Here is a 144,179-nt window from a genome sequence, read left to right as displayed (position 1 = left end):
TCCATTTTATATTCCAATGAATATTAATATGTTCTTTGGATTGCTTTCTCCTCCGTTCCTAATAATATTTTATCTAGTGTTGTCAGATCCCTCCGTATACCCCATTCCTTTTTGTCTTTCTTATAACGTGACTAAATTTGCAGGTATACCCACCATTCCAATTGTACCCCATTTTCTTTTAATTCTTGTCTAGATTTAAGTTCCCCTTGGTCATTTAGAATATCTCTGTACATAACTACTTTTCCCAAGTTCATGAAATTTGGATACACTAGCGCAGTGGTGGCGAACCTATGGCACGGGTGCTAGAGGCAGCCCTCAGAGCCTTCTCTGTGGGCACACGCGCCATTGCCCCAGTCATAGGCCTTCAGCTGGGTTTTATAAAACCTTTTCACCACCATGTGCAAAAAAAAAAAAAAAAAAAAGATTCAATCAGTCAATTTCAACTTCTCATGGGAAAAAAAAGATCTTGCAAAGTTGGAATTGATTGATTGAACTTTTTAGTCCCACCCAGTTTGCCATTACCACTGCAGCCACGCCCACCCAATTGGCCATGCCCAACCATTTGGCAACACCCAGCCAATGGGCCACACCCACCCGGCACTCGATGCATAAGTGGGTTTTGGGTTGCAGTTTGTGCACTCAGTCTCTAAAAGGTTCGCCATCACTGCACTAGCGCTTCCAGTGTTGAGAGCCATACCGGTGTTTCTATATAGTTCTATTGTTTAACTTTAATCCACACATTTAGTAATGCTGCTCTGATATGGTGTCTCTGGAAGTACTGAGGAACGTTATATCTCTCATCCCACAAAAATGTGTGCTATCCAGATTGTAAATCATGACTCTCTAGAGTTAATAGCCTAGTGTTTTTTAAATTTATCCAATCCCGCACCCAAGTGAGTATTGCATCTTGGTAGTACAGCTCCCAGTCAGGTAGTCCGAATCCCCCTCTCTTTTCTTATAGTAGTTTTAATTTAATTCTAGGTTTCTTTCCCTGCCAAATAAATTTCAATATTATTTTATTCAAATTTACAAAATATTTTTTCTCTAATTTTATGGGGACATTCTGAAATAGAAAGAGTAATTTAGGTAAAATGTTCATCTTTACTGCTGCAATTCTCCCCATGAAGGAGAGTTGCAAATTTTTCCATCTTTCTAAATCTTTATCTGATTGTTTATTTCTTCTTTTCTTTAGACTAGCCAAACCCAGGTCCTGCAGTCTTCTTCATATGTGTTTTAGTCTCCAGGCCTTTGATCATCTTAGTTGCTCTTCTCTGAATTTTTTCCAAACTCTCAGCATCTTTTTTGTGATATGGTGACCAAAATTGGCTGCAGTATTCCAGTGTGGTCTTACTAGGGTTTTATAAAGTGGTACTAATACCTCGCATGATCTTGATTCTATGCCTCTGTTTATACAACCCAGGATTATATTAGCTTTCTTGGCGGCTGCTGCACACTACTGGCTCATGGTTAAGTGATCGTCTGCTAGGACTCCAAGGTCCCTCTCACAGTTACTGTTTTTAAGCCAGGTCTTGCCCAATCTGTACTTGTACCTTTGATTTTTTCTACCTAAATGTAAAACTTTGCTTTTCTCCACATTGAAACTCATTTTGTTGGATAGGGCCCATTGTTCAAGTTTGTCAAGATCTTTTTGGATCCTTACTTGGTCTTCTGGGGTGTTGGCTACTCCTGCCAGTTTGGTGTCATCTGCAAATTCAATGAGTTCCCCTTCAATTCCCTCATCTAAGTCATGGATAAAGATATTGAAGAGTACTGGGCCTAGGATGGAACCTTGTAGTACCCCCACTGCTTACTTCTCTCCATGTGGATGTAGTGCCGTTAAGGACTACTCATTGAGTACGGTTTGCCAGCCAGCTACAGTTCCATCTGGTGGTGATGTTGTCTATTACACCTTTTTCTAGCTTACCAAGGAGTAGGTTGTGGTCTACTTTATCAAATGCCTTACTGAAGTCTAAGTATACTATGTCCACAGGATTTCATTGGTCCACTAGTTTAGGCACTTGGTTGAACAATGAAATAAGATTGGTTTGGTATGATCTGTTTTTAACAAACCCGTGCTGGTTATTAGTTATAACTTTGTTTGCTTCTAATTGTTTGCAGATCTGTTTTTTGATTATCTTTTCTAGGTATTGATGTTAAACTGTAATTTCCTGGGTCCGTTTTTCCCTCCATTTCTTGAAGATGGGAACCACATCAGCCCTTTTCCAATCCTCAAGTACTTCCCCTGTGCTCTAGGATTTTTTAAAGATATGGTGCAGTGGTTCTGAAATAACATCTGCCAGCTCCTTCAGAACTCTGGGATGTAATCTGTCAGGCCCCGGTGATTTATATTTGTCAAGGTCGGATAGGTATTCTCTTACCATTTTCTTGCTTATTTTAATTTTTGTTTCTAATTTGTCTTTTGCAGTGGTTTTTGGGGTATGTTGGGCTATGGTTTCTTTTTGTGTGAAGACTGACATAAAGTATGAGTTAAGCAGCTCTGCCTTCTCCCTGTTGCCTGTTATTTCCTTGCTATCTTCTCTCTTTAGTGGACTTACAGTTTCCTTGATTTTTTTCTTGTTGTTAATATGTTGGAAGAAACTTTTTTTTATTATCCATGATTTCTGTTGCAAGTCTTTGTTTGTTCTGAGCCTTTGCTTTTCTAACTTCATCTTTACATGTTCTGGCTGTCTACTGATAATTGGCCTTAGTTATGTGCCCCTCTTTCCATTTTTTGTATTTTTTTTTTTTTTTTTTTTTGTCTTTCAGTTTGTCAGAGAGATCTTTGTGCAGCCAGCTGGTTTCTTCTTGAATTTTTTGTTTTTCCTTTTCAGTGGTATTGTGCTGGTCTGGGCTTTTATGATCACATTTTTGAGAGTTTCTCACGCTTCTTGGTTTGTTTTGTGCTTTAGGATTTTCATCAATGGGATCTTTCCTAGGTTTTCTCTGAGTTTGTTAAAGTCAGCTCTTTTGAAGTTCAAGACATTGGTTGGATTGTTTTCTGTTGCTAGTGTTTGTGCTATATTAAATTCCAGTATGACATAGTCACTTTCGCCCAAGGTTCCGGCAACTTCAACTCCCTCTATCACTTCTTCTCTATTATAATTAAGTCCAGTATGGCTTTATGTCTAATTCCCTCCTCCACCTTTTGAATGACAAAGTTGTCGGCTAGGTTGGTTAGGAATCTGTTTGATCTCCTGCTCACTGCAGAGTTTATCTCCCAGTTGCTATCTGGATAGTTGAAGTCTCCCATTACTATTGTGGTATGCTTCCTACATACATTTGTTAACTGGTTGGCAAAGCGTTCATCTATTTCTTCTGATTGGTTGGGTGGTCTGTAATATACACCTATGGTAATATCACTTTTTTCCTCTTTTATATTGACCCATATGCATTCTGGAGATATTTTATCTTTGATCATGTGTGATTCTGTAGATATATAGTGTTTTCTTACATATAGTGCAACTCCCCCTTCTTTTGAACAATTTGTATCCATCCATCAGTCCATTCTGTTCATTGGTTTCGTCCCACCAGGTTTCTGTAATACCAACTATGTCATACTCTCCCTCGTGTACTGTTGCTTCTAGTTCGCCCTGTTTGTTCCCCAAGTGTTGAGCATTTGTATATAAGCATTTAAGGCTTTTGTGCCTGTGTATGTTTTCTGCACCTCCTGAATGTTGTTTGAGTTTTTCTCTTTTTTTCATCTCTGCCCACCTCATTGTTTGATTTGTTTTTTTGGGATTTATGATTGGTTAGATTGGATCATTGGCTTGAAAGAGGTATAAAAGAGGCAATTCATGTCAGCACTGAGCAGCCCTCTCTCAATAGAGGGGGAGGGATTAGATACCATCTATCTCTAGTCTACAATACAGCGTTTGTAGCAGTGCCAAGAAGATTCCACAACCAATTGTATCCTGAGGGATAATCCTCACAGAGAGTTCTAGGGCAGGGCTTCTCAACCAGTGGTACGGGTACCACCTGTGGTACATTGGCACCTGGCGACCATCCTAGAAAAGTGGTAGCAGGGGAGGGGGAATGAGCTGAACCGGCAACTGATTCATATTTATGATGGTCACAGTGTCCCAGGGTCATGTGAAGTGACCAAAACCTGCTGCAACCACCCAGCAGAGGGGGGGGGAGATAAAAACCAAACACCACCCCACCCCACCCCCGTTGCCAATCCTCAACAGAAATGCTCACAACAATGAAAACCTCAGGCAGGAGGAAGAGTGCAGCTGTGGCTTGGGGGGCACTTTTTTCAGTGCCATTGTAACTGCGAATAGTCACTAAGCAAACTGTTGTAAGTCGAGGATTACCTGTACTTTATCACTTTTTTCCTTTTGGGGGGGGGGTCATCAAGTTTTTGACACCTTGCTAGACGACTGGTGGTACTCGGATGTTGCCATATCTTAAAAGTGGCACAATGGGTGAAAAGGTTGAAAAGCCCTCTTCTAGGGAATCAGATGACTGCAAAGAAATACAATTCTTCCACCCTCCTCCCCCCCCCCACCATCTGGTCAGAATCTATCCTCCATCCTTCACCACCACCACAACTGATGAAGTTTCTTCTTCCTCAAGGAAAAACAGTCCAATTGCCTTTAAAAAAAAACCAAAAAAATACTTTTTTTTTTTTTTATTGAAATTTTTCAAAAGTTTTACAAATAAGAATCCACCCCCCCCTCCCCAACCACCCCACCCCCCCCCGACTTCCCAGAACTGAATATAGGATTATTTAACAAATATTTTAAAAATAACATTTGCAATTTATAAAATAATTAATAATAATAATAAAAATCACAGTAATAATATATATAATAATAATATACATAACATAAACTTTAAAATGAATAATATATACTAAAAAAGAAAAAAAAGAAATAAGAAAAGAAGAGAGAGAGAGAAAGAAGAAAGAAGAAAGTAGACGAAGAATAAAGCATATATATATAAAAAAAATATATATATGAATAATAATACGTAAAAAATGTATATATATAAAAAAGAAAAAGAAGAAAGAAAGAAAGAAAAAACAATCATTACAAATTATAAAAAGGCTAAATAATATTTTTCCATATCCAAATTATGTTGTATAAAATTTATCCATTTTTCCCATACCGCAAAAAATTTTTCTTGAGATTGCTCCTTTAAGAAAGCCGAAATCTTTGCCATTTCTGCCAAATACGAAACTTTATGAAACCATTCTTGTAAAGTAGGCAAAGATTCCTTCTTCCAATATTGTCCTATTAACAACCTAGCGGCTGTAATCAAATTTAACATCAATATAACCTCCTTAGCATCACAGTCAATAACAATACCTAGTAAAAATAATTGCGGAGTAAATTTTACCCTCCTTTTAAAAATTCTTTGAATATTCCACCATATCTTAATCCAAAAAGCTTTTATATGCTTACACGTCCACCAAATATGGTAATAGGTAGCATCCAAATATCCACATCTCCAGCATTTCGGCTGTAGATTAGGGTACATAATGGACATTTTCTTTGGGTCAAGGTGCCATCTATAAAACATCTTATAAAAATTCTCTCTTAAATTTTGCGCTTGTGTGAATTTAACATTTCTTATCCAAATAAGTTCCCAAGTATCCATTGAAATCGTTTCACCAATATTCTGTGCCCATTTAATCATACAATCTTTAACTAGTTCAGGTTCTGAATCTAATTCCACTAAAACCCCATAAACTCTCTTAATATGGGTTGGCCTTTGATCTCTTACTTGTTTTAAAAAAATTTCATCTTCTCTAAGCCAGCCCGTTTTACAATCCATCTTCCATCTATCCACTATTTGTCTATATTGGAACCATGAATAAGTTAAATTTTCATGTGTTAATTCTTCCAAAGATTTTAACTGCCAGTCTTGGCCATCCCATCTTAGTAACTGTACGTAAGAGACCTTGTCCATATTTACCCCTTTCCTTATACCTTCTATGGCATGCCGAGGTATAGCCCATAATGGTATTTTGAAGTCACTTTTATAATACTTTCTCCACACTCTTAGCAAAGAGTTTCTTATAATATGAGACTTAAAAACCCAATCCACTTTTTTATTAAATATTAAATAGGCATGCCATCCAAAAAATAGGTCCCAGCCTTCCAAATGAAGTATTTCTGTATTTGTTAAATTCACCCAGTCGCTAATCAATGTCAATACTACAGCATCATAATACAATTTCATATTTGGTACCTTGAGTCCACCTCTCTCACGAAAATCTTGCATTATTTTAAGTTTCACCCTTGGTTTTTTCCCTGCCCAAACAAATTTATTAATACCTTTTTGCCATTCATCTAAATTACGTTCGTTCTTTAAGATAGGTAACATTTGAAACAAAAAAATAAACTTTGGCAGGACATTCATTTTAATAACTGCAATTCTGCCCATAAGGGATAACTGTAAATTATTCCAGTTTTTTAAATCCTTCTGTACCTCCATCCACAGCTTTTCATAATTATTTTTATACAATTTTACATTAGAAGCAGATAATGTAACCCCCAAATATTTTACCTTATCAACGATTTCAAAGTCTGTTAAATTAACTAAAGCCTGTACCAAAAAAATACTTTTGAGATTCTTAGAACAGTGTTTCTCAACCTTGGCAGCTGGAAAATGTGTGTACTTCAACCCGGAGAATTCCCCAACCAGTAAATGATGGCTGTGGAATTCTGGGAGTTGAAGTACACATAGCTTAAACTTGCCGAGGTTGAGAAACGCTGTCACAGAACATAGTACAATATGGTTGGAAGGGACTTTGGAGGTTTTCTAGTCTAGCCCTCTTTGCCCTGATCTCTATCCTGGAAGGATATTGCATCGTTTTTAATTCACAAGTCAACCGTTGCTGGAAACATTGGAAGCGATTCCTAGCTGCGTGCTCTTCCTTTTCCAAAAATACTCTCTTCCCTAATTATGCTCAAAGTTTACCCAGGCTGACCCCGTCTCCCTAAACCGTGATCCTTGACAACTTTCAGCCAGCAAGATCTCCGGAGAGTACCAGTTGCCCAAAGTGTTCACACTAGCATCCAACCGCGCTTTAGCCACGCCATGCATGTTGTACAAACCCAGTTCTCACGGGACTTGCCTAGCGTTAGAAATTCCGCATCTCGGCGGATCTTCTCCCCCCACCTCGTGCCCCTGAGCTTTTTCATATCCCGTCTTGTCAGAGGGGGCGCTGTGATGAGTGAGGACGATCGGAGCCGGGTGGCAACATTAGCCGCTTCCGCTTCCGCTTCCACCATCTTGCCGTGAGACAGCAGCAAGCAGGGAACTGGTGGATTTGGAGCAACGATGCTGTCGGCCGCTAGCTACGTTGAGCCTGTATTCGGATTGCCCAGAGAAATTAGAGAGAGCTCTGCGGTGCAACGTCGCTTCTCTCCGTATACTTTCAATGGCGGGTAAGTGCTTCGTTTGTTGTGCGCTGGTGTTTTTCTTTGGCGCTTCCTCTCCCTTTAGTCCAGTGTTTCTCAACCTTGGCAACTGGAAGAGGTATGGACTTCAACTCCCAGAATTTCCCAGCCAGCATAGCTGGCTGGGGAATTCTGGGAGTTGAAGTCCATACCTCTTCCAGTTGCCAAGATTGAGAAACACTGCTTTAGTCTGATCCTGCCTTTCAGCAAAGCTTCTCCGAGTGAGGTTAGTTTCTTTTTCTCGCCCTGCCCCCTCATCCCCCTGTGCAGTAGGAGAATGTGCAATTCTGTTTTTCTTCAAGCTCTTGTTTCTTTCATAACTTAAAACTCGTCTGTAAATCCCTTAAAGGCCTGGATGTGATTTCTAACTAAATGTATATAAAGGGTGGTAAAACTTAGTAAGATCATTACAGCCACAAAGGCCATACTTTGACTTTAGAAGCAGCAGCAGAGCATAACAATGTGGATTTAGTGATGCATTAAATATAGAGATTCTTCCAAAGGCAACCCAGAAATTTAAGCAAGGCTGAATTACCAGTAGCAACCGGTTGAAATTATCTTGTGCCAGGGCTATAGTTCAGGATTGATTTTCTAAACCCAGTGCAACGTGTTGCTTTTGACTTACAAATTCCTAAATAGTTAGTACTCTCCAAGAGAAGTTTCCTTGGCATAAATATTAATGCACAAAGCAAGAGTGTACAGTAATTTCTGTTTGCCTTTTGGAAACTGACTAAGCAATACTCAATGGACATGCTAACTCCTGGTCCTGAAATGTTATTTACAGCAGATTTTATTTGCTTCAGATGTCACTTTCAGTTTCCTTATATACTGCTACTTGTTTGATTCTTTATCCAGCTTATTTAGGGACCTTTTAAATATAGTAAATATTAAACGTAAAATTCAAAAGAAAGGCAACTGTTTTCCTTAAAAGCTTGTCGTCTTATTGCTTTCTATAATTTTTAAATGTGGATAAAAAGAGATTAGGGAAAACTTCCAAGTAAATAGCATCTAAACTAAAAAGAGGGTAAAAAGAGCCTCCATCCATGCATACTTAAGGTAAATTGGAAGAATGGTTTCCTGCCAATTTGAGGTGGGAATTTTATTCTATTTAACTTTGCCATTTTAAGGCAAAGTTAAATAGAATGAATGTTGGAGAACTTCCATAATGTTTCTAAAAAGTAAACTTCTTGAGACAACTCTCTTCTCCCAGCCCATATTGTGTCCCTATGTATCATCAGTGGAAAGTGCTGTTTCGGCTCCCCATAGCTATTGAACCCCGACTGATGCCACACATTTTTACATTTTATGGGTGTGAGCAACTGAGTATAATTCTTACCTTTAAAAAAAAAAAAGTCTAAAGGGCACAAGTAAAACTAAAATGCTGATATGGAAGGTTCCACAGTAAATGTAAATGAACAAAGGCTAAACAATTACAAAAAAAAGATCAATTCTTTCTCTCTCTCTTTTTTAACCCCTTCAGGACCATATTGGCAATTGCTGGTGAAGACTTTGTTGTTGTCGCTTCAGACACCCGACTGAGTGAAGACTATGCAATTCATAGCCGGGACAGCCCTAAATGTTACAAGCTGTAAGTTTGTTCCAGGCTTAGTGATATTTGGAACATACTCATAAAAAACATTTATTTTGATTTATCTATAAAATTTATTGGCCACTCATCACAGGATAACTCTGGGCAGCGTAAAAATGTATTTATACAGTACATTAAAACATAAAGCCAAATATTAGAATCTGGTGACATGTAGGGAGGGTGGGGGTGGAGGGAGAGAGTTGGGATCTGTTGTTATTTGATCAACCACCTCGGCTGTGTTGTTCCCCTGTTGGGACCCCAAATCAACTGGCAGAGCCAATCCTGAAGCGCTTATGAAAGGATAGGAGGGTTGGGGCCAACCTCCCATGGGAGGAGGCAAGATTTTCCAAAGAAGCAACAGCAGAAAAGGCCCTTCTTTTGGATATCACTAGCCAGAACGGGACCCACAGCATATCTCCTTTGCCAGCACAAGTGTGTCGGGCCAATCCCAGTGGGGTGAGACAGGCCCTCAGTAGCCTGGATCCATGCCAGGAAGGGCTTTAAAGGTGATCACCATTCTGCAGCAGCTGTAGCTTCTGGATGCTCTTCAAGGGTAGCCCCATATAGAGTGCATTACAATAGCCCAATCATGCTATGACCAGGGACTGAATGACTGAGTGTAATCTATGTTTTAATTACTAAAACTGTGTTAAAACAATCTGTTCTGTTATATACTTCTTTTTTAATTTATCTATTAAATAGAACAACAGTTGCATTATCAAAAGACTTAGCCTGTTCTTAATATTTGTACTAAGATAATACATTTTTCAGTTGCTCTAGATAGTGTATTCTTTTATCAGAGGGCTTGAGAACTACAGGTTTCAACACCCTGCACGTCCAGTATTGCATATCAAAAAGATTGTGAAATGTGCACTGATGATGTTACCTAGTTTGGTAATGAAACATCTGCAATAAAACAACCAAGCTCAGAGAGCACCAAGGACCCCACAGTTCAACCCGGAGCTACAAATATTCTTTTCTGATGTAGTTTTTTTTTTTTTTTTTGCTCCATCCTGGGCAAAAGTGAGCACATGTAGCTTTTTATTGTTATGTGTGCTCACTTTAAAGTGTAACAATGATAAAAAATTCATTCACTCAGGATAAGTTTTCCTCTGATTTAATTTCATTTGGAAAAGTAAAATGCTTCACTATAAGTAAATGAAATATTTAGCTTGGGGGAAGGAAAATGTATCTTAATAACTTCAGTATTTGCCAGTGTTGTAGAGTAGTAGTGCACTAGTTTAAGTCTAGCATAAGAGGTACCTTGGGTAATATTCCCATACAGCCATGAATTTTAGTATCACTCATTGTCTTTCAGTCTAAAACGGAAAAGGTTGATGGATTTAGACCAGTGTTTCTTAAACTCAGCAACTTTAAGATGAACGTTAACTGGCTGATGGGCTGGGGAATTTTGGAAGTTGAAGTTACTGAGGTTGAGAAACATTGGTTTAAATCATTTCCCAGTTTGGCTTGGGTGACTGCTAGTTCAAATCCATTAGACTGTGCTTGAAGATTAACTACATAAGGAGTTTTGAAATCTGTTAATTTTGATTAGGATGTGCCCTTTGAAAATTTACCCTGTTTTTCTTCTGTTGGTTGAGATAGTCATTATAAGTAACAGTGTAAATGTTTGAAGAAAAAACAGATCTAAAACCCCTTGAATTTACAAAAATAGCATTGTGTTTCTTGTACTGTTTGGTGAATAATTCATAATTGTTGGATGTGGAAGGGACCGGGGAGAGAGGGTGTTTCACATGCATATAAACAATGAGGCTTTTGTAACTTCCCTGAAATCAGTTCCTTAGTATATTTGGCACTTGTTGAAAGTGTTATTTTCTATATTTGACATAGATTACTGCAGTGTTGAAAGAAGTATATATAAAATAACCCTAGGAGAATACATTGTTGTAGTGTGTCAAGATTACTTACAATCTTATCAATACTATGTTTGTACAGGACAGATACAACAGTTATTGGCTGCAGTGGATTTCATGGAGACTGTCTTACCCTTACTAAAATCCTCGAAGCAAGATTGAAAGTAGGTTATTGTATATGACTTAGTATTGAAATTGTACTCAATTGTTACATTAATTTGATATGTTGACACTTAAATCCCCTTTTCCTCTTTATACACATAATAAATTCAGTGTTTAATTTGTGCTTGCTCAGGTTGTTACATAAGTATTTTTACAACTTTTTCTGCTAAGTGCTATTTTACTTATAATTTGCATCACAGGAAGCTCTAAAAAACAGAAAATACTCAAAATAAATGTCCAAGGTTTCTTACTGTTCTTTTCTTTACAAGCTTCATCTTTTATATTTTTGTAAACTGTCTGGTTTTATTATTCTTTAAACTGTTGGAATATCATTTCAAAGTGACACGTAGCATTCAAATGAATATGCCTGTTTAAGGAAGTTGCTAAGATATATTTCACTTGTACAGTGTTAAAAGATAATGCAAGTCACAACATGAATTTACTTCATTTTCTCTTTACCATTAATCTCAGTTGTATAAATGAGATATAGGAAACATCTAATAATGAGTGATTGTGGCTGTTAAAAAAGCTTATTGCAAACTTGTATATAAGAGCTGAATTTGTACCAAAAGTAGAAGTACCGTGCTAACCTATTTTTGTAGCAGAAGAGGAAAATTAATCTTCTGTAATATGATAAGTAAATTATCAGCCTAATTTATTTTTTTCATTAACAAATTCTGATTTATTTTTCTTGGCTAGAGCAAATGAGTCCTGTTTTATTTTGATATGTTTTTTCAGTAGATATCTGCTTGCTTGGAAATTCATGTTAGGGACAATTTCAGCAAGAACATTTTGCTTACCTCTGTTGTAAATATATTCCAGATGTACAAGCATTCCAATAATAAGATCATGAGTTCAGGAGCAATTGCAGCCATGCTTTCTACAATCCTGTACTCGCGACGCTTCTTCCCTTATTATGTTTACAACATAATTGGTGGATTGGATGAGGAAGGTAAGTTCCATTTGGATTCCTGTAAATGTGTTAAGGAGATCACTTGCCCAGAGATATTGGACAATAGCTTTGACTGGGAAAATAAAGCAGTTCTTATAATATGATTCTGAAGTTACTGTTTAAAAAGTAAAAGCTTTCTGATGTAGACTGTATTTTTAATACGAATATAGCAATATGTTTAGCACACATACTAATATAAAGATTATTTAAATTGATTGTAGTGGCTTACAAAATATAATATTAAATTAAAACAATGAAAAACATAAAACAAGGTGGTCCTGGTTAAAAACAGTCATTAAAATAACACGACAGCTTCACCTCTCCAAACATGTAATTCCCAGGATAGTAATTGCGTATTTATAAATGTGTGAATTTTTAGTAGAGCATGTGGTTTCACTGTAATAGTTTTCTGTTGTATGAATCACAGTTGGGTGGTTAAAATGCAATCCTCTGGTACTTAAACAGCCTGTGATGTTCATTTGTACTTATTCCATAGGTGGAATTAAACTCTATGGAATTTAAAAGGGGAAAAAATCAATATCTTTGGATATTTCTGTTCAGTTCACAAAAAGAAGGAGTTTCTAGTTTTCTTGAAGAGAATTTCATCTTACTAGAAATAAATACAGTTCACACAAACAAAATATGAGATCAAAAGATGAACATGCAATAGGTTAGCATAGCTGGCTTTTCTCGCCTGATTAAAAACTTCCAAAGTTTGAAGAACTCCATGGAGTGTCATGCCCTGCACAACAGGCCCAAAGGAGAACACTGAACAAAGATTTCCATTTGAATTGTTATACATTCACAAGAATAGATGCAGAATTTTCTTTCTATAGGTATGATGATTCTTCATTGTAACCAGTTTATTATTTTGTAAACAAGAAAATCTAGAGTTTGCACAAGATCTAAAATAACAGGTAGAAATATTTAATATTTATCGTTAAATTGTAAGCACCTAGTGTGCTCTTAACTATTGTTATGAGTCTTTGATTTTAAAAATTCAGGGAAGATCAATCATTGTGATCTAATGTGTTAAGAAAACAAACAAACAATCTCTTATTGTTTTATTTTCTCCATTTAGCAGTATAAATTCTGTGAGACAAAAAGCATGTGGGAACTTTACCTGATACAGACTTTACATTATACTTTTACATAGTGTTAAATTTTTATTTAGTCCCTGATTTGTATGCCTGCCTTTTTCGCAAGTTAGTGATCATATCTGTGCAGTTTTGTTATACCTGATTAACAGGTATACCTGTTAAAAGTGCAGGGTTAAATTAAAGTTCTGTTTAAACTAAAATTCTGTTTAGGAAATGCAAATCTTTGGTTTGTTATACTGTACTTAACTGTCAAGTTCCTTGTTCCAGCATGTGACATTCCTATACACCTATTTTACTTTTCTAGGGAAAGGTGCAGTATACAGTTTTGATCCAGTAGGATCTTACCAGAGAGATAGTTTCAAAGCTGGTGGATCAGCTAGTGCTATGCTGCAACCTCTGCTGGACAATCAGGTAAGTGTTCTTCCATTGTTGTGCATCTATTAATGCAGCGATGTTTGGTCCCTTAACTCTTTCTAAAATATTATTTGGGAGCCATCAAAATAATTTTTCAGAAGATGAAAGAATCCATCACCCTAAGCCAGGGTTTCTCAACCTTGACAATTTTAAGGCATATGGACTTCAATTCCCAGAATTCCACAGCCAGCAGTGCTGGCTGTGGAATTCTAGGAGTTGAAGTCCACATGTCTTAAAATTGTCAAGGTTGAGAAACACTGCCCTAAGCCATAATGTGGTTTATTCGGCACTTTAAACCATAATGTGGTTTGTTCATTTTGGATTATATATTGTGAAAAATAGTAGAAATAAGAAAGATAAATTCTAACCACTGACATTTTATTCCACTCTGCTTATGGCAGTTAAAAATGAGCCTATAAGCCTAGATTGAATAGTTTTACACAACCTGGTTTTTCTTTCTCAACTACTAGCTTTAGGTTTTGTTAAGATATTTAAAATTTAATAGCTGGAGCAGTGAAGGATTGGTCAATGAATAAGAGCACACAATTATAGCTTATTGGTTGAAGAGAACTGGCCACTGCATGAGGGAATCTGAACTGTGATTGATTACTGTGAGTGTAAAGGGGGAGTTTCTTGTTTCCCCGCTTTTTTCCTCTGTGTGCCTTGTGTGCTCTCTGATTTATCTCATGATGTTCCTGCTGTGTTGATTTACCTGACGATGCTCCTGTTTACCTACCTTGTTTACTCTAAATATATTTATTTATATAAAATTGATTCTTGTCAGCGTCTCTGACTCCATTTGGACCCCAGCTGTGCAATTCCCTGATAGGTTCTCTTTGAATAAGTGAGAGGGGAATCATTTCTGCAGGGTCGTTTGGTAGAATGTGTGTGTGTTCCTACAAAACTGCTACAGTCTAATGAACTGTGTTAAGCGAAGAATGAAGCAACTTCATTCTCTTAATACAACTCATTGATCTGAATGCTACTTTTATTTAAATGATAAGAACACCTTCGCTTTTGCAGGATGTTGATTTGCTACCTTCAGATGATAGTTATATTAATGCATCTGAACAGGTGAAATTATTATAATGTAATGCTGAATCGTTGCTGTTGTAATCAACACAATAGATTTGTTCTACCAAGCTATAAACTATTTAAAATGTTTTTTTTATCTTTAAAAGGTTGGCCTCAAGAACATGCAGGGTGTGAAACAATTGCCTTTGTCCTTGGAAAAGGCTTTGCAGCTGGTAAAGGATGTCTTCATTTCTGCTGCAGAAAGAGATGTTTATACAGGAGATGCACTAAAGATCTGCGTTATCACAAAAGATGGAATTAAAGAAGAAAGCTTTCCATTGAGAAGAGATTAATCACTGCACCATTCAGTTAAAATGCTTGGTCTCTAACAGTCATTTTTATGCAGATTGTTTACAGGTAGCATGTTAACATCTGATAAATTAAAATAAGGGGAAAAATTGATGCTTCATGCTTAATGTTTCATGACATGTTCTACAAATAGAATTTGGGTTATGTGACCTCAGCTTATGGAGAGAATCTATTCATTTGTACAATCTAAAAGTTTATTATTTGAATCAGGATACAAAGAATTTCTTAAACATCCCAGGGTTCATTCCTTTCCATTTCTATAGGCAAGCTGATTGGGGATTCTGGAAATTTCAACATTTCTAGAAGTTACATTGCCTAAAAGTAGCCATGTGAATGAAGTTAAATGCATATCTATATATAATATGCATTTAAAAAAAATGAAATAGTAGCAGCTGAGGAACTGACATTTCTTGGTACCAATTATAAAAAAAAAAAAGATGGACGATGTGTAATTTTCCTGTCAGCATTATACAGTAGAAGTGAGGATTTTTTTTTTTTTAACTGCCTTGCTAAAGTCCTGGAATTCCCTACCGGGCTTCTAATTAAGTACTAGCTTCTAAGCATAGATACCAACCATATGATGCCACATAGCATAAATGCAATATATGTTAATGTATTTGATTGGCTCAAAATATATTTTAACATCTCTAATACACATGTCCTTCCCATGAAATATCTTCTAGGCACATGGGCAAGATTTAAAAAAAATGTTTCCCCCCCCCTAAGGTTAATTATTTAAACATTGTTTACTAATGTTTAGTTAAAAAGTTCAGCAACAGTGACACGGGTGTCTGCAGAAAAACCAAGGTTTTGTCAAAGTGAAGAAACTTGTATAATGTCATCATAAAACAAGTTCCATCCCTTACATACTTGAAAGCTAGTGATGAAGCAAGGAAGGAAGGAGTAGACTTTGCATTGTGATACTGCAGTGTGTATTTCTTCATTTGCTTTTCTTCCTCCGCTTCTCAGATTTCCATGTACAGTGTTATGTATCTCACTCACTCTGGCTTGGAAATTGTTTCAAAATATTTTGTGCAAGTTATCAGCAAACTTCTGATTATGAGATTAAGGTGCTTGACACCTTTGGTAATCTATTAAGGACTGTAGATATAAGCAACCTGCTGTTGGCTAATTGCAGCTAAACAATGCATGGCCATGGCTGCAACTTGGCAATAAAGGTCATGTGTACAGAAGAACTCCATATTAAGTCTCCAGCATCTCCAGAACAAAACTGGACAAATGGTCTGAGTGCCATCACTCATCAGTGTTGATAATACTGGGCTAGATTAGGGTGGGCAACTATGACAACACTGCAACCTGTGGACTTTAACTCCCAGAATTTCTGAGCCTACATGCGTAAAGTTACCATAGTTGGTCACCACTGGGCTAGATCGTTCTTTATTTAACAGGAAGAATGTCTTGTATATATTTGCTTTTGTAAGTACAATATGAATGGAATTCAGGTATCTTTTACCTAGAACTTCAACTTACATTCTTCTATGATACTGTACATGAAAGCAGAGAGTAAGATCTGTGCCTCTGTAAAGAGGTGGTTCTTTCATTAAAATTGGAAACTAGACTTCTGTTCTAAAAAGATGGCTCATCTGAAGCTAGATAATTGATTTAAAATGCCATGTGGCATGGCAGTTTCACTTATTCACCTGGAATGGTGAAAGTGCACTCATTTTTATGTACTAAAATCAGTAAAAGAGGTAGTCTGTGAGTAGTTTTTATACATTGGTATATTTCAAGACCGTGATGAAAAAAACTCATTTTTTTTTCTTTCGTTATATATGACAGATGAGAAAATGCTACATTCCCCATATTCTTTGACTTGTTTAAAGGCCTTGTGTTACTATTCAAGGACAATGCTTTTCTACCAAAGGGTTTGGCAAAGCTCTTGCATTAGTGACCATTAGGTGGCAACATTGTTATTTTAAAGTGAAGAGGTCCTGTGATTAGGAAGCATGGAAAATCTTTCTGAATGGTAGTTATCTAAACAGAATAAATAGCTGATGAAAATAAAACATACTATGTATCTATATCACTGTTAACATCTTCCTAGGCAGGTATTTTCATATGAGAATACTTGTCTTAGCATTAATCACATCGGGAAAATATAGATGGTATCTTTATTAGATAGATAGAAATCAGGATGAGGTAATATAAATACAATATTGCCTTGAATTGCCTCCCAGTCAGTTTTATTTGGTGACCCCAAGTTTTAATATGGCAATGGAAGTCTAAATTTCTCCCTAAGTAGTATGTATGATTTTATCCTCCTTTGCCATATATTCTCTTACTAATATGTCTAAATACCAAAACATTACAGATTCTCCAATCTTTCCTTTCTAGATGTTGTCCTTTTATATCTTGTTCTTTTCTGTACTTGATATCTTTTGTTAATTTGGAGAAATCCAGAACTGATCTTGTGGTTTCCCACAAGCAGAGTCAATGGGGAAGCTAGCGGGAAGTTGCAAGCTACATGAGGTCCTTACTTAACAACAGCAACCAGGACCACATGAAGTATATATCAACCTTTGCCAACCTGTTGTCACATGGTTTTTCAACTTATGATTGGGTCATATAATGATGGAGTTTCCAGTGACAATTAGTGTTGTTAAGTGAGGACTAGTACAACCATCAAAACAAACTTTAAACTAGTTACTATTAATTTCCCAGCTTAACCTGTCTTACAGAAGTATTGTAAAAACAAATAGGAAGGGTACACAATATGCATAAACTATTTGGAACAGAGACGCAATAAGAACATAAAGTTAAAAATTCTAAAACACTTGTTTGGTGGGATTTTTGATTTTGGTTCCTTTGAGTCAGTGTTGACTCCTAGCAATTGCCCAGACAAATCCCTGCAAATTTCTTGACATGATTTCAGAAGTGGTTTGCTACTGCCTGCTTCCTAGGGCTGAGAGAGAATGACTGACCCATGGTTATCCAGCTGGCTTTGTGCCCTATGGTGGGAATAGAGCTCACAGTTTCCAGGTTTCTAACCTAATGCCTTAACCATTACATCAAACTGGCTATTGAACAGTTGCTTATCCTTGTAAATGCAAATCTATGAAGCTTTCAGTTCAAGTGACAAGTTGGGTATGCATATTTCAGGCACATCCCCCTTTTGCAATTCATACACTCACCTTGTTGCCTGATTTCGTTTTATTGTGGTAAAAGTCTATCATACACTATTTAGTAACATTTGAAGTTAACATTTGCTGCTGTCATAAATCCTTAAATATAACAAGCTCCATTACCTAGTAATGTCCCTCCTCCAACAAGCTCAGCCATTATGATCATCAAACATAGCTAAGAGCCTCTGAATGATTGAAAGTTCAGCAATCTATTCTATGTAAATACCAAGGCAAAGTCATATTCTGGACCAAAGGATTCAGAAATCCCCCATTTTAATTGGTAATGAATTTACTTTTTGTTAATGGACCATCTTCCTAAATAGGCCATCTGGTACAGCAATCATCCAATTTTAATCCTAAGTAGTTTTCAAACAAGCACATGAATGTTCAAGTTATCAGTGCAGAGTTTAGAATCTCAAAAAGTACTGGGCTTACAATTACCTTTGGCCATGTTCTGCCAGTTGTGAGTTGGATACAGATGTTCTCAGAGGAGCTACTGAATCAATTTGCTTTGATGTGTAGTTTTCAACCTTTATTCTGAGGAGGTAAGGTATGTACAGTTCTCAATATATTTTGTATAACTTTAATGAAAGTCTTACAATATACATGATTTAGGATGCCCAGAAGCCTATATTAGGCTTCAGTACAGTGCCAACTAACAATTTAATCAGTAACCAATCATCTCTTTACCACAGCCAGAACATAAGTTAACATTTATTTCTAAGTATAAATGGGAAGAAGGGAACATGAATACTTTAAGGTAACCTTTGAAAGCCATAGTCACCACAAATGGGGAGGCAATGACTGCTTTAAATTTGATGTGAAAACAATCCAGAGCAATGAATGGGTTCATTTGTTAATCTTCATTGTTCAATACTTTTCAGGGTTGTGTAGTTCATTCTGTGGATTGGAATTTTTAAGTTTAGTCCATTTAGTTGATAAGATTTCAGTAGGCCAGAAGATGGACCTATGTGCGCTCTCCCTCCCCCCTCTCCTGACTGAGCAAATGTATTTTAACCACCTGTCACAGTAGCAGCAACCCTCTGCTAGCTAAATGTGAACTAATAGTGCAGCTTCAGAAAAAAAAACCCACATCTTCATGTGTTTTGATAATTAAACAAGTGAATATATGTGATCACTAAAAGCAACCATAACCATGTTTGTTGATGGGGAAAATATCTAAAATGTTAAAACCATAGTGCTTTGGTATCTTTATCTCCATGTTCCACAGAACCTGAAAGCTTACTGTTTCTTTTGGTTCAATTTGTTTGATCTTAAGGTATTAAATTGTTACGCATATTCCGTTTCTCTTCCTGTTCCATCCCACATTAATGACATTTATAGATAGAGCACAGTTCTAAAAACGTCAGATAAAAATGCCTTTACTTTTTTCAACATCATTTTTAAATAGGGCACTTAAAGCAAGTCTTTCACAGGGTAGGATGGTTAGAATCTATTTGATCTCAGCTATAGGATGAAAATTTTTAAAAACCCTTTTTTCAAATTTATCCCACAAAAAATAATTTTCTATTTGAATGTTTGATTTAGAGTATTATATGTGCTGTATTGTATCAGCTAAGCTTTTCTTAAATGGCAGTGGTTTGCCACAATTGATCTGTTGCTTGCCACATTTAAGGCACAAAATTTGATTTGCCTGTTCAGAGTGGTAATAGTTCCATAACTAATAGGCCCTGTTATCTGCTATCAGATCCTTTTTGGACACCATGAGAAATACCTCTGAGATGTTACTGGCTGAGTTTGAAATCTTCAATTTCCACAGCATGTCACTGAATCATGTTTCCTTCTCTGAACATACATTTAGGGAATATTCTTATGTATACGAAGTTCTGATAACTACTGACTCAAATGAACTGAAAATGGGAGGTAAAATGTACCACCCTTTGAGACTGTCATGTTTTCACAGTAGAAGCTTCCTCCTCCCTTCCAGACCTTGTCTACAAAATTTTTACTTAGAAATAGTAAATTGAAGTGAATTCAGTCCCCTAATAAATCTTAATATGGGAGGATGTGATCCAAACGTGCAGAAGGATTAAATGGAAACCAGAGCCCTGAACTACCCTGTACAAAGACTACGGACGGTATTAAAAGTTACAGGAAATGACACCCCCCCTTCCTGTATCCTTCAGATCCTGGTCATTTTTGATCTCTATCTCTACCATCATTGAAAATAAGCTGTTTTTCTAATCTGAAGGGGCTTGGGGGAACTTGATATTGCCTACATGCCAGTAACAAAAGCTATTACCGTCCCTTCCATGCATGGGGTATTTCTGTTCCGATTAGATTTCAGGAAAGCCACCCTTCTCACAAATCTCATGCTTAGCAATTGGTTTCCCTTCTCAAATTTGGCTGGAAGGATCTTTTAAACGCAGGATAATGATGTGTGACATTAAGCAGATAGTTAATCCCATCCTTTAAGCAGATGTGGCAACAAACATACCAGGGTGATAAGTGTTTATTTGCTAGCTGTAGTGTAGAATCACAATCTTGCTAGTGCTACATTTACTCCTTCAGCCAAATGGAGAGGGAAAATGGACAGTTTTAACAGCTGCCCAGACTAAAAGTTTCCCTAACTCCTTCAGTGGCAACCTCTATGATGTTTGAATAGGTAGAATACATGTTTAAAATAAACTTAAGAAAGACTTTGCCTCTCTTCTCACAACTATCTTTTTCCATTGTTGTGCAACATTAAAATTAGATTCAGTTTCATACCTCAAAGGATGAGTTAGGAGAAAAGGTCAGCTTCCCTCAAGGTCAAAGAAATTACTCTTCTAGCAATGTCAGTCAGAAAGACCAGATAAGTATCTTTCTTTTAGAGAAGGTCGTAGTCAGGGATATTGAGGAAAAGTTAATTTCTGCCAGTATTATAACAGATTTGGAACAATAGTGTTTATTTTATTTGCTCAGTTTCTATAGCTGTCCATATCAAATACACCATTAAAACAAAGCATATACAAACATTAAAAGAAAACACAAACTGACAGCAACCAGAGCATTAAACAGAATAACAGAGTTGGAAGGGACCTTGGAGATCTTCTAGACCAGGCATGTCAACTTGCGACGTCACGTGAAGTTTTCTCCATTGCCGGCAATGAGGTGGGCACAGTTTCAGTATGATGCATCCAGCCCGCGGGCCAGCAGTTTAACATGCCTGTTCTAGGCAACCCCCTGCTCAAGCAGGAAACTATACCATTTCAGAGAAATGGTTGTTTAATCTCTTCTTTAAAACCTTTTGTGTTGGAGCACCCTCAACTTCTGGAGCAAATCATTCTACTGATTAATTGTTCTAATTGTCAGGAAATTCCTCCTTAGTTCTAGGTTGCTTCTCTTCTTGATAAGTTTCCATCCCTTGCTTCTTGTCCTGCCTTCAGGTGCTTTGGAGAATAGATTGACTCTCTCTTCTTTTGGCAGTCCCTTAGATATTGGAACACTGCTATCATATCACCATAGTACTTCTTTTCATTAAACTAGACAGTAGCAACCTCTCAATTGTAACAACCCTCAACATAGCCAAGAGATGGACTCTGTCATTCATCTAGGGCCCCAGGCTCTGGCACAGAACCTGGTCTTCAAAGCTTTATCAAAGGCCAGCATGGCGGGGGGAGGGAGATCAACCTAGTATCAGGAGGAATGATGTGCCAGATGGCAGGCAGATCAACAGAAAAGGGTCTTCTTCAGGGCCCTGCCAGCCAACATTCTTTGGCTGATGGAACCTACAATATGCCACTCCTGCCAAGTTAGACAGGATAGATAGAAACACCTGGAAGAGTTGGTCCTGTAACGTTAATATTCATACATCTATCTAATCTTGCTCCTGTGAGAATACCTTGCAATATGCTATGTTATATAGCTACCTAGATTTATTTGTTTATTTATTCATTCAATCAATCAAATTATAGAGCCATCCATCTATAACTCTGGGTGGCTCACAACATTAAAATAAATAAAAATATACACAATTACAAGATAAACAAGAAATCAAACACATAGCAGCAGAGAAACATAAAAAGCCCTCAACACAGCCAGGAAACAGCTCCTGAATTGCTTCATCGTATGCCCAGATTTGTGTACGTGAGCCAATTTTCAAATATCAGGACTAGAAAGTCAGCAATTGATATTCTATTCAATGTCATTGGGTTTTAAAATGAATTAGTTAAAATGTAAAAAAAAAGAATTAAATATCTTTGTTGTCCCATGAAAAATATTTTCCACAATTATTAATTTTCTGAGATTTTGTGTCAATGTTAAGTAGACTGCTCCTTTTTTTAATGATGGTAGTAGCCATGGGGATATTGTACAGTCACCCATCTTTTCTCTTTATGTTTCTTTTTCCATTGCTGTGTGATGGGTCCTCATTTCACATGTTGATAGACAACCTTCCACTATATTGGGATTGTTTGACAATCTTGCCAAGCTAAATGTTTCCCCTGATCAGATTCTGAAGTCCGATTCACATTATCATCATCCCATGGGTCTAAGAACAGGCAAAGATTGTAGGCATGGATGAATTGCTGCAGATTGAACTAGTGGCTAGCCCAGTGTTTCTCAACCTTGACAATTTTAAGGGATGTGGACCTCAACTCCCAGAATTCCACAGCCAGCATTGCTGGCTGTGGAATTCTGGGAGTTGAAGTCCACATGCCTTAAAATTGTCAAGGTTGAGAAACACTGGGCTAGAAACAAAATGATATATAGCTATTGTCAATAGAATCAGAATAGAGCTGGAAGGGACCTTGGAAGTCTTCTAGTCTAGCCCCTTGCTCAACCTAGTTATTCCACAGGAAGTGAGTAATATTGAGTGAGCCAGTGTAGAGCCAAATCTGAATGGGCTAGCTTGGTATTTTTAAAACTTGGCAACTTTAAGATGTGTGGATTTCAACTCTCAGAATTCCCAACTTGCTGATGGTTGCCAAGTTTCAAAAACCCTGGGTGAGATGAAATAATTGGGATTCTATGAGATAATCTTTTCCGAGCTCCAGATTAGTCATGATGATCATATCTTCCAACAATATCAGACCTATAAAAATGTAAAATAATCTGCTTATGAACAGCATCACAAGAACAATAGAAAGGAGGTAAGATACAGATACTGTATGTATGCAAAGTTAAATCAACTCTCCTGATTGAAATGACTGAACTAGAATTGCAACCTGCCCTACAAAGATAATTTGTATAAAGATAACACATCCTGTTGTAACTTGCCTGATTTTACTGATACTGCTTGGTAACTTAATAGATTTTTCTGAACTTTATATATCTTGTGGAGGGTTGCAGCTCTTGTACACAACATATGTGCTTATCTAAGGCTAATTTAAGTCATTGCTTAGGCTTTGATTCTCCTACCATGAACAATAAAGTAAGCACAGAAGTTGGGTTCAGATAACATGCTAAATGCTACTTCATTGCTCAGCAAGCCATTTGCCTCTTAATGCACTCCAAGCTCAGGCACATTATTTGCTTGTCAATATACTTAGAGCTTCCTACATGGGTCTTTTGGCCTTTGCTGGAACACAATGTTGGATTAGTCAGGTTTAATCCAGCAGAACTATTCTTGTCTTTCTCAAAAGATTAAAAACCATATAAGGCAGCAAGCAACACAAAGCACTCCAGGTTAAAGAAGGCAACAACTAAATAAATGGGATACGGATTCATCCAGCCTAACATCTGTGTAGTGCGCATAGTCACATTCAGATGTATACCTTTGTTCCATCCCTAGATCTATTGTTCAGATCAAGCCAAAATCAGCTTAGAGAAGTGGCAGGGCCTCTCGTCCCCAAGGACTTTCCTGTTTCAAATGACATGTCAGGACACATCAAGACACATCATCACATCTGCCTCTTTGACAGAATTTCATCTGGGCCATACCCTTGGCCCCACGCTTGCTGCCCTTTAAAGTTGTATGGTCAGCCCAAGTAAAGGAAGATACGATTTCCCCTGGGGCTGCACAGTAGGAGGTGTCCCAGTTCAGGTATCAATATGTAGATGTCAAAGAGAGCAGAAAAAGGGAGGGGACAGGAGAGGAGGAGGGGGGAGCTTTAGAGGCCTGCCTTGAGTGGGTGCCAGAAGAAGCAGGGGGAGATTCAGAAATCAATAAGCTGAAGGATCACAAGGCCTGGCAACTCTTTGGAGGAGCCGTTCCGTGTACCCGCACAGAGGCTGAACATCTGTCAGGCAAACAAAAAGCAAGCCGGGTCGAACAAAAGAAAGGATTATTTTCACTCAAGTTCTTCTTCAGACTCAGCAGGCAACGTTCAAGTCATTCTAGCCTTCGAGCTCTGCAGCCTTATGGAGTCCAGGCTGTCCAGGAAATGCCAAATGGTGTTATCCTAAGACAAAGGCAGGGATGAAAAGGGAAGCAGAAGCGGGAAGTTCAGAAAAGCTGCAGAATTCAACTGTAGGGTGCAGAATCAACCGAACGGAGCGCTGGCTGATAGAACTTCTTAGCAGGGACAGCAACACTTATTTCTTCTTAAATTTAAGTCTCATGATCTACAGTGAACTTCATTGCATATATTTTAATGTCGGTAATGCCTATGGTCCCATTCTACAATGAAAAAGCGCATGGATAGCCCTCATTGTGAAAATAATATATTGGAGAGGACATCTCTCTTCCCAGTAATCTTTCAGCAATTCCCAGCAATCTGAAAATCGCTTTTCAAAGGCTTCCTACCTAATCTTGTAAAATATATTTCCTCGTTTTTTTAAATCACTTGAATTTTCTTTAGTTAATTCTTTACTTGGCTTGTAACTTTCTCCTCCCTTCAATCATTATTTCTTTGAGCTGATAGACTGGCATTTGTGCGGCAACTTTGGAAAAGGCAATGGAGACCCTTTATTTCAGATTTCCTAGCTCCATAATAATATAATCCTATATATCTCAGGCAGGGACAATAATTCCAATTTAATTCTACATAGTGAAGCTTATCCTAGCTCAGGGGTAGGCAACTTTGGCTCTTTTATGACTCGTGGACTTCAACTCCCAGAATTCCCGAGCCAGCCCTATCCCTGTCCTAAATCAATGAGAATGGGATGTCACTGCATTCTTCAGGACACCAAAACATCTTTCTCTACAAAATAGGTAGACTAAATTACTTTGAATAAATGCATCAGTAATTTCTCCATCTTATTGTGCAATGTACATTGCTCTGTGAAAATCAAGTAATAATTTACAGTTTAAATGTGAATTGAATTTATTGTGCCTATATTTCAAGTCTTCTCAGCCTTGTGTCCCTGTAGCTCTGATGGTTAATAGTTATCACATTCCACATCTCTTGATATTGGTGACTGGGGATGATGGGAGCTATAGTGTAATATATTTGAAGGAAGTTAAGTTGGGGAAAATTTGCTTCAAGTGATGTGCATTTTTTTCTTAATTTCCAAAATGAACATTAAGAATGTTCTCCTAAAAGTGCCCTTTCACAATACTATAAAGCTCACATCAGTTCTTCTTCTTCTTGTGCCATATCCGTTATTGGACGTTGGCGATCATGTTGGCGATCCTGTTTTTATCAGCAGCCGCACGAAAAAGTGCTGCTGAGTTTTGTCCAAACCAAGATATATTATAGTAAAATCATTGGAAAATAATTCCTTACAATATCCTGCAAGAAAATTCTACTAAGTTACCCTTTGGGGGGTGCAAGATCCATCCAACCTTAGATAGCTGTAAAAAATAAAAACTGTTATGTAACTTTTTTCCAACTAGGGTCTACTAAGGTTATAAAGTTCTGATATAATAGGTCCAGATGCATATTCTCTCCTAAAAAAAAATCTTCTAAAAATGTAAATCTTCTTCTCAAAGGAGAAAGAAACTCTCTAGCAGAGAAATATTACACTGTGAAGAATAAATCGTGTATATCAGCATATATATGAGTAATCTATTTGAACTGAGAAATGTTGATTTATTAATTAGCAAGACCACCTCACAAATGGACTAATATTCCTTTGACATGAACAAAAGGTACCTGAGGTCATTGCAGCTTTCTCTTTTGGCTTTTAACTATATTGTGAGGAAATCCTAAGAAAGCCAACACCTTTTCCTTTGCCATCTCTCTCAGATCATTCAGCTCCTGGGCCATATCCATATCCCACATGGGTGCTAAATCCCATCAGTATCTCAGTCAAATTAGTATGAAAGGTGGGGGAAGGTAGAAGCTGATACTTTGATCTCCAAAGGCTCTTTCATGGTTCATTTGAGAGGCAATGGCTATAGAAGGTGAGCATTCCCAGTTTATCCTCAGCTAGGTGTTGATGGCCTTTAGATAGGCTGGGAACATAATAGAGGGAAAATATTTACAAAACAAAGACCGGCTCAGCATTAACATTGTTAATGGGCTCTGGAAAGGATGGATGTGTAAATAATATGTAAACTTTAGCCTCTTGGGTCTGTATTCCTTAAAAAGATAGAATGATAACACTACCTTCTTTATTCTGAGCTACCACTGACAACTCATTATAATTTATATGTGAAAGAGTAAGTGTATACTTATGTCTTCTGTCATGGGAAAATGGGTGGAGAAATGTTAAAGATCTACAGGTGCTGGTGGAGAGGAAGGTCTTTTGTGAGCAATGAGTGTTTGTTGAAAGAGGCAAAATGGTTCTGCTCACTTTGATATAAGAAAGTAAAAGCTGGGTGTTTCGGGACAAACAGAATTAAATAGAATGCAGTGGGAAGGACTTACCATAGTGAAAACATAGAAGGAAAATTAAGAAGAAATAAGATCTAGGACAATGTTTCTCAACCTTGACAATTTTAAGGCATGTGGACTTCAACTCCCAGAATTCCACAGCCAGCATTGCTGGCTGTGGAATTATGGGAGTTGAAGTCCACATGCCTTAAAATTGTCAAGGTTGAGAAACACTGATCTAGGAGAAATGGTGCTGAATGGACCTAATATAAAAGTGAAAATAAATAAGATACCGAGTTGGTTTGGTTATACAGAAACAATGAATGAGGCTCATTTCCCCAAATAAATATATGAAGCTCAAGGAGAGGGAGAAGACAGAGAAGGCTGTAGGTGGATCAAGTTGATAAAATCCTCAAACAAAGAGGTGAAAAGTTCAAGATAAAATAAAAAGCAACCTATGATAGAAGTCAGGATGGTCTGCAAGGATAGAAAGATATTAAAGTATTCATGTCTATTGAATACTAATTTTATTAAGTTCAATAGGACTAAATGAGTAGAAGCGATCACTGCTGAAGTAGCAGTTAAAAAATTTCTCTTATAAAAGATGTTCAGTAGCGTAAATCCATGTTTTTCATATACAATTCAAATTACATTAGATTCAAATTATATAGAGATTTTCAAAATTCCTTTAAAAATAACGTAAGTATTAAACCAAAATGGGAAAACTGTAGGACAAGCTTAAATGAAGCTGTGTCAAGAAGGCATGCCACAGCTTCATTCACCAATAAACTTTGCAATATAGATGAATTTCATATATCCTTGCATCCTAAATATGTGTTGTACACTGCATATACTTCCTAGTTGGTGGGGTGTAGGCAACAGTTTGTCAGTGTGTAAAGAGGTCTATGTAGATTAGAGGCCTAAGTTCTAGATTCATGGAATAGTATAAGCATAGTGTGGTGGAAAAAAAGGATTTTGGTTGAACTTGTGGCATGCCGGCCAAAATATGACTGGTTCTTTTGAGGTTTGGAATGTATGAGGAGTAAAGAGCAGGATTTAGCACATGAAAGAAGTGAAATAAAAAGAGAAATGCTGGGTGTCTCTCAGCATCTCTAAGAGAAATGTATTATTTCTGAATGAAAGAAGCCTGACCTTACAGATTGGAATTGACAACTACGTGCAAGAAAGTGACAGTGATTCTTTAAGTATGAATGAAAGTTTTAAACCATGTGTCAGAAAGTATCTTTTTTTGTAGCTGTATAAAATTATGCCTAATAATTTAGCGTACGTCTACATCTTCTATACCCAAATTTGAAGGAATCTAAGCGGCTGCAAGTGCTACACCAACCCAAATCCCCTCACCTCTGCTCCACACAAGGCAGGCAGATACCTTTGCCAAAGCCAAGGGAGAAACTGGCAACACACTTGTTACTCAGGGGCTGCCACAAAGAAGAGGGAGTCAAGCTATTTTCCAAAGCGCCTGAAGGCAGGACAAGAAGCAACAGATAGAAACTAATCAAGGAGAGAAGCAACCTAGAACTAAGAAGAAACTTCCTGACAGTTAGAACAATTAACCAGTGGAACAACCTGCCTCCAGAAGTGGTGAATGCTCCAATACTGGAAGTTTTTAAGAAGAGACTGGACAGCTATTTGTCCGAAATGGTATAGGGCAGTGATAGCGACTGAGACTGAGTGCCCAAACTGCAACCCAAAGATCACTTATGTATCATCGGGTGCCGTGTGGGCATGGCCCATTGGGTGGGCATGGCTTCGGTGGTAACGGCAGACTGGGTGGGACTAAAAGGTTCAATCAATCAGTTCCAACTTTGCGAGATCTTTTTTTTTTCCAGCGAGAAGTTGAAATTGATTGATTGAAACTTTTTTTTTTGCACATGGCGGCGGAGGCCTAAAGCAAAAAGGCTTTATAAAAGCCAGCTGAAGGCCTAGGGCTGGGGCGATGGTGCGCTTGCCCACAGAGAGGGCTCTGCATGCCACCTGTGGCACACGTGCCATAAGTTTGCCACCACGGATATAGGGTTTCCTACCTGAGCAGGGTAGCTATGTGACCTCCAAGGTCCCTTCCAACTTTATTATTATTATTGTTATTATTACTTTCATTTTTGCTTGCTGCAGCTAGGGCTATTGAGAGGAGTTTGCAAAACCATCAAGCTACCATTTCTCTTACAGGTTCTGGAAGGAAAATAAGTTAAGAGTTCTTCCAGTGCTGAAGAAACATATAGTACCTTTAAAAAAAAAACAAATCCCACACCAAGCACAATGCAGCTGAGTCAGAAATAAATCATCTTATCTTTCTAACCCAAAGGGCTAGAGCTGCTAGCAAAGAGGCTCAAAACCTTGTGGAACCCACGGACCCCTATTTACAATATTGGCAAATTCAGGTTGAAACAAGAGGATTTGAGGTCCTGATTAGGGTGCTGAGTGATCTGATCAACATTTTTGTTTGCCCCTTCTGATACTTACGTGGTGCTTATTCCTTAGCCTGCTAGCAAAGAGCAGAACTATCCCCAATTATAGCATGTTTGCTGTCATATATCTAGTAGGTAATGGAGACATTTTTGTTGACTTTAGCTAAATACATTTAGTTTGCTGTTTCTAATCTTTTCATTCTGAGGCATCTCAGGATGAGGTTACGTGTTAAACATCTTTCTCTGAGGAAGTTCCACTAAATGGTCATGGTGCTTATTTTCGGATAAACATGTTCAGGATTGTAGTATTAATCTTCACAATAATGGATTTTTCTGATATGTATAATATGTAGACCCAAGGAACTTGACAGCTAGCCCTTGCTTTCCCAATGCCTCTAATTCAGGCCAGTCATGCAACTGGCTACATTAAATGTACATTTAATATGCAGGAACAGTTGTACTGGGCTGTACCTATTTCATTTATTGTTTCCAGTATTAGATTGGATTATCAGCAAAGTATGATCTGAGGATCACAACATCCCGTCCTGCAAATTAATCTTAATAAGGTGAGAACAGGACTTTATATCTTGGATGAAATAATTGTAGGAAAATACTGTGTTTTTAAAAAGCGAGTACCAAGGACCCCTTATTTCAACCCTGAGCTACAGATATTCTCTTTTATCAGCTTTTTAGCTTTACTTAGTTATCTGCTGTTGTCATAGCCAAGTCTTTCTCGGGGGAGCTAGGAGAACTTTTCACATCCTTGTTAAATGCTTCAGACCACAAAGCTTTCTATGAATTCCCTTGATCATGTCATTGCTATGGTGTAAAATTGAATTACTTTTTACAATGCAAGCAGCACCCTGACAAACCATGGGTTCTTTTTTTCCCACACTTAGAAGAAGCGAAAGGAATGAGAAATAGATGGGTACAGATGAAGAGAAGGGAAACAGGATTTTCATTTTACGGGGACAAAAAGCCTTAAATTTACCTTGAAAATGAAGATAACAAAAAATTAAAAAAAAATATTCTCAACCTCTATTGCAGTGCAAAAGTTCCTTGTTTGTTTTTTTTTAACAAAAATTTAAAGGAAAAAAAAACCCCTAGACTGTAAATGTTAGCATTTATATTGTAAAATATGATGTGGCTGAAATGAACTTAGGGCGGGAAGCCTACACCCAACTGGCAGCATGCTGAAGAGACATGGTTCAGGGCCACACTGTAAATTGAACACCATTGGCCCTGTACCAATTGAAACATTGCTTGGACCCCAGTTGCAGCAGCAAAATGTCTTGAGCGAGTCCCACATGGCGTCCCTGAAATTTGAGATAAGCAAATGAGACTTTGCTTCAAGCTCTTTTCTGTTTGGATGGTCAAAGGGGTGTTCAAAAGAAGCAGAATATTTTTTTTTTTTTTTTATTAAAATTTTTCAAAAGTTTTACAAATAAGAATCCACCCTCCCCTCCCCAACCACCCCACCCCCCCCCCCGACTTCCCAGAACTGAATATAGGATTATTTAACAAATATTTTAAAAATAACATTTGCAATTTATAAAATAATTAATAATAATAATAATCACAGTAATAATATATATAATAATAATATACATAACATAAACTTTAAAATGAATAATATATACTAAAAAAGAAAAAAAAATAAAAAAAGAAGAGAGAGAGAGAAAGAAGAAAGAAGAAAGTAGACGAAGAATAAAGCATATATATATAAAAAAAAATATATATATGAATAATAATACGTAAAAAATGTATATATATAAAAAAGAAAAAGAAGAAAGAAAGAAAGAAAAAACAATCATTACAAATTATAAAAAGGCTAAATAATATTTTTCCATATCCAAATTATGTTGTATAAAATTTATCCATTTTTCCCATACCGCAAAAAATTTTTCTTGAGATTGCTCCTTTAGGAAAGCCGAAATCTTTGCCATTTCTGCCAAATACGAAACTTTATGAAACCATTCTTGTAAAGTAGGCAAAGATTCCTTCTTCCAATATTGTCCTATTAACAACCTAGCGGCTGTAATCAAATTTAACATCAATATAACCTCCTTAGCATCACAGTCAATAACAATACCTAGTAAAAATAATTGCGGAGTAAATTTTACCCTCCTTTTAAAAATTCTTTGAATATTCCACCATATCTTAATCCAAAAAGCTTTTATATGCTTACACGTCCACCAAATATGGTAATAGGTAGCATCCAAATATCCACATCTCCAGCATTTCGGCTGTAGATTAGGGTACATAATGGACATTTTCTTTGGGTCAAGGTGCCATCTATAAAACATCTTATAAAAATTCTCTCTTAAATTTTGCGCTTGTGTGAATTTAACATTTCTTATCCAAATAAGTTCCCAAGTATCCATTGAAATCGTTTCACCAATATTCTGTGCCCATTTAATCATACAATCTTTAACTAGTTCAAGTTCTGAATCTAATTCCACTAAAACCCCATAAACTCTCTTAATATGGGTTGGCCTTTGATCTCTTACTTGTTTTAAAAAAATTTCATCTTCTCTAAGCCAGCCCATTTTACAATCCATCTTCCATCTATCCACTATTTGTCTATATTGGAACCATGAATAAGTTAAATTTTCATGTGTTAATTCTTCCAAAGATTTTAACTGCCAGTCTTGGCCATCCCATCTTAGTAACTGTACGTAAGAGACCTTGTCCATATTTACCCCTTTCCTTATACCTTCTATGGCATGCCGAGGTATAGCCCATAATGGTATTTTGAAGTCACTTTTATAATACTTTCTCCACACTCTTAGCAAAGAGTTTCTTATAATATGAGACTTAAAAACCCAATCCACTTTTTTATTAAATATTAAATAGGCATGCCATCCAAAAAATAGGTCCCAGCCTTCCAAATGAAGTATTTCTGTATTTGTTAAATTCACCCAGTCGCTAATCAATGTCAATACTACAGCATCATAATACAATTTCATATTTGGTACCTTGAGTCCACCTCTCTCACGAAAATCTTGCATTATTTTAAGTTTCACCCTTGGTTTTTTCCCTGCCCAAACAAATTTATTAATACCTTTTTGCCATTCATCTAAATTACGTTCGTTTTTTAAAATAGGTAACATTTGAAACAAAAAAATAAACTTTGGCAGGACATTCATTTTAATAACTGCAATTCTGCCCATAAGGGATAACTGTAAATTATTCCAGTTTTTTAAATCCTTCTGTACCTCCATCCACAGCTTTTCATAATTATTTTTATACAATTTTACATTAGAAGCAGATAATGTAACCCCCAAATAATTTACCTTATCAACAATTTCAAAGTCTGTTAAGTTAACTAGAGCCTGTTTATCACCATTAGTCATGTTTTTAGCTAATATTTTGGTCTTATTATTATTAATTTTAAAGCCAGAAACACGTCCATATTGTTGAATCAATTGTAATAATTTCACCACCGAAGAAACAGGTTGAGACAAAGTAACAACCAAGTCATCTGCAAAGGCTCTTAATTTATATTCTTTTTTATTAATTTCTATTCCTTTTATTTCTTGAGACTCCCGAATTTTAATCAACAAAATTTCCAGTGTTAAAACAAACAATAACGGAGACAACGGGCATCCCTGTCTTGTTCCTTTTTCTATTACAAAAGCCTCTGACAAACCCCCATTTACAATAATTTGAGCAGTCTGTTTTTGATATATATTGGATAATACTTGTAATATATTTTGTCCAAAATTCATCTCCTTGATTAAACACAGCATAAACTGCCAATTCACTTGGTCAAAGGCTTTTTCAGCATCCAAAAATATCAGGCCTGCAGAGACTTGGTTATTCTTTTCTAAATACTCTAATAAATTAATAATTTGTCTAACGTTATTCTTCATATACCTTCCAGTTATAAAACCCGATTGATCCCTATGTATAAACTGCTGCAAGATCCCCATAAGCCTGTTAGCTAAAATTTTTGCAAAAATTTTATAATCCACATTTAAAAGAGATATAGGCCTATAATTTTTAGGCAAAGTAAGATCTTGACTATCTTTTGGAATCAATGATATAAATGCATTACGCCAGGATGGAGGGATCTCTAACCCCTGTAATAAATTATTAAACAGTTCACACAACGGTTGAATCATCTCTTCTACTAAAGCTTTATAATAAATAGATGTCAACCCATCCGTACCCGGCGCTTTGCCCAATTTCAATTGTTTAATAGCTGTAACAATTTCTTCCTTAGTAATTAAACCGTTGATCTTTTTTTCCTGATCTTCTGTTAATTTAAGAAAGTTAACTTTGCCTAAATAATTATTTATATCTGTAATTTGAATATTAGTACCCTTATATAATTTTTGATAGTATTCTAAAAAAGATTTCTTAATCAATTCTTTCTGATAAACCAATTTACCATTATAATTTATTTTATCTATATTCCTCTGTTTCTGTTTTTTTCTTAACTGATAAGCCAACCATCTCCCTGGTTTATTAGCATTACAAAATGTATTTTGTTTCATAAATAGCAAATTAGTTGCAGCTTGATCAGCCATCAGCATGTTAAATTGTGTTTTTAACAATTTTAAAGCTCCTTTAACCTTTTCATCTAAGGGATTTGAAATTAAAAGTTTCTCTTTTAATTTAATCTCCTCTTCCAAGTCTTTCCGTTTCTGAGTCTGTTTCTGTCTATGCAAATTATTCATTTTTATCAAAATACCACGCATAAAAGCTTTACTTGCATCCCAGACCATTGACATTGATGTTCCCTTGTTCATATTTAAAGTAAAATATTCCTTTAAACATTCCTTTAATTTATGAACATTTTTTTCTTGTTTAAATAAATTCTCATTCACCCTCCAGGATCTCCTATCTTCCTTCTCTACAAACAGTTCCATCCAAACTGGACTATGATCGGACAATGTCCTAGGAAAAATTTTTACATTCTTCACCCTGTTGTATAAATCTTTGTGATCAAAAAGAAATCAATTCTTGAGAAAGATTGGTGTCTATCTGAGAAAAACGTAAAATCCTTTTCTTCTTGATTACGTTCACGCCAATAGTCTCTCAATTCCCAATCTTCTTTCATATCAAAAAAGGCTTTAGGTAATTTAGCCTGTTTAAAAAAGGTAGAAGAGCCTTTTTTGTCCATTTGTATATCTAAGACACCATTCCAGTCTCCCATTAAAATCACAGATCTATAGTCCAACAAAGTTATTTTCTGATGTAGTAACCTATAAAATTGCTCCTGTTGCTGGTTTGGTGCATACAACCCCACAATAAGAATTTTCTTGCCATATAAACCAAGTTCAAGCATAACATATCTTCCGTAAGGATCTGATTCTAACAAGGTAGCAGATAAATTCTGTTTAACATAGATTACCACACCCCCTTTCTTACCAGGGGCGGGAGATACAAAATGAGATCCCAAGCGAGGATTATTTAAATATTTTTGATCTTTAGCTGTAATATGAGTTTCTTGCAAGCAAATAATATCATTGTTATGTTGTTTCAAATAGTGGTAAATTTTTTTTCTCTTTTGAGGAATGTTTAATCCATTAACATTCCAGGACAGGAGCTTTGCCATCTCCCTTGGCCTTCAGCCTGGAGAAGATCCGCTCAAATTCTGCTGCTGATGAATATGTAGCAGAGCTTTTGGGTCTTGCTCCTCCCACCGGCACTGAAGCAATTTGCTGAGTAGATTCTTCAATTTCTTTTTCTTTTTCTTTTTTCTGTTGTTCTTTTTCTTTACGTTTATGTGCTGCACGGGTCATTCTCTGTTCTTTAACCTCTGGTTGAGACATCCATACCACCTGTCCAGCAGTCATCATCCCTGTACCTTCAGATTTCTGTTCCATCTCTTTGTCACTCAAGACTTTATGCATCATGGGCAAAGGAGAGCCTGCTCCCAGGACCGTTTTATAAAATTCCTTAGCTTTAGCAACTGTATTAAGTCTATAACGTGTCCCCGCATGGCTCAAAACAATGCCCATCGGAATCTCCCATCTAAATGGCATTTGTCTTGCTTTAAGTTCATTTACTAAAAAAGCAAAATCTTTTCTGCTTCTTAAAATTTTAGGTGGAATTTCCTTTAAAATAATAATATCTTGGGCAGCAATCTGAAATCTTTTATTATAAAAAGTTTGTAGAATCTGATTTCGCAAAGACTTCTTAGCAAAATATATCACCACATCTCTAGGCAAATTCCTCTGTTTTGCAATCCAAGAATTAACTCTATAAATTCTTTCCACATCCCCACGTAACTCTTCTTTATCAATATTCAAAATAACAGCCAAGTCATTAATCACCATTTCCATCAAATCTTGAGTTTTATCTTCTTTCAGACCCCTTATTCTCAAAGCATATTCCATCTGTCTATACTGGAACATAAGAATATCATCTTGTGAAGTCTCCACTTTTTTCTCCATATCTTGAAATTTATAATCCAAAAGTTCAACTGTTTCTTCAATTTCCTCTACTCTGGAGTCCAGCTTCACAACCACTGAGGCCATTCCAGATAGAGCTAGAAGTATATCATCCCTCAAAATAGCATTATTCTGTTCTAAAAGCTCCTTCATCTCTTTCTTCATTTCCTCCTTAGTTTCAGATTTATTCTGGTCCAAAAGTTGTTTCATTTCCTCCCTAAACTGTGAGACGGCACTTACCATTATTTCTTTAATGTCTTGTGCTGATGTGCCAGATGGGGGAGGTGAGGTGGAATAGATTTAGGTTGCTGCACTGAGGGTATTATTTTAAGTTGTTGTTGCACAGTAGAAGTAGCAGGAGAAGAAGTTACTTTAGAAGCTGCAGTAGCTGGTTGTCGTTTTGAAGCCATTTTAATTTATCTTCCTTTCTTCTTAAAAATACCAATAAAAATAAGTAATCCAAAAAAAAAATTAAAAATAAGATAAAATAGAATAAAATAAGATCAATCTAAAAGTCCCCAAGAATAAAAAAGTAAAAAAGTAAAAAAAAAGCAATATTAAACAACAATTCAGCCGATCCGTCTTTTAAAGGAAAAAACTTTCAAAACGCCATTTTACTTTCACTCTCACTTTTCCGCCCGAAAAAAAAGAGAAAGCTCAAAAAAATAAAAAAAAATCAGCACATACTAAATAAACTAAATAAACTAAAAAAAGATAAAATAAAGCTAAACTATAAATAAAATCCTTTAAACAGTTCTGTCCGGTTTAAGATTACTCACGGTTTCTTTAAGTACGGAGATGGTAGCGGCGTCTCGCTTTGTTTCCGAAGAAACAAAGACAGCTGAGAGGCGGAGAAGGCAATGAACTCCGAGGGAACCCTCTTTCTACCCCCTAAAAATAAAAATCCAGGGAGAGTTAAGAGGTTCTACCTCTATTCATGCGATCTCTACCCCTTCCCTTCGCCCGGGAAGGGGATTGCGAGCCGCGGGCCAGCTGGTAAACGCTGTGCTCCGCGGATCTGACACCTTCTCAGGAGGACGGCTACAAAGTAGCCGCCATCTCCACCGCTTTAACCACCGGAAGTCCAAGAAGCAGAATATTTTTATCAGTATTCTGTGCTCTGGGCAATTGACTCTAGTTGGTCCTGTTTGTTAATGACTGTGTTTATGATATTTGTTTTATTCTTTAATTAGAACGTTAAACAGAGTTAAGATTCTTTCCCTTCTGTATTTTTATTTAGTTTTTTTTTTAAAAATCCAGATACAATTTCTTATAACGATTTTATAAATATGCAAGAATTTTAATATTCTCCTCCACCTGTAATAGTAGTAAAGTTGGAAGGGATCTTGGAGGTCATCTAGTCCAACCCCCTGCTCAGGCAGGAAACCCTACACCATTTCGGACAAATGGCTGTCCAGTCTCTTCTTAAAAACTTCCAGTGTTGGAGCATTTACTGCTTCTGGAGGCAGGCTGTTCCACTGATTAATTGTTCTCACTGTCAGGAAGTTTCTCCTTAGTTCTAGGTTGCTTCTCTCCTTGATTAGTTTCCACCCGTTGCTTCTTGTCCTGCCTTCAGGTGCTTTGGAAAATAGCTTAATTCCCTCTTCTTTATGGCAGCCCTGAGATATTGGAATACTGCTATCATGTCCCCCCTTGTCCTTCTCTTCGTTAAACTAGACATACCCAATTCTAGCAACCGTTCCTTATATGTTTTAGCCTCCAGTCCCCTAATCATCTTTGTTGCTCTTCTCTGTACTCTTTCTAGAGTCTCAACATCTTTTTTACATCATGATGACCAAGGTTTGAATCCCAGCATTGCCAGTTTCACATCTCAGATACCCCAGGACACCTCAGGTTTCATTTCCAGAGGTGAATTGCTCAAAGGTACTTTGGGAGATGGGACATGTGAAACTAGTCTGTCCCATTTCAGAAGTTTCTGCCACCTTCCCCTTAGTAAGAAAAGGAGAACTGGGGGCGGGGGGGGGGAAAGTAACTTGTACCTTTCTTTTTCTTTCTGTGTTTTTTCCTCCCCTCATCACTGTCCCCTTTGGTTCTCCCAAGGAAAGTTGTGAATAATGAAGGGTCACCATAATCTCACCTTTAAGCTTTGTAGGTGATGAGATGTTGCTTGTTCACACTGATGTGAGAACAGCCCCTCAGCAGGGAACTGTGTTGTTAGAAAGTCAAGATAAAGTTATAATGTCCTGACACCTCTTTCAGTTTGCATCCCTCCCTTGAAATTCACACAGTGAAGATTTGATGAACCTGTATGTTAGCTTTAATCGACAGGAATGAAACAGTTCTTCTAAGCTGGCATGAGGCTCTTTTTACTAAATTTAAGTATAGTGTTTTGTTTCCATTTCTCATTTCAAAATAAGATTGGGATTTTAAGGCCAGATGACCTATCATAAATCTGCTCAATAGAAACTCTTCTGTACCTGGTGTAGAATAAGAAAATAAATACCAGGAGTGGGGAGAAAGCATTGTTTCTTGTTCTGAAATGCTGCTGGTATGGAGATAGTGCTGGTCTCACCATGGAAAGTTATGGAGAAGTTGCTTTCAACAGGTGATCCCTGTTAAATACTATTTTAACATTCCCAAAAAACGGGAAAGAAAATGAGCTTTTTCTGCTCTGAAATAGATTCAGCTTGCGTAGAAAGTAAAAATGTTACTATTATTTTTAGGATGGAATTTTCCACAATATGGATTATATAAGTGAGGTCAATTAATGTTCTCCAGGATGTGTCCATTTTCTAGTCTCTGATGGATTAAATTGTAGTCTCTGTATGGATTAAATTCTCTCTTCTCTCTCAAATTCTCCATTCTCTCTCAATGCAGGCTACCTTGATGGGTCTTTATTTTGTGAGTAGCATCAGGGAGACTTCAGTGTATGCTTGGTGTTTCCTAAAATCCATAAAATCCATTTATATTTATATTCCATAAATCTTATAAACAAACAAACAAACAAACAACTTGCCTTGAACATTCAGAAAAGAGGAAAAGACCTATATTGTTAGGTCAGATGGTCTCTCTATTTTAGAAGCTTAGGAATCTTAAATTGACCAGCACCATCCAACGTAATCTGACAATAAACAGTTTGTGTCAGTTACTTTCTCAATTTTTTCCAGAGCACTTCTACTTCCTTCATGCTCCTCCTTTCAACAGATCAAGCTAGTATCTTTTTTTCTCCTGTTTAGCTCCTTGAAAAAAAAAACAACGAAAGAAATAATTGGTTTTAAGTGCATACTAGGCTATTCTATGTGGCTTGAGTTCTGCTATATTTTGCCTAGGCCAGAAAAACATTATATTTTTGAAAGTGTGATATTCAATTCTGTGCTACCAACTTTTTTTCTTCCACTTCCAATAATCTATTGGCCCTTGGGGTAATGGGAGGTGCAATTGGGAGCATTTCAAAGCTCCGGAAGTCCTCTATTCTATTTGGTGTGAGTCCAAAGGACAAAAAGAAGTCATCAGCACAAGAATGTTATCTAACACCTTCCAATAATGGTGATCTGTACCACAAACCTAGACAGGTCTATTTTCTTCATTTGTTTTAAATTCTTCCAGATGTGAACAGAGCCTAGAAATAGCTACAACCTAACAAATACATCAGAATGTAATGGCAGAAAACAGTTACGTTTCTTTAATATGAGCAATTGATAGGAACCTCTAGTGTAGGATCATATGATTTAGTATCAAATTGAATTGCATTTCTATTGCACCATTCCTAAAATAAGCTAAAAATGATATTTTAATCTCACAGTTACACCGAATTAATTCATTTGTTTTCGGTATACACATTAGGGCTATCAAATCCGGGCCACACAAATTAAGATCACCAGTAGATAGCTACAAAAACATCCAAATAACAATTTTTTTCCTATCTAGTGGTCATCTGGATTTTTGCACCTCAGGTACAGTTGCCATTTTATACCACTTTGTAGTTAAGCCATGCCATTGTTTGGTCTGGCATCCCCATGTTTAAAAATGGCACTCTAGCTATGTATTGAGTCACAGGGTCTATGTAATTCAGATGTATTTCAGCTCTTGATAGAAGGTCTTGTTTGCCTGCCTTTCAATATGGCTTTTGAAGTAATGCTTTTGCAAGTTTATGGAAGCTGCCAGTGGTGGTGATGATGATTTTAAGCAGAAGGGAATGATTAAAATTCAGGCAATAAATCATAGGGGAATAAAAATGGCAATGTCTTAATCCAATGCCAGAACAATCGACATCATGCTTTAAATATCAAAAGTATTATTACACTGGTAATGATCTTTGCTGTCCAAATTCATTGGCTGCTCTGTCTTGGAAAACTCATGGGCATGGAACAAGGAATCACATAGCCTTTGTCAATAAGAGAAATTAGTAAAAATAGTTCAGTCCTTGAACAAAGGACTGTTAAATTGCATATGCTACTAAAAATCACAGCACGGTGTAGAGCTGAAATAGTGGCATATATAATGATTTCATAAAGTAATTACTTGTATGCTGCCCAGAATCCCTCTGTGATGGACGGTTTCTAAATTCAATAAATCAATAATAAAACAAATACAGGATTTGACCACTTCATTGTTGGAAGAACTCTCATCATCTGATCATCAACATGGTAAAGGTAAGTGGAGGACACCAAGTTGAGAAGATGGGGATAGATAGGCCATTTGCTCAGCTGGTTTATTTGTCAGTACGAAAAACTCTGCCATTACATTTTCGGTTGCCATGTAAATTAGGCCTGCCTGTTGTGATACATCAATTAAGCTGTTTGAATAAATTAATCTGAAAATTCTATGAGGACGTGTCTTTGCTTTGGGATTAGACAGGGAAAAAATCAAAACAAAGCAAAATAATCCTGACCCAGTCACTTTGGCAGGAGAGATCTGTTTTGTGATTTGTTTTCCTCAGCAGATAATTCATGGGTTGAACATCTTTCATGCATATATTGTTGTGTTTAAATAAGGAGTCAAAAGCTTCACCATTTGGTTTAAAAGGCCTCAAACACTTCTCATAATTTAACTTAATAGACTTCAGCAATGTGCCAGCTAAACAAAATGCCATGTGCATATTGAAATGGAGCAGCAGTTTGCAGCTGACTATTGCTTCATTATTTCTGCTGATTACATATTCATCCCGCCTCATGGAGCAGCCTTGCTGATGATTTGAGTGAAAACTCTTTAAGCTGTGCCAAGTGAAATGACTGCCACACTGGCTTCAAATCCCAGTTTTAAAGATGAACGTGGAAGCATAGTGAGGTACAAAATCCAAGTGCACAATCCCCTGCATTGAAAGGTATGGATGGTTAAATGGGTTTAAGCTATATCATGCTAGCAGATTAACTCGATGTAAGACACGCAGATTTTGTTTGGCTATCTTTAAGACTTCATAGCAAAAATAAAAATAAAAAATTAATGAGCCAAATTATGCAGTCATTATAAGGGCCTTGACTGCCAAAAATGTTTTGCTTTGGGTCTTCTGTGATTGTGATTTCAGAAAGGGAGCTTCAAGGTCTGCTGTGAGGATGGAATCTACTCAGCAGCCATAGAATTCTTATAAACACAGCTCTGGGGGTCTAAATCAGGGGTCCCCAACCCCCAGTCCATGGACTAGTACCAGGCCACGGCATGCCATCAACCGATCCGCACAAACAAGCAAAGCCCCATCCATGGGATGCAGGTAGCATACAAAACCATGAAAAAAACCTTTCTCCAGGGAACCGGCCCCTGGTGCCCAAAAGGTTGGGGACCTCTGGTCTAAATCATACAACTGTTACTTCCCCTGAGAAGAGAGAATAGCTTTTCAGGTGTTCAGTGATTATCAATGGCTACTAGTCATGACAGTAATACGAGTCCTCCAGAATCAAAGATTTCTAACTTGCAGAGTACTGAAAATTCCACTTTTTTTTATTGCCGCTAGGGCTGAAGGATCACAGTGGCCCATCATCAACTACAGGCAAGACCCAGTTTTCAACAGGGTTAGGGAAACCAGGAATTTTGAGAAAGTCTTAGTAGAGAAAATCCCTACCACCAAGCATGCAGTGAGGGTTGTGTGTGTTCAGTGGGCATTTAGTTGGCTGAGCATTGTGGTTGAGGTGACAGATTTATTTCTTTAGTATCTTTTCAATCTATCTTCCCTCTAAAGAGCTCACTGAGGTCTTTGAGATAACACAACAAGCCTGCGAGGTGAGTTGGCCTAAAAGATAGCAACTGACCTAAAGTCACTGAAGGAGCCTCATTTTATGATGAGGTTAATGTTTGGGTAGCTAATCAGAATCCCTAACACAGTGGTTCTCAACCTTTTTAATGCCGCGACCCCCAACTGGTCGTAAGTCGAGGACTACTCAACCGGTCGTAAGTTGAGGACTACTCAACTGGTGCAGCACCGTTTGCAGAATGGGACTTTTGGTGGGCTCAGCAGGGCAGAGACAGCCTGGACAATTCCTATTGGCTTTTGAAAGCCAATAGAATTAGACTCTATTCAAGAGAGTCTATTCTATTGGCTTTCAAAAGCCAATAGAATAAAAGGGAGTAGGACAGCTAAGGAAAAGGGGGAAAAAATGGCGGACTGCGTTGTTTGGCAACCCCCGTGAAATGGTCATTCGACCCCAAATGGGGTCCGACCCACAGGTTGAGAACCGCTGCCCTAACATGATGTTAAGTGTAATCATAGGTTCCATAGAATAGATATATCTATATAAACAAAACCTGAGGATAAGGACAAAGATATTCTTTGATGTGGCATCACCAAAATTAGCCATTTTACTAAAATCTAAGTAAAAGTGCTTTTTACATCACCTTTTAGCAAAAGAGGATAATTTTAAAATCCCTCCTTTTGAAAATAACTTGTTACAGACCCACTAGAAACAAAACAGCATGTCTAATAAAGCAAGTATATCTCTGAATCTTTGCTCTCATGGATTAGATTTAGTCCACTATAGTTTTGTTTATGGCCCAGGATCAAGACTGTGTAACTTTTTGCCCAGATAAAGATGTATAGTACATTCCCCACCTGATTTGAGAAGATTCAAAAATAGTTGTAAATGTATACTTGTACTAACAAGGTGCACATACTGATCTCTAGAGCTGGAGCATAGCTGTTTATATTTTCTATATCTCTGATAATTCTGGACACAATGGAACATATTGGGGTTGGGTGGGAAATTACTAGTAAGATTAATTGCCAAAAAACTCTTTTTAACATATGAAAGATTCCCTCTGGAATTGTGTCTCTACATCACATTCTGGCAAAATAATAAGCATGAAGGTTGAGAAACAATGCCTGCTTTGGAGAAAAGGGTGGTGGCGGTAAAAGGGTGGTTGGTAAATATTGCAGACCAATTATTCAAATACCCCATTCACAGTTCTTTATTAAAGCCAGACTAAATTAGCAGGTCACCTCCCCACTCAAGTCATGTCTGTTTACTCTCAATAATGACAAAATGTAGACGACTGTCTGCTAGGACCAGGGTAGAGTTGGCACATGCATCCCAGACTAGCAGAATGTTGTGGGAAACAGAAATGGAAGCATCTTGATATATGAGAAAAAATTGTCATGGGAATTATTGTTTCTCGGTGCAACAGCTATAATAAATAGTTGCCATATGCTAAGCACAGATGCCTCTTTGAAAAGCATCTCAGTGGCAGCCCAGCCAATGTTCTCTAGAGTGTCGGATCTTTTATCAAACAATTGCCTCATTGCAATATGAGCTAGGAAAGGTATCTCTCTCTTTTTTTTCTCTCCTCTTTTTTTAAAAATAACTTTAGCTACAGAGCACACTACCAGTTTAACATGAGTGGCAATGTTCTGTGGGCTTTCTATAGAAACTGAAATGGAATCATTTCAGCAAGGTGGAAGATGTTGCAAAACGTATTCTTAGATTTCCAAATATATCTTAGCGTATCTAGGAGAAGATAATGCTAGCTTTCATTTTCAGAACAGAAAAATAGCCCCGTAACCAAATAAAATGAGAAGGAAGGAAGAAGTGCCAAGTTTATTTGGGTGTACGTACAGGATGGGATAAACCTAAGTAAGTGACTTCAGTAAGATTGCATCTTGGAAACTAAGATTTGGAGCTTAATGTAAAATATTACAATTTGTCCTCAGGAATCCATCCATATCTCAAGGTTTAAATAAATTTCTCCAGAAAGTAAGAACTGCTAGTGGTTACTAATCCAGAAATTCTCAGACTGTGGGTCACAATTCCTGGGGTAGTTCTGAGCAGCTTTGGAAGAGAGTCACAAACTGTGGGTGGGAGGTGATATTCAAAATGATTTTGACTTTCCCTGGGCCAGCTGGTTAGCTCAAGAGTCCTGGGGAATGAAATCTGACACAAATTTTGAGAACACCATTTCTTACAGGACCCAAGAAAAGAGTCACCTCTGCAAACAAACTCTTAGCAGGGACCATCATGACACTAGTTTGAAGGACATAGCTCAGTCTTCCATCTGACTGACAGTAGCCATGGAGATGCCGCTGTACTGAGGGACAGACCGGGGACAGACTGTTGCTGGAGTTGGACATATTGGTCTTATGCAGCATGATGTCTTTTCTCATCCTTCTCAACCGTTTTCATGATCATCCATACTATTGCCATTTAGATTTATAGGGGAAAGCTGGTTGCATTTGAGATGCTAAGAAGGAACAACGATCAACAATCAACCCAGAAAATAGAGAAAAGCCATTCTCTGCCCTCAGTCTCATAAAGGCAGTGCTGAATTACTCAAGGTGGGAGGACCAACAACCCAAGCCATTTCCTGCCCTGTGTGCACTGAAGCACAGAAACAACAGGTGCCATGCACAGAGAGGCTTTGGCAGAGAGGTTACTTAGTACCCAGACCACCTCTTCTTTGCAAGGGCTGTAGCGTAACTTCTGCTGTACAAATATCATAGCCCCAACAAGCATAGCAGCAGAGGTGGGACATGAGATTTAAGCAGTCATGGGCAGCAGGCTAGACATAGAAAGAGGACAAAGCCTTCTCTGCTCAGAGCTTTCCCACCTGGAAGACAAAGCTGCCATTTGCCTGTTTTAACATGGTGTGAGGTTTTTCTGCAGACAAAAGCTGAGCACCTCATGTTCCTCCCCGCCAGTTCTGCAGCTGTCAGCTTATATGGATCCTTCAGGACCGCTAGTACATATACATGGGATGCCTCCTGGTAGTCATTGTAACTAAAAATGCCACATAGTATATGCACTATGTAAAAATAGAGAAATCATAGAAATCATAAAAAAAATCTCTGTACATGCAGACATGATGTAATATATCAGCTGAATCTCTCTGATCTAAGAGCTTAAGGGAAGGTGAACTGTAGATACCTGTCATGGCCCCATTGGAGCCTGGTTCGGAGGAGGAGGAAAAGGAGGAGGAGGAGGAGGAGGAGGAGGAGGAGGAGGAGGAGGAGGAGGAAGAGAAGGAGGAGTTGGGGTTGGAGTTGGAAAGGGACTATCCAACAGGGATGGCATGTTTCTCTCTTGGCATGTTTGGAGAGCAGGGGCTGAGGGCGATGCTGTCCCAGGTCCCTCAGGCATTGGGAGAGGCGGTCGATCAGACGGACAGTTGCCTGCCTTCACAGACACAGGATTGGGTCAGCTGCTGACAGGCAGTGGTGCTGATAAGCAGCAGATCCCCTCTGATGAGGAACAGCTGCCTCCACTGGATCCAAGGGCATGAAGAGCAGAGCACAAACAAGCTCAGAGAAGGGCTGCAAGGGTACTTGTGAGAAGGTCGCTCCACTCCTCCTCACAAGAAAGACCTGGAGTGGAGTGACTTATGGAGGAGCCATGGGGAGTTAGTTTTTGCCAGAAATAATTGTTTGTTTTGGCTTACCCTCTCTTGGCTTTGACTCCTGCCTTTTGCCTTTGCCTTGCCTTGAAGATTGCCTCTTGCTTTGCCTAGCTGTAAAGACGGCCTTCTGCTTTTTATTTTGGACTTTGCCCTTATCTTGTGGAGTGCTGTTTGCCCTTTGCTTTGCTCTGTCTTTGGAACTGCCTTTGCCTTGTACCTTGTCTTTGGTCTGAGGACTGCTATGTGTCCCCATCCTACCTCATCTTCCAACACTAAGCCTATTGAGTGCATTATCATGAAAAAGGGAATAGGTAAAAATTATTATTTCTTATCAACAGTCTGAACAGCATTCCACTCATGAGAAACCATAATTGTTGATTTAAACATTCTTAAATGTAAACCTAATAATAAACCTTCCAAAGTTTATAACTGTTGTGCAACCAATTCCATGTGCCATGACTCTCTTGTCTCAAGCTGCAGAAAAAAAAAAAAACAGTTTCAAAAGTAGTTAAAAGATAGGGTGGGATGCTTTCTTCTTCCCTCATGTGTGAAAAGTGAAATACCACAACTCCAAGCATCATCTGCCAAGATGGGAGCTGAAGATGAAGACACCTGCAACCCATCTAGAAGATGACTTGGTTATACACTGCCCAAAGTCTCTCTTTCTCTAAGGAAGATGGGTGGTTCAAATATGTGAACAATAAATATATGAAATTAAAATAAATAAGGTTGGGAATGACCAATCTACCAAACTATTAAGCCATCTGCATTCAGTAGCGTAGATTACACTGTGAGGTCCAGGAATCCATTTGGAAATCTGTGGAGAAAAAAAAGCAAACCAGGGAACCATTATGTTGCACCTAGAATACCAAAAAGAAAGCAGACTCATTTGTCGGTGGATATGCCAGGAGGAGTGAAAGGATTTAAGCAGCATGGGAATGTAAATACCTAATAGCCCAAAGGTGGAACTAGGTTAAAAAAAAAAGGGGAAATTCTGGCTAATACTGCTACTGGTGTGAATAGAGCTATAAAAGTCTTTAAAAAGCAAATGGCACCAAGAAAACAAATCACACTTTGTTTCACACTTCACTTTCCAAGGATGACTTGAAGGCATACTCTGGCTGAGGGATAAGGAAGACCATGAAGCTTAACTAGAATCAGGGCCAACCTGATTCTAGTTAAGTAACACAATCTCTATTAAAAGTCTTTCTTCCCCCTTCAGTAAATGTACATGTTGATATATAAATGCCTAATATCAAACACCCATATATTTGCAGCTGAGAGTTCTCTATCCTGCAGCTAAACAATCGGTGTGCATTATTTCAGGTAAGTCTGGGATAATTTAGTGCTGATGGGGCTCACATCAGGATAACAGCAAAGCATCTGTGCTGGTGAGGAAGTATGAATAGAGCCTCTCCCCCCCCCCATGTTTCTCTTTGAAATGACCAGATGGCCCTGAATGGCAGATAGTTAAAAAAAAAACAAAACAAAAAAAACAGATAGGCTTCATCTATTCCTCTTCTCACTCTAATCAAGGATGATTGTTGTTATTTAAAAAAAAACAAACAAAACAGCTCAAACCCAAGACTAAATCTCCTGGATGTTTTATCAGAAACTATTTTGCCTCATTTATTCATTGTCCAGGAGACCAATGTCATTAAAATAGCTGTAACTTCATCAATATGTTCATTAATGTGTTTGGCCAGAGAGTGAAAAAGGAGCTGCACAAGCAGGCTGCAATTTGTTATCAAACGGGGTTATATATCCATAAGAACTATGTGGAACCATTGAGTTATTTCACTTCTCATGTACTGTAATAGCCAGTGGCATAACTGAGCTTCAGGCCTTAGAAACAGATTCTTGCTTTCACATTATGTGACTGGCAGTTGTTTTGTCTCAGCCTAGAGAAATGCTGAGAGGACAGTTTTGCATGATGTTGATGGGACTCCTGTTTCATCTTATATCTTGGCTACTAGCAGCCAACTTCAAGAATAGACACTCATGGCTCTTTCATTTCCCTTGTCTCTCCACCACCACCCTCCACCATCACCATTTGCTAGGAAAGAAGAAACATCAAAGAAATTCCATAGTAAGGATGCTAATTTTCCCTCTTCCTTCATAGCTGACTAAATAGACCTTCTTTCCTCTCCTCATCTACTGAAGTCTAAGAGAACCGCCATGAGGACATCTGTGCAGAAATGCTCAACCGTGGAAAGCCAAAGAGTGGGGCCAAGGGCTGGATGAAAATGCCCAGATGCCTCAGCTTTTCTATTAGCTGAATGCTGCATGCATCAATATATCTGAGGCCACACCCCTGAACTGTGAAGAGTACAGTCACCATTTTAGGACAATGGTCACAAAGCAGCTAATTCTTGTTGCAGCCAGCAAAAAGTTAACAAGATTGAAGTTTTGCACACATTGTTCCATTGATACCTTTGGCAGAGAAGTGTCCATGTGCCTCTTGTTCTCCAGTTTGAGGAGAATATAATGTGCCATAGCTATAAGCTGGGAGACTGGTACATGATCAATTGGGTAACAACACCAGTGTTAGTGTGTTCCCTGTTTACATACACTTGTCTTGCTAGTGTTGCTGGTGTGTGGTTTCTCCCTGGTAATTCCTTGATTAGGGTAACTAAACTAGGCAGAAATAATGTTCCTGGTTACTTCTTAATGGTGCAGGTCACAAAGGAAGGTGAAGATGGAACCTCTGTATAACTATTGCATATTATTGCACAAAGGGAAAGAGAAATGATAAGCATAACCATCATGACAAGAAAGGCCATAAGAGCAAACAATGTCATGCAAAGGGAAGGAGTCCAGAAAAGAAAGAGATAGTCATAAGTGCAGGGAGAAGCACCAACCCAGAATATATGGAAAATATTTTCCAGTCAGCTAGATTTATGACCAAGGCTATTTCATAAAGAATGCTATTCTCTGCCATTCTCTCTCTAAAAACAAAGATTGAGTCTCTCTCTCTCTCTCTCTCTCTCTCTCTCTCTCTCTCTCTCTCTCTCTCTCTTTCTCTCTCTCTCTCTTCCCCCCTCTCTCTTTGTGTGTGTGTTATATGTGTGTGTGATTCTCTCTCTCTCTCTCTGTGCATGTTTGTGTTTGTGTGTGTGATTCTCTCTCTCTCTCTCTCTCTCTCTCTCCCTCCCTTCTGTTGTTAGACAACTAAACACAACTTTGGGGATATACTGGCTTCCTAAAATTGACTCCAGAGTTCAACCCCTGTGCTACATATATTCTATTCTATGTTAGTACTCATAGAATTCTCAATCAGCACAACTGAAAGTTAGGAAACTTTGGAAGACATATAAATGACTTCACAAAAAAAGGTACCAGGCTTTGAACTACCAGGTCAGCAGTGGACAATCCTGAACAGGATTTGCACCTCACATGGCACTTGCTGGGATTTACTGCATAAATGGGTTATAATATCCTCCCCTCAGTGTGACAATGGAGATGCTCATCAAACTGGAGATCACATAGTGACCGGCTATAAGTTGAGAGCATATACTGATGCAGTATCTGATTTCTTTCATATAAATGATTCTGCACCTCCACTGATATTTAAACATAGATCTTTCTAATATTTATATTTGATATTGATATTTAGTTACTAATCTAGGTAAAATGTTAATATATATTGCTAGTCTATGTATAGTACGACACATGCTAAATAAATAAATGGAGACTTTTAAAAGTTTGACCAGCAGCAGCCCTGGAACGGTGTAGGTGAGTGCCAAACCAGTCAATTTGACAAGAGTAGCATCACACTGGGGATGCACCTGAAAAGCATAGTTTGCAGCATGATGGTGTGACCCTACTTTCTTCATTTAGAGGAAAGCAGCAGGAGAGGCAGATGCCTAAGATCTCACAACATCTTGGAGGGTGATGCTTTGAGGAAGACTAATTTGTCCTGCTACCCCTTGAACACAGTAAGGTGGCTGTATTGTCATAGATTTTTCTAAAAGTAAGGAACACAACACTGAGAAGAAGCATGTTTACTGTAATGATTATTAAAGGCCTCCTGAGAAGAAAGAGGGACTCTGAACAATGGAAAAGCAAAGGGTTTTTGTTACATATTTAGAAGTTGAGGGCTATAAGGTGGGAAATCCTAAGGATCTGATTTGTGGGCCAGTTTGGAGAAGCTAGGCCAGTCCTTGTCCATGTACTTGGGATTATTTCCATTGTTGGGCAAAATGAACCTTTCAGGAAGGCAGCAGAGCCAAAGAAGTCCATTGTTAAGGAGATGGAATGTTGAAGTCATCAACTGATAAGAAGATGGAAGGCTGTGGCTTCTCCAGGTTGCAATTTCCTTGTAAGTGTTGACCTTGGGTTGGGCTGTGAGCTGGTAGGGAGTTTCTATTTTGAGGTCTAGATGGGATTAAAAGATATTGTCTGCAGTGTGTGTGTGTGTGTGTGTGTGTGTGTGTGATTTTGGGTCTGAAGGAATTAGGCAAAGAGAGGAATTCAAGAGTGGACTTGAGCGTAATCATATCCAAAAGATGGAGCTTGGGAGAAAGAGTGCAGTCTCCATTTACTGAATTAGGGTACATAAATGAACACTGGACACTAGAGGGAACTAGAAGGAACTAAAGATTACAATTAAAGGAGAACACTTAAACTCAGCCTACAAACACAGAACCAGGCAAAATACATTAATACTGAAGGATATTTGTGAACAATGGACCCATAAATTAATTTTAAGAGTGTCTGTCTCTATAGTGTTTAAAAGATGTTATGGAAGAGGAACAGGTTTGACCTGACAACATTGATTTGAAAGTGGATTTAAAAATGACAACTTAGAAGAATGACATGGGAAAAAAATGTTACATTGTACATATAAAAGAAAGCAGCTGATGTTTTAATGGTAGAAGCATATCAAGAATGTAATAGTTTTCTGGAAATGAGTGTTTAGAGTGATCCCAGTTTGAAAACACCAGTTTGTCAACTTCATCCTGATATCAACTGTTTAAAAAATTCTTATTAAAAACTGAACACTTACAGATATAAATGTAAAAAAAAAAGTTTAAACATGTAAAAAAGATTTTCTTAAAAATCTGTCTGTTATCACTCTCTGGGGAATTTGGTTTAAATGTCCCTAACCAAACACAAGGGAAAAAAAGAGTAAAATATAAATGTCTATGGAGATTCTCAACTCATCCAGGTCATAGTTGTTTCAAAGGTGCTTTTTCAAGGTCATAATTGTCTCAGTCCTGTTGCCTTTGGAAAAAGCACCTTTGAGTAAAAGTCTTCATTTCCACAACTGTGGAAATTGTCAGCCAGCTATTGCCGTTGCAATTTGTAGCAATTGCCTAAAAATTAGACCCAAGTGATTTGTCAAAAGTTTAGTAAATAGAATGGATCCCAAACTTTTATATTTAACATATTTTTCCTCCCCTTCAAAGTCAGTCAGCGTCACATAAACTATTTGGTTCCTGACAAACATAAAGGAAAGGCAACTTTCCTGCTCTCAAATAAATGAATAAATTTCCAATACCATCACAATTGTATTGTATAGCCAAATGAGGGCTATAATAAAATTCAGGAAACAGGACTTTCAGAAAAATCCCAGGGCTCTGAATGAGTTCAGTAAGGCTTATTTCCCACTAAATGTAAAATAACTAACATATATTTTCTGTGCAATCACAGTGACATATCCGAGGGTCATTATAGCAACCAGGGAAACTGTAGGAACCCCTCCCCCTTTTAAAAACCAAAAAGAGCTACAACAGGGCAGTTACACTGGGTATGAGTTCAGTGGGGTGTGTTCCCTCAAAACCCCCTAGAGCAGGGGTAGCCAACCTTGGCTCTTTTATGACTCATGGACTTCAACTCCCAGAATTCCTGAGCCAGCTTAGCTGGCTCAGGAATTCTGGGAATTGAAGTCCATGAGTCATAAAAGAGCCAAGGTTGCCTACCCCTGCCCTAGAGCACTGGAGCCTTAAACCCCTTGGTTACTTTAACCTGGCCTTCTCTGGAAGAGAGGTGGTAGAGGAGAGCCTGAGCAGCCCATCCCCTCCCTGCCATTCCTTAGCAGGGATAAAAGTGAAACCAGAGCAGAGAATGTTTGTGGTGCCCTTAGCAATGGAGGGTTCCGTTGCCCCAGTAACTGGAACACTTCATCAGCTCAGCTAACAGATGGCCAGTGAGCAACAGGCAGCATATGTTCCAATAAGCCCTGACATCAGCACAGATGGAGGGTGGGCAGGAGGCTGGCCCTGCAACATAACCTGACATTTCCTTCTCACTTGGTGCTGCATTGTTATAGCTCACACAGGAAGATCAGCAGGGAAAAGTGAATAGCATTAGAGAATCTGCTCAAGAACCAATTACTCACACTTCAGTGCCGTTTTTAGATTTTTTACTTCACCAGAATGCAACATTGTTAACAGCATTCAGTTGCACAAAAGGAAATGCAGTGGGTTTAACGGAAGGGCTTTTATCTTCATCCGTGGCAGGTTTTCCCAGGAACACTAATTAACAGGGAATGCCAAAGCATTCTCTTATCTACCTTATCTATTTTTCTCTCTCTGTCAGATAGAGATAGATGGATAGATAGATGGATAGATAGATGATAGATAGATAGATAGATAGATAGATAGATGATAGATAGATAGATAGATAGATAGATAGATAGATAGATAGATAGATAGATAGACCAACCCAAACCATATACAGAACCTAGGATCATATCAGATAGTTTCTATTCAAGTTTTCAGAAACTGATCTGATAGCAGTATCATTTTATAAGTACAGCTTGGCTTGTAATTTTGATTCTAGTTTTCTTCTTTGTAACAGAAGCCAGCAGCTTCAATATCACAATTTAAAAACTTTAAGGGCAACGAGACTTTCCTCAAGATTTCCTCAAGCCCTGCTAATGGTCTAGGAAGATGCAAAGTGTAATGAGTGGGAAAAGAGGTTGAAAACATAAAATACAAAATCTCAGTATCAGAAAGACAAAAATATCCAACGGACCTCTGGCATCGTCAGTGTATTTGTAGAAGATCAAGGAAACTCAGAGATGGAGACACATATCCATGCTTGAACCTCTTCTCATTTCAAAATATGAAAGCGAGTGGCTTATTTGGCTGCAATGCCTTTCCTAACAAAGCCAACACATGCTGAGAAAACAATGCTGAAAAGAAGTAAAATATTCATGTGTAGTTCCCCCCTCTGATATAATAGGTAGGTGATGCCTTTCAGGGTGTGGGAGATATTTACAGGCACTGTTCTCTAATATATCTCCATCCATCTTCTTTCTGTCAGTAAGGGAACAGACTTAAGGTGCTTTCACACAACCTAGCAATGGCCCAACCTAGGGACCGCTATGGCAGGGGTCCTCAACCTTGGCAACTTTAAGACTTGTGCACTTTAACTCCCAGAAAGCTGGCTGAGGAATTCTGGGAGTTGAAGTCCACAAGTCTTAAAGTTGCCAAAGTTGAGGACCCCTGCTCTATGGAATGAATTCCTTGATGGCTGAGAGAGTGAGACAATCAGTAGATATGGGTGAGCATTCTGCAGAAGTCAGGGACAGTTTCCACATCTGGTTTACCCCACAGTTCACACCTTTCTCTGTAGTTAATAAGTCAATCCTGGAAAGATTATTTGACACTGAGAACCTGATGAGCTGTAGACCAAGTTGTGACTGTTTATATAGAAATGAAAACTTGCTCTTTCAAAGAATTCTTGGTGACTCTTCTCCAATCTAGCATCTTCCACATGCATTAAGACTGCCCGTTTGCCTTTTGAGTTGTTGGTGATTCTTGCTGACTGCCTGAACAATTCCCTGCAGTTGGCAAGGTTTGGGAAGCGGCTTGCCCTTGCCTTCTTCCTAGGCTTGAGATTACCCAAGATCACCCAGCTAGTTTTGTGCCTAAGGCAGGACTAGAACTCATGTCATCTTGGTTTGTAGCTCAGTGCTTTAATCACTGCTCCAGACTGTCTCTCTTCAATATATTAAGAGTGCAGTGACCAAAATTCCTATAAATAGTTTGTAGTAGAAACACCGGCCTGTTCAGAAAAATATGTTTCAATCTGCAGATGGATATCTGAAACCTTCAATCAAAATACAGGTAGTCCTCTTTGGACAAATATAACAAATATTGATAGGCAATTGTATATTTATTTACAAAAATAAGAATTGTATTTGCTTAGTGTGGAAAAATGTCTATTACTAGATGAAGAGAGGATGTATTGGAGGGTGTAATATTGGATTAAGTTTGAAGCTTACATCTACCATGAAATTCCTAATGGACACAGTCACCATGTTGTTTAATTAGGCACTTGATTGTAAAAATAGAAAATCAATAAAATATTTACAAAATACAGGTAGTCCTCGATGTAGGAGCACAACTGAGCCCAGAATTTATGTTGCTAAGTGAAAAATTTGTGAGGTGAGTTTTGCCCCATTTTGCGACTTTTCTTGCTACATTTGTTAAGTGAATCACTTCACTTGTTAAATTAGTAACAAGTGAATCTGGCTTCCCCCATTGACTTTGCTTGTCAGAAGGCCACAAAAGGTGATTACATGACTCTGGACACTGCAACTGTCATAAATATGAGCCAGTTGTCAAGCATCTGAATGTAAATCATGTGACCCTGGGGACGCTGCAACGGTCATAAATTAAAAAATGGTCATAAATCACTTTTTTCAATGCCATTGTAACTTTGAACGGTCACTAAATGAACTATTGTAAGTCAAGGTTTACCTATATAATAAGTGTGACAGGAAGAAGAGCAAAGGGTCTACTAAATTCCAACCGTTATTGTTTGTTGTTACAGTGAGTATTATTATGATTTTTATTGAACAGATTAACTGATATAATTAATCAGCGATAGTATCAATTGTGTAATGGTGGGAATATCATATATGAGATATTAGTGTACTGTTCCATTACCGTTGAAAACCCAGATTCAACAACCTGACCCACCTTTTCCTGTTTCATAGAAAACAGTTTGTATTGCAAAGGATATTTTGGGGGGGGGGTGTTCCAGGAAACTTTATGATAATATAATTCATAGACCAATGGTTATGCCCAAAAGATGTCTACGATTTTTTTTTTTTAACTCTTTCATTCTGGGGCAAAGTTTTAGTTGTAGTCTCAGACCCTATAGATATTTGGTTTCCAATGAACCTGACTCATTTTCTACATGCCTCTTTCCTTTGTTGCAGATTCACAATTTTTTGGCAAAATGAATGTTATACATTGTATGAATCAAAACACTGCTGTTACAGAATACTCATGGGGACTAGAATCTTAGCTAAACTATGCCAATGTTAAGCCTAGTAAGTAGGCCTTTCCCTAGCAGTTCCCGTGAAAGTGTTGTCTATGTCAGGGCTTTTCAACTTTTTCACCCATTATACCACTTTTAGGATATGGCAACATCCGAGTACCACCAGTCGCCTAGCAAGGTGTCAAAAACTTGATGACCCAAAAAAAAAAAAAAAAAAGGAAAAAAGTGATGAAGTACAGGTAATCCTCGACTTACAACAGTTCGCTTAGTGACTGTTCAAAGTTACAATGGCACTGAAATAAGTACCCCCCAAGCCACAGCTGAGTAAGACACCTGCCCGCCTGGAGGTGCTCTTTTCATTGTTGTGAGCATTTCTGTTGAGGATTGGCAGTGGGGGTGGGGTGGGGGGTGTTTGGTTTTTATTCCCCCCATCTGCTGGGTGGTTGCAGCAGGTTTTGGTCACTTCATATGACCCTAGGACACTGTGACCGTCATAAATATGAACCAGTTGCCAAGCATCTGAATGTAAATCACAAGACCTTGGAGATGCTGCAACATTCCAGCTGATCGGCGCTTCTTCTGGGCTCAACAGAAGCGCCAGGATCAGCGCCGAGCTCCAGCTAGAGCCTGGCGCTGATCCTGGCGCTTCTGCTGAGCTCTGACAGCCCTGATCAGCTGGAAAGCAGCACTGATCCTGGCACTTCCGCTGAGCCCTGACAGCCCTGCAGCTCCAGCCATCTCTCGCTCAGGCTTGTGCGGTGCTGCCATTGGTTCAGCTCATTCCCCTCCCCCACTACCACTTTTCTAGGATGGTCGCATACCACCTACCAAGTGCCAATGTACCACAGGTGGTACCCATACCACTGGTTGAAAAGCCTTGGTCTATGTAATGTTGATTCTTATTCTTACTTGGGGTTGATCTTTACAGAGAAATCTAAAATACAAATAATAACAAGGAGGAAGACTGCTGACTTTCTCAATGCAATCTCTCTCTCTCAGCCTTAGTCTCCTTGTCAGCAACATGGGAGAAAATACTATTGTGTTTTGCTTAAAAGGTAATTATGGGGCTTATAACTAGATAATGAAAGTATTAGGACCACTTTGGTATGAGTTATACCTCTGTGGTTTAAACTCAAAGGAATAGATTTATACACATGCCTACCCTACGTTATTTGATATTGTATTCAAGGAAGTAATTTTCTCCTTTATAACTGAATCTCATTTTTTAAAAAATATCAGCAGTATTAGCCAATGTAACAATATAGCACATCTGCAAAACCTAACATATATTTTGCTGATAATGCTGCAATTGGCTTTTTATGGATATTCTAGCATTGGTAAAGAGATGAAAGATGAGAAGTGCTTATTTAATTCCTGGAGGGATGAAGGCAATTATTTTCTTGATAGGGAGATTCTTAGTATGCTGCATCACCAGTCCACTGCTGGTGGATGAAAAATTCATCTGAGCCCTCTGAATAACTGTTCCTAGATTTTGCATACACAACAGAGCTGTTTTTGCCCTGGTCCTATAAAAAGCATGTTGCCTTGAAGTCCTTTTACAAGTCTTGCAGGTGCCTGAAAACAGCAATTGTGTGTGTGTGTGTGTGTGTGTGTGTGTGTGTGTGTGTGTGTGTGTGTGTGTAGAGAGAGTCTCCCTCCTATTCTCCTACTAAACAGCTCTTTACTGTAGTTATAGGGCTAAGAGACTGAATGCTTTGTAATGAAGGTATATTGTAACATTTCTCACCAGGTGGCACTTTGTTAGCAACAATTAGATCCTGATTGATCTTTGAAGAGCTAATTCTTACACAGTTTTGCAAGGGTCCTAGAAGGAGCAAGTGTTGAGTGGGAGCACTTTAAAAGTATTAGTGGGGTGGGAGAAAAGAAGAATAGAGCTTCAAGACATTTGCAATACAATGGCTGGGTCTCCTTTGCACCCCTTTAGCAAGCATTAGTTAGCACAGTAATTTGCTCTTACTCCTGTTATTATCCCCTTGGGCACTAATGGTCACTTTATTAATTAGTTGAAAATTGTATTCTAGGTCAAATGGCAGCTTTGTTCCTCCATAGTTGCGAATTGCTACTGGTAGAGCCCAGATAAATAGGAGGGTTATTGTGAATTGAGAGTGATCCTTTGCTGTTCAAGATAAAGGCCATGGACCAGCTGCACTTTCTAGGGCTCCAGAAATGATTTTAAACAACACCTTTCCCAAAATTGGTTTTTAAACAGTTACATCCATTTTGTTGGTACAATTTCTAATCATGGTTTGATTCAGCTCTACTCTATGTGCCAACCTTATATAGCAAACTTTCTCAGGTTCAGAAGTACTCCTGGCTTATTGGTAACAAAAAAAATCACAGCTCTTGCTTGGTATTTTCAGTGTTAAATGTTTCTTTTTCTTCAGTTTGATCCAAAGCTGAAACTGCCTTACCACACATTCTACCAGCCTTTCCAGCCTGGTATCCTCCAACGCTTCCCCAACAGCAAGGAAGAGATGATGCCTTGGCAGCCCTTTCCCATTCCTACCACTCTTTTTCTTTTGGGAAAATACCAAGCAGATGCACACAAAGGTAGGTGGAGATAGCAGAAAATTAACTGAATGCTGCTTTTAGCCATCTCCAACCAGTCAGACGCAGGGAACAATGGTTGATTTATGGTATTCTCAGAATTTCAGAGTTTTGCAAATCTTTGGATGTGTGTTGGTTTCGAATGGTTTTTGAAAAAAAAATTGGGAACTGGAAATTGGGGTACTTGGAGGTGGCCATGGCTACTTATTAAGAACCTTGGCCTCCCACGGCAGCTTATAACATAAATGTCAAATTATAAAAGCATGTTAAAATATGTAAACTAAATGAACCCATAATAATGAAATCAAACTGAAGACCAACTGGGCATGACATAATTAGGTTGGCATTTCAACATTAAAAAAGTTAATTTGGCCTGATGTACAGGGGCAATTAAAATAAACGTCACAAAAATAACAACATAAAGAGTTGATCCTGAGTTATATTAAAGTTCCTGAATAAATAAAAATAGGTATTTCCATATAGTTTCATGGAAAATAACACAATATAGGTACTATAGATAGGTAAGGATTTTTATAGGAAAATTTCAGATAATAAGCTATAATTATCAAGACATAAAATATATCTAATACAGAGACAATTCCTAAGAACTTTTGTATTGTAAATATTCTCAGTTTATCTGAATGGAATACTCTCCACTTACCTTCAGTTAAATGTACAGTATTTGATAACTGTACAGTAGTTCATTTAATTAATTTTAAGTGCTGCTTTTGTACGCGTGACATCACGCTTAAATTCTTATTTTGCAATTATATCCAAAAGGACAAGTATTAGATACAAGCCATACTGACATGGACACGTGCCAGAGATCAGCTACAGTATGCCAGAAAAAAATGTGTGTATAAACGTAAAAAACTTTATTCAATACTGAGCTTTCGTCAGCAACTGCTGATATTACCAAAGTATGAGCTAGCAACTGGAGGCACTCCTTCTTATAGCCCTTCGGTTATTAATGATCAGGTCACTGAACGTGTCGTAGGTCTACCTGCCCCCCGCCCTCCTGTAATTGATTGCATTAATCCTGATTCAGCTGCGCTGGCTGACATCCGCTTTGATTTTACTCTTCCCACCTGCCTCGCCTGCCGATCCATCTTGTCCCACAAAATGTGGCTGTCAGGCGTTGCCACCCCCCGTCATGTTTAGATGCACTGTATGTGGGGTGATTGTGTCAGTTAGTAGTCTATCTGCTGTGTTGATCGTGTTAGCCGCACTGGTCTGTTGTTTCCTCTTTGATCTTGTGACGGGTCTAGGCTGTGCTTCCATATTTCCGCTCCCCGTAGCCCTCTGCCACGCCAATGTCTCTGTGGATATGTAGCTGGAATCTTTCACTTTCTTGTTTGCCCCGGAGAGGGGTGGTCGATGGTTTGTCCGTTTTAACCCACTGTGCGACTGTTCATGTTGTCTCAGCACTTGGTATGTTGGTAATGACATGCCAGTTGATAAGAGTGCTGGTTAGATAGCCAGGCCTCCTTCAGTAAATGGCCGCCCTTCGTTGGATCTTGGACAATAACCTCAACCCCCGCGAAATTAAATGTGTGGCCATGCTCACTCATGTGTGTCCACACCTGAGACTGTTGTTTTTTTCGTTTGGCCGCCAGCTCATGCTCGTGGACCCTTGTCTGAAGGTGTTTTGTGGTCTCTCCAACATAATTGCATGGACAATTGTTAATCCGGTAGATCACGGATAACTTTTCGCCTTCGGACAGGGGTTCTTTGGGGCACATTATTTTTGTTCTTAGGGTCTGGCTGGGTTTATGTGCTACTTTGATGTCGTGGGTCGTATCTGTGCAGCGGCCTCAGATACTCCATTTATATACGGCAGTGTCACCCAAGTAGCAGTCATTGGTCCATCACCGGTTGATTGTGATTCACAGTGTTGGCAGCAGCGTCGGATGAAGTTTGTTGAACATCCATTTTGCATGCATACCTGATAAAGGCATGCCCATTCTTTAAACTTATCTGCTGTTGTGTTGCAATGGGTGTTGACCCTGTTAAATAACGGTCATCACATTGTGTTCCAGTTTTTACAGGACTGCTTCGGTAATAACCCGAGATAGGAGACCCCATGGGTGTGCCTTTTATCTGTTCATATATGGTACCGTCAAACGTAAAGTACATTCTGAGGCAAAACTTCAGTAACTGAAACAAGTCCTCTGTATTGAGCAGGCTGGGGTTCAGTGGCTCCTCATCCTGTAGCAGCTCTCTTATAACAGACTCAGCCAACTTTTGAGGGATAGACGCTGTTGCCGGCTGATTTTTGCCAGAAACCAGCAAAAAAAAAACCTCTGGAAACTTGCTTAACCCCCCTCCCCCAAATCATGGTCACATGACCATGGGATGCTGCACCAATTGTAAATAGGAGCTGGTTGCCAAGTGCTCAAAATATGATCACATGAACACTGGGGGGGGGAATGGGGCAGTGCAACATTTTATGATGGTCAGAATGCTCTGTAGGCCATAAAGCACCCTTTCCAAAGCTTTTGTGACTCAAATGGTCATTTAACAATCGATTATAAGCTGAGGACTATGACAACTTGCAACCACTTACAACAACTTACAACCCACAACCAGCTGGTACCAGAATTTCTATTGCTAAAGCAAGAAAGCTATTAAATGAGTTGCACTTGATTCTATGATCTTTTCTGTCATGGTTATTAAGCAAATCACCGCAGTTGTTAAATAACTTACTCAATGGTTAAGTGAATCCACTTTCCCCCATTGACTTCGCTTGTCCGAACCTGGCTGGGAAGATCCCAAATGGCAGTCTTATGAATCCGGGAGAGTCTGATTGCTGTAAATATGTGTTACCAGTGCCGAAATTTTGATCATGTGTCCGTGGGAACGCTGCAACAGTTGTAAGCATGAAAACTGATTGTAAGTCATTTTTCAGTGCTGTTGTAACTTCAAACAGTCACTAAATGAATGATTGCAAGTCAAGGACCACCTCTATTTGTGTATTTGATTTGTAGATTTTGAAAACTATTTCTTTAGAAAGAAAGCCTATTGTCAATGGTGCAACTATATGAGAACATGCAACTTTAAAGGGAAAGGCATCTTATTTTGTGAAAGATATATGGTGCCTCATTATGCTTTACAAATCATAAAAACAAATTGATCAATAACCCCATTTATTCAAACAATTAACTGTGTACATCATAAGAACAGAACTTCTCTGCTCATTCATAGCCTTGAGGAGTGTCATCTTGGCCATCTAAAATCAAAAGAAAATAGTTACGATGAAGCAAAAATGAACAATTCATTCTAATAAGAGAGAACTTCTCCCCTGCAAACATTTGCATGAGAGATAATAAAACAATAATTCAGATAATCCTCATCTAGCAACCACAATTGGGATAAATCTTCCATAATACAACTGGCACAATGGTGATCACTCACTCCTCAAAAACTTTCAGAAACAGCTACCAGTATTTTGAAAACCTCTCGACAACAAGGGAGCCAAATTAAATACCTAGAGTAGCGTTTGTCAACCTCAGCCACTTTAATGTGTGGACCAACTGGCTGCTGGGAAATACTGGGAGTTGGAACCCACTTATCTTCAAGTTGTTGAGGTTGAGAAACACTGCTCTAGAGCAGGCTTTCCGAATCTTTGCATCTTTTAAGATGTGTGGACTTCAACTCCCAGAATTCCCCAGCCAACTAGGAAATTCCGGAAGCTGAAGTCCATGCATTTTAAAGTTGTCAAGATTGGGAGGCCTACTCTATAACATGAGGGCTGAAACTGAAAAAAACCAGCCCGTGAGTTGCATATCTGAGAGACCATGAAAATATGGTGGCAGCATGGATGCAATGGGAAAGACAGGCAGACTGCTTCACTGTGAGGTGAAGGCAGTTCTGTAAGCACCTTGATGCCAAGCCATAGGAGGCTTTATAGGTTGAAATCAGCACTCTGAATTGCACCCAATTGACTGTACAATTAGATGCTACAATTAGATGCTACATGATTCTACTGATTTTTGATTCTCTAATATAGGAGGTACTATAGTTAGTACTTCTGCCAGTTTCTGAATGGTCTTTTGAGCAGAGTGTAAACCAACGTAGGGATAAAGGTATGGGTTACTATGACTAAGACCTCTCACTCCTTCCTCGAGTTGGGCTAAGGTTCCTGGGCCACAGCCTCCATATAGTTATCTAGTAACAATCATCAGTTCAGGAGGAAGTCATGGATTTGCTGCTTTGGGGAAGTGTTTCCCCCCCTTTCAAGAGTTATCACTGGAGCTGGCAGAGATCCCTTCTGTACAAACAATAACTCTACAGATAATGCTCGACTTACAACCCTTTGTTTAGTGACCATTAAAAGTACAACAGCATTGAAAAAAGTGGCCATTTTTAACACTTATGGGTGTTGCGATCCACATGAACAAAATTCAGGCACTTGGCAACTGGCATGTATTTATGACGGTTGCAATGTCCTGAGGTTATATGATCACCTTTTGCAATGTTCTCAGGAACAAAATCAAGAGGGATGCCAGATTCATTTAACAACTATGTTACTAACAACTGCAGCAATTCACTTAACAACTGTGCAAGAAAGCTTGTGAAATGGAGCACATTTTACAACTCTTGGTTAACAGTGGAAATTACTCAATTGTGATCATAAGTCGAGGACTACCTGTATCATGTTTGGGTTCATTTTCAGTCTGTTTTATTCCACCCAGCTCTGAACAGCCTCCATTTACCAGGTCAAGATTCTCATAGCATCTGCAGCTTGGCCCAGGGCAGGGGTAGGCAACCTTGGGTCTTTTATGGTTGCCTACCCTGGCCCAGGGTAAAGATGTACAGCTGAGTATCATCAGAGCATTGATGACATCTCACCTGAATCAACAGATGACCTCTCCCAGGGACTTTATACAGGTGTTAAAGAGGGTTTTCCTTCCCTTATCCCGTTTCTTCAAAACTTACTTACCGAGGAACAAATTGGAATTGTCTCCTCAAGGATTGGTGTCTTGGTCTATATTGTGAACCTGAGGTGTGGGGACAGATTAATTTATAACACGCACAAAAAGCGAAGAAACATGTTCTTTAGAACTTTGCAAATACTATTTCTTTATTTTAGGAAGTGATAGTCCTTCAAAATGCTCAGAGTGATGTATGTTCTTGTACCATGTGGTATTTTTGTTTCAGTCCTTGCTATTTTACCTCCTATGTAACTGAAAGCCTTCCCATCAGTCACAAAACATCTCCGAACTATAATGACATGAGTGGAAAAAGAAACTGGAAGGACAGATTTTAAAATTTGTCATGGAACATGTGATCTATAATCTGAGAAAAGGATGTTCATTTTTAGGGGAGGGAGGGAGAAAGAGATTGAAGAAGTAACACAACAAACAATAAACCCAATATTCCACACATATTTCCTCTCTTACCCAACAAGATTCTCTAAACCACCCTTCTCCATTCTGGGGCCTTCTAAATATATTGACACTGTAAATCTTGGAATTTGCCATCAGTGTTGTTTCAAAAAGTATGATAAATGTCTATCAAAAATATTGCAGAGGGATCATCTGTCTTCAAAATGATTTGAGTGTGGTAAAGTAGTTGGGAAGTCCCAGATGAATTCTATTACTCTTCCAAGGAGCTTGGAAGCAGGTTAAGCTAAAAAGTGATATCCATTAAAAGCCTTCCTAATGTTACTATATAAAAAAAAATCTTTTCACTAGTATCCTATTCTGCCACTGCACCTCTCTCTCTCAACCCTTAAACAGCTAAGAAGTGCTAGAGAGAGAGAAAGACTTGATCAGACCGTTGTTTAAAACGGTAAATCACACTTTTGTCATTTCAGCCGATAAATTAACAGATGCTCTAAGCTTGATGTTTTAAGAGGACTAATATAAGGCTGCCAACCACAGACAATTACAGAGCCAAATTGCAGACAATTAAGTGTGATATTTTAATTGTCCCATTGAAAAACTGAAGAAAACTCAAGCTTGAAAGTGGGAACCGCCTTTATTGGAATTCAGAGCTCACTTTCAAGTATGTCCAAGAACCATTCAACAGAGATTCTGGACAAAAGCTTTACTGATCTGAGGAACAAATAAGGACAAGAGAAGACAGGCAATTGGCGGACTGGCTAGTGAAATTCCTTAAGAATTTGATACAAAACAAACACAGAATGTCTTTGCTTAAACAGGGAAATCCTGCTGATACGTGAGAAAGAAAGATACGCTGCAATAAGATAACTTTGTTTTGACATGGTTATTTTTTTCTGTCGTTCTTAGAAAAGTTAGCTTTGCCTCATAATTAAAATAAGCCCTTTTCTTCTTGACTCACTATTTTCACTCTATAAAAATCAGTTGACCACTCTCAGGGTTACGATCAAGACCTTGACTCATACTTTAAACTTAAAAAAAAAAGTGAGATGAAAAAAACTGTAAGTAAATAAATTTCAAAATTATACTGTAGCTTGGTATTTCAGTTGTAAACTGTGCGATTTTATTATTATTATTTTTTACCTGAGGGCTGAAATTCAGAGAAGGAACCAGATTGTTGAGGCCCTCTCCACTGGCTTTCCCTGCACTGGGGCTGATGACAAGGAGACGGATTTCTGTTCAGAAGCCTCCGGTGAGAACCTCTGCCCCTTCCAGGATTCCCTAAAGAAAATGTTGGCCAGTGACAACACACCGATGAAAAAAAATAGCCCCATATTTGCATTTAAAATGAAGTTTCTGTAGATGAAAGCGTTTTGGTTTTTAAGCTAGAATGGAAAAAAATGTGGAACATGTAATTACTACTTCTTTAAAATGTAGAAGCAACAGAGGTGAGGTTTATTATTACACATGTTTCAAGCAAAATTAGATTTTATGAATTTCTTGTATAAACAGGATTTGGTATACTCTAAGTGCATCCTGTCCTACATGAAGAATGCATCTCTCTTTTTCCGAAAGAACATTCTCACATGTACATGGAGCATCCTCATTCTTTGGATTGGAGTTCTATTGATACAGGAAACCAAATAAGGCCTTTATATCCAATTTACTTCTTCCATGACTACTTGGTTTTTATAACAAATATTGTTGGACTATAGCACATCAACATTTTATCTGTGAAGCTTTGTACCACTGGATCTTACGTCTTGGCAAAGATGGATATATTCTCATGAGTCACATGCAGTGAGTTTTCTGAAGAATTCAGGTAGTACCTACCTATGACAAAGCTGCTTGGTCTTGGTCTGCTCTGGATTTTCCTCCCATTTGCTGAACTTACTTTGCAAATAAGGTCCATCAGATTCTGAAACTTTGTGCATCGTAATTCCTGTAGGTGAAGTAGTATTGGTAACTCTGAGAAATGTTCACTTCTTTTGAGGCAAATTAAAATGAAATCATAAAGGTTTGGTTCAGATGTTAATGATAAAAGTATGTGCTAGTAACCCAGTCCATCCCTAGACCATCCAAAGAAATGGATAAAATATGGATACACCAGACTTTCTCAGTGTGGACAATTTTTAAGATGAATGGACTTCCCCAGCCGACATGGGCATTAAAGTCCATCTAGCTAAAAGTTCCCAAGGTTGAGAAACACTGGATTAGACTAAAGCAGCTTGTCTACTTTTCCAATTCCAGGTATGGCTTCCTTTAAAAAATGGCTTATTGTCCAATTATGAATGAATCAAAATTCAACAGTTTTTTAACCTTCCTCATGCACAAGGAAAAGATTGAAATGGTGAGCATGAATCTTAGATTCATTCAGCAACTACTGAATTATGATTTAGAACTATGTCCAGAAAGCCTCTGCTAACTTAAAAGGCTAGTTTTAATATATAAAACTATTTTATCAGTATTTATAAATGTCCAAACATTTTGTAGTTGCCATGGTTGAGAAATGCTGATCTAGTCCTTCCTTTATAAACATAGAGTACTTTTTGAAATATCTGAAGAGATTACAAATATTCCATGACTGTACAGCACTTCTAAAACTAGAACCATGATTAGTAATGCTTAGAGAAGATTTTGACAAACCTATGTCCTACTGAATTCATTATGTCAACTCTAATTGTGACTAAAGCTGAGTCCATTTCTCCACATTAACCAAATATTAGCCAGGAAAGTCTGGAAGATTGCAGGTGCTAAATGTAATATATACATAATACACACACACACACACACACACACACACACACACACACACACACACATTTTGCTGACCTTTTTAAGTACAAAAAGGTTTTACTCAACCTAAAATCAAAACTGTATACTTGCATTGTGTTCCAGGAGCTGATATAAAGGGCATCCTCTATGAACTTGGTGGTATTTTTCCTGAAAAAGTTTTCCATCAAATATATGCCATGGCATCAAATCTTCCATTCGAAAGGGGAAACCGCAGGCACTATTGGCCATCACCAGCACACCCAGGCCACGGACAAAGACAGAACCAAGCTGTACTGCTCTTGAATCAATTTGGGCAAGCTGTTAAAAAGAGAAAGGGAGAGCAGCAATTAATGACCTTTAATATGGTTCCTGTAGATAAGAATGGTAGTTTTTTTTTTACATTTAATACAATACATTGATGGCTTGGCAGGAAAGAAAAATGCAGTAGTTCCATGTTCTGCAATAAAATCTGGAAGAAATATAAAAATGTGTCTTACTGGCTTCCTTCATCAAGCATAAATCGTGTGGTTACCAGCATCACCCTGCATCCTGGATATAGTTGGAATACATCACATAGAATTTCCAGGATACTAAGGAAGGAAATTTATCATCCATACATTTGTCCATCTGTCCATCCATCCATCCAATTTAAGAACTCTAGAGTGTTACAACCATCTAGAACTGTAGTCTATCCACAGTTGGTCAAGAACTGCTAGGGAACATGGCAGTGAAACTACCATTGTGCTCATGTCTTGTTTGTGGGCTTCCAATCAGATTCACTGGTATTAGTAGGAACCCTTGTTTATTGTTACAGTATGTACTATGACATATGTAGGCCAATATGATATATGGCCTATGTCCCTATTCTCTAGTTGTCTGGATGTCAGTATGGGAGGATTTTTAATGAAACCACAGAATATATGGCTGTTTCCAAAGGTAGTAGTCACACAGACCCATCTACCTGGCAAATATAAAAGATGTATTAACCCAGAATGGTAGATGTAGAAGCCATTTCCAGACAACACAACGCGATCAGATAATGATAGTATGATGAGCCCTACAAGAACTTGTACTACAAACACATACAATTTTAAGGTTATTGACAGCACCAGCATGGTATGGCTGGCAGAACTGAATTCTGATTACTAATTACTGGATTAACATGCTTGCTTAACTATGAAACTCCCTAGAGACAGTTTAATTTTACCTTACAAAATTATCTAGCAAAAGAACATATTGAATTTAATTTATTATGAGCATGTTAACAAAGGAGAATGCTGAAGCAAGGATATGATGATAGAAAGCTTTCAGTTACTGTTCATCTGCTTTGGACATTCTGGTAAAATTAATTCACTTTGTGCAGAAAGATCAGTAATAACTTAAAATAATTATTTTCTTCTTAATGCTACCCATTGTCTAAGACCATGGAAACTTATAGGCTACTAATATATATTTTGTTGACCCCCTCCTCCAAAGAGGTGGTAAGTTCAGTTCCCTTCAGTCAGTTTAAGTGACATCAATCAAACACACAGAATATTATAGTTATGTGCTCCCCTTTCCCACCAGAATGCAGTGCTATTTATTTTGAAAATACAGTTATATTATGTGTGTGTTAAAGATTAGAGCTCACATTAGTCCTTCCTGCCTAATCAAAGAAGTAGCCCAGACAAGAGGGCTAAAAATAAGAAAGATCTTAAAAAACTACAGCATTGGCTAGAAGGGACAAACTAGAATAACCAGTTCCATAATGCGTCACAGTAAATATTTAACAGTAAACAAATCAGCAGTTTGGGGTTTATATGCTAGAAAGGTTTATTTGCTGAGCTTCACAAAGGCAGATTTGTGTAAAGTGATACTTTGGTAGGACAAAACTCATATTTACTGTAAGCTGAGGCTCAGAGTGAACCTAAACAGACAACCCAATATCGCTTTACATTTCAGTGTCCCAACGAAGAAGAATTCAAAAATCAAAACAGACCAAGGAACCCACTACAAATAAAGCCATGTTTATTCATCAAACTCAAGCGAATTAAATTCCTTTCCAAAGTTCAAAGGGATTTCTGTTTGAACCAACCCCCAGAAGAGTTTCCTGTACTCCTGTTTTGACCAAAGGTGATGCAGAAAATCAGCGGATGGCAAGTGGAATATTCGAACTACAGCAGGAATTAGGCCCCCTTTCACTTGAAAAAAAGAGGAAGCCACATGTCACCTACCATTTGGGTGAGCTGCTGATTAGCACAAGTTGAGAACATTTTCTCCCCCAGTGAACACAATGGAGATTGCAATATATATGCTAAATTATGTCCTAAATTAGAACTGCATAGACATTTTTTTAAAAAACCAGTTCCCTTGAATCTCATATACAGTATGAGTGTGTGTGTGTGTGTGTGTGTGTGTGTATTCTAAATTTTGTGGCTGACAAAGAGTTAAAGGGAAACTAGTATAGCTATTTCAAGCTCTTTAGCTCTCATCAGCTAGTCATACCTGTTAAATCCGCGGGTTAAAAGCATTGCGAGGAACCAAATGGTGTAACAGCAAGTCTTCTTTATTGATTACTCCAACAAAACAGCAACTAAAAAAATGGCGCACAGGCCTTTTATAGTGTCCTTGCAAGGACAGCATCAACCAATGAATGCAAAGGCTGATTTCGCGCCTTGCGCATGCACGCAAGGCTGAAGACAGCCAGTCTGGTCCCGAGCAACCTTGTGGTTTGCCCGGGACCCTTTGCAACATTTCTGAGCCTGCTGAATGATTCAGCAGGCCCAGGACATAACACCCCTCCCCCTAGATAAAACAATAAGTACCTTTATTGTTATAACAGCACACATACATGTGTTCAATTGACTGTATGTTATTGTGACACACAAGATGCCTGCACACAGGCAGAGCAATCTTACATTTGTAATTATACAAAAAAAATACAACAAAATAATACACTGAATTGTAACACCCTTCACCTGAGTGTTTATTCTGCATTTGCTTAAGAACTAGCAAGATTCCCTTGGCTTGACAGAAACCTCACATAGTCCTTAAGATGTTTGAGTGGACCCTTGACCCGCTGTGACCTTCTTATGGCGGGTGTGTGTGCCTGGCCTGCCAGCTCGCCTGCCAGGCTAGGCAGACCAGGACTTTGGTGCCCCAAGGACCCAGGTGACTAACCCAGCCGCTGATTGGCTGGATCCTCTAAATCCAAGCCAGGGTTCCTTGGGGGGGGGGTGGAATTCCCCAAGTCCAGTGGTGGGATGGAATTCCCCAAGTCCACAATGGACTCCTCTTGGGAGCACTGTCCCTCGAGCCCAAGACCAGCAGCTGGAGTGGCCTGAGTGGCGGATGTGGCCCAATAATCCATGGCCCCCGTTATGTGTCAGAGGTGCCAGAATCAGGAGCCGCCTCCATGGCAAACCCCCTTTCTGGAGACTCCTTGTCTGGAGCAATAGCTGAAGTGTGTGAATGCCCCCTTTATGGAACATGTGCGGCAGCGTGGGAAGAACCGCTAGAGCTGGGAGACTGTGGTCCAGAATTATGATTATGGTCCTCCTCCCCCCCGAGAGCAGAGCCAGGAGCGGAAGTGTTGCTGGGAAGTCTCCAGTGCAGTTGGTCTATGTGATGTCGGATGACGCGCCCATCATCCAAGGCCACTTCGTATGACAGCGGCTCAGAGACCTTGCATACCACTGCTGTGACCCAGAGATGTCCAGGTCCATAGTTCCTTGCCCAGACCGGATTGCCCACCTGTAGTCTCCTAGGTGCCCATGGCTGTGACACCTGTGAAGCCACCCAGTCTGGATACAACCTGTCCAGTTTCGTGATGAGGCGGCGATCCCAGTGAAGTTCCTTTCCTGTGGCTGTGCAAGGTGTGGTGCATTGTGAGAGAAGGAAATCAGCTAACCTGTGATGCCAGCTGCCATAAGTGAGTCTCTTGAGGGCATCTTTGGTAGTGCACACCATCCTCTCTGCCTGGCCATTGGAAGATGGATGAAATGGTGCTGAAGTTGCATGCCGGATCAAGTTGGCCTGTAGAAAAGCCTGAAACTCAGAAGAAGTGAATTGGGGCCATTGTCTGAGACCAGGACGTCTGGAAGTCCATGGGAGGCGAAGATTCCTTTCAAACCTGGATGGTCCTAGCAGTAGTAATGGAGGAAACAGGTACAACCTCTAGCCACTTGGAATGGCTGTCAACGAAGACAAGGAAGAATTGCCCCTGAAAGAGCCCAGCGTAATCTATATGTACCCTTGACCAAGGGGCTTGTGTCTCCTCCCACCTGTGTACAGGGGCCTGAGGCATCGTAAAAAGGGGAAACAATGACAGGGGTGAACAACAAAGGGGGTTGGATGATAGCCCATGAGACACCTGCTTCACGATGCCCGCCAACATGAGGGGAGAGATGGGTTATCCTACTGATTTGAATAGGAAAGGAAAACAGAGACTTATGATGGAAAGTGATGTAGTGAGGCCCTGCACGTGTGCAAAAGAACTGAAGAACCCAACGTGCGAGCAAGTAATGAGGAGCCTCAAGAGGAGGGGGACAACTAGAAGCGGTACAGCATACTCACAGACACCTGAGGAGGAAAACAGTGTCCCTGGGTGGAGGAATGTGTGCAGGAATGCAGCCGCCAGGGATTGTGCCAATAGACGTTCGGACCCGCTTGACACACACCCTCCCTCGAACGCACGCAAACATAGCCAGTCCAGGGAGGATCTAATGGACCACGGAATGGGGCTAGAGAGGATGACAGATGTGAGAGTGGGCGAACAGAAATGGAAAATGGTTGGATCCAGGAGGAAGGAAACAGCAACTTCGGAGGGCATCAACACAATAAAGGACGTGGGCCCTTTAAGAAACCAGATGGAGAGAATGGATGGACCGGTAACCAGGTCAAGGAGCTGAGCGCAAAGCCGCCCGGCAGCATAAGAAGGACTCCCAGCAATCTTGCATCATGCTCTGATGATGTCGGTAGTGTTGACCGACGAAAGACTTAGCTTTTAATTAAACAAGTTTTGTTTTTAGTATTATCCTGGTGTTTGGATTATTTTATAGCATGGATTTACCCAGGATTCGTATTTTTAGCATAATTAGAGACCATATATATACATATATACACACATTCATACAAGAATTCTAGAAATTAAAATCCATACATTGGAGGGCACCCAGATCAGACAAAACTGATGCAGAAATGACAAATCCCCAATTTTCAATTCTAGTCTAATGCTAGGATGTCACTACATGTATTTCCGGAAGGCCACTCCCACTAACGTCCCTTCCCCTCCTTCTCAAATAAGGAACAGAAAATCCTAATTTGACAGGGCTGTTATTATGCATGTGGGAACTCAAGCCTGCTAAACAAAAGCTATTTTGTTATTGCAAAGAACACACGATAGCAGATTTATGTATTCGTTTTCTGAGACTCAAAAATTGAGGCCTTTGCTTTTCTGATGCCACTTCAATTTTTTTTTTAAAAAAAATAGGGTTTAGCTCTAATGCTACATATTTAGCATTGTCAATGGACCATGCCTATATTTCATACCTAAGTTTGTAAACATAAGCAGAAAAGATAAAATTAAAAACTGGAGTTCAAAGTGGAAAACTCTTTAACAAAAAATTCACATTAGCAACATTATCGATAGAATACTCTATACAGATAGTCCTTGACTTACAACCACGACCAAAATTGAAGCCAAAATTTCCATTGGCAAGCGAGATAGTTGTTAAGAGAGTTTTGCCCCATTTTACAATCTTTCTTGCCACCGTTGTTAAGCGAATCAATGTAGTTGTTAAGTTAGCAACACGGCTGTTAAATGAATTTGGTTTCCCCATTGACTTTGCTTGTCAGAAGGTCGCAAAAGGGGATCATCGCGTGACCTTGGGATTGCTGCAACAGTCGTAAATATGAAAAACAGTCATAAACCACTTTTTTTCAGTGCTGCTGTAACTTTGAACGGTCACTAAATGCATGATTGTAAGTCAAGGACTAGTTGTAAATTGGTTTCAGTGTAGAATTGAAGGTGGGTGTTGGTAGGACCGAGGATCAACACGAAGTAAGAGATCCGAAGTGTGGGAGTGTGTTCTCTGATCCTCAGCTAATACTGGATTCATAGGAAGGAACTGTAGTTAAGAGGGCTTCTGCACTATTACATCCACTATGGCAGTGGTGGCGAAGGCAGCACTCAGAGCCCTCTCTGTGGGCACACACGCCATTGCCCGAGCCCCACCTCCCCTGCAGCCCCTTCACCAGCAGCACCCCTGGAGGAGATTCGGCCCTAAGTATGGCCTGCGCAGAGCAGCATAGCCAATGACATGGCAGCCAGCCAGTGGGGACAAGACTCTGCCCTCATGCCCCATCATGCGCAGTTGATGCTGTGGGGCGCAGGCGGACGGCGTGGCCACCATGCCACTGCTGGGCCGCCTGGGCGATCTGCGGCAGCCATGGAGGTGGTGTGCGGCTCTGCGAATGAGCGGGGTGGGGACGGAGCGGGGGCGGGCTGGGGGCAGGGCAGGGTGAAGCGGGGCGGAGCAGAGGCAGGCTGGGGTGGTTTTGGGGCACTTGGTTTTGGGGCACTTGGTCTCTAAAAGGTTCGCCATCACTATACTATGGTAACAACAGTCTTTATTACTGCAACAGGTTACCATTAAAAAGTGTTTAGGAATCATATAATGCAAAATATGGCAGCCAGCTGGTACAGGTACAAGGATCGCATAATGCATGAAATTAAAGATCTGCAATTTAAGATGCTTGTATTCACTTTTAAATTAAATAGAAATTTAAAAAAAGCAGAATGACATTGAATATCATAGTTATACTCATGATATGGACAACTTTCTGTCCCCTTGGGGTGGAACATGTCTAGAGCCATCTGTAGGTGATACAGTGAGTGGGGCCACTCAAACTGCTTCCCTCTCTTTGTCATTCTCCCCTGCTCTTATAAAGCCATACTGTAAGGGCTGAAGTTGATGAAAAGGGAACCAATGTTGCTTGGATTAGACAGATTTATGTCCTTAGGTGTCTTTTAGTCTCAAAAGTGGCTAAATCTATAATCTCAATCTCTCTCCCTCCCTCCCTCCCTCCCTCCCTCCCTCCCTCCCTCCCTCCCTCCCTCCCTCTCTCTCTCATCAATACACTCTCTCAACTTTTTAAATAAGCTACCACCTCTCTCTCTCCCCCTTCCTTTCTCATCTATCACTAGAGTTCTGTATTCTGTAATGGGCAAAAATCTTTTACATTTTCGTTACTACTTCTTGACTGGAGGGTGGGCTTCTGGAGTACAGAGATTTATAGTAGCACTTCATACATCAACATTCTACTTCTTCTCCACAAAGTCATAAATATTCAAGCGAAGAAAAAAAGCTAACAGGAGGGGCAAAGGATGCATCCCTCTACCTTTGTGTATGTCAAACATTATAAACAAACCTTTACCAGGTTGTGGGGAGCACAACATTCATGGGAGAATATATGGGAAGCAGACTGGGAAATTTCAAAGGCTTAAATGCCTCTGACAGGCTGTAATGGAGGCTTCGAAGAGGCTATACTGTCCACTGAAATAAATCCTGAGATAAAGAAAGCGACAAATATCTTTTTTCACATTGCATTGTTTGAGATAGTTTTAAAACAGTAGAGGAAATGCCAGTTGACAAAGCGGCAGCCATCCATACAATACTAATGCAATCATGAATGAAAAAAATGAAACATTATCTTTCATACATTGAAATATGTTTCACTACTGCAACAATAGTGAGAAGAGGAGGCATATACTGTATTTTCCGGCGCATAGGACGACACGGCATATAAGACGACCCCCGACTTCGGCGCCGAGTTGCATGCCTAGAAAGTCGTCTTATACGCCAGAAACTACCATAACTTCCGGCGTATAAGACGACTCGACGTATAAGACGACCCCCGACTTCGGCGCCAATTTGAATGCTTTAGAAAGTCGTCTTATATGCTGGAAAATATGTTAAATAATTTCTTTTCCTTATTTTGACTTAGGGCAGTTCCACACCACCAAACATTTCACTCTTCAATCTTTCACAAAGTAGTTTGAAACTGATCTGCAACAATTTTTCCTTCTCCTGACCTTGAAACACAGAGAACACTATGAACCAATCAGTGTTTACCCACTCCAGCTGGCCAACAGAAAAACACAAAAAGTATAATCAAATCAGTATCTTGCCTCCAGAGTTACCGTCAATCATGGAGTAATAAACATTTCATTTTCACTTTGCATAGAAGGAAAGGAAAATGCTAGGGCTCTGTCCTTATTTGTTGACAAAAGCAAAATATTTATTTGTCCATAGCCATCTGCTAGCGAAAAAATATATATGAGAAGTTACTGTGAGTGGGAGCTACCTAGATGTTGGGGTTTAGAAAAGAATGCGAACAAAATGATTGAAAAACTCAACTGCTTCCTGGCTGTTGTGCCATCAACCTTACAGTACCTTAAAAAAAAAAAAAAGCCTAGGGATGTTGAAAATGAAATAACAACAAGTCGGCAATTTTACAAGTTTACCTAAGAGTTGTGACCACGGGACAGGCTGTTATGGCACTTGGATTTAGGAAGATATTAACACAAAAGGAACAGAATGCTAAACCCCTACCAAGTGGTGGCAGTTATTAATAATAACTACCAGTAATTAACTGGTTGAGACAAGGTAAACAGGGTGAAAGAATTCCTCCCAAGGGGAAAAAAATGGATCACTGACAATAGGGGTCTCCAACCTTGGCAACTTTAAGACTTGTGGATTTCAACTCCCAGAATTCCTCAGCCAGCTTTCTGGGAGTTAAAGTCCACAAGTCTTAAAGTTGCCAAGGTTGAGGACCCCTGCCATAGAGGATGGAGCGGGAGGGCAGTCTTGTCTATGCTGACTGGCTGCCATGTCCTTGGCTGCGCTGCTCTGCGTGGGCCACGCTCAGGGGCAACTCTCCTCCAGGGAGGCTGCTGGTGAGGAAGGGGGTCGTGGGGGAGGCAAGGCTGGGACAATGGCACGTGTGCCCACAGAGAAGGCTCCGAGTGCCACCTTTGGCACGCGTGCCATAGGTTTACCACCACTGGACTAGACAATAGAGGCTTGATAGTATAGGGATATCGTATAGGGATAGTTTGAGTGTAGATGTAATAACAGCAATATTGCCTTTAGAGACAGCTAATTAATCTTCTGATTTCAGTTCAACACAATTCACCAAACATTGTAGTTAGGCTAACACAGTCTTACCTGACAATACGCCTAACTTCAGATGCTGTGCCCATGACTGATATGGAACAGTTACATGAAAGAATGCTTTCCTATGTACTTTCCTATGCTTTCCTATAATATAAAGTCATGGTCCAAGTAACTGTACTGGAATGGGAATAGTTGTCATAGGAATGTTTCAGTCCTCACTGAATATTCAGCAAATATGTTCTCCTATTTGAATTTTAATTATTGCTAGGATTATATAATTGTTTTAAATTTTTATGCACTTTGAGTTTTTTGACTGTCAGCACAGAAACTATGTCAGTAAATATGTAGAATGTGCCACGCAATATTCTTCATCTTCTTGAGTTTCACCACTAGGCTTCTTACACTATCACTCCACCTCAAGCATAGGCAGATGTGAAGATCTGCATTCCTGCTCTTGTGTAACAAAGATAGGAAGACAGGTGCAGAAGAATGCAAGAGCAGATGTCAAGCAGGTGTGCCTGCTGTGACTTGCTTACTACTGGCTCCCTTCCCCCTTACCACACCTGCCAAGGACAGGTCACTGTGGTGCAGTAGACATTAGCCCAATAAATGCTATCTTCTCTCTTTATCCAACCCTTTTCCGATTAGCCTAAAGAAAGAATGTATTTCAGATTCTCAACTACCTAGTCATTATATACCAGAAGTTGGTATAATATTTAACAGGTAATGTCAACTGATATGCAATTGTTAATTGTATCCATCAGTTAAGTACTAGTTTTTGGAAGCTAGCCTTCTCCATATTTTTAATTGATGGGAGTTGACAAAAAGAAATAGCTGATATATGCCCTGCCGGGTTTGAGAATGTAATCTTAAATCTTATAATAAACTTTACTTATCATAAACCTTATAGCTCAACGGAACTTTCTTCCTAGTTCAATAATACATTGACCTGGGAGTCAGTCTAACTAAACAAAATGGAACTTGCTTCTGATTAGCTAATCCCACCGTTACCTGCCAAATGAATTACTCCAGTGAGCAAAGTTATCCCTCTCCATTTGTTGAAATACACTTCAGAACCTAGGCATAGAATGCAGAGTAGTATCTGCTCCACTGGAAAGCAAATATAAGAGATGCACTGTACTAACCAAGTGATTTCAAGGAAAATGTAATAAATCATCAATAAAATCCCAAGGTGGTGAAGTATATTTTGAATAACAAGGAAATTATCCACATGCCTTAAAAACCACATTTTTAAAACATACTTAGATGCATTCTGAAAATAGCAGTCAAGAGAATTTGTAAAACTACCACAAAGACTGGAAGGAATAGAAGGAGAGGAGAAGATGAAACATCTAAACATTTATTAGACACCAAAATCTGTGTTTTCAGGGCTATTTGGGACTACAAAATTATAGTACTTGGATCAAAAACAATCCAAAATGTTACACACACCAGTCCTATAGTCAGTAAGAATTTATTAAAGGGACAAAAGAAAATTAACCAATAAAATGGACCAAACTTGGGGAATGACCCAGGTTCCATTTTGTGGGGTAAGATTACCATATTTTTCCGTCTATAAGACACACCCTTGTATAAGACGCTCTCCGGGCCGATCAGCTGTTCAGCGGAACACCAAACAGCTGAGCCAGCAAATCCAGAAGTTTGGCCGTCTGAAGATCTTGCCCTCTCCCCCCTCCCATTAGCGGCAAGCCCACAGGGGCTTGACACCTGTACCAGGCAGCATGGCAACCCACAAAGGCATGCCCTGGGCTGCGGGGGTTACCATGATGTTTCCGTGTATAAGACGCACCTGATTTTTGAAGAGGGTATTTGCAAGAAAAAATAGCGTCTTACACACGGAAAAATACGGTATTTAATAGGAAAGACCTTTGTTTTGTCTCATTTTTTTTCTTGTACACATTTAGAATTCTAGAGAATGCTTAATGAAAGAAACAAAAGAAAGTATGATCTCTATTTTCTTCGAAAGCTATCTGTATACAGCACTTAGACTTATATATGGCTTCACAGTGCTTTACAGCCCTCTCTAAGCTATTTACAGAGTCAATATATTGCCCCCAACAATCTGGGTTCTCATTTTACTGAAGGATGGGTCAATCTTGAGCCTCATCAGGATCAAACTCTTGGCTGTGGGCAAGATTTTCCTGCAATACTACACTGTAAACACCGCGCCACCACAGCACCGTAGTTTTAGTTACTTCTCCGAATGGTTTTCTGATCATTGTATTAGCAAAGATCAGCAGTAATCCATATAATTCAACAAGTTTAACTCTAGTTTAACTAGAATTTAACTAATTTAATTTAAAGTATTCAACTGAGATGAAATGCCTCAAGTTATGATGATGATGATGATGATGATGATGATAATAATAATAATAATAATAATAGTAAAGTTGGAAGGGACCTTGGAGGTCATCTAGTCCAACCCCCTGCTCAGGCCTATACCATTTCAGACAAATGGCTGTCCAGTCTCTTCTTAAAAACTTCCAGTGTTGGAGCATTCACCGCTTCTGGAGGCAGATTGTTCCACTGGTTAATTGTTCTAATTGTCAGTAAGTTTCTCCTTAATTCTAGGTTGCTTCTCTCTTTGGTTAGTTTCCACCCGTTGACTTTGGAAAATAGCTTGACTCCCTCTTCTTTGTGGCAGCCCCTAAGATATTGGAACATTGCTATCATGTCCCCCCTCGTCCTTCTCTTTGTTAAACTAGACATACCCAATTCCAGCAACCGTTCCTTATATGTTTTAGTCTCCAGTCCCCTAATCATCTTTGTTGCTCTTCTCTGTACTCTTCCTAGAGTCTCAACACCTTTTTTACATCGTGGTGACCAAAACTGGATGCAGTATTCCAAGTGTGGCCTTACCAAGGCATTGTAAAGTGGTATTAATACCACTTAATATAGTATTTAATATGCCGTAACACTAGTTTTACATGTAAATGCTCTTCTAAAAATCATGATTTACAAACCACAATGTCTAAAGTTGCTCACCACAGTAAGGCAAAACAATGAACTATTCTCAAGTCTTAGTAGGGTGTCTAAATAAATTTGAATATCCATTGGTCTTCTGTTATGGACAGTAGAAGGAAAAAACAAAGTTAAGCTAAGAATGCCTGATGATACTGCACTTAAAATAGGAAGATTGCCTTACACTTACTGAGAATATACGTATTTATTTCAATGTATTTCTTTACTTATTTAATTAGTTAATGTATAGAATGTAGTGATGAAGGCAGATATAGATGCAACATTCCTTTTTAGCTATCTTAAATTGAGGATAATTCTCTTTTCAATGAAACATATTAAGCAATTTTAATCTTAGCTATTCATTTTTATATTGGTTTTAGCATGGTACTTCATAGATATTGATTTCTGTAAGTATTTACATGATATCTATAATTTCTCTTGTGGAATACAAATTCACCATAGTTGATTATGTAATTCTTGTGCTGAAAACAGAAGCATTTTAGCCACAATTTCCCACCAGAATAAGACAGAAATTGCACAGGCATACTTGATAATGTTTTGTTGACTTATTGCCATCATTATTTGATGATTTTTCATTTACAATCACAACAGCAAATGTGAAATGTGGGGGGAGGGGAAGGAAAATTGTTTGCAGCTTTCTGATTTTAGTAGGACGCATCATGTATACAGACTTTAGGAACGGTTATCCAGGAACAGCTGCTTCCGAGCAATTTGTAAGCCTATCTAAAAAATGCTCATAAATATGCCAATAAAATATGTCAACATTACCTGTTCTCATTTATTTGCTTTAGGGTTTCTTACAACTTAAGGCCATAAAGTCAGGCAGTTAACAGCTCTATAATGTAAAGTCTTTGGCTGTATGACACATGCTTCTCCTTCCCCCCACAATTAAATTAAAATTCCGCATTGTTTTAATTACAACCCTGGGTCTTTTTCTTACAAGATGCAGATATATGACGCTCAAATTCTTTGTTTGACAGAGCAGGTAGAACTGTCAAATAATAATAAAAAAATCCCAACAATAATGTTTTTAGCTGTTGAGAACAAGACAAGTACTGACAAGATATAGAAGGAAGGCAAAGGATGCTTGGAATTTCAGAGTAAATACAGTATACCAGAGAAATGGCGTGGACACACGACCTGTGGGAGGCTCATTTACCTTGAAGTCAAACAAAGGAGTGTTAAAAGAGAATGAACAATCAGTTCAAAGCAGCCAACATTCCAAAGGTGGGGCTGGCTGGTAAAGATGCCCCACCCAGTGCCTTCCCCAAGAGGTGGCACATGCCCAAAGCTACTAAGCATGCAGTCATTAAAAGAAAAAAAAAAGGCATACACACACATTCTGTTTACCAAACAAGTGTACCACAAGCCCACAATATATTTTAAATGCATATTGTGTAGTTTGCTTGACTGCAACACAAACCCTAACAAGTTAACTTGTGATTGCAAAATGATTTTTCATACAGGCATATACAATTAACTAAAGGCTAACTGAACTTGCATATGTTGCGTAGGCAGTACTATAGATACAGGCTATGTACATAAAGGCATGCTTACCTTAGTAAACTAAACCACAGTTTTACAGAATTGCCTGAATTGGAACAACAATGTAAATAATAATATGTCAGTTGGGTTTCTGCAACACAGTGAGTTACGGGCTAGTCGGCACATCAGGGCTTAATATGTTATGCAAACCCAGTAGTAAGGAATTCAGGTTATCAACCAAGAAGTGCTGTTTATGCTCTTCCATAGAAATATCTAAAAATTCAATTATGGGCTAAAACCAACATAAGTAATATTTGCCCTAGGAAGACTTTTTTAAAAAAAATATTTTATTGATTTTTTTATAATAACAATCCTTAGTGCCTAGTGTACAGGATGTTGTCTTGGTTCATAAATTTTGAAAAAAAAAACCCAATCAATAATAATTTTTATACTCCCATAATATATTAATTAATAGTATATTTCTTTGATCTTCCATTCTCCCAATAATATTCTCCTTCAATCTTAAACAAATACATTTGTTAATATTTTCAGTGCATAAACGGTTAAATATAAACATTTTTTCATGTTTGTAAAAATAATAGTAGCGCCCATATATAACATTTTTTTCTTATCAACTTGTGTTGTTTTTATAAAAATCTCTTATTAGTTCACCACATATCCTATTTTCATAACTCTTACTTAAGCTTAATTTCTCCTTAATAAAATGTAAAAATATTGGGATGATGTATGTGTATGAAAAGTTTGAAATGCCCTAGGACAGGGGTAGACAACCTTGGCTCTTTTATGACTCGTGGACTTCAACTCCCAGAATTCCTAAGCCAGCCATAGGAAGTCTTAATAACTGTCAACCAACGGCCACGCCATTTGAGAACCCTGTGCAGGTAAAGGGGAACCAAGATCCAATGTACCTAGAAGAATTAAGAAACCTATCTTAAGAGGATGATGAAAATTTGGAAGACGTTGCTCTTATCGAAATGCAAGTGAACGTACTTGACCTTTCTATGGTTTGATACTTCTGATTTGTTCAAAAAATGGTATACAGATAGTCCTTGACTTACAACAGTTCATTTCATAACTGTTCCAAGTTATAACAGCACTGAAAAAAGTGACTTATGACTGTTTTTCATACTTACGACTGTTGCAGCGTCCCCATGGTCATGTGATCAATATTCAGCCACTTGGTAACTGACTCACATTTATGACAGTTGTGACCTTGTGACAAGCAATATCAATGGGAAAGCCAGATTCACTTAACAACCGTACTACTGACTTAACAAATGCAGCGATTCACTTAACCACCGTGGTGGCAAGGAAACTTGTAACAAACAACAAATGTCTCACTTAGCACCAAAAATGTTGGGCTCAGTTGTGATCATAGGTCGAGGACTACCTGTACAAACAAGTACTGACAGATACTGGAGAAATGAGAGTCTGAATTACTTTCTAACTACACCATTTGGGTCACAGTCATTGAAAAACAAGGGTTCCAATATGGAGGATCTTTCTAATGTTTTAGCCAGGTCAAAATGAAGTTAAGAATTTCAGATAAATAGTTCATCAGCAAAACAAAGCAGGAGAGACAAGAGACCTCCTGACCCCCAAATTTAATCTCCTGCATATCTGAGTTAAGTCAAGAGAACGCCATGCAATGTTCACCTTAGGGATGTCGCAAGTATTACATTAAGGGTTGTGTTAAGTCTATACCTGCAGGTCGGCAAGCTGAGAAGCTGATTTCTCCTGAAGGCACAGAGCCTGAGCCATAAATGCATTCAGATCTTCTAAAGAGAGGCTGTCCACCTGTCCCAAGAGACAAAGTTTTAAGATAGAAGCTTAGCTTATAAGCAGAAAAATTCAAGCTTTGTTCATTATCTGCATTCCTTTTCAAGGGAATGTCAGCCTGATACCTTATCTTAATTTGTACATGCTGATTTTAATATCTGAATCTGCCTCAGAATTCTTCACAACTATAGTTGCTATACTCTGCTATACGTGCTTTCATTTTTCCCTCAGTCATAGTAAACTTTAAAGATGTATAGTATACGTATACACACACATCCATACCTGTACACACAACATTTTGGCTGTAAATCAGGAGAAGTACAACCCAACATTAAGAACTTTAGCAATGCTATTTTTGCTCAATTTTAATTTTATTTTGAAAAAAAAGGTTGGTTTGGTCTTTGTTATTTTATGCAACATTAAAAAAGGGAGTTACCTTTTAAAAAAAATAACTTCCTTAATGTCTTGACTAAATTAATAGACACATGACAGAAGGGTGATGGAGTGAAAGCAATCTGATCTGAATGTTTGCTACCAAGGCAAGAACAAAGATCCAAATCACGGCAATTTCCTTTAGTTAGCTCACTCGCAGCAGGCAATGGGAATTTACAGTTTGGTAATACGAATGTGAATTGCGAGAGCCTTGAACTACAATTTCGCTTTCCCCAGTCTAGTATTCTTCAGATGCGCTGGAACTGCATTTTGCAGAATTCCCAACTAGCAAGTATGAAGATCAGGATGGATATGAATTCTGGGATTCATAGCTCTAAGGTGAATATAGCATCCACTGGGGACTATCAATGGAAAGTTGGGCAGCATGTAAATTTAATGAATGATGATGATGATGATGATGAATAAAAACACATGATAAAATACAATTACATGGTGAGCATTGTGACCCAGTAGTATGGCAAATAAATACCAAATAATTTGAAAAACAAGCAGAGCTTACATTTTCAACATTTATTTCGCTATCATGTATGTAACATCTAAGGACTATTTGTATTCAGACTTGTATTTGTCTGGCAATGCTCTAGTTGCTGAAATAATAATGGAACCCCACAACAAAATCCTTACAACCTATTTTCCCCAACAGATTTTCTTTTTATAAACCATCTCCATTATTCCAACCCCTTTCTGGGCTCCACAGATGTGAGGTGGATTTTACATAACTAGAAGCCGTATTAAAAAGGAGTGGTGATATCTTTCAGGAAAAATGCTTATCATAACCATAATCTTACATTGCACAACCTTCCACAGTGGTAAAGGGTGGAAGCCATAATTTCAAGATAGGGAAATCCCATTACACGTCCTCTTCCATAATTCAGTTTATGGTTAGAGACAGACCCAATCCAAGACATCAAGTAATTTAATTTGCAATTTACTTATTCTAGAGTACATAGAAAAATAGGTTGAATGTGGAAGGAAGAGCTAGGATTTTCTTTACTTGCAAAACAAGGTAGAGTAACAAGGAACAGATAACGAAGAAGGGAATTTCCAGAGCCTGGAGTTCCTCTGCTGCATCTTGAAGTTGAAAGCATGCCAGAAAGGTCCAAAGACGTTGCTTCTCAGCCTCAGCACTCCTGTTGAGCCAGAGTGTTCTCAAATTAGGAGTGCCATCTGGGAAAGAAATCCATTACATGAGTCATCATCACAGAAGCAAGCTATGGAAAGTAAGGCCATGACATTTCAATGAGAAACCTCAAGCTTGCAATAACTGTAATGAGCTACTAAGAGTATCAGAGAAGGGAGCTGTGACAGGTAGTCCTCAGCTTACAACAGTTCATTTAGTGACTATTCCAAGTTACAACGGCACTGAAAAAAGTGAGTTATGACTGTTTCTCACACTTACAACCATTACAGCCTTCCCCCATGGTCACATGAGTAAAATTCAAACACTTGGGAACTGACTCATCTTTATGATGCTTGCAGTGTCCTGGGTGGGGGGGTGTCACGTGTTCACCTTTTGCGACCTTCTGACAAGCAAAGTCAATGGGAAAGCCAGGTTCGCTTAACAACCATGTTACTAATTTAACAACTGCAGTGATTCACTTAACAACTGTGGCAAGAAAGGTCGTAAGATGGGGCAAAATTCACTTAGCAAATGTCTCATTTAGCAACAAAAAATTTGGGCTCAATTGTCGGCTGTAAGTTGAGGATTCACTGAGATCAGAATACCTGTTCTGTTTTTTTGTGAATTGCTGCACTGGTGCTATGAGGCTGCATGTTAGAGGGCAGAGGATTATGAAGCTAAAATATTTTGCACAATTCCCCAAATAAATTTGTTGGCTTATATAAATAACATAACTCCACTGAAAATGTAACAAATACTTGGCAGAGGGGGAGCCACTTTGCCTTTTCTCATAGTATTTTGAACTGGAACCCAATCATTTATGAAATGACCTCTGAAGGATCCATTTTAATCTTTCATTTTTCTTCACCACACATGTCCCTCCCCTCCATGACAATCATCTTTGTATTTTGCATACAGTTACAATTTCAAACTTGCGGCTACTTGATAGTCTTCTTTCTTGAAAGAGAGAATCTTACAAATCTTTTACAGCATCTACCAACTGGTTCCACCCCTCTGCCTCACCCTAATGTGGCTTTATTCCTCTAGCACGGAAGGGGTCAGAAAAGTGAATAAACTATCAAATGTGGCATTCTGCTGATACAGGATGATCATAACATGCATTTGTAAACTGTAACTGAGGTTCCCTGCTGCATCCTACTCAATGGCTTTTGATACAGTCAAAATAAATGTGGGCACTCTGCAGTGCATATATTTTCTCATTCATTTCAAAAGCGGCTGATCACGGAGTATTAAAGAATGGGAGAGGGCATCCTGCTTTTTTATAAAATAGCAAACCACATGTTCACATGTGTACCCGTCTAGCTTTAAGATTGCACCATTTGCCAGTGCATTTCCTTTATAACAGTATCTATTTTACAAGCGGATTTAATCTGCATTTTGGAAATAGTCTCAAAATAAAAACACAATGCCTTATTAATTCTATTATCTAAGGGATAATTAGAGAATGCAAAACCAGAGTACCTCCATGAAGCTATTATATATTTAACACTTTTAAGTCCCTTATATTATACTGCATTTTATATATCTTATAATGAGATACTGCCTCCTCAAAATAAAGTTTCAAATGTTACTGTTTATCATTTTTATTTAACTGCCAAAATACCGATGAATATGAAATTAAAATTTGATACCTAGTAAGTGAATAATTTCTTGCCAGACAGTATTTGAATTCTGTATTTCAGATAAACCAGGTACCATTTTAAGACCCAATTGTCCAAGCTACATTTGGTAGCTTTATCTTTTTTCTTTTCTTTTTATTGTTACAAACAGAAGTTGCATTCCTCTGAATAAACTACTTGGCTGCTATAAATGATTGCAGTGTTAAGAAATAACTGAGTGAAAAAAGAGCTTGTTTATTTAGCAAACAAAACTCACTTAACCAAATGGTACTTTTTTCTGAAGATCCAAAACAGAAAATAAATATTTTGTTCTTCACCCTTAAGACTAGTTTCTTTCCAAATGTGAATTTTCTTAAGTATAAGGCCCCAGGTTTAAAGAAAATGTGTACTTTCCCACCCAAAGCTATATGGAGTTCAGGAGTACTATTGCAAGAGTATCTAAATATCCCACAATTAAAGACATTTCTGTTTTTTCTGTCTTTCACTCTTTATATATATTGCTAGAATTTTTTTTTCTTTTCTAAAAGAACAAAGATCATATGGGCAAATTTCTGCAGGAGCCTTTGAACTGAGAAGCAATTCAGGAATACTTTTAATTAACAAAATAATACATGAGGAAAAAGTAATAAAACAGAAAAAGGAGTTCATCATTAAGAGCTAATGTGACAGGCTTCAGGTAACCCCTGACACTAATAATGGTGGCAATAACATAAATATTTTAGAAGGCAATCTTAAATGTGTTCATGCAAAAGCCTTACTGAATTCCACAGGGCTTTCTTCCTAATAAATATATTTAATATTGCAATCTATGCTGTTTAGGAATAAGTCCCACTAAAATATTATATAAAATCTCAAATCTTTAAATCCCTGAACAGCCTGAGGTCTGATTATCTGAACAAAGATTTTGTCCCATATGTACCAACACAAACCCTTCAGAAGTCCTTTTCCAAATACCGCTGACAAATCTGATGAGGCAAGTGGGTATTAAGAACTGGGCCTTTTCAGGAGTATCATATTAGTGTTTGAATGCTGTGCTAGACAGTTCCTGGGGTCTCTACTGTTTAGAACCAAATAAAGCTTATAGGTCTTTTTATTCAGAGAAATCAAGATCAGACGTTCAAATTTTAGAATGTGAACTTTAGGCGAAGGAGAAAGAGCATATTGATTTTTCATGAAGGCTAATGAGTGCCTTAGAGTCTTGGCTCACAATTTTCTATCTGATTTTGTCCAGTAGGCCATAGGATTTTAGCGAAAAAATAAAATATTGTAGAACCCTCAAATGATGCCCCTTTCCTTGTAGGTTACCACACAGCTGCTTGGCAATCTTCCTTGCAAGCATCTTAATGTGCTCTCACCAAAGAATTATGTAAAATATAGATATATAGTTGATATGGAATGCTGCTATTGACATTGGTCTCAGGTTGAAGAAACATGTCCCTTGAGAATTAGTATCTGTCAATACCTCATGCAAATATATGTAGTACAAAAGTTTTTTTTTCTACTAAATCAAATTTAAAAAAATCAGAAAAAAATCATTAGGTCTACCAATTTAATTACAACTCACTAAATTAGTAAAGGCTGCTTTGGATTGGACCAGTCACAATATGGTTTTCTTGCTATGGATTATTTTTTTCTGGAAGCCAAAAATGTTGTCTTATTAAATAGATATTTATTAATCAAACTATGATTAGCATGAGAGTTTAATCATTGTTAAATAGCAACAAAGTTTAATGGAACATGATTTGAACTAGTTTTGTTTTGTCCTGCGTGCAACTATATGTATGCACATATATGTGTGTTGATTCCAAAAATACTGTTTAAACAAATGTGAACTTAAATTTGTTTTCCTTCATTGACTTCAACTGAAATGCAGTAGTAAAACATTTTATTTAATTTAAAGTGTCCAGTACTAAACTCCTTATTTGGTGAGTTATAGTTTCATCCTGCAGAAAAAAAAGGGCATTAGAAAATTTCAGGCATACAAAATTAGACAGCTCACTTTTTAGAAAAAAATACTTGCTTTGGAATATTGTACTAAAAATAAACTGAAACTCTTCTGGATTAGTCTGAAAAAGAACACAGAAGTAGCAAACACTGCTCAGAGGCAACCTGTACTATAAATCCTCCTTTTGAGGGAATGTTTTATTGAAATTTCCCATACTTATATTCCGCCCAAATATGATTTTCTGCAAGCAAATTCCACAAGAGATTGCTTGGTGTTGTTGCAGCCATAGAAGGAAAAAATAGCAGAGTATAAAATTCTTTCCAAATGCTACGTGCTGCCTGCAAGTAAAAAGCATTTTAAAAACAAGCTATCCTATTTTTCATCATGTTCAATCCTCTCTCCAGATTTAGGGCAGATATTTTCTGCCCTAATTGAAATTGACTTACTCCCACCCCATTCCTCAGCAGTCTGGGTATTTATAGCTGGCCCAACAAGAGAAACAGGCTCAGTTTTTAAGATTTCTTAATATCAAGGCATATTACTCAGGCAGAGTATTGAGAACAAAAATGAGAATTAGAATTAAGAGTTCATCCAGCCTGACTTTTTTTAAAAAAATCAAGAAATTTAAGAAAAAGTTGACTCTTCTCACTTTAAAATAGGATAACGATAAATATTTTAATCTATTTACATATGATAATTGACTCTTGCTTCCTCCCCTTATGTTTTACTTAGAAACAGTGCCGTTTGATTTTTTTTAAAAAAAAATTATTATAGAGTTGTTCTTTTGGTTCTTGATATATGGAATTTTACTGATGTTTATTATGTAACAGTAACAGAGTTGGAAGGGACCTTCGAGGTCATCTAATCCAACTCCCTGCTCTCGTAGGAGATCTATACTATTTCTGATAAATGCTTGTCTAGTCTCTTCTTAAAAGCCTCCAGTGATGGGGCACCCACAACTTCCAAAGGCAATTTGTTCCATTGATTAAGTGTTGTCATGGTTAGGAATTTTCTCCTTAGTTCTAGGTTGCTTCTCTCCTTGGTTAGTTTCCATGCATTGTTTCTTATCCTGCCTACAGGTGCTTTGGTAAATAAGTTGGCCCCTCTTCCTTATGGCAGCCCTTCAAGTGTTGGAAGACTGCTATCATGTCACCTCTGGTCTTCTTTTCACTAGACTAGGTATATCCAGTTCTTCATATGTTTTAGCTTCTACGCCCGTAATCATTTTTGTTGCTCTTCTCTGAATTCTTTCCAAAAACTCAACATCCTTATTGTATTATTGTATGTTTTTGTATTATTATTGTATGTTTAGAGGTCACAAGCTTTTCTGGGAATTACAACATCTTCTTAGCATGCACTACAATTAAAACAAATATGTAACTTGACTTCTCAGAAATGCCTGATTCTTAAAACTACAACGTCTGATAGGATATTTTTCAACACGCATTTTATATTTAGTTCACATTTTAATACAGAAGGAAATCTTGTTCTACCTGGAAGTTGTTTGGGTTGCACTAAGTCTGGCTGTTGCAGGGAATTTCCAGCATAGACAAACCACTCCTTGACCACAGGGTAAGCTCCCCTGGCATCTAAAGAATAAAGAATGGGTTCAATGATTTTAGATGACATTGTACTATTTGTAAACCTTTAAACAGAAGGGTATGATGATTTAGACTCATTCCCATATCAACTTAGAATAGATTAAACCCCAATGGACCCTATACAATTTTTTTCCAGAATAGTACATTTAGAGCCGAGATTCCCAGAACTTTTGCCATCACACTTTTCTTTATCGTAATCTTAATGTACCTGCTTCCCCTAAAAATCGAAACACCAAAATGGAGAAAAATAAATAAAAAATGCACTGAAAACTTTGAAAACATTTATTGTAACAACATAACTAAAAGGGCCTTCCCACCTCCCCTGGACTCTGTCTGCACCTATCCAAGGGAGGAACACAGTATTCCATATTTCAGGAGCCAGTATTGTTCTGTTAACCTGGGAAGAATCCAAGCAGTCCTTAAGGAAGCAAACTGCTGTATTCTGGCTTTTCAAAATACAGTAGGTGATGTATTGAGATTGCTTATTATTAGTATTGTATATTGCCATGATCAACATGGATTTCGCAGTGATTATAACTAAATCTCTTTGATTGTTCTGCAATTTTCAGTACCACTGAATGTGGTATCCCTCTTCATCATCCAGGAGGTTCAGGAATAGGGCGCGTGACTTTGCTGATTTCAGGTCCCATCTGCCAAGTAAATTTCAGATAGCGCCCCTTGCAAAATAGATATTCCTCAAAACAGGAAAAAAAATCTGCACAGTGCCTATTTGAATTAAGCAAGAGTTTTTGTGTTACCCCACATCAAAATCGTGCAAAATTACCATCGGTTTTGAGCTGTCACGATCCAAATGGATAGAGAAGAAGATTCAGTGGTCTGCATGCTGTCTTGAGTATAAAATGCTCACCCCAGTCCTACATCAGGAACAAAGGAACTGTGAAATTGTCCTTTAAAAAAAAAGTGCCATGTGCTCTTGAAGGATGCAATCAAATCTTCACATGGTTGTTACTAGCTGCTGAAGTCTACAGCTTGTATCGAAGATATGATTATTCACGCATGCAGCATTTCAAAACTGTTGCCAACTGAGGGACTATTGGGGTTTCCCCCGAACAAAGTTTAATTTCAGAGCATGCCGGAGCCTTAAAACCTCTCCTTCCCTTTTTAATATTCCATGAGGGATATTCCATTCATGATAAAGGCTACGTGAACTATATGGAAACCATTTGTAACAAACCACTTCTTAGCCAAAGATGATAAGCCTTCTAACATTCGTGTTACTCTTGAGACATTGGCAGAATGAATGGAATTAAAAATAAAAGTAATAAAATTATATGAAACTGAAGAAAGGAATGATGTATTGTACAGAAACAAAATTGTAGCATTTTATCAAAAATGCAGAAATGGAACAAAAAAACATAAAAGTTAGTGTCCAAGAGGGAAAAAACCCTATGCTATGAAAATGTTGACAAATGCTAAGGCTGCATCTGTAGAGAGGCAGCTGGAAAAATGTTAAAATACGAATGTGGCTTCTAACGGAGTAGTTGGGTAGCTTGTTTAACGTGTGCGGGAAAGCTGCATTTGTACCTCATGATGGGAACAATGCTGTACACAAAGGAGAAAGTAATACAAAACGTAAAGGGGGTCAGTTTGTCAATTGTAACTCTGAATATATTGAGCAGAAATCTGATTGAAATAACAGAATAGATAAGTGAGCAAAACGTGTAACGTGCAAAAAAAAAAAAAAATCTTACACCCAGCAAGGGTATGCAGGCCATGTTTTTGGACACAAGTGTGTAATGGGAAAAAGTAGGAATGTGAGAAATGCATTGCATATATGTTTAGAGAAAGTAATAAAACAAATAAGTTTAAATAAAATGTAAATAAAATTTAAATTAAAGGTTTTTAAGAAGAGACTGGACAACCACTTGTCTGGAATGGTATAGGATCTCCTGCTTAAGCAGGAGGCTGGACTAGAAGACCAGCTTTATTCTAAGGTCCCTTCCAGCTTTATTCTATTCTAAATTCTGAAATATTTGGCATGATTACAGAGTTGATGATTGCTTGATCAATGTGGTGAGAATGGCATATGATGGAAGTAAAGTATGCCGGAGAATAGAATAATTAGTGAATGGTTCAGTACTCAGCTGGAAGTAAGTCAAAGGGTATTCCCTTGGCTCTTTAATGCATTTATGAATACAGTACATTCACAAAGAATTATTTGTGGAGGTGTTTGGCTGGGGGCCTGAAAGTACAAGTACTTTTGTAGCAGATAATACAACGTTAGGTGACAAACTGAGTGAGAGGTATCTATTTGAAAATTAATCTATCAAAGATCAATGTAGCTGTGTTCCATATACCTGGAATAAAAATGTATGTTTCCAAAAATTAAAAAATCATATTGTTTCTGTTTCATCCCAGGTTTTGTGCTAACTAATATAACTGTGCGATCTATTTGCAGAATTGCTTCACCTTACGTTGTACTATTTTTTTCTGTTAAATTTCTACTAAAATTTGTTTTCTTTCATTATTATTCTAAAGATAATTTTGAAAAAAAGAGTTAATATCTTAAGGACAACTTTCCAATCTCATTTAGGATTATTATTTCAACACTCTGGAGGAAAGTACACATTTTTGTTAAAGTAACATTTAAAAAAATCTGTTGTACTAGGCTACACTGTTTTGCTCTGCTTGCTGATTATTAACAGCTTTCATAAGTATTTGATTATGGAGGGTTTTACAAGATCTCCTTAAAAGGTTCAAAAATGCACCAGCCTTCAAGTGCACACTATTTCCTTCAATTATTTCCAATGGTCTTCTTCTAACTAATTACATGTGGCTTGCCTACAGTTTCAAGGACTAAATCGTGTATTTATGTGAGCCTTGCATTTAGAAACTGCACAAATCACTTTTTCAAAACTTGTGCATAAGTATTCTAATATACAGCCCAAATGCTGGAGATGTGGCAATAAGGATGTGACATATTTTCACATTTGGTGGAATTGCAAAAAGGTAAAGGCTTTTTGGATTATGATTTGGTGGAACATTCAAAAGATTTTTAGAAGGAAGATAAAGTTTACTCCTCTATTATTTTTATTGGGTATTTTTGTGGATCTAAATGACAAAGAAACTACTTTAATGTTGAATTTATTAATCGCGGCAAGGTTACTAGTAGGTTCATATTGGAAGAAAGATTCCTTGCCTACCTTAGAAGAATGGATATTTAAAGTTTCTAGTTTTGCAGAAATGGCAAAAAATTCTCCTTATTTGAAGGATCATACACAAGAAAGATATATTATTGCATGGAGAAGATGGATAGATTATATTCAGAAAAAGTATGGAACTATAAAGTTTCATTTATTTTATGAGTGAATTTTATAGTAAATGTTATAGAGTTTTGTTTATGATGTTATTGGAGTTAAAGGTTAAGTATGATATATTTTTCCTTTTTTTTCTTTTTCTTTTTTGTTGTCAACTTCGTCATTAATAACCCTGTATTCTGCTCTAGGAAGTGAGGGGAGGGGGGTTGGGGGTGGGTGGGTGGAAGAGTGGATGGGTAAGGATCATATATATATGGTAGTTTATAAGAAAGGTGCGGCCTGGGCATTTCCCCTATGCTGCGTTCATGTGTTTGGGAGGGATGAGAGGAGAAGAAGGTGTAGGGAGGAAGTAGGATGGTAAGAGGAGAAGGGGAAGGGAAGAGAGTAGGAGGGGAGGAGAGAAAGAAGAGGGAAGTAGGGAAGGTTTTAGAGAGGGTGGACGCGGCCTGGGGGGAATGGGCAGGCGGTACCAATGGTTATGAATTTATTTTATTCCAAAATTGTATTTTGTATGATGTACAAATGGAAAAAATAAAAAATAAAAACTTAAAAAAAAAAAAAGAATGTGACCCAATTGTAGTTCATTACTCCCAGCTTTGAGGATTCAATAATACATTTCTATTGCACCTTTTACCTTTTGCAGATTCCAGCAGGATAGAATAGATGTGCTGGCGAGCAGGGCAGTAGATAAGTGCCTGTCCAGGAAGTGATGTATCATATTCATCCTCCAACGTGTTGCTGCACTCAATTTCTGCACAGCTTAGGATATTGTATATCATATGATTTTCGGCTCGCATGTGTTGTTCTTTAGCTATCTGTCACAAGCAGAATAAAAAGAAACATTTGCTTTTGCTGTTGTCATTTTACGCTTAAGACTGAGATGGACTTCAGAACATGCTTTTAATTCTTTTTCTTTCTTTTTTCAGGTTATGAATGCCACAGAACCCTAGAAGTGATGTGACATCTGGAGGGAATGAAATTTTCAGTCCTTTTGTTATGGAAGACTAAGATAAAGCAGGTGGACTAAACCTAGCATTTATTTTCTGTATTTATGTTAGTGTTTGTTTCACTGACGTTTGCAAAAAAAAAAAAAAGTATACCACCCAAAATAGCCTCTTGTGTCACCTTCAACACCATTGAACTGTTCCACAAAGGCCATAAAATGAACCTAAGGGCCATAAGTGGACTATGAGTTGTATATCATCGGGAGACTAATGGGGATTTAATGCAAAAGGAGAACAGATTATCCTATACAACATATAGAAGTATTAATAGTCTACATGGTAGATAAAATATCCATCTGTGTAGACAAAGAACCAGCTCTTTGTGATTGCCTGGATTCAGATAATCCAGGTAAGGAATTACCTGAAAGATCTCTTGATCTAAACAAATAGGGAAATCTTTCTTCTGCTCTGCTGCTAAATGTAATGTAGATGTGAAGTCGCAAGGAAGCCATGGAGAATGCTGTCCAGGCAGCAGATAAGATTCTATTCCTTTGCGCAATATTAATTTGTCTGATCCCAAAGGCAGCATTTTTTCCAGATCCATCAAGCTCTCATAGACATGTGGAATAGTTGAAATATAATTTGCCACAGCAAGAATAATATCTCTTTTCTTGTCACAGCTTTGCCTTTTTGTCTGATAAGAAGATAAACATTGATTCCGAAAAGCTTCCATAGCTCTTTCTGGGACAGTGTCTGTGCCAAGGAGACAAGCAAAAAGGGGAAGGTCTGGGACACTGAGACCAAGCCAATGGCAGAGATTTTGTCTTGAGTACATTACTGTTTCCAGTGAATCCAAGTGTAGCTTACTAATGGAAAAATAAGGAACGGTATCATAAATCAGATAATCTGTGTCTTCTCCAAGAATTCCCATGCAATTGTTCTTTTGTGCATAAGTTGCTATTTCATAGTCTGCTTCTTGCAATGAACATATTGTCTCCTGACCAAGAATTTTCAAGGCAAAACGTGTAAATGTGGCCAGCCCAGATGGTATAAAGAACATTCCTCTTCCAGGTTGTTGCTTATTAGCTTTGATGAACTCAAAGATCTTAGCTATTTCTTTGTTATTTCTCAATCTTCGTTTGACCCATTCATTTCGCTTTTTTTGCTCTACAAGGCCATCAAAACAGAATACTAGTTTGATACCAGCAGTTGTAAAGCGATTTATGAAACTGTCCAAATTGGAAAGATATTCACGCCATTGGCCCCCACAGACCCAAGATTCTGGTGTATACCATTGTCGAAGACAAGACATAGCATCTACTACAAGAACAGGAACAGATCCAGGATAAGTCCTACAATGGTTTTCAGCCACATCTTTCAGATTTATCACTAGGCATCCATCCGGACAGGCAGTGACCACAAACGAATACAAGCCTTTAACACCCATACTTGTATTGCATGGAAAACTCTTTTTCTTCCACCAGCTAAAAAAGAGAAAGAAGAGAATAGTTGTCATAGTCGTTTACTAAGTGCAATTTCTATCCTTTCAATTTCAGATAAGATGATAGGATTTTAAAGAAGTATTCTATTAAGCTGAAAATGATGAGCTCAGCATTATTTTTCACTCTTTAACATACAAATGATTTTCACAAATCTTCAAATAATATTTTTATTCACAGTACCACATAAAAGATCAAAGAGTCTTTACGTTTTGAGAAATAGGTTTAATTTTGGGAACTGTATACAATTTTTGAAAAATGTTGAGGAATGCTTTCAGGGGTATGATAAAGGTAAATGTGAACTTTAAAAATAACGTTAGACGTGTCATATGAGGCAAAATTGTCTCCTAAAATGCTTTTATGGTTGTCACCCCAAGAAGCATTTTATAGAAAGATAATGATAGTTAAGCAAAATTGATTAACCTATGCTGAATTGCTAAAATTTATAAAGAAGAATTTAATTTAAAAATAAGAGAAAACTTGGAGTTAAGTTTTATTTGCCATTGGTTTCCCTGCGCTCAGCTAATGGAAAGTTGGATAAAAAGAATTACGATTTGAAAACAGTAAAACTAAGTTTGATGTAGAGCTCTGCACAGATGATGATCATATTATTGTTAGTATGTATGTATAAAGTTATTGAAGATCATACAGAAGATAAACAAGTTATAGACTATATGATAAAGCAGGCAAAAACTTTAAGATATAATATACAGTTGGATCAATGGGACAGTATGGGCAAGAATGGGTTGAAATTTAGATTGAACTATAATCTTACAGAGAATGTTTATAAAAAGATGTTCGTTGGTACTGTATAAATTATCAAGAATGCATAGGGGAATTTCAAATGTTTATTGGAAATGTAATCAAACTGACGGAACAATTTTTCACCTTTGGTGGACATGTAACAAAGCTAGAAAATGACAAGATCAAATATGTATTTTGATGCAGAAGATTTTAAAAGTGAACGCAAAGTACAAACCAGAAGCTTTTCCTTGGGGCTTCGTGGACAAATAAATAGTAACATTCTATGGGAACTTTGTTTTTATATATGATAATGGCAGTGGGACTTTAATATGCTCAAAGATGGAAGAACTTATAAATACCTACAAAGGAGCAGTGCTTTTTTTTGTCATAGAGCGCACGGAACAGCGTTCCGGCACCTTTTTTTGAACTTCTAAGCTGCCAGTGCGAATACAGGTAATCCCCTAATGCTTTCATGCTTCCCCCTCCCTTCCTGCCATGCGGGACTCACCTGAAAAAGGTCTGTAGCTCTTCTCCGCCACGGTTCCTACTGCTGTTCCGATCTGAGGCCAGGGGAATCAATGGCTGCGGAGCGATTTTGCAGCCCCCCAGAGGCCCGATCGGGGCTCTGGAGGCCTGGAAAAGATTTCTGGAGCCCAGATCTATGGCTGCAAAATGATTTTGTGCCTCCCCAGCGGCCCCATCCAGGCTCCGGAGGCCTTTTCCAAGCCGCTGGAGCCCAGATCGGGCTGCTGGGGGGCTGCAAAATCTGCGGCCATAGATCTGGGCTCCAGAGATCTTTTCCAGGATCCGGAGTCCTGATTGGGCCACTGGGGGGGGGGTACAAAATCGTTCTGCGACCATGGATCTGGGCTCCGGAGGCTTGGCAAAAACGCTCCGCGGCCATAGATCTGGACAGCAGAGGTCTTTTCCAGGTCTCCGCAGCACAGATCGGGCCTCGGGGGTCTATGGACGCGTTCCCTGGCCTCAGATCAGAGCGGCAGCAGGAATCACGGCAGAGAGGAGACAGACCTTTTCCAAGTGAATGATCTGTGCCTCGGAAGCTCCCTAAAGCGATTTCTTCTCCCCCCCCCCTGCTCCGTAAAGGGCTTTCGACTGGAGCCGGACCTGTGCATGAGTTCCGGCATCTTTTTTTTTTTAACAAAAAAAGCACTGCAAAAAAGGAATGAATAGTGAACCCAGTGGAATTGGCAGAGATGACAAAATTGACAACCTTGTTAGATAAAGCCCAATGTTCAAGTCTGTCAAGATCCTTCTGTATCTTAAGCCTATCTTCTGGAGTGTTGGCTATTCCTGCCACCTTAGTGTCGTCTGCAAATTTGATGAGTTCTCCATCTATCCCCTCATCCAAATCATTGATAAAGATGTTGAAGAGCACTGGACTTTGCTGGCAATTTGCCATTTGTACAAATATAAATTGATAGAAGACAATATTTCTAGCTCAGGTTGAACTGTGGGGTTCTTGGTGCTCTCTAAGCTTGGTGGTCTTCTTGAAGACATTTCATTACCAAACTGGGTAACATCATCAGTGCCAGATAGAAGTGTGGTTTGGTCTTAATTTTATATACAGGTGGCTTGCCCTGTCAATATTGGTAGGAGGGGTTCCTTGATTAGGCTGTTGTTTACTATTAGCTTATTTGTGCTGGCATTTCCTTGATTGGGATATTATTTACTTCTCGATTGTTGGTCTAGTGTTAACACAGACAAACAATGCAAAAACAGAAAAGTTTTCATAGCATGTACAATGAGAAAAAATTAAATTTCAAATTAAAAAATATATTTAAGTTTTTATTATTTTTTTTTAACCAAAAGCAAGCCTTATAATTCTGGTACAAAAAAAAAATCTTCTTTCTTTTATGCTACTGAAAAGAAAGTCTCCTCATTTCTAATACAGAGTAGGAATTAATAGCACTTAATTAGTGCCACATCATTCTTTCACACTGCTGATTTCTCACATTTTCATTACTGTACAAACTACCTCGGAAGTGTTATATTCAGTGTCTTCTATTCATGAAGGTAACTGCGGATTTTTAAAAGATGCCTTTAAAAGATGCAACTTTAAAAGATGCCTTTAATCATTTCTACCTCTTATGTGCTACTTTCACATTCCTTTTTACTATAGTGCAGAAATAAATGTTTCAATCGGTCTAGAAACAACATGAAGCTACTGATGGTTGCTTTCTAATATATTCTTGGGAACACAATATTCTGTTCTTTAATCTGAACACTATTTATGAACTTAGTCTGTGTCACAAGAGTCTTAATTTATAGCTGGTTCTTTATGTGAAAATCAGAATAAGGAGTTTTTCTTAAAATCTATCCAAGATAGACAACCAGATTTAATTCTAAGTGATAACCAGGATTTTACTATGAGATAATGTGTTGGCTTCCAACTTGGGTGTCTTCAAAACAGGGATAAAACAATTCATGAAAGTAATGGGGATCACTGCTTAAGCCTTGATGATAGCAAGACTACAGTACTTTTGAAGGCCATTTGCTGGGAGATTAGTAGGCTTCCCTATGAAGTTGCTTGACCATTGTGAGAACAGATTGCTGGATTAAGTAGGTCAGGGGTCCAATAAGGGCAGTGCAATTTTTATATTCTTACACTCTCTAGACACCAGGGCACTTATAACCATCATAAATACATGTCAATTGTAAAGTGGCTGAAATTTGATCAGTTGACCGTGGGGAGGCTGTGACGGCTGTAAATGCAAGGACCACTCATAAGTCACCTTTTTCAGTGCTGCTGTAACTTCAAACAGTTGCTAAACAGATAGTTGTAAGTCAAGGACCACCTGTACTCAAAATGGTGGTTTTTCCCTCATTCTAAACTCAAAGCTCTTCCACAATAGTCATCACAACTCACTCTGAATGTGAAATAATTGCTTCAGACACTTGGCACACAAAGAGGTCCTTCTCAAAAGCCTGCTGCTGGTGGGGGAGGGAGCCAGAGATTGTGAGTGTGGCTGGGGAAGCACCATGGGATGTTCAAAAGGAGCATCACATGCCCACAGAGAAACAGCCTAGCAGCACTGAAGTAGTCACAACTTCCCCAAATTTCATTAACTCGGGTGTCATGTATACAATATTTTGGATGTATTCTGCAAGTTAGTCCATTTGAGGTACCTTGGTTCAAAAATTGTTGCCTATCATGCACCATTTCACCAAGTTAGAGGTTACAGAACCAAGAGCACTATACAGACCATTAGTGAGTAAGAACTGGCAACTAGTAGATAAAATACAACAGCAAAGCTGTTCTGGATAACTATTAATTTAACAAAGAAACAAAGGGTATACAAGTGCAAAGGAAAGGGAGATTGAACATAAGGAGTTTAACCCATTAATCTATATTAATGCACAAAGTATGAATAACAAGCTAGCTGAAAGTCCTGAAACACAAATATAATACAAGGGAAATTACCAAAATATGGTAAGATAAATTATGCCAGTGGAACATTAGGCTTGAGCAATAGCAATATAACTGCTAATGCAGTGCAGCCCATCAGCAATGAACTCACTTGTCAGAAATCTACTTGGCTGATGGTAGCATTAATGTTGAAAGCACCTGGGCTAAGATAAAAGCAAGCCAAAAGAAGAAATATATTGCTAATAGTCCACTGGAACCATCAAACCAGTCAGAAGGAGATGGAGCACATAAAAACAATTCTGCACTTGCACTAAAGCATCTGTCTATTTGAAGAACACAAGACATCCCAGAAAATATTATGCCATTTCATTTCCACCCTCTGACACACTGATAAGAGTACTAACCAGATGTAATGGCCTCTTTGACTTCCTTTTCTTTACTAGGATGAGAAGGGCTCCAGTCTGCATGTATTTCTAGAGACTTCTGGTTCCTGATTGTCTTTCATACATGTGTTTTATATTTAACATATAAAACTTTAAATAAAGCAAATGGCATTTTGAAACAAAACTAAAAACAAATGCCAATTCCTTTCAGCTCTCTATAAGGACATTTTATTTCAATGGTATTTACTTTCTTCTGGTTTTTAATCTCAAAGCAAAAATTGTAAAAGGGTTTTGTTCATTTGTTGAATGTCTATATCTGGTTTCAAATGTAAAGGCACAATAATACAGCACATTTAGTACTAAGCACAAATGATGTCCTCTCTACCAATAAATAAACAAACTAGATAAATAAGATTAAAGTAATGTCAATAGGATATAACTTCCTATTACATTCAGGAATGTGTGACAACCAAAAATTCAATCAGTGCATAATGCAAATACAATAAAGAAATCAGGAGTAGGGATCTATATTTTTCATATATACCATTACATTGTTGGTGAACATCAATCTTCATTTCATTTCATTTTTGACACAAGGGCACATGATGCTAAATCAGAAGTTAATTACAATTTCTGAAAATATCTGAGCATAAATGCCTGGCTGAGCTACAGTGTATAATAATGTTCATGCACCACATTATAGCTTACTGTAATATCTGCATACAATAAAATAGTTCATGTATATTACTCAATAAGGAGAACTCGATTTAGTTTCACATGCTCTCATGCTTACTACTGAGTAAGCCAATACAAGATTTCAGGTTTTGATTGATGCCTAGCCAACGAACTTCATTAGACTTAAAATGTATGTAGGATTTTAAGTTTTAAATGTCATTTAATGAGCAAATGTATTTATGATTGCACCTGACTACAGCATGAATGACCAAACTTCCTGACAGTTAGAACAATTAACCAGTGGAAGAACCTGCCTCCAGAAGCAGTGAATGCTCCAACACTGGAAGTTTTTAAGAAGAGACTGGACAGCCATTTGTCTGAAATGGTATAGGGTTTCCTGCCTGAGCAGGGGGTTGGACTAGATGACCTCCAAGTCCCTTCCAACTTTATTATTATTATTATTATTATTATTATTATTATTATTATTATTATTATTATTATTATTATTATTATCAATCATCGCACAGTCATCCAGATGTTCAGACTGGATTTGGCATTTTGTCTACCTATCGAGTCCTTACCCAGGACCTGGGATAGGCAGAAGTAGATGTTTGATGGTATTACAGGTATCGTCGCAGGATGGAAGCAGTTATTATTATTATTATTATTATTATTATTATTATTATTATTATTAAACAGCTGAGAAAGGTAAATACTCAGACATACAGCATAACGACCACAACCGTACCACTGAACCACCGGCAATTTTGGCTTGCCATACACATGCATCACATATAAAAGCACACAAAACTTTGATCACACCCTATGGCTACCATCTTGACGTTTTTCAACCACATCCTGTGGACATCCCTGAAATCTGAGGTCCTGCCTTCCATGCTGCCCCTTGCAGCATTTTCCTCACCTTGAAAAATATCTCAATGTCCACGATGCATATTGTTTATAATGGCCTTCAATAAATCATTGCATTTGCTGGAAGCTCCTCCATGGTTCACTCAAAAATACTTAACTCAATGAACCTGGGTTCATTTTCTAGCTGCCCACAACTCATTGGATCCTTACACACAATCAAGTACAATATTGCATGAACCCAGCTATTCCCTATTAACATCAGCTCTTAGGTTCTTCTTTGTCTCAGCAGTCCCAAATTCCACGAGCCGGAGGAAACAGGCTTAGTTCTGAGCGGGAGGGACGGGAACACCACCCTGCAAAGGACAGTGTTCCCCTTGGACAGATTGTTAAGCAAAGCCCTTATCGGGAGCTGCAACGTCCTACCAGCCTCCCGGGCAACTCTTGAGTGTATGATTCTCCCAAAAGAGTTTTAATTCTACCCTACACCATATTCACGACCCTTTATTGAAAAATCTGTTCGAGGGGAAGAAGTATTCTTAGGACAGCAGCCTTAAGATTCTACCTTATGTCTCTTAACTCTCGGGACTCTAGGCCGGAATACTAAGACGTCAACTCAGAGCCACATACCGGGTTTGTGCTGAACGCTTCCTTTCAATGTATCTCTTTACAGTGCTGTTGACGGAGCGTGCGCACACTTAAAGTCTCTATGGTTCTTTCCCCGGGAAGAGAGGATCGGCGGCGGTCACATGATCCTCTACCAGACGTTCTCCTTGCCCCTAAAGCATAAAGAGCTGGCGGACGAGAAGACAGTTGACAAATACAAAATGTAGTGTTTAGAGAAAGGACGTGTGTCTCTGTTACTATAGCGTGGAAGTTAAGTCTCTGACAGCTACAGTAATTTATAGAACAGAGCAAGAGCACAAGAGCGCTCTGCGTGTGATGTCCATACGTAACTTGCTACAGTTTTGTATAGTTTTTGTTTTGGACATAAATACTATTTTGATATTGTATTTCTCTTAAACAATTTGTTATCCATATATAACTTTCTCTACCCTTCCATTTGAAGCAATACAATAATGCTTACAGATGTTGTTTTTAATCTCAACTATACATTGTAGTTAAGGTTCCCAGTGAAATAGTTCAGTGCATAAGATGTTTAATGTGAAAAGGCCGACTGTTTTGATGTTAGTCGCTGATGCAAGAGGTGAGGAATTGGATATTTCTAAAAAGATGCATGCCCTCAAATATTCTGCTGCTGCAGGATTTTTTTTTTTAAAGACTTGTTTAAACAAAGCAACAGGAAAACTATTTTTTGCTTTATTTTTTATTGGGGCTGTCCCTTTTTTGAAGCTAGGCTTTAAAAAGATGGTTTCCTAGCAGCAGAATGCAGAAGGGCTATTCATACAACAATAGATAGAGGAAAGAAAGAGGCTGGTTTGTTTAAGCTGCTTCTGTCTTCATTCACAGCCTGATATCCATGGGCATTGTGTGGGCTACAATGGAGCTAAAGGATGCATTGTGGGTGAAAACAAATCAAAACAGAGGAAGCAATGATCAGAGAAGAGTAGTGGAACAAAATTGTTCCTAAATTAAAATCTTACACCTGAGGTTTTGGTTACTTTTTAGATGCTTGGCATATTGACTGAAGTTTCTATTAGCTACAGTATTAAAAGTTTAATAAACAAAACTTTACATCAGGACTTTGACTATTTGCAAAAGGTGAAAGGTGCATTCACAGTGATGTTTTGTTCCTTCGCCATTGGCCTTCTAATGTTACAGGAATTTTGCACAAAAGGGCATTAGGAATTTCTCCAGAAAGTTTCTTTATTGGTGGTTAGATAAATTTTTCCTAAATTTTAAAATATTATCTATGCCTTCTGTTCCCTTACCATAGCAAAACCATGAGTATCTTTCTGAAATTTTCTGATAATTTCATGACTTCAGTCCAATAGGCAACAGGTGGAAACTTGAATAACTTCACATATTTTTCCAGGGGAAAATGGGCACAGTAGGGAGCCAGTGGGAGAATTAGATCAGATGTTATTGCCAATGAAGAAATTAAATAGGGCAGTGCTCAGGGGAACACAGATTAATATATTTAGTGACTTTGCATATACAAAAGCTTACCATTGTAGCCACATCTGAATGCCTATGAATAGTGTGGGCCATGTGCAGCCTGTCACTGCAGGTGCCCACATCTGTTCTACAGGCAGATGCTCACAGAAAAAAGATACCCCCATTCCAGAAGCGGAGGACCTATATCATTCTCAAACTCTTTCATAATCACATCTGAAAAGGACTGAAAACCACTTTCTGAAAAGAATTTCTGCTTTAGACGAAAAACAAAACTATGAGAAAAGTATTAAAAGTAATTGGTATATTCAAATTTTCCGCAATGACAAAAAAGAAAAAGGGATATTCTGGGGTATTTTTAAACAAATTTTGATTTTCTGTGCATTTTAAGTGCATTTAGTTTGAATATAGTTCCAATGAATTCTGAAGAAAATATAATATGTTTGAATTATATTAGCAGAAAAAATGAATAAGTAAATATCTCCTTAATAATGCAATTCATCCCATGCTTAATTGCACATACAGTAACAGATCATATTCTCTATTTGCTATTAAAAGCTTCATGTTGAAAAACCTTATATAAAAATATCTCCTTGGATATGACCTTTGTATGTATTTCATAATGAAGTCTGTACAAGCAGAATAATACATATTATTACAATAACAACCCAAAATATTTAAACTTAATGTTTAATAGAACTAAATGAGATTTTTGAAGTTTGTCAAAACAGACACATTAAGGAATTAATATGGTTAAGTTACACAAATAATATACATTGTGATGTGATAGGTTTGTTAATATTGTTGTAAGCTGCCCAGAATATTCCTTCCATAAGATGGGCTGCAAATGATTTTAACAAACAAACAAATATCAATAATACAATACACTAAACATTCTTGATAATTTTTCAGGGTGACATGGGTGGGGCATATAACATAAAATGGAAATATCTTTATGTTAAAACAAGTCTTCCAGATATTAAGATAATATTTTGTTGTTAAGGAAAATTCACATTTCTACCACAGGTGATAAAAAAAATCCAAATTGCAAGGGAAGTTTTTCAAAAAACATGCGATCCCATCATTTTATTTTTTGTGATGAGTATCACTGAATCTTATAAAGATATTCATTCTAAGACCTGGTTCTTGTGGCAAACAGTTATTTTTTTAAAGCGATATACTAGCACATGTTCAGAGGGATAATGAACACAATTTAAAAATTCAAACCTACATTTTTACATAAGTTTGAGTCCTGCACATGCTTATTGCTTATCTCCAAAGTTATTGTGTTCACAAGTTATGCCAACCCATGGTTTACATCCCCTATTGTCTACAATCGCTAGAACTTTTTCATCCACAGTGTGTCTAATGTCTTGCTTACTCCAGGAGTCACAAACACAATCAAAATGTGTTATATTGGAGCTTAAATGTTGCTGCATGATTCTAAATATATTTCCTCTGCACACGCTTCGTTTAAAGCAAGTCCAATGTGGGTAGATAGGATTTCAGTACAGTTTATTATGTGAATTCCATGAACAGATTGCACTTCAGATGCCCTTATATAGTGAACTTTATTGTGTTATATTCTTACTCTTTTTATTTTGGTTTATAACAGATATTGTTAACTGCTTTTTCTGGTTTTAATGGGGGAGGGGGGATTGTACCTTGCTCTGGGTTCTTAGAGAAGGAAAAAGTCGATACTAATGATTATACTAATGTATACATAAGGTCTGGCTGTGGCTTCTATTGATTTCTTAAGAAATTGTGGACTCTAGATTTAACAGTCTAGAGCCCATCCCTCTTTTCAATAATAATAATAAGTCAACAAGCTCATCTGCTAGTGAAATATTCTAACAAACCAGTGCTTTTGTTCCTATTGTAGCCATATAATATATCTAATTAGAATGGGTACAAAAATCAAGCCTGAGTGAGCTCACATCATCCGATGACATCACAGATGTTCTAGAGAAGAGTTTTATAAGCAAAAATTGCTGCCAAGTTATTGTTTATGTGACAAAGGAAAACTTATTTCTAAAATATGTTTAATTTTTATTTAGTTTCAGGTCAGAGTCTGTTTTAGGTTATACTTGAAGGCCTAAAATTATAGGACCTCTACAGTACAAGAGGAAAAATGAGAGGAGAGCTCTAATTTTACATACGTTTTATACATGAAATATTTTAGTTTATGAAGATAGTAGATTGCAAGTATATATATGTTAAATTTTAAAAACATATTTGATAAATTGTGATAATATTTTTTCTTCCTAGTGTTTTCCTTTTTTCAGATCAGCCAAATGTTATAGGAATTGACTGACCAGCTTGTTATCAGGCATCATGGACTGAGAGAGAATGAATGGCCCAAGGTCAACCAGCTGTCTTATATGACGCTAAAGTGGGATTAGAATTCAACCAGTCTCCTGGCTTCTAGCTTGGTGTTTTAACCATTAGAAAAAACTGGCTCTCCTATTTGATACATTTTGAAATAGTCTACGAAAAGTATTGTTTAATGTGAAAATTTGGATTTGGAAAAACAGTCTACAATGCAAATTTTAGGACCACATTTCTGCCCACCATGGGCAAAATGTGCTGAAATAAACATTCTAAGAGGAAGCATTCATACCATTATTTGCATCCAGTTCTTTCCAATTATTAATTTTACTTAATTTCTTTCCTCCTTTTCTCCCATTAACCTGTTGGGTGGTTAAGGTGCGTTAAGTCCAGGTAATCAACTCAGATCAACTCAAATACTAGATAGATAATGAATGCAAGGACTTCTAGGAATCAGCTCTATAACTTCCGGTTAGTAAAGTTTCTCAACCTTGATAATTTTAAGGCATATGGACTTCAACTCTCAGAATTCCACAGCCAGCATTGCTGGCTGTGGAATTCTGGGAGTTGAAGTCCACATGCCTTAAAATTGTCGAGGTTGAGAAACACTGGGTTAGTTATATGTATGGTTCAAACTCCAAGTATCCCCCTGCCCTTTACCCACCAAGAAATCTACACTTCCATCTTCCGCTGGGGAGCCCTACAAGCAATCTGGGGAGAAGTTGATACAGGATCCTGTGGGAAATAGCATCCTGCCTTGGTAGATGGACCTGCAATGTTTACTAAGCCTCAGAGAGGCCTCTTCTCGTGGCCCTGGCAACTAGTTTTTGATTTGCTCAGCAGCCCCCCCCCCCAGATGCTCTCTGGGTCGATGTCCAGGCACACGACTGACCTCAGGTTGGGGGGGAGAAACCAACCCAAAGTCCTTTCTGAGAGGAAGAATTTTTTTTGGGGGGGGGAAATGGCCCCAAGTAGGCTCCTCCAATGGCTCAAGTTTGTCAGAAACTAAAGAAATCGGAAGGAGAGAGGGAGACTTCCTAGTCAAAAGTCCCTTCCTTCCTTCCTTCCTTCCTTCCTTCCTTCCTTCCTTCCTTCCTTCCTTCCTTCCTTCCTTCCTTCCTTCCTAATTCAAAGATTTCTCCCTGGACGCCCTTGTCAGGGCCACAGCCTAGGCTGGCCCCCCGATCAGATTTGCTGAAGCAAGGGCTGGAAAGAGCAGCTGGCGGCAGCAATCTGATGAAGAAACAAAGGAATGCCGCGCCGGTTCTGGGATCCCAGGTAAACACGCCCCTTTTATTACGGAGAGGACAGGAGCAGATGATTTGCGATTGGAAAACGGAGAGGGAGAGGAGGAGAGAGGGAGAAGCGGAGCAGATGATTTGCGATTGGAAAACGGAGAGGGAGAGGGAGAAGCGGAGCCGGGGGGAAGTCGCGGGGGAGAGGGGGGAGCGGTCGCAGGGAGCTGGTGCTTATCTGTCATCTGGCTTCTGTGTGCCAGCTGAGCCACGCGACCGCCCTTTCTTATTCTAATCAGCACATGCCTTTACAACTTTCGACAAACCTTCAGAGCAGGCGAAACTTATTCACCCGGCTCTCTCAAAATCAATACGTGGGCTCCAACCTTTGCAACGTGGGTATACGGGAAAGGGAAACCCTAATTCGGTGGGTGCCGGCTCACTGTGATCCCCATTTTCTCCCTTCCCCAACTCTGTCACCCATTTCATTTTTGCAGCGTGTGAAAGTCCTGAGTGGCTGGTGTACCAAGTCTGAGGAGACGCTTCCTTTCCCACATTAATTCTCAGTGACCTGCACATGTGAAGCAGGAAAAGCGGGAAAGGAGAGAGGAAGATTGAGGATTGTTGCAGGAAAGGATAAATAGGTTGCCCGAAGCCAAGAAACCACGTTTAATAATGATATTACGTATTCAAAGCCAGATCCTGTGCAAATCAGGGAAGTTTAATTGCCATTGCATTTAATTGGGATTACTCTCAAGTGAAGTGTGCTGTGAACTACATCTGTTAACTCCCCTTTGGACTTATTTCCTCCCAGAGATAACCGGGATCACATCTGAATGTGGACTGTTTCTGTTCATTGGGTTTGTCTTTGCAGCCATCTTATCATTGGCACCCCATTCTAAATAATAATAATAATAATAATAACAACAACAACAACAACAACAACAATCTGAATGCTCAGTTGACTGAGGTTCATGTTTAATGAATAAAAGATAACAATAATAATAATTTTATTATCACTTTGAATGTACACCAATCGGCATACTTCAAAATGAAATTTTGTTGCATACAGGTCTCAAAGGGCCACCACCTCCGATATATGCTCCTTGTTCGTGGCCAGCTCAAGTTTCAGAACGTCCCCGAAACAGCAACTGAGGCAATGGCTTCAAGTGAGCATATTGAGGAATAAATTTGATCCCTGGAGATGATTTAGTGTGAGACACTGTCAAAACAAATGTAATCTTGATGACAATTTTTGTTTTTATGATTGAGCAGCTAAAAAGACACCTAAGTGGTTAGGTGTGGCTACTTAAAATCCATTTTTGTGGTGAAACTAAGATCTTTATCAAAAATGTATCCCTAGTTTCCTGTAAATCTTGTCAATCACTGTGATTGTTAGAGCTGGTGCAAAATCTGCTGATGCAGGAAGATAAATGTGCAGGAGCCTTTTCTTCCAATTAAGTAATGTCAGTATCTAGAACAGAAAAAGAAGTCATACAAATGCCATTCCCTTGGTAGTTATGATTAAAAACAGATGTGGAATAACCAAAAACTGTTTTCAAAGAAACACCCAAGCTCATCCCTCTGAGGCATTTTTTTTTTTTTTGGCCTAACGACAGAGCTGACCTTAAAGCAGAGGTCTTCAGACTTGGCCCTTTTATGACTTGTGGACTTCAACTCCCAGAATTCCTCAGCCAGCATGCCTGGCTGAGGAATTCTGGGAGTTGAAGTCCACAAGTCATAAAAGGGCCAAGTTTGAAGACCCCTGCCTTAAAGATTATTATATCTACAAGGCAACCAATACTACTTAGTACGAAATCCCTCTCCCATAGTTAATAGCTGTTTAGAACTTCCAGATTGGCATGAGTGGGCTTTCTCTGCTCTGAATTCTGATTATGTCAGATGGATATTCTGGATTCATAGAAAGAAAGGAGACTTGTTGGAAGATCAACACTTCTCAGAACTTCCATCTCTCATGAAGAAATAAATGTCTCATTCACTTCAAGCTAGTCTTGCAGGCACTAGCTATACCTTCACATGTTTTGCCAAAGTGGAAGACTATCACTGTAGGTACCCCCTCCTCCTGTTTTCATTTTTTTTATTCCATTCAATTGTGTCAGATTCTTGTAGACTGCCTGGACAAATCCTTGCATTTTTTGTCAAGTTTTGCCACTGAAGTGATTTGCCACTGCCTATTTCCTAGGGCTTAGAAAAGATCACCCAGTTGGCTTTGTGCCTAAGGTGGGTATAGATAGAAGTTTTCATCTTAATAGCAGCTAAATATTCCACACTGTGCTCAACCCATATGAAATTTGCGGACCTATCACAAACATGTTTAAGACAATATTGGAGAGCATCTACTTCATTTCCACGTTTGTGCACATAACTGATTGATGTCCATTTTTCAATGATTTGGAATTATTATTAAGATTTATATACTGCTGTTCACTTCAGCAGAATTGAACTCCAAAGCATATCACGATCCATTCAAGCTATGTAGCTGGGGAATTCCAAAAGAGCTGGAGTTACCATGTTTCTTGTCTTGAACTGAATCAGAGTTCACCCAGCCAATGTACCTGGAAATATCTCCTTTTGTTATACTAATCAATGGCTTGGACCTCAAAGCAATTTCCTCCATGTCAATACCTCATGCCTTGGAGTTATCTTTTCTGGGTGGGGAGCCTTCCAAGAGATTAAATTCATGGCAAGCTGATGCTATGACTAATAACAATCTTTTGGGTTGATTTTTGATTTTTTTTTTGCCATCCAATGGGATCTTTCTAAACCATCTAACCCTATTTTAGCTCATTGTCTATACTGCTCAGGATGGTGATGGAAGTTGCTGTCTGTTTCTTTTGGAAGACGCTGGAATTGGGAAGGATGGTTGTTTTAGGCAAGTCCAATATCAAGGGAAGCTTTCCCACAGTGAATAAGCCATTATAGAATCAGTACCTCAAGTGAGCAATGTTAACCATATCATCCTTCTTAAAAGTGTCATTTTGCCTACTCGAGGGATACATATGGGATGGGGGAAAAACATTGATTAATCCTAAGAGTCAAAAGCTTCCAAATGGAATTAATTTTGCAGATTTGGATTCTGTGCATATAGTGGAGTAAATGTAATTTGTTGCTATAACAACATAGGTAGAATAAGACCTTTTCTCCAAATGGTTTAATGTTCATCTAACCCAGGGGTTCCCAACCAGGGGTGATCACACACCCCTGGGGGTGCGAGATGATATTCCAGGGGGTGTGAAAACTTGGATTTTCAAAATTATAGTGTACATACATAACTTGTTGCCCTTATTTTGAACTTTTGTAAGGAGTGCGAGAATATATCAGAAGTGTTCTAGGGGTGCGGGGTATAGAAAAGGTTGGGAACCACTGCTCTAGCCCATACTGTATCAGGAAATAGAAGTGATATCATAACTGGGTTGCCCAGATTGCAGCTCATCTTGTGTTCATATCACCTTACCAAGCATGTTATCATGATGTAGATTCCAGTATTTTTAGGTCAATGATTGTTCAGTATCCAGTTAGCAGCATGACTCTTATAGTCTACTGGTCATTAACCTAGTGGTAGTGGCTGAGCACATGCCCACATCACACTTCTGATTGTATCCTGCAAGAAAATCGCTGATTTTACTTCTCTCAAACTGGCAGGCAAATGGGCAGTTCTTGGTTGGGGGCTTCAGTTTTCCACTAGCCAGGAGAAATGAGACCTTTTGCAATGTGATGCAATCTTGCCTGCTGGCCACCCATATCCATACCCTTCTCTAGAAGGCTCCATTCCATCTTCTTTTCCATTTCCCTTCAACAATCTGCGTCCTGTGCTCCTTAACTCAGTTTTTTTATAGCTTTTAAAAAATATCTGCACATTTTGCTATTTCCTTTTTTAAACGAATGATTCCTTTTTGTATTATGTCCATAGCGATCTTATGTCTGGTTATGTACTGTACAGACCCATACAAATTCAATATGAATATGATAGTTAAATTGAACCCTCTATGTTCAAGGAACTAAATGGGAGAAGAAAGATATGTTTCCTTCATGCTTATAAACATAAGCTTGGTTTTACATATTGTGTGGAACTATCTTTTGCTTAACTCTAGTTCCTTGAGTAAGCCTCAGTTGATTGGATTCACATTGCCTCATGATTTAAGAATATAGAAATGTATATATCATATTAAGTTGAATCCAGGTAGCCCCCTTATCATTTATATCCAGAACAGGTACCACTTGACCAAGGGCTCCCTAAAACTTCTTACTTGGAGTTGTCTTGGGCTGAACTTTCTCCAGACCAAACAAGTTCTCTGCCCCTTAGTTATGACTGTTGCGTGGCAGAGGAAATGCTCCAGCAAGATGCATTCTTGATCTGCTCTTATAGTTTGTCTTGGCTATTTCCGGCCTCAGAAAGGCTGCTCACAGTCTTGCTGGGGAAGGATAACTACAAAGGTTTTTGCATCCTCCCCAGAAGGAAGTTGCAAATCTCCCACTTCTCACTCAGATCGCCAGACTCTCCAATCTGAAATTCTTTCAGAGCCTTTTGGAGCCAACTGGGCAAATTCTCAGGCTGCTCAAAGGACAGGGCTTCTTTTCTCTCTGCTCCCCCTTCACAGAAAGAGCGCAGGGTCCCCACCCTCTCTGATCTTGCTTCCTCCCCCTCTTCCCCCCCTTAAATAGGAACAAATTCACCTTGTCTTCTGCTTCTAACATTTTGTCCGTGCTGGTTAATGAGTTCAACGTAGTACAGTAAATTTGCTGAGGAATCAAAAAGTATTTAAAAGGGGGTTATGGTGCTGCCTTAATGAAAAAGGTAAGGATTTATCACTTTTTTTTCCTGCCTGGGTTTTTCTTCCAATCACCCTCCTTTCTCTCTCACTCCCCCCCTCCATTCAACATACTTTAACTTAAGCTGCCTTTGCATTGAGTTTTTGGGGAGGGGGGGTGGGGAAGAGCCAGCTAGAGAGACTGAAGCTGAAAGTGTGAGGGCGGAATCTAGAGACACACAGCAGCTAGGATGAAAAAACGCCATTTGGTTAGGAGCAGATGGCTGGCCAGGGGGGTGGATTGCATCTAAAGGCGTGTCATCCCCCTTCAGCTCGAATCCCTGAGGGCTCCCCTTGTCTTCAAAATCAATGAAAATTAAAGCACAGAGAAAGGATGAATGGAGAGACCTCGAGTCTCTTCTTTGTTCAGCCCAGCTACTGGTGGGCAGGAGTTAAACTACAACAGGCTCCTATAGAAACACTTAAGTTAAACAGTCTCCCCGTTAGCCCAGAAGCATCTGAGAAGAAGGGGCGGGGGAGCAAAGCAAAGAGGAAGGGGAGAGTCAAGAAAAAAAGAGCTTTCTGCTTGATTTCCCCAATACAGAATCGCGTGGCATAAATTAAGTTGGAAAAGAATAAGCGCTTTGGGCAGGATTCTGATGGATTTTATGATGCCTTTCAGTTCCGCTTTGCAGACCTAATCGAGAAATCTGTGCTGCGTCAATTTAACAAATCCTTGAGAGCGAAGGCAGGTTAGTCAAAAAGGTTTGGAAAGACTTTTTTTTTTTAAATGGAGGGGCAGGGGTTGATCCAGGGGAAGCAGGCTTTTAAGCCCTTGCACGCGTTAACTTTGATTCACACTCCTTCCCATAACAGGAATGTCAAATGAATCTCCAGAAAGTCTGGCTTCTAAGATCAAATCACCATGCATCCTCAATCTACTACTTCTTTATTCTACCACACCCCTGACTTAACCGGCCTAGGAAAAGATGCCACCACAACAAATTTCTCTTTGCATTTCTCTTCACCTTCCAGCCTGGCAATTGTCTTATGAAAAACAGATAAAGAGGGATTCTCTTGCATAAGAGGGCATGTTTTGCACAAGGGCCTTTGGTATTAATGAGATCCAGAAGGGTGGTTTTTTTTTTTTTAATCTTTTGTGTTCCAACTCAACTTCCTTTTGATAGTAGCTGGTGATAGAAATGTTTCTGGCTCAGTTTTCTGGGGCATTTCCAAGATATTTCTTAGTTGTTGTAGATTGTACACTTATCTGATGATAGTTTCTCTGAACATTGCCTCAAAGACCAATAGGGAACCTAAAGTGTTTGAGGAATGAGTCTTACTTACCCTTTTTGTTTACAATCCCTGACAACTGTAACAATGAAATCTCTGAGCTTTTACAAAAACTGTGAATAATTGAGAGTAACAGAAAAATAATTTTACTTCAGTGTATAGAATTACAGATGAATAGATGATACCTCCCATTTAAATAAATCTTTACATGAATTAGTGGTATAGAATTAAAGTGTGTCCAAACTTGAAAAACTTAAATTTGACAATACAGGATTTCACCCAATGGGTTCAAGAAGAAGTGCTGCCCATGGCCTATTTTAACTTACATAAAGTAGTTAAAGAATTCCCTTTCCTTCTAAACAGGCTGCATCAAGCCAAGAATGTAATGCAACCACAATTATTTTCTTCAGAAAACATTTACATTTGCAATACACAACTACAAATATATCTGCTGTTTTGCTATCCTGAGCAGCAAAGATCCATTTATGCTTCTGTGGAAAAGCACTTATCTAGGCATATTTTAATTTATTTCAGGCTCAAATTTCGTTCTGTACCCCATTTCTTGTGTTTTTTCACAGGCCTCTCATTTTAGACCAGTCTGTCTGCCACATACTTTCTTCATCAGCATTCCCCATCCAGATGCTCTTTATTCATTGGACTACAATCCCCATCATCTTATAGACCAACGTACACGAAAAGCACCAATTGCAGAAAGTTTACAATAAGGTATAGGCTAGCAGAGTAACCAGATAAACTTTCAAAAGACAACTGGATGATGATTCTCAGACTAATTTATTTCCCAGAGTTATTGTTTTTTTTTAAAAAAATCACTGCCCTGTAAGAAAAGACAAATACAAAGCTATATTTACAACCCCCCCCCGTGTCCTTGCATTTGACATGCAAACTTCAATAAACAGCAATATTTCTTCACTCTGGTTCTGTGGTATATGTGAATCATTTATTTTCCTGGAGGAACTGGAACAGCCTGCATTCCTTAAATATTGGACCTGTTAAAAGCAGGCATTCATACTGTGGCTAGAGTGAAAATCACTGCCTGTGCCACTTTGAGGAGGTTATTTTCAGGTGAAGATGTGAAGGCCATTTTATAGTTTTGACTTGGTTGGCGTTCTGAGTGTGCCTTTAATGAACTTAGGCTGCTTGGTGGAAGATGAGTCCATCATTTCCAAAATCAGATGATTGGGCCTCTAGTCAGTGTCCGTTCGGACTAATAGACTACGTGCACTGAGGCAAAAACCCATTCAGACCTATCAGAGACCAAACCACAAGGCTGGGATGTTGTCTATGCTTATAAACCACCATACACTTTCCTATTCCCTCTAGTGCAAACCTCAGCAGAAAAAAACAAAAATTAAGATATTTGATTAGAATGAGCCAACATTTTGCAAAAAGTGCACTCCCCATGCCATGTTTGACACCTTGCATAAAACTAAGGTTTGTTTAACAATAGTCTTCTCTCCTCCCTCCCAAAACTACCCCTTAATTGGCTAAATGTACATAATCAAAAACATAACTATTTTATGGCATACCACGCTGAGTAAACTTAGCTATTATATTCAATGTTAAATTTCTCATACGCCACCAGGAAAAGTAGACTTGTCTTCTCCAATGCATATCCAATTAGTGATTTTCTTTTAATTGACCTTCAACAGCAATTGGATTTGATGAAGTGGTTTAGATTTTTTTTTTCTCTTGTGCTCCTCACTCCCCCCCTCACCCAACATGCACATTGTAAGGCAATTTGTGATCAAGCCATCTGCTTCAATGAAAGTCGCATTTTATCATTGGAAAGGCCGTTCAAATCCTATAATGCGACCATAAAGATTTCCAGCGGGCCATACATACAGGGAAGCTACCTCTTCCTGGCCAAATCTCTTTCACCATCTTAAGCTGCCCTGGAATCTCTAGCACTTCAAATGACTTTTGCGCAGATAGTTAAGGCTGCCCTAAAACTGCCTGTTTGTGGAGGGGTTTTGCAATGTGGCCCATCTTCCTTTCCCTATCAGTGCCAACTTCCTGGTATTGCTGTTGCTTAATTCTTTCTAAATTCTTGCTTCCAGGAAGGCAGACTTACTAAATTTTGCTCTGATAACAGAGTGTTCCTTTCTCTATAAGTGTGTTTTTTAACCAACATAACAGCTTCCGCGTTGATAGATGCATTAAAAGGAAAAAGGGGGGAGGGGAGAAAAAAAAGGTAAAGATTGACACAAGAGTAGGTTTCCCCCCCTCATTTCGGATAAGGTAGGGAGGGGAAGGAAGGCCGTGGAAAGGGATTTCTTTTTTAAAATGGGCGCACATTGTTGTAGAGTCAGTAGCGTGCGCTGAGGGGAGCTCTTTCTCTCGGTTGCATTGTGCAGAGAGCAGGTGCTTGTCCACATTACCATACAGCTGAGGGCACAAAGCGCCAACTGATGCAGGCCTCCCATAATAACAAACTGCCTTAATGACAGCCACGCGAACGACCCACACCGCTCACGTTAAACACACACACGCACACAACACAAAAAGTACGCTCAGAGAAGGAAAAAAAAGGCAGAAAGAGACAGCTAAAGGCACGGGGAAAGAAGAGAAGAAACGAAGTTGGGGCCTCGATCATTGCAAGTTCGCCAAGAATTCAGGGGAAGGGGGGGGGGTGAATGGAGCGAGGGACTGAAAGAGCTTCTTTTGGGGTCTTTAAAAAGCAAGACTGTTTACCCAGCCAAACTTCCCTCGTCCCTCCCTCCCCCTCATCCCCCTCTTGGAACTTAACACAAGGCAAGAGTCTTTTCCGGATTGTTTGCAACTGAAAGTCTTCGGGGTTTATTGCGCGTAAGGATCAAGGAAAGGCGCGCAGGGACTTTTTGAAACCTTCCTATCCAACTCATCCCCCCCCCCATCTGGCTCTAGGGTCCTCCAACTCCATAGCGCAAGCAACCGAGGGTTTAACCGTCTTTGAAAAACCAACAAGCTTACAACAGACACTTTGGGGAATCTGACTGGGTCTACGTCTCCCGAATTCGCGTTTCCTTCCCTCGTCCTGTTTCTCCCAGACATACAGAGTTCAAGGGATGCCGATTCCCAGCGGAAGAGACTCCCCTGCGCTAGATAAATGCGTTGTACTACAGTTCTCATCACTTTGGGTCAAGGTGAGGGGAATTGTAATCCGACATCGAAAAGGGTCGAGGACTGCCCCACTGCGGACGGCTTTACGCATCCCTGCAGACTATGCTTAAGAAGCGAGAAGAAAAAGCTCAATGTGCGCACGTTAATATATAAATATATACACATTTGAAGACGTTTCCAAAACTCAGCGTTTTTCGATGCTCGAAAGGTTCCCTGCATTTTTCACATTCAGAGAAGAAAAAGCGCGAGCGAGACGCTCTTATTGGGAAAGAAGAGCCAGGGTGTGCGTGTGGCGGGGAAGGTCGCTTCTTGCGGTTACCAAATTTGCAGGCATGTAAATCTGCTCCTCCTCCCCCTTCAGATTTTGGTGGGAGCTGAAGGGGAGGGGAAGAGGACGAGGGTTGCCCATTTTACAGCTCACTGACCATTTGGTGATCCATTGAGCGGGAGGCTTGGAAAAGTGGTTCCTTTGTGACCGCTCTAGCCAGACTGGGGGGCTGCTCATTTGCATCTCATTAGCCATGCAGGCGGCCGGTGAGATATAAGGCACGCAGGCGCCCGAACACAGGCAGATCCTTAGCGCTACAGAGCAAGCCAGCGAGCAAAAAATTAAAAAAAGAAAAAAAAAACCGAAAAAAAAGAAAAAGAAAAAAAAGGGAATAATTTTACTCCAATCCGGCAGGCGCTTTCAAGGCGAAAGCAAAGCTCACCCATGACTAAAGCGGAGAGCAGACATTAACGCGGGTACCGCTAGCCATCGATTTTGGAAGCCCACGAAGCAACAACATTTTCCTTGTTTTTTTGCGGCGGCAGGGGGGGGGGAAAGGCTTGGATTTCTTTGTTTAAAAAAACAAAAAAGCAACACATCGATCGGAATTCATAGCCAGAAAGTGGCGACCAGCAAAGCTTGGGGGATTTGCAAACGGCTGCTTGTGCGTAATCGCCAACCCCTCCGCAAACACATGCACGCCAAAACAAAAAACCCGCCACTCTACGCCTGAAGCCACCGGGAATTATCTTCTCGTCCCCTGAGGGATTTCCAGATCGTTGATTATTTTAATCTGCTTTGGGAAGTCTTTTCTTCATCCCTGGGAATTAAGTGGCTTTTCTCTCCTTTGCTTTGGTTGGAGCTAGAGAAACCAAAGCGCCAAGAACTGTATCTGGAAGGGGAAGCCAAGAGGAGGGTAGTCCTTGAGCCTAATTCATCTTTAAAACAAGATCTGTCAGTCAACTAAAGGGCGTATCTGAAACGCATCGACGAGGGGGGTCGCGGGGGGAGAAAGAGAGAGAGAAAGACTCCAAACAAATAAATCTTCATTCTAATCCCCCTCCGGCCAGGCTCGGAGCGGAGAACCGTCCGGACCCTCGGCTTGACAGAAGCTCGTCTTGGTTTGCCGTTTTTTTTTCCCGTTGGAAAAGAAAGCCGGGGACAAGAAGGGAAGAAGCCCAGACCTCTTCCCTATTCCCCCGTTTCACCAGCCCTGACAAAATGGGAGGACGGTCCACGCTGGCTTTAGTTGTCTTTTGCGTGCTTCAGCTTCCCTACCAGGTAAGCCTCAGGGTGATGAGGGGGTGCGTGCCGACGGGGCTCTGGCATTCCACCACCCAAAAAGTTGGGGGCCCCTCTCCGGGAGCGCAGCGGCGCTCATCCTTCCAGCTCTGGCGAAGGCTGGGGTGGGGAGCGCGCGAGGAGAAGCGTCTGTCCTCCCTAGTGAAAGAGAGCCCAGAACCGCTTCCTCGCGCGTTCCCACGAGAAGCTTCCGCGTTCTCGTGAAGGAAAGCGCGGCTCGAGGGCTTCCTTAGCATTCCCGGGACTGCGATACTCGGGACACGTGCTCTCCTCCGCGCGTTTCTCTCTCTCTCTCTCTCCCACCCCCGGTCGGAGTGTCGTGAGGTGCTGGGTGGGCATCAACTGGGCGCATCGCCATGGACAATTCGGCCTCCGCGCTCGGCTCGGCGGGAGGTTGCCCATTATGCGCGGCGGCGGGGGAGGGGGGCGCATCGGACGAGCGCCGCAGTCCGCCTGCAGCGCCGCGGCGGCAGAACTTTCATTGATCCATTTGCCCCGCCCCTTCGAGTTGATCCCGGCCCAACTGCGACGCTGCCCCCAAACAACCCTCGTTGCTCCAGCCTCTAGTCTAACCTATGCCATTACCTCTCTCCACCACCTCCAACTCCCCCCCCCCGGCCCTTCTCCGCAGGTTTGGACCTCCGGCGTCTTCGAGCTGAAGCTGCAGGAGTTTGTCAATAAGAAGGGGCTTCTGGGCAACCGCAACTGCTGCCGAGAGGGCCTGGGCTCCGCCAATGCTGGCGCCGGCGCTCCGGCTGGCTTGCAACAGTGCGACTGCAAAACTTTCTTCCGCGTGTGCCTTAAGCACTACCAAGCTAGCGTGTCCCCAGAGCCGCCTTGTACCTACGGCAGTACCGTCACTCCGGTTCTTGGAGCTAACTCGTTCAGCGTCCCCGACAGCGCCGACATCAGCGGCAGCGAACCGTCTTTCAACAACCCCATCCGGTTCCCCTTCGGCTTCACCTGGCCGGTAATGTCGCCGGAACCTCTTAGGAGGGTCCTGGGATTGAGAGGCGGAGGGTTACATGCAAGAGGGTAGACTTAAGTCCATATCGAAGAGGCTTAAATTGCATTAAATTGCAGGGGAAGAACTGCCAATTATTTGGAAATGACAATGCCACTGTTTATTTGGTCACAGATACAGATGAGAGCCATCTTGTAATTAGGAAGTTAGGATTGTCTTGCCAGTGGTAAAAAAAAAAGTCTTAACTGTTACTTTGGTGATCTGTATTGGGATAACACCCTATAATATATACAATATATACATTTTACACACACACACACACACACACACACACACACACTGCTATAAATCACTAGTGAGGAAATGACCTTGGAATGCCATGCTATCTAGTTTAGAAGTGGATGTTCACAATGGAAAATGCATGGTCCAGAAGTCCAGAGAGGATGGATTATTTTTAGTCTTTCCAGAAGATGGAACACTTAATGGTACTCTTGAATGCACTTAAATAGAGGGATTCTGGGTTCAGAACCAAGGGATCCAATTTATTTCATGTTATATAGAAAAAAGTTTTTTATGGGAGGCTTTTATTGTGCACTTATTCCTCTTGTTCACAGAATATTATATGGGCTCAGATATTATTTGCCTTTGTCACCTCCTGTGCCTTTTTTCCTCTTTCCTCATGATTTTCTTTATGCCAAAGGAAAGGAACAGCTCTGCACCCATTTAAAATGCTAGAAGCCACTTGTTTGCATGCTGTAAGAGCAGGCAACAGGTTATCCTCTGATCAGCATTTCTGCAACCAGGCAACTTTTAAGATGCGTGGACTGCATGGCTGCCTGGAAGATTCTGGGAGTTGAAGTCTAAACATCTGACAGTTGCCAAGCTGGAGAAACACTGATCTAAATGATTTGGTCTACATTTCCTGCAGTCCACTGCCATTGGCTTTTCTGGCTGTAGTTGATGAGAGTTGAAATCTCAAAATCCTGGATGGTACCAGGTTGTCCTTCATTGATGTAATCAAAATGGGTGCCTGTTTTGTAAACAGAACTTTTTTCTCATCCTGCAAAAAGTGTCTGACCCTTTCTCAAGATCTTCAGTTAAATGGCTGCTTTCCTGGTGTTTCCTGGAGTATTCAGTGCAGCTGAATACTCAGATTACCAATGCTGCTGACTTGAACCAGATGGTGGTTTTCTATCGGAATATCATTATTCTACAGTTCTAACGTCTTTCTCAAGATTTTGTGGCATGCTGAAATTTTGCCACTGGAACTGCAAAACTTTTTGCAGACTGCAATTTGGCAGTGGCAAGTTGACAGTTGATCATCACTAGGAGCCACAGCCGATCCATTGAAGGGAATGTTAAAGACAGGATTGACAGATTATCTGAACATAATCCCACTCCCCTTGTCTGCCTACTGTGGAAATACCAGAATTGTCACCACTTTGGCCCATCACTCTTCTAGCATATTTTCTCCCCTCCTCCCCATGGCTTTTCTCTTCATTATTCTCAGAATAAGAATAAGCAGAGGGGGAGGATTGGCAATCATGGCTTTTCCCAGCCCCTCCCCGTTTCCCCTTGCTGCTCCATTTTAATACCATATCCTGTATGAACAGGCTGAAAAAACAGGCCAGGAAGCAAGTTTTGAAAAAGTGCTGCCATTTCCTTGAGGGGAAAAAAAGAGGCCTGAGTCAGGAGATCAGAGAGTCATGCTGGCTGTTGTGGCTGTAGTCTCCTGTGATTATATTATTCTGCTGACTGCAGGCCTTCACATTCATTGTTTCTCCTTTTCTGTATTGTGCAGGGCACTTTCTCTCTCATCATTGAAGCTCTGCACACTGACTCTCCTGATGACCTCAGCACAGGTAAATAATGATTTCCCAAGTGGTATATTCAGGAGTCTTTCTTAACCTGGAGGCCTTCCTAAGTCATGACCTCTATGTTACCTTTGGGGAAAACAGTCTGGCACACCTGGAGGGCAACGGTTGGGAAGACAATTTTACACATTCCTTCTAATCTAACTGCCTGTTCAATGGACTTGTTTTCCATTGTGATGTTCAGCCACTTGGCTAGAAGTCAAGCCCAATAGCATTCTTAGAAATACCCAGCCCTTCCCAAAGATTATCTAGGTCTCCAGGAGTACCATCATCTTTTTTATTTAATGAACTGTTTTGCTATTCCATTTTTTTGTTCCACCCTACCCCTTCCATCTTCAGAGAATCCAGAACGTCTCATTAGCCGCCTGGCTACACAGAGACATTTGACTGTTGGGGAAGAATGGTCCAGTGACCTGCATACCAGTGGTCGCACTGACCTCAAGTACTCCTACCGATTTGTGTGTGATGAGCATTACTATGGAGAAGGCTGTTCTGTCTTTTGTCGCCCTCGAGATGATGCCTTTGGCCACTTCACTTGTGGAGAACGTGGGGAGAAGGTCTGCAACTCAGGCTGGAAGGGACTATACTGCACTGACTGTGAGTATCCACAGATGACAACTTTACCTTTCTTTCTAAACTTCTGTTGATTCTGATTTCTCTGCATAAATCCAAATATACCCCCACTCAACGAATAATGAGGGAAATGATCTCTTTTCCCTTTTGGACAAAATGATGGTGGTTTCCCTTGGGAGATTGTCTGTTGGTATAGCCCAGGGGTAGGCAACCTTGGCTCTTTCATGACTCATGGACTTCAACTCCCAGAATTCCAGCTATGCTGGCTCAGGAATTCTGGGAGTTGAAGTCCACAAGTCATAAAAGAGCCAAGGTTGCCTACCTTTGGTATAGCCCATTTTCATGTCCAAATGCTAAGAGGTAAATCAATGCAAATAAATTATGTACATAAACACAAACTGTACATATATACATATGCATGTATATACATACATATGTTCAATAATGATGGTGAAAATGCGACTCCTGGGCATAATTATAAATGGAATGAATAAAGCGCATTCACTATGTGCTTATGTACATACATAAACATAAAACTATGAATCTTCTCATTAAGATATGGGGCAAAGATTAAATACAACATGAATAGCATTTGATCCTGAAATGAAGTAAATCAACGCACAGCAATGATAAAAATGATATCACTATATTATATCATATATAATTATTAAACATATAATTATCATTATGTATGATGATTTCACTTACAGGGACAAAAGAATAAAAGCCTGTACAGATCTTTCATTATTTACAAGATTATGATCACAGTCCAGCTAACATTATGTCTTGAGACTGTGTTTGTTTTTAAGAGTGATTTGGAAGAAAAAAACTGACTCTCATTTTTTAAGAATTGCCCTAATTTCATTGAGTTGATTCCTTAAAACAAACATCTGTTTTCAAATTTTCAGAGAATCCTGAAAAAATCAAGCTGCTATAATGAATAGCAGAGATATGCTGCAAGATCCAAAACAATTCTTTGTAATTTTGAATGCACAGATCTATTAAGTATTAATCAGTTTTAATCCCCATGGTTCTTGCTGGGAGACTTGTGTTCTCCCACTAAAATCTGAGAATTGCAAGTGCTTAACATCAATGCTAGCTGGATTCTATTCTTTAAAATTGCAAGTGAAAGATATCTATATCTCTGCAAAATGTAGGATCCTATCCTAGATTCAAAATTCCCTTCATGCACATCAGCCAAGCTATGTACAGCAGCTTCCTCAGCCTAGTAGCCTCTAGCAGTTTTAGTCCTCAGCTTCCATAATTCCCAATCACAATACCATAGTCCAACACAGCTGGAGGGCATTACACTGGGAAAGGCTGATATAAAAGCTTTGGAAAAAGTTGATAGTGTTTTAGAATTCCTATTCCATCTTTCAAAAAGTGAAGAATTTCATATTCTTTCTTGATCAGTAAAAAAGTAGCCATTAGGGAATCAGAGTAAGAGTCAAATTATTTTACTTGGAGGCCTGACTGTTCTTTATTATTCAGTGAATGAAGCAAAGTTAAAGAAACTCGCATACATATTCAGTGACAATTTGAACTAATTTGCTATAGAATAATGCTTCTTGAAGATCATAATTTTTCTCTTGAATAAATACGATTACATTTAATGGACATTAAATGAAGTTAGCCATATCATAAGCATGATGAAGAGATTCTTCAAGTGGGGAACCAGTGGGAGGGGGGGATGAGTAGGAGTGCCAGTGTCCCTGTTGCAATTCTTAGTCTCCTCAGCTGCTCTTTTCGGCTGTGGGAGAAGACCCTGTATGCTAGACTAAACTGAGTCAAATATTAATGCCAAAATCAAAGGAAAGAGGTATCTTGTTGGCTTCTTTATATGGGAAAGGAAGATAATGCCATCTTGTCATTCATCTCAGGTGGCCAAATATCTCAAACAACCCTGACATTAAAGCTTACAAATCCCTCAAAGGGGGCTGTATTGTTCATTAATTAATTAGCAATGTAAGCCAAATGGATCCACCTATTTCCCTCTATTATTTATTATGTTCAACAAACTGACATGCATCAGAATGGCTATCATAATGTAGCCGTCCAATACTGTAAATGCACTTTGCAAGCATTTTGTTACGAGCAAAGAAGGCAGTTCTTATTTCTTTTACCTGCGTTCCAATGTTTCTATTAGATGGCATGTTTATTGGGCCATTAGACCATCAAATTAGACCAGATGACTGTTCCAGCTTTCAGATCCTGTAGAATTAATTATTCATTGCTGGATAGTAAATGATCCAAGATATGGGTAAGGTAGTGGTGGGGAGAGGAACAGAAGAAAGTGACAACATTTTCCCATTTTTTTAATTTTATCTCCCCTTTCCCACCTGTATCCTTCACTTACTGTCTAGCATGTAGTTCTGTGACATCCTGGTGGCTTAGTAAATATATTGTGGCAATCTGGTATTTGGAAAAGCTATTAAAACAATAACAAAAACCTAACTCCCCTATTTTCTGCATTTGGCATTTTAATATTATTCAAAGCTATCCTTTCTGAAAGCTTAGTAAGAAGAAACTAACATAGACTGGCTTAGGGAAGGCCTAGCTGGCATAGGGTGACAGAGGGAAGGCCTGACAGGGGATGTTTATAAAAGGGAAGATTCCCCCAAATAGATGTTTGGCCCTTTATTTCAATGGGTTGTCAGTCATGCCATTCATAAAAGCAAAAAAAAAAGTCTTTCTGAAATCAGTTTGTTCTCTAAGCAATTTTATTAAATGCCAATATTGATAGAGAAACACAGAAAAGCAAAGTTACAAACATATCCAATTTAACCCAGAGTAACTTGGATTACATTTTCCAGAATTTCTGGCTATCTTCTATGCCAGCTGCAATTTATAAGGGCCATAGCTCAAAACATCTGGAGGGCATCAGGTGGCCTAACCTTGAACTAGACTCTCTTCATTCAAAGTCACACATTGGCTGCATTACAGGGACATAGCTGCAAATATAAATATCCAGGAAAGAGAACAAGTAAGCACTCACATACTTAACTAGCCAGAGTGGATCATAAATAACATTGAAAACAGCCAGGGGCAATATTGGCGAGAATCCAAGAAATTGCATGATTAATTCTTATACTCAAGAGGTTTTAGGTTTGTGCCTCTTAGCAGAGTTAAATAATGTTGGTATCTGGACTTAATGGAATTTGCCCCTCCTCCCAGTTTAGTTCTTTATTGTTTCATTAATTTTTAGATATGTCCAGCCAGCCCTAATCAGTTTGGGGCTATCCTTATGTACCTTTGCTTCTTAAAAAAAAAAATTCCTTCACATTGGATGTCAACCATTTGAATTCACAGGCTTTCCTAAATAGATTATGATTGAGCATGAAAACCTCCGTTCTTTCAGGAGAAATAAGTCTATTTCCTTCTGGAAGTCCCTTGGGTTTAAAGTTGCTTGATACTTTGCCTGGTGGGAGAGTGTTTAAAAGTAGTAGTAAAGTGAGGGCAGGAAAAATAATGTCACTGGAAATTTAAAATTTTTACTGTATGGCTCAAGTAACTCTCCAGATTCTGGCTATTACGATAAGCCATAGCCAGGGTGATTATCACCACTGAGAACTAGCACAGCATACCGATTTAATTACTGGTCTAGGAACTGTATGTTGGCCTTGAGCTCCTGGAGGAAATAGAACAAATAAAACACTGTTACGACTTCATAGGCCCAACATCTACTGGGTTTGTGCAGATATTGGAAGGGAAATTTCAGCTGGATGAAGCTTTGATCAAAGTACTTTGGCAAAGCACTGAATAAAATTGTCTCTCGTCAAAGTGATGAATCAGAACAGTTGGCCGTTTTAGTCTAGGCTCTAAAAAGGCCTTTTCTGTTCACGTAGAGGGCCTTTTCCAATGGATGGAAGCAGCCAGCTGAATTGAGTTGGCCTAGTTGGGTGCTTCCATTTGGTCTGTCCAAGTGGAGTCGTTTGATTTTCCCAATCTGGATGCTGCCTTAATGAATGCTTCAATGGTCCAGATAAAGGGGTTGTCACAGGATGCAGAGGGCCACCATGATTCTGATTTGCTTATGGGTCAAGTTAGTAAGAACCCCCCCCCCATGTAACATTAGATTTAGGGGAGGAGATGAGAAATAAGATATTGTTGGAAGCATTTGAAGAAAAAAAAAACCCTTCCTGATTTTCTTTCCAGAATTCTGAACCTCGTGAGCAAGTTGTTAGAATGCACGGTGCATTTACTTGGTGGGCTTGGGGGAGAGGGAAATGATGTCAGCCCAAAAGCCTGTCCCCAAATTGGCAGGCTTGTCTCGTCCACACGCTTGCCCCCATTCATTCCTTCTCCTCTCCCCACCTCCCCCTTTAACAATCTGATGATCAGTCCTGTTCTTCTTCGTCTTCGGTTTCTCCTTCTGGGCTTGTCATTGTCTCTGGCTTGCTTTGTAGGGTTAAAACTCACAGTGCCTGCTTAATGAGTTCCATAACCAGGCAAAGTAATGAGCAGAAGTCTTCCCTCCCCGCCCTGCTCCCAACCTCCCTCCTGCTGGCCTGCTTACCTCCTTCCTACGTCTGTGTTCTTCAGGCTCCACTCCCCCTCCTTCCTTTTGGGGGTGTGTGTGAAAGAACTTTAGACTTAATTATTTGAATAAGAAAAAACCCTTCCCCTTTGCCCAGAAATCATGCGCGTGCCATAGATTAGATCTGGGCAGAGATAGGCTGATGAGAAAGCACGTCTTGGCTCTGATTGGCTGTAAGGAATTGGGGTATTGTTGCAGCGGGGCAGCTGCTGGGAGAGAATAGACAATGGAGCAGCTGTCCCGGCTGGCACCCTGCACACCAGCTGTCTATCCTTATCTGTGCGTGCATGCTCTCTCTCTCTCTCTCTCTCTCTCTCTCTCTCTCTCTCTCTCTCTCTCTCTCTCTCTCTCTCTCAAAGTTGCTGAGGATGCTGAGGGATACCAAGAGGAGGAACTCTGGTATTGAATGTGGGGGGGGGGGAAATAGGACTTTTGACCCTTTCTGGGAAGAAAAGGCGAATGGGATTTTGTGCGGAAGGGAGTTATTGTGTGCTCTCTTTTGTTTGTGTGCAACTGCGTTAAAGGGAATGTTCATTCCTAGTGATAAGTAAAGCCCCCTGTTACAAAAGCATGATCACTACTCTTAGCAAGCTCCGAAGATTCATTTAGCTGCTGTCACTAACTCCACTGTCATGAAAAGAGTTTGACCTAAACTCATAAGGCTCCAGAAGGCTTATGGATATATTTTGGTTTCTTTGTGTTTTGCAGCAATTTGCTTGCCAGGCTGTGATGACCAGCATGGATTTTGTGACAAGCCTGGAGAATGCAAGTAAGTTTCCAGATCTCTCCTTCTCCTGCTCCCACCCCATCCTTCTGCCCGCAAACTTGATTTGAGAATCCCAGATTTGATTATTTTCAGGCCTGCTTTACTTCTTACCTAATATCCGTGTAAGTCAAATAAGAGGGAGCCCCAAAGCACCACTCCAGAATTTATGGATATTTAGAAGAAGTTGAATGGGGCTTAGTGTCTAGTAGGAGCACATTAGCTTTCAAACAGAATGGATGCACTGTGCCTTGTATCTAGCCTTTTCAAATCATAGAAGAATTGTAATTAATTTGATGTAATAATTAGATGGTGGTTTATGGGTGTGATTACTGGAATAACTCAATCAAGGGGAGAATTGGTGTGTTTTAGTTTGGAGCAGGGAAGTCTGTCTCTCTGAACTATAAAAATACATGGCCCTTGGGAAATCAATTTCTCTGTCAGCATAATCGTCCTTACAGAGTTAATGTGGAGATTAAATGGGATTAGCATCCTTAACGTCTTGGAAGAAGGGTGATTTATAAAAGTGATGGTTAATAAATCAAGGCTACCAGCAGAAGGAACTTGAACTCAGGAATAAGGACAACAAAAATTAAAGACATTAACTTTTTTACCTCCCTAAAAAGTATTTCAAGTAGTGAAAAAGCTTCTGATCTTAATAAGATCAATAACATTGTAAGAAGTGCGATATGCTTAAGAAGTTCGACTTTTGTTTAGTTTTAATTTAAATAATTTTCAGTTTGCGACAGGACTGACTGTACTAAAATTGTTTAAAATTTGTTTTTTCACAGATGCCGTGTTGGTTGGCAAGGACGTTACTGTGATGAATGCATCCGATACCCAGGTTGTCTTCATGGTACCTGCCAACAACCCTGGCAGTGCAATTGTCAGGAAGGATGGGGTGGTCTCTTTTGTAACCAGGGTAAGTTCTTCATTTGTAACTTTTATACAGTCCAGTTTTCTAGGCTTGGATCTCTCTTAAACTAAACTTACACAACAATCTTTCAGAGCCACAGGCAATTCTATGGATGTAACCTTTTTGTCTGTAACTTCCTCCTACAGATCTAAATTACTGTACACACCATAAGCCTTGCAAAAATGGCGCCACTTGTACCAATACGGGACAAGGAAGCTACACCTGCTCTTGCCGTCCTGGTTACACTGGTTCCAACTGTGAGATTGAAATCAATGAATGTGATGTCAATCCTTGCAAGAATGGAGGAAGCTGTACTGTAAGTTAATGCCGCTGCTACAATGAGTCTGAAAAGAGGGTTGTGTCCCAATTGTTAAGATACATAATAAAGATTGCTAAATAGGGTGGGTGTTTCTTCCAACAGGACCTTGAGAACAGCTATTCCTGTACCTGTCCACCTGGCTTTTATGGTAAAAACTGTGAGCTGGGCGCAATGACCTGTGCCGATGGGCCTTGCTTCAATGGAGGACGATGTACAGACAACCCCGAAGGTGGATATAGTTGCCGTTGCCCCGTGGGTTACTCTGGATTTAACTGCGAAAAGAAAATTGACTATTGCAGCTCCAGTCCTTGTGCTAATGGTAAGCCGAATCGGTACCTGTGTTTGATCACCCATTCAAGTTAATGGCCATTTTGCCATAAACATCCATGGGAAATGAATGACCTTCCTGCTGCAGTTCACTTAACTTCTAAGGGGAAGTGAGTAAACTTCTCACTGCAGTTCACTTGACATGCTATAAATGGGAGGTCTTGATTTAATGGAGGAAGAGAGAGATCCAAACAACACTGAAGCTTGCTAAGCCACACTGGTTTCTGTGGGAGAGAAGCAACAGTTTGTGGGTGTTGTCTTCGGAGTAAACCTGATACTCTTCAGTGATTCTTAAAACAATTCTGAAACTGTTATGCAGCTTTTTTTAAAACTGCAAAACTGATAAGAACACAAAAGACACCAACTCAATTTTCCCCTGTTTGGAGAAATTTTACTTTGGCCTTTCATAAGGAGAAGGGTGCATTTAATAGGAATGGCATTGCTGTGATAACGTTTCTGAGAAGTTTTATCTGCCTTGCCCAGCTTCCTCTAATCATGTTGGATTTCAATTCTTACAATTCTCCAATTCAGCCACCATTGAGCCATGCTAGTTGAGGGATTATGGGAGATAAGGTTCAACATAGCGAGAGGGCATCGGATTCAGAAAAGCTGAGTTACATGCCAGTTTCGTTTCTTCTTCCCAAAGTGGGCTAAAGGCAGAATCCAAAAAGAAACCTGGATATAAAATGTCAATCTGAAAATTTAAATCAGTACAATTGCCAGCTGAAATGATACAGTCCTTGTGTAATAGTGTGCATCCAAACTAAAATTTGTCCCTCACTTTTGTCTGAAGTAGCCCAAAAGGCTTGTCTGTTCATTCTTTAACCTAACCTTTAATTATCAATCTACATGTGAAATAATGCCAAAAGAACCTGAAATCCTATTTGTAAGATTGCAAACCTATATGTGGGAATTTCCATTTAAGTGAGCCCTTGTAGGATGGCAGGGCATACCACTCTCTGGTAAAAATAAAGTCCTTATAAGTGTGATGCCTAATGCCACCAAGTCCCCCACAGGATGCCTACTAGAGGTGTTGGGGGTCTCAGTCCATCTGATTGGTGATGAGACTGGCTGTCAGCTGTTCTTGAAGTACCAGGGTTAATGACACTGACTTGATGAATCAGTTTATCCTTTTCAGTTAAAGCAGGCAATAACCATGTTTTCTTGAATACTCCACTTTAATCTATGGGTGGAAAATTCATATTTGGAAGTTTCTTACCCGTCAGTCTTTCCCAAAGGTGCTTTTTCCGAAAGGCAACTGGACTTTCTTGTTGTTGTTTTTTTTCCTTTGAAAACTGAAGAGGCTTCTTGGATGAGAAGTGAAATTTTTTCAAAGGGGAAAAAAAAACCAAGTCCAGTTGCCTTTCGGAAAAAGCACCTTTAGGATAACTATGATCTGGATGATTAAAAATCTCCATAGACAGTTGATCCTTTCCCCATAAGTTTGCTGGTGGATTCTCATAGCAAATAGTCATACGAATCTGGGAAGAGCAGAATCCCACCCTGTGCCTTTAGGAAGTGCTTGGGACTTTGAGACCTGAACCCAAAGGCGACTGGCAAAGCTGTATTGCCTTCTCTTTGCCTAGAGATGCAACAAAGAGGGAGCACTTCAGTCAGAGTGTTTGGAAGGAATACTATGTGCTGATAACATTTATAGTGCCTTCTATAAGGGAGAAGTTAACTTTTTCAGGGGCACGTGCTCCCCCCACCCTTCATGGGGTAGTTGTGCAAAATAGGGCATTTGACTAGGATTTGGCATTCCACAGCAAGGCAGCTGAGAGGAAGTAGTTTATATTCAGCACTGGATCTGATTTAGACTAAATGTAGTCTTGGAGTTAGTTAACTGACTGAATTAACCTCTTTTTAATGTTCCCAGAATACATTAAGCCCCACTTTAGTTAAGAAAGTTGTGGGAACAGGTTGTAGAAAACAAGAAATTAGGGTGAGAAAGATAAGATTAAAAAATCTTATTTTTAATACGTTTTGGGAGATTTCATTTGTTCATGTATGAAAAAAGCATCTTTTCTGTTGTGTAAAAATTAGCCTGAGGTGGCCAGCTCAGAATATGTGCTGCCACATGGTTCTGTTGGTCTTTTATTCTGTTTTAAGGCTGTTGGTCACTTATTTTGCTCTTAGTTGCTTGGACAATATTATGTTAATCAAGGAGAAACCCCTACAACATTTAAAATAGCCAGATAAGTGACCTGATTTTTAAATTCTCCAAGCATCCATTCATTAGAGTAGGTGAGGAGAACTATGTCCTGTTTATGACTTGTGGACTTCAACTCCCAGAATTCCTGAGCCAGCCATGTCATAAAGTTCCCCACCTCTGCATTAGAATAATAGTTCCCCACCTCTGCATTAGAATAATCAAAGCTTGCTTTTAAAATAGTCATAAAAATACCTAGACTGATTGTCATACAAGTAACATGGTTGCCTAGAAGAATGTGCATCTATTTATTCATTCCTGACTGGTCTGTTCTTATGAAGATTAACTAGAGCGAAAAGTGCTATAGCAGTAAGCTCTGAGGTACTGATTTTGTAAATCTTGGTTCTCTTGAATCCATAAAACTATGTTGGTGATCTTGAATCGACACTGTCTCTTATTCTTTGTAGGCTTGTTGTAAAGATGAAATAGCAGCACCCTGGATAGGATGCAAAGATAATAGATAATAGATCAACATCCCTGTCAGTCCCTGTGACTATTTCCTCCTATTTATCATTGTCCTATTCAAACCTTTGCAGGAGCTCAGTGTGTGGATCTTATGAATTCCTACATATGTCAATGTCAAGCTGGCTTCACGGGAAGACACTGTAATGATAATGTGGATGACTGCGCCTCCTTTCCTTGCTTAAATGGAGGGACCTGTCAAGATGGAGTCAACGACTATTCCTGCACCTGCCCTCCTGGATACAATGGAAAGAACTGCAGCACTCCTGTCAGTAAATGTGAACATGGTCCCTGCCACAATGGGGCTACTTGCCACGAAAGAAACAACCGTTATGTGTGTGAATGTGCACGTGGTTATGGAGGCCCCAACTGCCAGTTCTTGCTTCCTGAACCCCCTCAAGGGGCAGTCATTGTTGACATCACCGAGAAGTACACCGAAGGTCAGAGCTCCCAATTCCCGTGGATTGCAGTGTGTGCTGGAATTATCCTGGTCCTTATGCTCTTGCTGGGCTGTGCTGCCATTGTGGTCTGTTTTCGTCTCAAAACACAAAAGCGGCAGCCTCAGCAAGATGCCTGCAGGAGTAGTGAAGTTGAGACCATGAACAACCTGGCCAACTGTCAGCGAGAGAAGGACATCTCCATAAGTGTCATTGGTGCCACCCAGATTAAGAATACTAATAAGAAAATAGACTTCCACAGCGAAAATGCTGACAAAAATGGCTACAAAGCCAGATACCCGTCAGTGGATTACAATTTGGTCCATGACCTCAAACAGGAGGACACTGTTAAAGAGGATCATGGCAGATGCGAAGCTAAGGGTGAAACATACGATTTGGAATCAGAAGAGAAAAACATAGTACAGCCCAAAAGGTATGGTGGTAGCAAAGGGGCATGGCTGAATGGGTCAGGTCTTTAATTTGCCAAAGGTGGTGGTGGTGGGGGGGTGTATTGAAATTGGTTGTGAAATGAACCTCATCTGAAATTTTCTCTTTGCAGTGAAATATCTGAAAGGAAACGGCCAGAATCGGTATATTCCACTTCAAAAGACACAAAGTACCAGTCAGTGTATGTCATATCAGAAGAGAAAGATGAATGCATCATAGCAACGGAGGTAGATATATTCTCTCCCAGGCTCAAAACCTATCCCGTTGCACTAATTGATCACTTCCTCTGATGCAGCTCAGTTCTTTTAATTTGTTCCAATGGAAGCCCTAATGATGGTTTGTTTGCTTTGTAGGACGAGTTAGTAGGGCAATTGCAAAATTACAGCTCATAACACTATGAATCTTCCCCATAATATGTGGTATTGTCATCCCATCAATAGCCATGAGCAGATAGATTCCAATCTTTCAGTTCAGTCCGATTAGATGTATTGGTCACCCTGCCCATGCAGGAATGTGGGTGGGTGGGTGGGGGGAATAAAACCACTTTCCTTAAAATGTCTCACCAGGAGCAGGTATTTGATTCTCCTAATGATCAAGTGAATACCTTTTTATGTCTTAATGGGTATCCTTGGATTATTTTTTTCACCTTGCCTCTCTTCTGAACTTTTGCAGGTGTAAAAAGAAAGATGACATGGCAAAATTGTTGTTTTGAAACAATTTTCAAAGGTTATATGCCCCAGTGAATGCTGCTGAATAAGGAAAGGGAGAAAGATTCCTTCACTGACTGCTGCTGAGAAAACTAAATTCAGACTGAGCTGGTTCTCTACTGAAGTTAGCAAAAGGGACTGCAAATAATACATGATGGACGCTAGGTCAGGCTCTGTGTTCAAAGATACCTGTTGCACTGCCTTTTATGAAGATTTGTCATTGCACTATGGCCAGTTGATTATTCCCCCCCCCATATGTATTTAAATGAACGGACTGAATTCCTACACAAGAAATGTGCACTGCCTGGAGTGTGTATTTTGGATTCTATGAGCCAGTTGATTCTTGAGATACAGACACTGCCTTTACTGCCCTTTTTTATACTAAAATGTGTTTTTATTAGGTGGGGAAAGAAAATGTGTTATTTTTTTTAAAACTGTAAAAATTATTTTCAGGATATTTGTAAAGCTGGGGTATTTTGTGATTTTTTTTAATAATTTAATTTTTTGGTAAATATGTACAAAGGCACTTCGGGTCTATGTGACTATTTTTTTTGTTTGTATATAATGTATTTATGAAACATTGTGCAAAATGTTATTTGAGATTTTTTTTTACTGTTTTTGTTAATAAAGAAATTCATTTTTAAAATATTTTTCCAAAATAAATATTATTAATGATATTCAAGGCATATGTTTTTTTTGCAAAACACTTCTGCACATTCACAGTTGAGAAGCTGCTATTGGTACAGGAGCAACAACATAGAAAACAATGTTGGCAGGGTATGTGATCAGGTCCAGATGTGAAGGTCTGATTAAATTGATTTATTGCTAATCATGCCTATGCACAGGAATCTTCTCAACTAATAGCATCTGTTTGGGATTAGATAAATATCAACAGAATTCAAGGGAGGTTGGGCTTAGTTTGTTTATGACTGTAGGGATTCTAGGCTGATCCCTCTTTTAACTACGCCCCCCAGATTCTGCCATTCCTTCTCCTACAGTTTGAAATTTCATGTTTCATTACTAATTAATCTTAGAATTTAAAAGGCCTTAGCAGTAGGGGTCCTGGGGAGGTCAAGGAAGGCAAGATGGTAGCTGCGCAGTGTAATCAAAGCCTTATCCCTTTATGCTTCCATAGGACAGTAATCAACAGGAAAGCAAAACAAGGGGCATATGAAAGGGCAGGGCTATAATAGAATTATTGTGTCATTGAGAAAGAGCAAACTGAGATTCAGCACTGGGCTGGGTAGATCAGTTTTATAAATTATATGAATACAGTTTCTCACAAATAAATGAGTTATTGGCCATAAAGCACTGAGCGGGAGGTTGGATTAAATGATCTCCATGACTCCTTCCAAATTCTATTATTTTATTACTATTACTAATTGTATTCAATTAGAATTTTTCCAGGTTTGGTGGTAGAACATGAAGACTTGACTGTTCACCGAATATAGCTATTCTACTTATTCACTGTGTAGACTTTTTTTGTTGTTTTTTTTAAACTTGGGCTTTGGGGTTTTACCTGCAAAAAAACCTTTGAATGCCTAGTTTATTAGAAAAATCACAAGACTTGTAGTGGAATAAATTAGTAGACTTAACCTATTGGAAAATTTTTATGGCTTTCTATTTCTTGCTAATACCTAACAAGTAGACACTTTTTGGAAACTTTATGAAAGACTTAACACTAGACTATGTGATAACAAGCTTACTGTACAGAATGGTGGGTAAAGCACATACTAAACAATCCGTTCACACAATGGATCCTTCAACGCTGATTCCAAGTTCTAGCTTTAATAAGGGCCCAGTTAAATTAAAAGACTTCCTGCCATACTTCTAAAACATCCTATATACTATCACACTTTCAATCCTGTTTTGTTTTGTTTTGAAATAGTATTTAATAAGTCTATCTGTACCAGAATGCAGTACATAGCAGTGAAACTGTTTACTTTTGAATAAATATGGATCATAAATGGATGCCTGTAGCCTTATTTTTTGATACGGTGCGTGCATAATCTTGTTTCTCTCTTTAAAGAAAAAACTTTTTAAGAAATCCTGATCTTGTCTTCTGCAAGAATCCTTTATATACATTTTTGACTGGTTAGTTTTTATTAACCCATATCCAAACAAACATAATGGAAGATAAAATAAACAAAAATATTTTTGCTGTTCTTAATTAAAAACCCACATTGGTTGTAAAAATGTTAAATTCCAATTTAAATTGTACTAAACTCTAGTATAACTTAGTACAATACACATGTCTTTAAACCCAGAGTTTTCTCGATAATTCTGTCAACACATTGTATGATCTTTCTCCAAAATGGAGTATAACGAAGAACATGACTACAACATATGACTTAAAATGTCCTCAAATTTCTTGAAACACCAAGATGTGTTGAACTTGACTTAGTGAATACTACTCTGAACAGATTATGAAGACAATCCAAATAATCTTTCCACATGAAAGAAACCAAAATAGGAATATTAAAAGGAAGAAAGGAAAATGAGAAAGATGAATATTTTACCTTTATTATTACTGCTGATGTCATAGCTGCACAAAGGAATATAATTAAGATGTGCAACATCAAATTTAGTAATCTGTAACAAAAAAAAATGGCCAGATGTAAGGAATTTGAATCTTACAACGGCAATCGCATTCACTGCTAGTCTTTCTATCAAAGCTCTGGAATTTTCAACTCTGTTGCAAAGTTTGTATAGATATGAATATCTATATGTTAGAAAATTCCCTCAATAGAGTTGAAACCTGCGCTATTTCTTTTTTTTAATTCAAGAAAATTAAAAACTTTGAAAGACTGACGTTGGCTATCTTAGTGACACAGTATAATAAACCCTAATCTGGACAAATCAGGAGACTTCTTTTCAAAATGAAAGTGGACATGGAGAACAGGCCTTCCATGTAGAATCAGTGGTCTTCCAAATCTATTGGGTTCTCAGTGGAACTGTGAAAACATTTGCTGATTATTAACAGAACTGTTGCCAAACGAAATAGCATAAACAATCTAGCTGCATAGTCCAAGGACCCAGTTCAATATAAGGCAACCTCATACAAGTAGTCCTCTTTTAGCGACCACACATGGGACCAGTAATTTGGTTGTTATACGAATGAGTTGCTAAATGAAACCATGACTGCCTCTATGATCTTACTTCAACTGTCCTTTGCTTTACAGACCAACAAAGTTGCTTTTTCATCATTATTATAACTGAATAGCTGCTGTATGAGGCAATCACTTAATCAGGACAATCTGTATAGTATATATTTATCCAGAAAGCCCATATTTCACATGCAACCAAGAATCAGCCCAGTTCATCACTGTAGGAACAGCAGCATGTTGTGACAGGATAGCCACAACTTTAGCATTCTAATTCCTGATCCCAGGTCCAGGATCATTACACGTAAATCACATATTCCTCAAGGGATACTGCAACATGTAATTTTTTTGAATTTTAGTTTCCTTGTTTTGGTCATAGCAGAGGACATATTTACCCTGTAGTTGTAATCAATGGATGAAACAGTACTAATAATATGAGCTTTACTTTATACAATGATTAAGAGACCCAAAAGCAAATGCAAGAATAGCTAGACTAAAAAATATCAACGCACAATTAATAACAGTAACATGGTTAAAGATGAGCTAACTTCAAAGCTCTGGAAATAAATACTTTCCTTTAATCTTCTTAGCTCATTTATTGATGATCTGTTATCATAATAGTCTGCTTTTCCAACGGTCGCTTTAATAAGAAAGAGGAGAACACCTAAATGCAATTTCCAAGCCTATGGCAGTGGCTCAAGGATTGTTTAAAGCAGGGGTTTTCAAACTTGGCCCTTTTATGACTTGTGGACTTCAACTCCCAGAATTCCTCAGCCAGCCAAGTCATAAAAGGGCCAAGTTTGAAGACCCTGCTTTAAAGCATTGTGTAATTGAATCAGGTTATTGTAGTTTACACACAACATCCCCTAAATTATATCAGCCAAAAGATCAAAATTATACCAATTGATATGGAACTAAAATTCTCAAGTACCCATAGCTTACCAGCTCATGCTACATTCTGAGGATAATCATTAACGTCAATTCCATCACTATTATGACAAGAGGTGCTTTGAGAAATGCTTAGAATCTAATCCAGGATGAATCTTGCTCAAGTCCATTGGCTTAAGTGGGTTCCTCCCTGTCTCCTTTAGTGTTAGATTTGGTCCATTTCATCTGATGATGTTGTTTTACACTTCATCTTGCTTTCTAGTTTTAATGAAGGGGAAAGCAATATAATCTTAAATACTGACAGGCTATTTGTGTAGGTTGCTGCCTAGGTTGGCTTTGAATTAATTCCAGGAAGTGTTATCTATTTGAACAGCAGCTGTGAGCATCCAGAAGTTGAGCAGGTTTATCTAGGTTGTCTATCTGTCAAATGCAAGAGTTCTTTTGACATTTCCTCTTGAGAAAGACAATGCCACGCTTTGTTCAAATTTGCTGTTGAAGGATTGTTGTCCACTTACATTTGTCTTGTGGCATAATTTTGTAACAACATGTTTTCACAAAGTTCAAATGAACAGAACTGTTTTCACAAGTTTGTGGAACAAAACCCAATGGCTTACTTACCTTAACAAAAATGCACAGTTAGTATTTAACTAATAAGTTTATAATTCAAACTGATAAAAAATGGTTTCCATTTACATCATAAAAATGACCAGTTAAGCATTTAGATTTTTAAAAATGCTGTTAGAGCTAAACAGAAAGAATTCTTTTAGGCATTCTCTCTCTCTCTTTTTTTTATCTGCAGTCTTCAAATACGAGGTCTTCCCTCTTGATAATATCTAAAAATATAACTATAAAGTGGAAAGGGAGCTCTCAGCTCCTGACTTAGAAAAATCTGATCATTCCAAAAGCTTTGTGACAAAAATGGAATTATGGCTATCCATTTGGATTTACACATGTGGGATATATTTTCATGCTTACATCCCATGTTCTTAGAATTCAAAGATAGGAAGGGGAGGAGTCCCTGCAGATTTTACTCCACTAGCCATTAGGGATTATAGTGGGCGATGGTCATCTTCATTTAAAGGCAGTTGAACCAGTACTGTCCAAAGACATTTCTACAGTTATGTGGCCAGTATGATGTCACGGAGCCCTGTTACCTTCTCACCAAAGTGGTACTTATTTATCTTCTCACATTTGCATGTTTTTGAACTGCTAGGTTGGTAGGAGCTGAGGCAAAAACTGGAGCTCACCCCAATGTGCAGCGCTCGGGTCTTGTACCCAGGTTATCAGCTTTCCAGCCAACAAGCCAGTGTCTTAACCACTGAGCCACTGTTCTGCTCAAGAATTGAGAGGTACCTAATAAATAATGATTTCAGGTCAGTCTAATCTTGTATCCTCCAAGAAACGCATCGCAAGTTCATGACTAGATTTCCTGTATTCTACAGAGTTATTAATCTTTAAGATTAGGGCTACCTAATCTCAAAAAATCAGGGCAGTCACTAGATGCTGCCATCTAAAGATCATCTAGATTGTTTGCAACTCAGAATCCATGTATGCCAGACATGTCAAACTCACGATGTCACATGACATCATGCAACGTATCAGGACGGTTTTGCCATGCTGGCAGTGGGGTGGGTGCGGCTTCTGGATGATGCGTCCGGCCAGTGGGCTGGCAGTTTGACATCCCTGATTTATGCTATAGGTCCATTAATCTTTTAGTGTAGGGCTATTAGATATGGTTATCATCCTAGCTTTCTGGAAGATGATAACCACCTGGAAGAACCAGATGAGGGGAGGATAATAATACAACAGTTTAAAGGAGACCTCATTAAGGACTTTGCTCACTGATAATTGAGCTGCAGCACTCAATTCCCAGAAATGCAATCCTGTTCTGGCCATCCATAGCTTGTCTTTGAGTGCTTTTCAAGAAAGAAAATGGAATAACAATGTTATGGTCTATCTTGCTTATCATTATAAATTCAACAGTTAATTGCAGCTTAGAACACAGGACAAACTGTTATTAGGAACCCATGGGGGACTGTTTAGCTTAATGGCAGCTTTATTTGTCTACTTCACATACCCTGATGACAAGGCCACTATAATCCTGCTAAATATTCCTAACAGCAGTCATTTTTCACTTGAGGTAGGAAAACACTAAACTTGGGCAGGGAAATATGTAATTCAAATGTTGCTGAACTCCAATTCCTCGAGGCCTCCCTTGCATGGACAAAGGTGAAAGATGCTGGCATTTGGAGTTTAGAAACCACTGGAGGGCTAAAAATTTTCCAAAGTGTGAATTAAGTGATCAGAGCTGAGCTAAAAACCAGCTGGTACATATGAAACCATTAAACTCATTGACAGATTTCCTAGCCACTTCTGCATGGAAACTATAGCAAAAAATGGTGTTATCACCATGCAGAGAGAATTGGGTTTTTCTGTTTTGTTGTAAGAAAGGTTTTCTTTGAGCATTTTTTTTAAAAAAATAAAATATCTTTCACAGCTGAAATATGCCAATCAATTACCATGGAAATGCCATTATAAAGAAGCCACTGCTTTTGCAGGAGACAAAGATTTTCTTAGCCCTTTCCAGAAATGTTACAGGAAGTGTAACAATGAGGATAAATAACAGGTGCTTTCAACAGCTGTTAATGCACCACAAGTTGCCTTTTTTTTTCAAATGGTTTTTTGTTAAGTGATCAAGATCTGTTTTTTCCAGATATTTCAACAAATATTCAAAGAATGTTTCTTCTTTTCTTTGTTTTGGTTTTTAAAATTTAAGAAAAAGGAAAAAGTGCCATTCTTCATTTGGTTAACATGTGGCCTTCAAAGTAATAACCTTTCAGCAATATTAATAACTTAGCTTATTGCTTTCTGTATGTGAGCCATATAAACACATCTTTTGGAAACCCAAAGAAGATTTCTGATGAATGCCTTGCAGTAAAAAGGCTTTAGAATTATTATAAACACAAACATTGACATAAATACAGTATAACACACCAAATTTGTAAATGGATAATAGCTTAGTTAGTTATATTATTTTACCTTCCACCTGAATCAGAGTAGAAGTGGCAAAAGGGGAAATTAATATAAATACATTTCCTAATTTGTTAGATAGATACCTTGTCATTCTTCCACTACCTCAAGGGAGCATACATAACTGTTCTTCACAACTCTGTGAGGGAGATTGTGCCAAAGTATAGTGATTAAATTTAAGTGACTTAGGAAGTTTCAATAACTCTTCAGTTTTACATAACCCCTTAACCATTACACTGCCCAGGATCTCTTCTCAACATTACTTCTCAATTGCTTTATTCAAGTTTGATCAGAGACAAAATTTTACAGTGTATCATTTGCCTCCTTGTTATCTTGTTCCTGCTCAGGGTTATAACTAGTTAACCACCATGTTCATTTCTGGTATACGTCATACAATCCTATCACTCCATCCACCCATCCATTTTGTTTATTTGCTTCTAATTGATACTCAGCATTTTCTGGCTACCAAATGTATTCAATTCAATCCATTCTGAGTTAGAGAAGATTTGGTATCCCTGAAAAAAATGTGTGTAGGCAAGAGTGCATTTTTAGCAAGTTAAATTTTACTGAGTTAGTGTCACTCAGTTAGAAATTACTAGCAATGGCTTAAAAGAAGTCAAGTATTGGCCCATGCCAGTAATTTGATGCAAACATTTTAAGGTGGGGAAGCTGAGAATAACAGTTAGTGTAATTAAATTTACAAGGACTTATTAGACCAAATACCATGAATCTAAAATGTAAAATGCAGGCTATGGAAACGTGCCATGGCTTCTAACAATGCTGGAAGTGATGAAACACATTACCATTCTTTGCCAGAAAACGTATGCCAAGATTAACTTAGTAAGAGCAGTGAGGGTTTTTTTTTGGGGGGGGGGGGAAATCCAGTGTCACTTCTTGTTGTCATTTTATCATGAATTTCTTCTACATTATTATAAAGATGTGCTACAAGATAGTACAAACTCAGAATAAGTGACTTTATAACTAAGAAAATGTAAATGAACCCTACTTTAAAAATCAGAATGCGTACAATTTATGCCAGTTTATGTTATACTTGGCGTGGTAAATTCTTTTTTTTTTTCCTTAAAAAACAAACTGTATGTATTCAAACAGGAAGTTACTTATGCATGGAGTTTAGGATATTAGGGTTTGAACTGGCAGTTTGGACAGTCTAGTATCAACACTTGTCAATTGTAAGGAAATCTTGTTTGGCTTTAGAACAGTTCATACTCCTCTTCTTTTTCAGGATGGGAAAATGTTATAAAGCTTTAGAATAGTTTCCTCTGGGTTATATTCCACTGTATATATGGGGCTTCAGCTTCCATAATTCCCAGCCATTATGGGAACTGAAAGAATTATGGGATCTAAAATCCAACAATGGAAGGCACCAAACAGGGAAGGTTTCTACAAAATGCAAAGAAAAAACACATTTTTTTGAGAAAGAGAACTCCTACTCTTTCTATTCTTTTCTTCAGTGTCATTCCATTGCCATGACTAGGAGACCATCCAGGTGTATTGGGTGGATCTGCCATATTATTGACCTGAAGAACAGTGTGATCCATTTTATGAATTAAAACATGAAAAGGCACTTTTAACATTTTCAGTCTTTGTATGAATATGCACATTTACACGATTCTGGTTCACAACATAATTGTGGAGCCCCATGTTCCTGTAATGCGTGCCTTTATAAAAGAAATAGACAAGCATAGCACTTATACCCCTGCAGCATTGCACTGAAATACTCACTTCTATCACTTATTTGTTAGATTTATATCCTCATCTTCCTCCAAGAATCTCCAGATGGGATACTTCCTCTTCTATTTTTCCCCCCTATAAAAGTTATTTGGGCTGAGACATAGTAACAGGACTCAAATCACCTGGTTAGTTTTTGTATCTAAGGATGAACTTCAGCTTGAATTTCCCTACCGCTAATTCAACATTTTTAGCTATTTCAGTAACTGTCCTTGATTATATTTTTGCTCACTATAGCATGGACTATTGGCCAGCTTTCTCACATATTGCTTTCCATATATACAGTATTAGACAATTCCCATCTACGATGATGACTGTAATTAAAGCAGGATGGAGCCACATTGAATCCGATGGGCATTGATATGACCATAGTCATTTACACTGGGAAAACTCTTGCAACTTAAATGGTTCTTTCTGGAAACACCATTCTTAGTTCCCTGTTATAAAAACTGTGGAGGAAAAAAAGAAGTGTATTTCAACAACCACATACAGAAAGATTTACCAACTACAGGTAGTCCCCAACTTACAACAGTTCACTTAGTGACCATTCAAAGTTACAACAGCACTGAAAAAAGCGAATTATGATCTTTTTCACACTTATGACTGGTTCCGACAGATGAAACCCATCAAAAGAACTTCAAGGCAAAAATTCTTTCTTAAAGAACATTTTATTCAGGAAACAAAGTATTGGTACTACATAGTTGAACCCCAAAACTAAATTCCCTTCCCTGATACAAAGTAACAAAGTGGAATTCCCACCCCCAATAAGCTGTCATAAATCACATTCCCCAATTAGCCTAAAATGCGGGCTTTCTCCCCAGCTTCTCAGCCCGCCAAAATATTATCAGTTTGTCCTTGGGTCCCCACAAAGCAACATTATTATTATGGCTAGCTGAGTTCAAGCATTTATTCTCCCCCCCTTCTGCACCTGATTTCTAAATACCAGAAAAAGCATGTTAAAAGCAAAGAGAAAATGGCTGCAATTTCCATCAGTTGTCAGAGCGGGAACATCCAATGTTTACAGTGTTGACACATCTGACTTTAGAAGTTAAATTTTATTCAGCCTCAATTCTTGCATTTCTGCCTGTTGTTAGATGTATGCTTCATTGGAAGCAGCATTTTCAAAGTGAAGAATAAAGTAACAAACATATAAGCCTTCTTTCCTCAATCCAGTGCCTTTGAAATATGCTAAGATTGCAACTCCTAGAAATCTGGCGAAGTCATTTAAACCAATGTTTAATTCAGAACAGTGGATAAATAATAAATTGCACAGACATTTTTGATGTTTAAGCAGAAGATGGCTATAATATGCACCATTTTGTCCTTTGTCTTTACCAAAACACTTATCCCCAAATCAACTCTGAATTCCTCAGTTTGGGCTACCTTAGGAATACATTTGTAGTATCTAAAATGGTTGGAAAAAATATGCTCTGTTAAAAAGATTTCTACTTCAGGAAGAACAGATGTTAAATCTAAAGGTAAGAAAGGTCATTGGGATGGTTTGTTGATCACTATGGAAATTAGTGGCCATTGATCTGAAAGATGCATTCCTTTTGTCTGCAATAAATCTATCCCATAGTGTTTCCCTTTTAATCCTTTTATATGGAGACAAACAAAAATATATGTTTGTAGTGAATAACTGGAGCTGATATTCTTGCCAGCTGTTAGGGGACATGTTTTTTTTTAAAAAAACCAAGGGGGAAGTAAGGTCAATGACATCTGGTTAACAATGATGTTTCCAAATAGAACTATTTGTTTAGAGATCTGGAAAAACAACAAAGTAATAAGAGATACTACCAACTACTGACTCTGCATTCCCCTTTTTGAAAACTGAAAGTGACAACAAGGAATCAAAATCCCAGTAACGTTAATAGGAACCTGATAGCAAAGAAATTGTGACATAGCATTAGGTTATATTAAATAATGTGAGCATTTGTATTTCATACTGTAAACTTTCAAATTTAGCTTCCACACCCCCCCCCCCGTCCCATCATACTACTCAATGGATACACCCCTTATTTTTTTGTGCTGGGATGGAAAATATTGGAAGACAGGCAAGGAATGAATTGTTTTGTTCCTCCATCCTTCTTTTACCTACCTACTGTTCTCTTTCTTTTCTGCTCAGCAGTTAACCACAAATATTTTCACCCCAACTCTTTTGCTCTGTGTTGGCTTCCCAGTTTCTTTTTCATCTTCTTTCCAATTTTACTGATCATGTCTGAAAAAATGTCAATAAACACCTTTCTTTTTAAGCATTAACATCTTGCTTGTTGTTTTTTAAACCACAGTTTAGTTTGACCACTCTTGGTACAAGGGCCTAGGATTTTCGAAGATGAAAAGCCATATTTTCATTCTCTGGTTTTCCTCCTCAGCTCTTCAAGTAGAACGTGTGTTGACTTTTGCTCAAGACTAAATTCAACTTAGCCTGCCTTTCTCTTTCTGGCTGTTTCACGGAAGTCTAAGCAGCTCAAATCAGCAGATAATGAAAATCCCAAAATGGAAACAAGATTTATTTTTCCAATAAAGTTGTTTCCTGAGGTCAACAAAGGACAGGAAAGGAGATGACAATTACTTAAATAAACAGAACCCAGAGAAACAAAACTCAACATGCAAATAAAACCACAAAGTCACCAAACTGTGAAAATAGCAACAAAAAAATTATTCTTCAGTCTATTAGAACATTGTTATTTTTAGCCAAATGGCCTCAAGGAATATCTTCTATTTGAAAGAGTGCTATGCTTTTTTTTTTAATTATTCCTGCAGCAATAGTATTCCTAGTATTATTACTTCTGTTACTACTAATAAAACACAACTCCTTAAAAATATTTTTCAAGATAATAGTAATACTAATCAGACAAAGGGGATTCCTGTGGATTAAAGACCAATTTGGGATTAATGATCTCCTAATGAATCTCAGACTTTTAATACTCCCAAGAATGTATGGCCCACCATTACTGTTTGTTAATACCAGTAAGTTTAGAGACTTACTAGATTTACCCTTTGCCTCAACTATTTTAAATTATTTCAAGCAATAAAAGCAAGTTATTTGACTCATGACACTTGGGAAAGCACACAGATCTGAGAGAAAAACAAAAACAGCTTGAAAACAATCTTTGCTTAGTAATAGAGAAATTCATAAGGATGACATTTGTCATATAACATTTGGACTGAAATGGCTGTTTTGATACAAGCCAAAGTGTCTATCTTTGTCCTGTTCTGCAATAACTGAAGGACCAAGAAGAGACCAAATAGTTTATTCTGGCTTTGCATGACAGGAAAATAATTCCTCAAAGGAAGAACTTATGTAGTTTCTTTCTCAAACTTGTTAGCTTCCGGCTAATTCTGGATTTTACTTCCCATATGTTTGAGGCAGTTGGGAAGAGCTCTGATGTCTTTGGCAAACAAAGCCATATTTTTCAGATCTTGATAATCCTTATGGCAGGCCCCTTCTGTATCCCCACATTCGCCAAATCTGTGAACATAATTTTTTAAAGATAATTTAAATTCCACGAGCTCAAAATGTAAAAGCTCAAAATGTAGTTATTGAGAATAGTCATCGGATCATTTTGTTCTTGAATTAAAACAGTATTCTGGTTAAGCCTATTGAATCTCATTGCCTAATTTATACACTGGTATTTGTGTAAGAAGTCAATGATTAATTCAATACAATTATTTCTTCTTGCTTTTAACATCATGACTATGGTAGTATACACGTGTGTATCATTCGGTGATCATCACTCTGAGCTAAGGACAATATTTGGAAAATCAGTTCTACTATACAAAGATTGGAGGGGATGAGTATTATCCAACTAAGTCCCTTAATGGAGCTATTAAAACAAAATAGTCTTTTGGAGCTTTCATGACAATCAAGTTGGTGACAGCACCATAGTCTGGCAAAACAGCACCATTTTGGCAAAAAAAAAAAAAAAATCCTATAAGTGTTTAGAAAAATAAACTAAGTTAATAACTCCTATCCAAAGTTAGCAACTAAATCAATAAATAAAATTAACTCTTCACCACTCAACCTGTTGAGTGACCACACACTGTTGAATGCTAGGAAGAGCCTGAAAACCTGGATTAGGGAAATAAAATTGCTAAGCTGGGGTAGCTGGCTGGAACTCCAGATAGGAGCCATCTGACCTAAAGCATTTTATTGCTGATCATATTGTTCAGACATATATAAATTGGAAGCACATTCATGAGTGGCCAGCTTGTCTGTTGCTCCCTGTTTCTCCAGATCTTCCCAACATACATACAGACTGTTGCTATGCAGTCAATAGAGTGCAGTAAAGCTGACTTTCAGTAACTGCAGTGATAAGTTGTCAGAAACAGAGATATCGCAGCAATTCCAGGAGTTTCTACACATAGAAATTCTGTCTGGGTATTCCTACACTTGATTAGAATTACAAACAGAATCATGGGATCTATTGTCTAACCTTGTTGTCTATCTCATGTTCCTATGCTCAGCCCTGCTATTTTTCATCTATTAGAGCTGTCTTGTCTAAACTAGGGCTCTCCATATTTGTGGGCAAACTTCAGAATTCCCTGATCAGCATGGCCACATATTTGGAAAATGCCAAGTTTGGGGCAGATTACTTTGAAGAGTGAATATCTGCAATAGAGAGATAACACCTCCCTGCTGCATACGGTCCATCTCTTCCCTAATATGGTGGGAATAGAGTTCAAGCAGATTCAAATGTTATGTTTCAATGACATCTACAATGCCTTAATCGGCTTAATTTTAGGATTATTCAGGCTCAAGTCTAGAATGGTTGCCTCTGACTCTTTTATCTTAAAATTTTTTAACAGCCAAAGAATAATCATTATAAAGATTCGAAATCTAATATTACAAGTAATCCTCATTTAGTGACCACAACTGAATCTGCCATAAACCATTATGACTGTTTTATGATGGTCATGGCAGTCGTTAAGCAAATCACATGTTTATTAAGTGAACCACATGGTCACTTAAGGTCCACTCTCCCAAAGGGGCACTTTTTGTCAGAAACCTGCAAAAAACACCAGAAACTGGCAAAAATTGTCACAAATCGCAGTGCAGGATGGTTTTCTTCCTCCCCCACTGTAAGCACTACCTAGTTGCCAAGTGTCTGAAAAGTAATCATGTAACCATGGGGTGTGTATGTGGGTAGCAGTTGTAACTTCGAGGATTAGTCACAAGTAACTTTTGAGGGTTGGTCATAACTTTGAATGGTCATTAAGTGAGGACTACCTGTATATCATGGAGGAGTGAATGATATTTCAGAATAGATAGGATATTCTGCCCTAGAATAGAACTGATG

General features: G+C 38.7%; 3 protein-coding genes and 1 long non-coding RNA gene across 8 annotated transcripts; 3 read left to right on the top strand and 1 right to left on the bottom strand.

Annotated features, from left to right (window-relative positions):
• Window positions 1-7,223: 7,223 nt before the first annotated feature.
• PSMB1 (proteasome 20S subunit beta 1) lies at window positions 7,224-16,461 on the top strand. The gene is made up of 6 exons (XM_039364435.1): window positions 7,224-7,397; window positions 8,890-8,997; window positions 10,954-11,035; window positions 11,856-11,985; window positions 13,390-13,496; window positions 14,681-16,461. Exons 1-6 carry the CDS (start codon window positions 7,291-7,293, stop codon window positions 14,864-14,866), a joined length of 720 nt encoding a protein of 239 aa, XP_039220369.1. The 5' UTR covers window positions 7,224-7,290; the 3' UTR covers window positions 14,867-16,461.
• A 43,747-nt stretch (window positions 16,462-60,208) lies between these two features.
• FAM120B (family with sequence similarity 120B) lies at window positions 60,209-99,852 on the bottom strand. 3 transcript variants are annotated; one of them, XM_039364404.1, is made up of 11 exons: window positions 99,813-99,852; window positions 92,048-93,110; window positions 91,317-91,497; window positions 87,297-87,392; window positions 82,093-82,265; window positions 80,571-80,663; window positions 65,311-65,517; window positions 64,258-64,366; window positions 63,568-63,705; window positions 62,022-62,079; window positions 60,209-60,308 (listed from the first exon to the last, which is right to left on the bottom strand). In XM_039364404.1, the coding sequence occupies exons 2-11, from the start codon at window positions 93,071-93,073 to the stop codon at window positions 60,296-60,298; spliced, it is 2,094 nt and encodes a 697-aa protein (XP_039220338.1). In that variant the 5' UTR covers window positions 93,074-93,110; window positions 99,813-99,852; the 3' UTR covers window positions 60,209-60,295. The 3 variants fall into 3 exon arrangements, with proteins under 3 accessions (XP_039220338.1, XP_039220337.1, XP_039220336.1); XM_039364403.1 differs by having other exon boundaries at window positions 99,748-99,819; XM_039364402.1 differs by lacking the exon at window positions 99,813-99,852 and adding an exon at window positions 97,662-97,711.
• A 4,870-nt stretch (window positions 99,853-104,722) lies between these two features.
• Window positions 104,723-112,758, top strand: LOC120317662. 3 transcript variants are annotated; one of them, XR_005559293.1, is made up of 3 exons: window positions 104,723-104,864; window positions 110,195-110,342; window positions 111,462-112,758. It is a non-coding gene; the product is annotated as an uncharacterized LOC120317662 (long non-coding RNA). The 3 variants fall into 3 exon arrangements; XR_005559291.1 differs by lacking the exon at window positions 104,723-104,864 and adding an exon at window positions 109,415-109,637; XR_005559292.1 differs by lacking the exon at window positions 104,723-104,864 and adding an exon at window positions 109,415-109,637 and having other exon boundaries at window positions 110,467-112,758.
• Window positions 112,759-113,813: 1,055 nt separating this feature from the next.
• Window positions 113,814-130,785, top strand: DLL1 (delta like canonical Notch ligand 1). Its single transcript, XM_039364411.1, has 11 exons — window positions 113,814-115,552; window positions 116,205-116,543; window positions 118,339-118,399; window positions 118,751-119,008; window positions 124,230-124,290; window positions 125,076-125,206; window positions 125,347-125,516; window positions 125,622-125,838; window positions 128,592-129,387; window positions 129,514-129,628; window positions 130,074-130,785. The coding sequence occupies exons 1-11, from the start codon at window positions 115,493-115,495 to the stop codon at window positions 130,077-130,079; spliced, it is 2,214 nt and encodes a 737-aa protein (XP_039220345.1). The 5' UTR covers window positions 113,814-115,492; the 3' UTR covers window positions 130,080-130,785.
• The last annotated feature ends 13,394 nt before the right edge of the window (window positions 130,786-144,179 follow it).

The sequence above is a fragment of the Crotalus tigris genome, unplaced genomic scaffold (genome assembly GCF_016545835.1).
Source record: "Crotalus tigris isolate CLP2741 ecotype Arizona unplaced genomic scaffold, ASM1654583v1 scf7180000019759.570773, whole genome shotgun sequence".
NCBI lineage: Eukaryota > Metazoa > Chordata > Lepidosauria > Squamata > Viperidae > Crotalus > Crotalus tigris.
The sequence above is the reverse complement of the archived record's forward strand: the minus strand, read 5'-3'. Positions and strand labels throughout refer to the sequence as shown.

Coding starts and splice junctions, on each gene's coding strand:
- DLL1 (XM_039364411.1), top strand. CDS start 115,493: ATGGGAGGACGGTCCACGCTGGCTTTAGTTGTCTTTTGCGTGCTTCAG. Junction 115,553..116,204: donor TGCTTCAGCTTCCCTACCAG/GTAAGCCTCAGG, acceptor CCTTCTCCGCAG/GTTTGGACCTCCGGCGTCTT. Junction 125,207..125,346: donor TGGTCTCTTTTGTAACCAGG/GTAAGTTCTTCA, acceptor TTCCTCCTACAG/ATCTAAATTACTGTACACAC.
- PSMB1 (XM_039364435.1), top strand. CDS start 7,291: ATGCTGTCGGCCGCTAGCTACGTTGAGCCTGTATTCGGATTGCCCAGA. Junction 11,036..11,855: donor TCCTCGAAGCAAGATTGAAA/GTAGGTTATTGT, acceptor AATATATTCCAG/ATGTACAAGCATTCCAATAA. Junction 11,986..13,389: donor TGGTGGATTGGATGAGGAAG/GTAAGTTCCATT, acceptor TTACTTTTCTAG/GGAAAGGTGCAGTATACAGT.
- FAM120B (XM_039364404.1), bottom strand. CDS start 93,073: ATGGGTGTTAAAGGCTTGTATTCGTTTGTGGTCACTGCCTGTCCGGAT. Junction 64,367..65,310: donor ATCAGCTCCTGGAACACAAT/GCAAGTATACAG, acceptor CTTCACCTACAG/GAATTACGATGCACAAAGTT. Junction 62,080..63,567: donor CTCTGAATTTCAGCCCTCAG/GTAAAAAATAAT, acceptor CCCACACCTCAG/GTTCACAATATAGACCAAGA.